The sequence below is a fragment of the Natator depressus genome, chromosome 2 (genome assembly GCF_965152275.1).
Source record: "Natator depressus isolate rNatDep1 chromosome 2, rNatDep2.hap1, whole genome shotgun sequence".
In the NCBI taxonomy this organism is placed as follows: domain Eukaryota; kingdom Metazoa; phylum Chordata; order Testudines; family Cheloniidae; genus Natator; species Natator depressus.
This window is the reverse complement of record NC_134235.1, coordinates 233,096,723-233,240,901: the sequence shown is the minus strand read 5'-3', so window position 1 is coordinate 233,240,901 and position 144,179 is coordinate 233,096,723. Positions and strand designations below refer to the sequence as shown.

The 144,179-nt window shown below is 43.1% G+C and overlaps 2 protein-coding genes across 4 annotated transcripts; one reads left to right on the top strand and one right to left on the bottom strand.

Moving 5' to 3' along the window:
• Positions 1–56,222: 56,222 nt before the first annotated feature.
• MTPAP (mitochondrial poly(A) polymerase) lies at positions 56,223–82,067 on the bottom strand. The gene is made up of 9 exons (XM_074946149.1): positions 81,691–82,067; positions 78,661–78,833; positions 77,193–77,426; positions 74,854–75,078; positions 66,770–66,981; positions 63,113–63,339; positions 60,905–60,997; positions 60,746–60,819; positions 56,223–57,086 (listed from the first exon to the last, which is right to left on the bottom strand). The coding sequence occupies exons 1-9, from the start codon at positions 81,854–81,856 to the stop codon at positions 56,721–56,723; spliced, it is 1,770 nt and encodes a 589-aa protein (XP_074802250.1). The 5' UTR covers positions 81,857–82,067; the 3' UTR covers positions 56,223–56,720.
• Positions 82,068–82,234: 167 nt separating this feature from the next.
• MAP3K8 (mitogen-activated protein kinase kinase kinase 8) lies at positions 82,235–116,306 on the top strand. 3 transcript variants are annotated; one of them, XM_074946151.1, is made up of 8 exons: positions 82,235–82,612; positions 99,216–99,576; positions 103,625–103,789; positions 105,590–105,851; positions 109,290–109,396; positions 112,226–112,378; positions 113,071–113,317; positions 114,915–116,306. In XM_074946151.1, exons 2-8 carry the CDS (start codon positions 99,241–99,243, stop codon positions 115,046–115,048), a joined length of 1,404 nt encoding a protein of 467 aa, XP_074802252.1. In that variant the 5' UTR covers positions 82,235–82,612; positions 99,216–99,240; the 3' UTR covers positions 115,049–116,306. The 3 variants fall into 3 exon arrangements, with proteins under 3 accessions (XP_074802252.1, XP_074802253.1, XP_074802251.1); XM_074946152.1 differs by lacking the exon at positions 82,235–82,612 and adding an exon at positions 89,739–89,867; XM_074946150.1 differs by lacking the exon at positions 82,235–82,612 and adding an exon at positions 89,901–90,144.
• Positions 116,307–144,179: the final 27,873 nt, after the last annotated feature.

Genomic DNA, 144,179 nt, shown 5'->3' with positions numbered 1-144,179 from the left:
ATGGGCAGGATCCCCTGGGAGAATAACATGAGGGGGAAAGGAGTCCAGGAGAGCTGGCTGTATTTTAAAGAATCCTTATTGAGGTTACAGGGACAAACCATCCCGATGTGTAGAAAGAATAGTAAATATGGCAGGTGACCAGCTTGGCTTCACAGTGAAATCCTTGCTGATCTTAAACACAAAAAAGAAGTTTACAAGAAGTGGAAGATTGGACAAATGACCAGGGAAGAGTATAAAAATATTGCTTGGGCATGCAGGAGTGAAATCAGGAAGGCCAAATCACACCTGGAGGTGCAGCTAGCAAGAGATGTTAAGAGTAAGAAGAAGGGTTTCTTCAGGTATGTTAGCAACAAGAAGAAAGTCAAGGAAAATGTGGGCCCCTTACTGAATGAGGGAGGCAACCTAGTGACAGAGGATGTGGAAAAAGCTAATGTACTCAATGCTTTTTTTGCCTCTGTCTTCACGAACAAGGTCAGTTCCCAGACTACTGCAATGGGCAGCACAGCATGGGGAGGAGGTGACCAGCCTTCTGTGGAGAAAGAAGTGGTTCGGAACTATTTAGAAAAGCTGGACGAGCACAAGTCCATGGGGCCGGATGCGCTGCATCTGAGAGTACTAAAGGAGTTGGCGGATGTGATTGCAGAGCCATTGGCCATTATCTTTGAAAACTCATGGTGATCGGGGGAGGTCCCAGACGACTGGAAAAAGGCTAATGTAGTGCCCATCTTTAAAAAAGGGAAGAAGGAGGATCCTGGGAACTACAGGCCAGGCAACCTCACCTCAGTCCCTGGAAAAATCAATTCTGATACTTAAGAGGTAGAAATAAACATTATTTCCCCATGTTATTTCTACCTCTTGCCTGTTTTTGAATGTTTATTTCCCCATGTTAAAAGAAAAGGAGTACTTGTGGCACCTTAGAGACTAACCAATTTATTTGAGCATGAGCTTTCGTGAGCTGCAGCTCACTTCATCGGATGCATACTGTGGAAACTGCAGAAGTGCAGTTTCCACAGTATGCATCCGATGAAGTGAGCTGTAGCTCACGAAAGCTCATGCTCAGATAAATTGGTTAGTCTCTAAGGTGCCACAAGTACTCCTTTTCTTTTTGCAAATACAGACTAACACGGCTGTTACTCTGTTCCCCATGTTAAGTATCCTCACACCTCCTTGTCAACTGTCTAAATGGGCCATCTTGATTATCACTAGAAAAGTTTTTTTCTCCAGCTGATAATAGCTCATCTTAATTAATTAGCCTCTTACAGTTTGTATGGCAACTTCCACCTTCTCTGTATGTGTATTTTATATATATATATATATATATATCTTCTTACTATATGTTCCATTCTATGCATCCGATGAAGTGAGCTGTAGCCCACGAAAGCTTATGCTCTAATAGATTTATTAGTCTCTAGGGTGCCACAAGTACTCCTGTTCTTTCTATGTTCTTTCACTTTGCACCAGCTCCCTTGCTATAGAAAAAGAATGAACCCATCATCCACATGTCAACCAACTGATCTGCCAAGCTACCTGACTCTCTCCTTCTCCTGGGTAAATCTGCATATCATTTGGCTCATGGCTTGCCTGGTTTTTACAGTGTGCAGACTTGGCGCTTCCTTGGTAGAATAAAAGAGTACATGCAGAGCACTGTTAGCTCTCTCTGTCTTCTCCAGCCTTTTGGTGTGAGGGAGACACTGATTGGCCTTGGCAGATTTAACACAGGACAGTACATTTTCCCAAGGCAGGTCGTGTGGCGGTGAGAAAGTGATTGAACTTTCTGCCATGCAGCCTGCCCTAGGAACAGTGAAGTGTTTTCTTTGGGTCAGGACTGGCACAAGTCATTTTCTCAGCATGTCTTCAGGTTTCATGCTACATAGGGATTGTTCTTCTTGCATGAGTTCTTTTTCCTTTGGGCAGTCTCTGAGGATTGTTGGAGGTGTTTACAGTCACTTTTCCACAGTGTGGTTGCTTGTTGTTCTCTGGGGCTGCAAATGCAAGGATAGGTTCTCTGGATTGATAAAATATGTGGGTATACTACCCTGCTTGACGGGAATGGTGATCCACCAGGAATTCCTGAAGAGAAGCTTCTGCATGGACTTTCCCAGTTTCTAACTGTACTTCACCACCCTGATACACCGGCCTCAGTGGCAAGTTTCTTGTGAATCCTTTCAGCATAAGGGCCTGGAGTGCTGAAGGCAGCTTTTTCCTGCAGTGGACTGAAAACAAGAAGTAAGAGACCATCTTCAAAGAGGATTATGATATTAACTTGATTTGGTTTTTCAGTTTATGCAATTCTTATACTTTGCAGCACTGATGGCTCTTTGGAGAGGTTTCAAAAATTCAACGTATTTAAAAAAAAAAAGCAATTAGCGCTTACTCCTGCTAACTGTTGAAGTACGAACAACTGATCCTTCTTCCATCTGGCACTCACCTTTGACCCCGATTTCTTACTTGGGACACAAACAGGAATAGCTCAGAGGGGAAAAAACAGTGGGAGAGATATTAAGATTCCGCACTTGTGTTAGAAATATAAATCATCTTTGAAGTATTCAAGATTTTTTGGCCTCATTAGAGAAAGAACTTTCCCAATCAGAATAAGGTCACATTGTTGTTATTACTAGAAATGTACTATTATTCCGGCTGCTGGAAACTGGTATTTTTTCCCACACATTCTACTGGTGATGTGTTAATGGCAATATTTTATGATAAGCTTATTAAAGAGGGGAAAATATAAAATCAGAGAGCATTAAAAAGACAGAGGTTGATATAATTACAATCCCTGCCATGAAAGTGTTACTTTCAGGGAAATATGAGAACAAAGCTAAAGAGAATACATCACACAACGGTCCCAAACTGTAAGCAGGAACATGTTTTAACTTAAATGAAGTATGTGGAGAAGTGAGGACACCATGGTAAAAAAAGAGGACTCTACTCTTGTTCCTCTTATGTATCTATTTTCTTGTCTTTATTCTCTGTTTTACCAGGTTACTACTGATTCCCTCCACAACATCTTATTGCAGGAGGTTCCTCCTATGCTGATTCAGCAGCGTTTGCCTCACACACTTACTAGCTGAATGACAGGAAGTGCTGAGTCCCTAACATTTATGCTGGGGGACTGGTTCATTAGTAATTCAGAGGAAAGAGTGCCACCTGCTGAATCAGCACAACCTGCTGCAGTACTGAGATCTTCCCAGAGGTCCCCAAGCTGATTAGACTATGCAACCTGAAAAGATCAAAGCCGGAGGTGGTTTATACAGCTGTGAGACAGATATACAGCTGCTGGCCAGATACTGTCCTATATTTGAGTTCAGTGTCAACAAGACAGTTAGTTTGTTTTTATCAGATGAATAAGCAAAAGAAACCATTTGTTCAACTTTAACTGATATTAGTCTTGAGAAAAGAAGACTGACAGAGGGTGAGCCTGCTAATAGTTTTCCAATATGTTAAAGGATGTTATAAAGATGATGGTGATCAGTTGTTCTCCATGCCCACTGAAGGTAGGATAAGAAGTAATCAGCTTAATCTGCAGCAAGAAAGATTTAGGTTAGACACTAGGAAAAAACTTCCTAACTGTAAGGGTAGCTAAATAGTTGAAAAGGTTGACAAGGGAGGTTGTGGAATCCCCATCATTGGAGGTTTTTAAGAACAGATTAACAAACACCTGTCAGGGATGGTCTAGGTTTACTTGGTCCTGCCTCAGCAGACTAGATGACCTTTCAAGGTCCCTCCCAGCCCTACATTTCTATAATTCTAAATTAAATACGTGCAAATGAGACTGGAAACGCTTGAGGCTGCCTGCCTATTAGTCTAGCAGTCCTCCTCCTACTGAGCTCCTGGGAGAAATAGTAGTTTAAACACAAAGTCCAAACAAACATTCTAGAATCCAAAGAAAGTTTCTGCCTCCAAATCTGGGGTCGTGTCTGCACATTCCATTTAGTTCCACGTGCACAGAACAAAAAACCCAGGTCCCACTACAGATTCATCCACCCCAAAAATGCTAAAGCACAGGTTAGTCGTTGCATCTTCCCAACTGCCACAGCATGACTTTACAGATCTAGGATAATCATTTTTAACGAATCCTGTGCATCAAAGCAGAACCTTAACTTTAAAAACGGTCATTCATTGTCCCCAGAATCCTTTATTGCATTCTGCCTTATGGAGTCCTCCTAATCCTCGCTTTCTGGATTTGAAGTCAATTGCTCAGATAACATATCCAAAAATATGCAAACCAGCGGAGTTTTGCAGGATATATTGAAGATCTGCCCCAGTGCTTTATTCTTTAAAACTTGCTTTTAAAAGGAATATATATTTTGCTCCTATCCTTTATGAGGTCATTGGCATCTAGGAATACAGTTCAACTCTCCAGGGCCAAAACATGTGCCTCTAACATTTTAATGTGTGACAAAGATCCAGAATGAGAGAGAACAAAAATATTTGAGAAACTATTTCAGTAATTGGGGAGGGAAGAAGGGTTAAATAAATAAAGAGCTTTACACTTCTTTTTCAAGGTGTTTAAAATTAATTATAATTTAAACAGATCAGCAGTGAAAAGATAAGGGCCTGCATGGAGTGGAAGCAAATTTGGATCTAAGGTTAGCAATACATCTCATGGTAAAGAATAGCTGAGAAATGCCCACGAATAATAGACCTTTCTCTTCATATTTAGTTCTTCTTTAAACATGTAGATAACCCAAATCCCAGGACCAGCTCCCTCTCCAAACTGGTACTGTAAAGCTTAATATTAAACCTGCTTTCTTCCTGCAATCTGTTATCCACAATAGCAAAACAAAATTTACTACCTTGGACACAGTCATCTCCAACTGCTTTTCTAGTGTACTTGTTCCCAGTTCTGAGTTTCCCAATCTGACTCTGATCTTTTAATCACAATGTTCATAACACTGAAGTTAGATGTCAGAGGAGTCTTCTCTTTTGCACGCAAAAACTTCTGTCAGTCTGAAGGGAGAAGATCTTTCTGGAAATTGAGAGCTACCATGGGCCTCAGACTTGAGAGAGAGGAAGATGGCACTGGAGCTTTTTCTGCCCTCAGAGAGGTTCTTGTATAAAACCAGTACTATTTCTTTTCTATTCACTGGTCCCAGACTAATGATCAGAAAGAAAAATTAGCTCCCCAAATCCCAACATGACTACCCATCTGCAATGACCCAAAAGCACGATTACCACCCACATGCATCCAGCAGCACCACCCTTCAACACTTGCGACCAGCACTTAACATGGGTGCACAATGTATGTGCACTACAAGGAAAAGAGGACAATGAGAAAAAGTTGAGTAGGTATCTGCACTAGCAGCAGACCATGTCCATTGTAGGCCTATATTTGTAACATAGCATCCAAGCTTGTTTCCCAGCCCGTCCACCTTTGATCTGCAGTACGTTGATCTTTGAAATCATCCATGAAGACAATTCTGCTCTCCACTTCAACCAGTCTACTTTTTTCAAGCATACTCCCTCACTAATACACCTTGGTCATTTCCACAAGTTATTGTGGAATACAAGCATTCACAGGGAGAAAATGGTTCTGTTGCTGGTTGATGAGATGAGGGCTTTAAAAACAAAACACTAAGGGTATGTCTACACTGCTTTGCCAGCTGACTCGGCCTTGCTGGGCTCGGGTTAAGGGGCTGTTTAACCCCTGGGTAGACATTCGGGCTTAGGCTGGAGCCTGAGCTCTTGGACCCTCCCCCCTCTCAGGTACTAGAGCCTGGGCTCCAGCTGGAGCCTGAATGTCTACACAGCCGTTAAACAGTCTCTTAGCCCAAGTCAGCTGGCAATGGCTGGCCCCAGTTTTTAATTGCAGCGTAGACATATCCTAAGATGTCTAGATTCCTTCTTCAGCTCTTTGGTCAGTGCCAATATCACTAAGCTAACTATATGGGATGGAACCTTTCCCTCATTTCTCTAATGGAAATGTGCTGAAGCACACAATTGTTTTTCAGTCACTTATTTAGCAGCACACACAAAAAATTATACTAGCACTGAACCATATGGTTGATCTCCGACTAAAGAACACAGGCAGCTGGAGGTACTTTGACTTCAATATTGATCACGATTTTTCATAATTTTAATTTAATTTCGAATTGTTTCTTCAATCCATCCCCCTTTTGTAGGCTCTACATTGGTCTAGCCTAGAGCCGGTCAGGAATTTTTCAACTAAACTTTTTCTCTTTCCCTTCAAAAAATGCTGATTCATTGAAACAAACTGTTCATGAAACAGTGCTGATTTAGATGAATCTCCCAACTCAACATTTTTAAAAAACAAGTTTAAAAAATCATCACATTTTGTTTCAACATTTTTGAACCAAAAAATTCCAGTTTTCCAGTGTGAAATAACTTTTAATTAGAAATTGAAGGTAATTAGACTGAAAAATGTTTTTAAAATGGTCAAAATCAAATCAAAACATTTTGAAATAATTGAAATTAAATGTCTGGAGTGACCCAAACTGAAACAGAAATTGGTTTTTTGGTTCATGAACATTTTAGATATTTTGACACTTCATCCCAATTCAGGACATTAAAAACATTCAAACTCTCATAACTATTTGCAAACTGTGAAAACCATTTCCTGAATAGTCCTGTCTAATCACATTGCCAAGGGCTAATGCAGTCTGTGCAATATGTTTTAAACTAAAAGAGTGACTTTAACTGTTAGAAGATGAGAGTAGGTAGAGTTGGAGAAAAACCACGATTACCATATTGCAACTCCTTTCAAGGGAAGACATAGTTCCCAAGAAAGAACACATCACATAACAAATTCAGTCTTAGCCAAAAAGCTCTTTTTGGGTGTAGTCACATACTGAGATTTATTTGATCACCTAAAGCAAATCAACATGACTCTTTCAAAGGTGCTTGAAAAACATACTTTTCCATTTTCACTAGTGTCCCTAGCCTCTGCGAGGGGTCAGATCACTTGATGATTACCTGTTTTGTTTATTCCCTCTGAAGCACCTGGCATTGGCCACTGTCGGAAGACAGGATACTGGGTTAAATGGACCTTTGGGCTGACCCAATATGGCCGTTCTTATTGTACATCAGTGTGAATGTTCTAGATGAAAAGCCTTACATCAAGGACTGGATTTTAAAGAGTGGTACTGACCTTAGTGTTTGTGTACTCTTAACTTCTCCAGTGTCCCCTATTGAAAAGAACAGCCCTGGTACAACTGTCATTATCTTTCAGTGTCTCTTAGAATCATAGAATATTAGGGTTGGAAGAGACCTCAGGAGGTCATCTACTCCAATCCTGCTCAAAGCAGGACCAACACCAACTAAATCATCCCAGCCAGGGCTTTGTCAAGCAGGGCCTTAAAAACCTCTGAGGATGGAGATTCCACTACCTCCCTAGGTAACCCATTCCAGTGTTTCACCACCCTCCTAGTGAAATAGTTTCCTAATATCCAACCTAGACCTCCCTCACTGCAACTTGAGACCATTGCTTCTTGTTCTGTCATTTGCCACCACTAGCTCCATCCTCTTTGGAACCCCCCTTCAGATAGTTGAAGGCATCTATCAAATCCCCCTCACTCTTCTCTTCTGCAGACTAAATAACCCCAGTTCCTTCAGCCTCTCCTCGTAAGTCATGTGCCCCAGCCCCCTAATCATTTTCTCTGCCCTCTGCTGGATCCTTTCCAATTTGTTCACATCCCTTCTGTAGTGGGGGGACCAAAACTGAACACAATACTCCAGGTCTGGCCTCACCAGTGCTGAACAGAGGGGAATATCACTTCCCTCAATCTGCTGGCAATGCTCCTACTAATACAGCCCAATATGCCATTGGCCTTCTTGGCAACAAGGGCACACTGCTGACTCATATCCAGCTTCTCATCCACTGTAATCCCCAGGTCCTTTTCTGCAGAACTGCTGCTTAGCCAGTCGGTCCCCAGCCTGTAGCAGTGCATGGGATTCTTCCTTCCTAAGTGCAGGACTCGGCACTTGTCCTTGTTGAACCTCATCAGATTTCTTTTGGCACAATCCTCCAATTTGTCTAGGTCACTCTGGACCTATCCCTACCCTCCAGTGTATCTACCTCTCCCCCCAGTTTAGTGTCATCTGCGAACTCGCTGAGGGTGCAATTCATCCCATCATCCAACTCATTAATAAAGGTGTTGAACAAAACCAGCCCCAGGACCGACCCCTCGGGCACTCCGCTTGATGCCAGCTGCCAACTAGACATCAAGCCATTGATCACTACTCGTTGAGCCCGACAATCTAGCCAGCTTTCTATCCACTTTATAGTCCATTCATCCAGCCCATACTTCTTTAACTTGCTGGCAAGAATACTGTGGGAGACTGTATCAAAAGCTTTGCTGAAGTCAAGATATATAACAATCATTTTCAGTGCTTTGTGGTTTTGGACTTTTACTGTACAGTACATAGATGCCTTGTGAGAGGTGGCCTATAATTGGGTTAAACTGTCTGATCTTAACATAATAAGTATGTTAATACTCCAGCCTTCGTATTTAACTCAACCTTTATGAAAAAGTCCTATAGATTTTAAGAATGATTAATCCAATAGGATTCTACAGAAATTGCTCTACAATTTTATAGAATTTAATGAAGGATAACAAAGGAATTAACTTTCTATTAAATTCAATAGGGTGGTTAAAAAAAGCCCTATGGCAAACTTCTCTATTTGTATTCGACCCTCTAAGAGCTTTCCTATCTCAAAGTTAAAATTACACACTCAACCAGCATGTAATTTAATTGACAACTTTAACAGAAATCTTAAATCCTGAGGCCTGGTAGGCCGAAAATTAGACACAGCCACTTTTGGTTTGGTTTGTGGGTGCACATGTGCACATTGTGTTGACCCTGTGCTTTGCCCTGGGGAGCAGGATTCCTGCCAAATGCAATACCCTGTGGGTTCACAAACATGGAGCTCTGGGGAGGGGCAAAGGAAGCGCACACATGCCCATCGCTGCGGAGAAATCCCGCTCTGAAAGCGTTGTTGTTATAGGGTCTCCCAGGAGAGCACTTTTCTGTTGGTTTCTGAACTTTTTACTGCTTTTTCTCCCCAAGGAAAGATTTTGTTTTCCAGGGTGTGGCTTTGGCAGTGGGATGTCTCATAGGCTACGTGGCAAGTTTTCAGAGCAGTAGAGTCCAAAACTCAAGAGAGAGAACACTCAGATGTTAAAGCTATGGTAGGATCCAGTTGTATTAATGGAGCAGAAGAACAGTGACCATCTCAAAAGACAGAGGTGGCATTGTGCAGCTGGAATGGAGGATGGTGAGTAAGGATCAGTATAGGGCTGGGCTGGGATTCAGTTGCTAGGGAGGTGAATGGCATGTCAGGGGAAAAGAGGAGGATTTTTAAAACATCAGCTGGTTGGGACTCTGAAAAGGCAAAGGACACATCAATATTTAATAAACTATTTTGAATTTTTAAAATCAGGAGAGCGTTCTTCTGCTTGAAGAGACATGCATAAAAGGGAAAGAATCTTTCAGAAAAAAAATGTCATTTTAAAATATACCTGCTCTGCTGAAGCGCGAGGATTGGCATGTTTGAAAGTAATAGCTGGAAACTTTAATTGTGCTTGGCTTTGACTCATTTGTGAGCTTGATGTGTTTGAAGTGAGTGTTAAAAAAATTCAAATGCTGCTGCTCGCTTGACCAGACAGGATTTTCCAAGCTCTACAGTAACCCCAAGCCTGGTCTGTCATCTGTTTTGTTGCTGATCATTTTAACCTTGTATGGGCTGTGGGTTGGGGCACCTGCCAAATGACTGGTTAAAGGCTGGTTACCAAGGTCTACCACAGAAAGCAACTTATCCCAAGCATGCTGTAGGGGGCAAACCTTTCTGGGAATGTGGGAGCACCATCTTCTGTTGGAATCCTGCTGCTTGAGACAGGAAGACATGAAACAACATGAAGACTTGAAACAGATAGGGTGAGGGGCGGGCTAAGAAGAAAAGTGCAGAGAGGAGCCAGCCAGAGACTCCAGCCAATAGGAGCAGAAGCAGCCAAAACAGGAACCTTTGGTCTTCTAGGCAATCGGAGAACTTTCTACAGTTATGACTGGGACTTTCTCTGCTCGGTGCTGATTGGCTGTTTGCGCCAACCCTCTCCTTCTCTCACCATCACCTCAGCCTCATTCCACACCTGCCCCTCATACCCTCTTCTCCCCTGCCCTGTCCCCATCATGGCCACTCCTTCCCTTTTCTTTTCATTTAGCTGATCCCCTCCTCGCTAAACTCAACCCCCACGCTACGGAACTAACATGACCTTTGCTCCCATCACTTAGTTCACTCTGCTTGAGTTACACCCTTCCCCCACCCAGTGTCTGTCTGGTCTACTTAGACTGTAAGCTCTTCAGGGCAGGGACTATCTGCTACTCTTTGTACGGCCCCCTAGCACAATGGGCTCCCAAGCGGGGAGCACAAGGAAACAATGAGACCATGTGGGTCAGCATGACAGGCAGTAATCTCAGCACACCATCAGTCTAACTTGTCCGCTTGCTGCAGGCATCATGGCAAAGGAGAGTTTTAAAGAGGACAATGAGGTGGCTTTGGGGATATTTACAGCCTTGCATTCTTCACACCTTTCCAGGGATTGCTGCTAATATTTTAATAAGAGGCTTCCACAAAAATTCTCCCTTTTAGCCTGCAGTTAGACCCTTTTTCCCACCCCCTTGCCTCCAGAGCTTCCTACACTTGCAGAGAGGAGTAGGGATGCACTGGAAAATCTATTTGACTCCCCATGTAAACAAAAACCATAACTAACCAAACAAACAGTGCATTTTCTGGCAATGCTAATACTTTGTCCCTGAATACAGCACTCAGCCTATTGACTGTATAATACAGTGTTCGACTCAGCTAATAAAGTGGTAATTTTGGGGCCAAGGCCCTGTACCCAATAAACTTTTGAAGATACTCCTGACACTTGTAATCTGGTGAGTTTCAGGTGTATTTTTGAGTGTTGCCTACTAGAAGTATTGATTATTTACCATGTTTATTAGGGTAGGGCCTAAGGATATTTGGGTGTAGACAGCTGGGTTTTTTTGCCTTATACTTTGATTGTAAGCTCTTGGGGGGCGGGGGGGAAGTGTCTATTTGTTCTGTATTTGGTATTTGATACAGAGAGGGGTTCAGTCAGACTAGGCTGCATTATCACCCTTGGTGCCAGGACACTGATCCAAAGACTTTCAGCTAATTTCAGTGTGTTTAGGATCAAAGCACAGGTAAATTGCAAGTCACCCCATCAATGTTAATGAAGCAGATTACCCACAGAACAGAAAAGATAAAACACACTGAAACCCAAATATCACCCATGCGCTGAAACTTAGCAGCAGAAAGCAGACTCATGCTATTCTCTCATGCTGACCAATACTTTCCTGAACACAGCAACTATTTGAATAGTTCCTACCTCTCCTGTTGCTTTCAGTGTGTGTGCAGCCACTGGGGAAAGCACAGACCTTGATGCCCTCTGTTGGCCACACTAGGCCACAATACAGCATAGACAACAATAATAGTTCAGAAGGGATGGGGTGAATAGTTCTGAGCAGAGGTGAAAGTAAGCCGGTAAGCCCCGGTACGGCGTACTTGTAAGAGCCTGTGTGCCGTACCGGGACCAGCTTTCCCAGACAGCAGCTTAAAGCCCTGGGGGGTAGTGGTGGCGGGGCTGCGGTGGGAATTTAAAGGGCCCCTGGAGCTCCAGCCGCTGCTACCGGCCCGGCCCTTTAAATCTCTACCTGAGCCCTGCTGCCGAAGCCCTGGGGTAGTGGCAGCGGGGCTCTGGCGGGGATTTAAAGGGCCCCGGAGCTCCAGCCCCCGCTACCGCCCTGGCCCTTTAAATCCTTGCCGCCGCTACCCCAGGGCTCAGGCAGCAGGGCTCAGGCAGGAATTTAAAGGGCCCCGGAGCTCCAGCCGCCGCTACCCCCTGGGGCCCTTTAAATCCCCACCTGAGCCCTGCTGCCCGAGCCCTGGGGTAGTGACGGCCGGGCTCTGGTGGGGATTTAAAGGGCGCCGGAGCTCCAGCCGCTGCTACTGCCCCAGGCCTTTAAATCCCCGCCTGGGCCCTATTGCTAAAGCCCTGGGGTAGCGGCGGCGGGGCTCCAGAGCGGATTTAAAGGGCCGGGGTGGTAGCAGCTGCTGGAGCCCCACACCCTTTAAATCCCCACCTGAGCCCTGCTGCCGAAGCCCTAGGGTAGTGGCGGCGGGGCTCTGGCGGGGATTTAAAGGGCCCCGGAGCTCCAGCCCCTGCTACTGCCCCGGCCCTTTAAATCCCCGCTGCTGCTACCCCAGGGCTCAGGCAGCAGGGCTCAGGCGGGGATTTAAAGGGCCCCGGAGCTCCAGCCACCGCAACCCCCCCCAGGTCCTTTAACTCTCCACCTGAGCCCTGCTACCGAAACCCTGGGGTAGTGGCAGCAGGGCTCCGGAGGGGATTTAAAGGGCCGGGGCGGTAGCGGCTGCTAGAGCCCCAAACCCTTTAAATCTCCACTTGAGCCCTGCTGCCCCAGTCCTGGGGTAGCAGCGGCGGGGCTCTGGCGGAGATTTAAAGGGCCCCAGAGCTCCAGCCGCCGATACCGCCCCGGCCCTTTAAATCCACTCCAGAGCCCTGCTGCCGAAGCCCCGCAGTAGCAGCAGCTGGAGCCATAGGGTCCTTTAAATCTCCGACAGAGCCCAGCCGCCGCTACCCAGGGCTCAGGCAGCAGGGCTCAGGCGGGGATTTAAAGGGCTCGGGGCTCCGGCAGCCACTACCACAGCGGAGTCCCAAGCCCTTTAAAGCTCTGCCAGAGCCCAGAGCCCCGGGGTAGCGGTGGCAGCTGGGAGCCCACAGGGCTCCTCAGTGATTTAAAGGGCCCGGGGCACCGCTGCAGTAGCAGCAGCTGGAGCCCTGGGCCCTTTAAATCGCCCCCGAGCCGCCGGGTTCCCAGCTGCCTCTGCAGCTGGTAGCTTGGGGGTGATTTAAAGGCCCCTGTGTTCCCAGCCGCCAGTACTGCAGCTGGAGCCCTGGCCCTTTAAATCAAGATTTAACAGGCCCGGGGATTTAAGGCCCTGCCTCTTCCGGTTAAGGCCACGCCTCTTCCAGTTGAGGCCACGTCCCCTGCTCAGGACTCCGGCGTACTGGTAAGTCCTCTAACTTACTTTCACCCCGGGTTCTGAGGCTCACGTTCACAGATTTGCCACTTCGTTTTCCCTTGTTCCTCCTCTCTTGTTATACTGGGATACTCCCTCGGCCATGGCATTATATTTAAAAGTCCACTGAAAAGACTGAACTCATTTTGAAACTATTAAGGATCTCAAATTAGTAACAAGATGTAGACTTAAAACTAGAGCTATGGTCTAAGGAGCCAGATAGTTCAGAAATGGATCTGAATTTCTGCCACAGTGGTATGTGGTTTAATTTTCATGCCCATCTCATTTACACACTAAATGTAAAACTAAAATATTTGAAATTCAAGTTTGTTCTAAGAAATTCAAGTTTGTTCAAGGTTATTTTTCTCCCTTCCAATACCTGATGCAGTAACATAAGCACTTAGGGCCTGATCCTACTCCCATTAAAATCAAAAACAATCTTTGTATAGATTTTAATGGGAACTGGGCCAGCATCTTAAAGCATAGCAATTCTCTGCTTGAGATCATCTCTGCTTGTTGGGGAGATACAAATCTGTACTCAGTACTTGGTAGAATTTTGATTATTTTTTAAAAGTGTAAATATATTGGTGTAATTTAAATCCACACATTTGACACAATTGATCTGGGATCTTAAACAGTATTTTAAAATTGACAGAACGTCTCCCTTGTAGGGCAAAGAGGCACTGCTTCCATCCCTGCATTTGGCTTTTACAGTGCCAGAATCAGAGTATGTTTCTAAATGCAGCTGATTTCTCCCTTTGGAACGTCTGATCATCATTAACTTTTCAGGAAAAGCCCATAAAATTCTTATGCATACATAGACTTCAGGCCAATATAGATATTTGAACATCTCTTATTCCTTATATACTGAATATTTGTTGGCAATAGCCCTTCACTAGAGACCTCACAATGTCAATTGTTATTGCTGTGTTGTATGCAAGATCAGTGGGATGAGGTTAATAAAAAGCCTTCCCTGTAGCTCTCTCTCTCTCACACACACACACACACACACACACGCACACACCATTGTCAGCAATTGATTTAGTGTGTGATCTTAGTTCCCAGAGTCATGATGTGTTAGACTTCTGGACATGCTGCAAAACCCATCACTTCTCTCCGACATTCAGGAAGAAAGTGGGTTGAGGAATGAAATGTTGATGTGTGGATTATTCTTCTGTGGGGACATTTTTACAGTTGTTGTCCTTTATGGAAAAGTCCAATAGAATTTATTACAAAAAATGAATGTTTATGGGTTTTTAAACCATCTCAGAGAGTTTAATGGCAAATTATATCCTTGATTTCTATAGGATGGTTAAAAAAAAACAATAGAAGTGTATTGTATCAAATTCTATAGGTATTTAGAGTAATTTCCACAGAAATCTACCAAATGTGTATAGAGTCCTATTGTTTTCATCACTATTTGATTCTGCAGAAGCTACAGACCACAAATACAAGTTGAAATACATAAGCAAAATCGCCTGGGGTCTACCTCAATAGATTCAGAGCCTGTACTGGCTGGCACTAAAATCAATGGCCCTAGAAGAAGCTTGCCTCAGATTATTGAGTTCCACCTTTTCATGTGATTTGGCTCCTTGGCTATCAAAGGGAATAATACATGGACCTTTTCATTAATAAGAAGCATCTGATAGTCTAGAAATTATCAACTTTCATTCCTACTGGAACAGTCCTATTAAATTTCACAGGGATTAAACCCATACATTTCTATAGAAATTTAATAAGGTTTTAAATAATTGCTCTAAAATGCTAATAGAAAGGAGAAAGCCACAAAATGGCATTTTCTAATAAATTCTATAGGATGGCACAAAAAAAACCCCCAACACACTACAGAAAAGCTGTTTTCCATTAAATTCTAATTAGCTTTCCCATAAGGGATTGGAAAAACTGGAATTCTTGAACAAGCTAAGGGAGGTGGGCATCTAACTCCTTTAGGCCCCTTTGATAAATTAATGTTTCAACCTCACAATCAAAGGTCAAACGTATTTGATTCTATGAATGCTGTAGCTTTTTGTGCATTGACACATGCGTCTGGCACCTGCAGGAGCAATTTCACATTTCAAAGTACACACTCCAAAAACTCCCCCCGCCCCCCCGTTACAGCCACGTTAGAAAACCAAGGTTTGTAGGCTGGAAGGGAGCTGGGTCAGTGAGTCTAGTGGGAGGCAGAACAGACATATGGCTCATACTGGAAAACCCACCCAAGCTGCTATGATAGCTATTAAGTGACTCCTTTAACCTCGCCACCACTAGTTTGATGTCCTATGATTTATTGAAAAGTGGGCCCTCCTCATAAAAGTTTTCAGTTATTTTCCCTCCTTAGGAGCTATTTTTTCTGGCAGAGCCAGGAACACTCTTTGTTTTTCAAAGGTTTCCAAGCAATCTGTTGTGACTTTCTAAAAACTCCAATAAGCTGCACTGGGATGTGTAACTTGGCTACTGCAGTGTGCCTTGGGTGGCTGAAGGTGCTTTGCCTCCCAATGCACTTGAACATTGAACTAAGACACTCAAATATGTGCCCATAGCCAAGTAACCCACACCTTGTTGTTGTGCCTTACAATGCTTAAGGTACTGGAAAATGGGAGAATGCTTCAGTTTAGTTAAGTAGCAAATGTGTTCTGACAATGAAGAGCAGTGTAAATTTTAGTCTTCTGTGCACCATTGAAGTCATGCAAAATCATGATGTGTGGCAGTTCCCTTACCCACCAAGTTGTTACCCAAGGGGCAGACAACCCAATGTATCTTTCAGTGTATTACATTGCTAAGACAATTCTGTACTTTGCCATTCCCATGCCTAATGGAAAGAAAAACTTTACACACCACTACATTTGCTGCATGAAAAGATCAGTTGCTCCAAAAATGAATGTGAATTTAAACCGTTTCAATTAATGCTGAGGATAAACCAAAATTAGAACTAGCCTATTTCTTGGGGTTGCAGAAAGTATTGTAATAGGAAGGCAGGTGTAGCTGTGACTGCTTGAGAGGCCAGGTTGAGAATCCTGGGCAAAGGCAGTCCCATCCAGCACTGCCTCTTTAGGCCAGGAATCCACCCTGCTTCTATTCTGCCTGGCTACTCTCCTACTTTCAGTGCCTGTCCCCCACACTGGCTGATTTGGAGATATGCAGAAGAGGGCAGCCAGCTCCGAGAGCCACAAGTGTCCAGGATAAGGGACTTCCTAGCATTGAGCCCAAAAGCGGATCTATGCTGAATAACTTGGTAGGTAGATGGCAGAGAGAGAGTGAAGAGCAGGAGGATGGATAACCACCCACCCACCATCCCTTTCAGCACATGGGAGGGAGAGGAACAAGAAGGGGGAGGTGGTTCTGAGCAGGGGGGGAAGGAAAGGACAAAATAGAAGCACAGAATGTGCTCTTCTTTTATCGTGATTTCACCAACAAAAGCAAAACAAAACCAAAAAGAACGCAGGCACAGGTTTCCCGAGGAGAGAAACAGAGGAGGAGTCACACAAGACACGGCTTAATGCACCGCTGCAATGCACTCACGTCACCGTGATGGGCACGGAATACGAACAGAAATAAAACAGAAGACTCTGCTCTAATCCCTCACTTTAGGGTTCTAGAGCAAAACATATAAACTGCCTAAATACATGGATTTGTGACAAAATCTATTTAACACAAAACAGCTACGTTTATAAAAAAGGCTGATCAAGGACAATTCCAAAGCACCTAGTCACTAATTTGGGGCTAAAGTGTCAGTAAGGTCTCCGTCCGTATGAGCGTACTTTGGTGCATGTAGCTGAATGACGCTAACATTTGGAGTCGGGGGGGAGTAGTACAGTTTTCATGAGTAAAATGTATGTGTCCCAGTGGGTTTGGCCTTGGAGAATTCTATTGTCTACTGTGACAGAGTACAGGGAGTGTGTAGGTAAGCCTGCACTCTGATCACTCTAGAGGCTGATTAGTGCCCCAGGAGAAGCTGACTGCGGGCTATGATCTGAATCAGTCTGGTGGAGATAGGAACTTAACTGGCCCCATCAGCCCAGGGCTGATAAAAAAAAAGGCACAGGAAGGAAGTGCGGCCGGGGTGGGGTAGGGAGGAAGGAAGGAACAAACAAGTAGGGCTAGCTGAGCCTAGGCATACAGAGACCTCAGAGATCTCTGTTCCCCTCAGGTCTTGCTCAGAGATCCTAAAGCTCGGCAAATATTGTTAATAGGCAAGAGCACAGGAGACCGTGATGACATTGGTGAAGGGAAACAGAAATAAAGTTACACTAAGAGCACACCTGGTGGAGTCCGTGTGGGTTCTGCAGGGAAGATGATGGGGGTGGAACGGGCCCCTGTTACACTTACACATGCAAGTACTGGAATCTTAGGCACCTGCCTGCAGGATAGTGCATGGAAGTGTGTCCACCAAAGTGCAACATGGTCAGGATCCTAAAGTCAGTCCTTTGCTTAGATTAGAGTGTGTGCATGTCTATACATATGTACACAGGCACAGAAGTATAGCTCTCTCTAGGATGAACGCATGATAACTGTTTAAAAGTACACAGCACCAGTACATGAACATTTAGTACAAGATGCGAAGATATAACAGTAACATAGAAAATGAACAAACCTTGAGGAATTCTTCTCTCTGTCAGGGTTGTTGGCTTACACGCTGGAAAATAAAGTTTTAAGTTAGCGCCTGAGCTTCAGGTCATAAATAAGTGCAGGTAGGAATTTTTTATTTCTAAATTGCTTTTAAGACACTAACTTTGAAAACGATATGCAGTCACACATTCCTTTATGTATCCAAAGGGCTAAGAGTGGGTACATGGGGAGACAGTCAGAAAGGAGACTTTCCTGGACATTTTGGGGTAGCATTGGAGAAGTGGTTTTGATCAATTGTTGTAACCCTTAACTCAGTGGTTCTTAGCTTACATCTAAGGGGACCGTGAAAGGTTGTCGTTACGACAGAACAGTGGTTTTCAGCCTGTGGTCCGCGGGGACCCAGGGACATGGGCAGCATGTCATGGAGGCTAGGGGAGGTTGAAAGAGCTCTTGCTCCCCACTGCTGCCCCGCAGCAACAGCAGAGGCACAGAGCTTTTCCAATATTGGGTTGGGGTGGTGGGGAGAGGAGCGAGCTGGGAGCAGGGCCTCGGGGGGAAGAGGTGGAGAGGGGTGGAACAGGGATGGAGCCGTGGGCAGAACAGGGGCAGGGCTGCGGGGGAAAGGGTGGAATGGGGTGGGGCCATGGGTGGAATCACAGTTGTAACAGCGAAGGGGCTCCAAGCTTGGAGGTCCACCAGGGCAGAGAGCTCTGCCGTGGTCCCGGCCAGGGCTGAGCTCTCAGCTGCCCCCCCCCTCCCAATGGCCCCAACGAAACTCTCAGCACCTCTCCCATCCTGTCTGGGACCATGAGGGCGCAGAGAGCAGCAAGAGGGGGCAGGGCCTTGGGCAGAAGAGGCAGCGCAGGGGGCTAGCCTCCTCAAGAGGAAGCTTCATCCGCTGCCCATGCCCACAGAGTATGTCTAAGATTTCCAAACGGGTCCATATATCCATTCAAAAATGTTTGGGGATCCGCAAATGAAAAACAGTTGAGAGCCACTGTCTTAACTGACTTGCAGTAATATTGGCACTGATCTGACTTTCACTTTACAATTGAGTCTTGCACAGAGATAAAACCTTGACCTCTGCCCACCTGACCTGCCTATATAATCTGTAATTCAACCACCACAGGACTGAAGGGTTTGTGAGTCTGCATGGAAGGTGAGTTAGACTCACAATTGAGGAACAATTGAGCTATAATTCATCCACAAATTCTAGTCAAAGCAAGGCCATGAAGGGAAGTCTGTTTTCTGCAAGGAGCAATTAGGAGAGACTGGCATGGGAGTAACTCACTAGCTTTAGTGTCTCCGACCTGGCTTTTCAGATTGGTGATAAAAAAGTAATTGTCTCTGTATATCTGGTGTGAGGTTGATTTCTTGTAGCATTAAGGCTGTTTGTGATCTCACAATTTCCCTGCAGATCTTATTAGATCCAGATAAAATCCTCTTTTTTAAAGAGAGACCATCATAAAAAGGCAAGTGGTCTTTTTTGCCTGGAATCATCCCAGAGCAATAATGCTCCCTTTCTGCCTGTAAACCCATTCATATTTACTGTGCAGCTGTTCTTATCATGAAAAAGGTTTGGGCTGTTTTTGTTTTGTTTTTTAAAAATAGGACAATGAGAAAAGTAACACACTGCTGAATATCAAGACACTGGTGCAAATCCTAATGTTGCTTTGTGATGAATCCCTCCCTAACCCAGCCCATTTTTACATTGGGCCAGTACATTTTCAAACATCCAGATGTACTACTACAGATGAGGCTAGAGGACCAGCATCAGAAACCCACCACACTCTCTCTCACATTGACATTAGAACTGACTCTATGTCTGAATTTGCAACATGTTCTACTGCCTAATCACCTGAAAAACAAAATACATCTATTCAAACTGAGCAAACTATCTTTAAAAGAAAAAGAGGAACAGAATAAGCAGTTTTAAACAGTTTCAGTGTAGACAGGAGTTTCACCCCCACAACTGTTGTGCTAGGGGAAACTGCTTTGGACTAATCCCCTGACAGGACTGTAACACAGTTTATATCACCCAGAATTATGCTATGTGCTTCACGCAAGAGACAGTGAAATCTTGGCCCCCACTGAAGTCAATGGAAATTTTGTCATTGACTTCAGTGGGGCTAGGATTTCACAAACAAAACCTAACCAGAGTTGTGATCAACGTTTTACACATGACCACACAAGTGAAGACAATAAAGCACTAGGCAGAAGTTGAAGTGGGTAGGGCCAAGGGTCACAACAATACAACCATGTGGTTACTTGGTTAAGCCATGTGCACAACCTGATGGCTGTTTTCGCCCACTTCTTCCATACATATATAAAAATGATAAAAGATACAGATTATTGAATATCAATGACTTGCTTATTGTGAGCCTCAGGGGAAAAGCATGTTTCCTAGAGATGGTGGCAGCTTGCTGGGCCAGAGTAATGAGTGCCATGGGGAAAGGTCTCCATGTTTTGAAACAGTGTTGAATGTGTATACAGACATGTTACTATTGTCATATAGGAATGTGCAAGTAGAATGAATTATATTTAAATTATAATTCATTAAAGAAATGCTGCTTGAAAAGTTTGTTGAAATATAGTTGTCAGGAAGAGAAACTTTAAGGAGTGTGAGACAATGGGTCCTCAAACTAATTAACTTAGAGCTCCTACTGAGCTAGGAGATTGGTAAATGTTAGTATGCAAATAAGATATGTATGTATATTTGTCAGTTTCTCTTCCTTTTGTCTCTTATGTTAAATTGGCTTTGGCTTATCTGTATAAATAAGTTAGCTTGAGCTTTTGCAGGAGGCTCACACATATCTAGGTGCATTGGCAAAGTGCTTTGCTAATAAACAGAGTGGTCTGACAAATTTGTGAGTCTTGAATCTGACTTTGACAGGAAGATGTCCAAGAAACTCATAGACAGCAGCAATGCTGGTCTCGTTCTAAAATCTTAAAAGGTAGATTTACCAGTTTATAATTTTCTTATTGATTGCTCACATTAAATGTATATGAATTTATTTCTGAAAACTGATTGCTAAACTATTATATAGACTACCCTATCGTTAATTTACTACATAGACATAAAAACACATTAGTGTGGTGGGCTAAAGAAGAAGCATGTCTACACAAATCAGAGAAGTGATGCCCAAATCTTGCTAGGGATCCTTCTAATTTACACAAAGTCAAAATTTTAAGAAGCATTTCAAGTAAACACTTCCACTCCACACTGTCAAATGTCTTCTCAGCATAAAGGGAGAATGCCTTACGAAGACCATTTTTGTATATACTGACTTAGACTAAAGCAAGAAACACATTATTTTAAATAGTTTTATTAAAAATAAGTACATAAAAATTAGAGGCATAATTTCTATATATCCATAATCTAGGATATATGTAAATACTACATTGTATAATATCTGTGCATGCCTCTCTCCATCTTCCATAACTCTTTACCAGACTTAGAAACACCAGATGTGAGCCTTGGATAAAGGCTATGTGGTTAAGACTTATCTACATTTTTCCATTATTTGGCTACCATGTTGATGGTACAAAAATTAAACAGGAAGATTAGGTGTTACAATATGACCCACATGCCTTTCTGTATTTGTTTTAACAGTAAAAAGTAGTGGCCATGTTAATTGCAACTATATTATCTTCTTTGACTGAATGATTGAACACATTCAGCAGTGTGAAGGTCAATCACACTTTTATCCCAGCATCACCTAGTCTATTTGGTGGATCAGTTTTTGAGTTCAAGATGACTTTCATTCCTTCTAAATGCACGTTAGTTTGTTTATAGAAATGGAAGATTTGCCAGGCCAGACCAGACTGTCAGTTCATCAAATCTCGTAATCAGTGGCCAATATCTGGTGCTCTAGGAGAAGGCATGCCCCCTTCCCTATGCCCTATATATACTGCAATATATATTCAATTGATGTAGTCTGGGGTTTTCAAAAGGTGCCTAAGAATTGAAAATCCCAACCTTGATTACTTAAACAGAGATGCTTATCCACATCATCCAAAATATTTTAATGTGGTGTCCTACTGCTATATTCCCCATAAAAAAGAGTGCAATAGTAAAAGCCAAGAAAAGCTTTTATTATTTTTCTTATGCATCATTTTCCATCAACAGTGAGCAAGATTCTCAGCTGGCACAAATCCATGTAGCTGTAGCCAGAAATCCATGGACCTATAGCCATTTATACCAACTGAGGATCTATCCCAAAATGCTTAGTTAGTAAAATAGTAGTAGGGGAAGACTGACCTTTAATTAGACAGGCTAGGATTTCCCGAGGCTTACTTTTTTGCTGATAAAACTTCAGTTTAACAAGAGGCAGATTAATTTTAGCCTTCTGGATGAGATTTTGACTTTAAAGAGATCCTAGACCATTCACTTCTCTTCAGAACCCCAAGTTTTAATTTGTTTGCATAAGCATATTTTTGCTTCAAATCTATTATCGCCTCGCTTGATTTTTTTAAGTGATTGAGGCTGATGTTTATGAAATAATTGCACCCTAGAGAAAAGTCTTTCTGCCTTCTACAAAGGGTTGGGATTGATAGAAAGAGAGGGAACAGTCTCATAAAAATCCACAATATGCATTTAGATGTGCCAAGAAAAGTAGGATCACTAGACAATGTCATGTCCAACCACCAGGATTTATGTACTTTTTTCAAGAGAAAAATAAAGTGGTGTGTAATCTGATCTAGGAACATTGCCTGCAACTGCTTCAAAGACACATTTGAATCAAAAGGTTAGGAGACTAGAAAATAAATCTGTCCTTGAAAGGAAATGATGCAAAGCCCCGTAAAATATCCTTTTGTTGCAATCTTTGCCATAATGTATATTCACCTAATTCTGTATGCCACTGTTCATTTTCCCCAAGAATATGAGAACAGACAGACACCCATTCTCAAAGAGAAGGATGGGCTGGGACAGAAGATAGTTGCCTGTTGTCAGAAGACTAAGGTACTTCTAGATTTCTGTGCATCTTTTCTGGCTGTATAGCCATAACTAAATAACTATTCTTAGAACTTATTTATTATTTGTAGTGTGCAGGCACCTAGACACTCCAGTCACGGACCATGCACCTATTATACTAGATACTGTACACATGCGCATACACACCAAAAAGCTTACAATCTAAAGAACTGTGCTGATCTCAGGCCTATTTCTGTTCACTTCACTCATACAGTGGAATGTACGGGTACACTCAGACGACTGAGTTGAGGGAAGCATGCTTTGGCAAATTATCTCTGACCAGAGTAAAATTTAGGATGTTTCAGGAAAAGACAGTAGGCTGAAGTTAATTGACACTCATTAGAAGGCATTTTGTGGTGATGCAGTAAGGATGCCAAATAAGCACTGTATTAAAGAAAAGAATACCCACGCTGACTTTGTCTCCAAAATATATGTGTGTGTGTGTCCTGTGTTTACCAAATGGAGAAGAGAAAGAACCGGCGGGTGGACAATGGCTTGAAAAGACTGTTACAAACATTAAAAAGGCACCATATTACAGAAGAGAAATACAAGTTACCTGACAATTTTTCCCATTCTTTAAAATTGTATGTGAATTTAGCGCACATGAAATGGCTACATTAACAGCCCTGGAAAATTAAACCCCTCCTTCATCTACAGAACATGTACAGCAATGTCAGTGACAGGAGTTGCTCTACACCAAGCTGCCTATACCTACCCCCTATGCTGCAGGGACCAAAAAGAGGCCACGGACTAATTCCTTCTCCAAGCCCACTCAGTCCTTTGTCTCTTTTTTAAGACAGCAAACAAAGATGCCAGTTAGAATCCTTTATGCTTTGTGTGTTGCAACAAGTATGACTGCATTATTAATGTATCGTAAAAACACTGGGACTGGGTCATTACTTTGTCCCCTGGCATCATGGCAGGACTGAAAATGTTCTGTTGCAGAATGTCATCTGGATTCTGTATCTACTGTTTGCAGTCCACCATGACACCAACAAGCAAATAATAGCCACTATCTGTGAAGGACCTAGTTTGTATTCTTCTAGCTAAGAGAGAAAAAAACACCCACCAAAGAAAACACAATTTTAAATTATATTTCCATGGCTGTGCCAGGACAAACAAGGGAGCAAACAAAGCATAACTCTGTTGGCTTTGGCTTGTTAAACTCAGGAAAAAATTCCAGTATGTCAAATGAAAAAAGGAGAAAGATGTTTGGAAAATGAACATTATTTTCAAACATTTTAAGAGGTGATAGAAACACTGCAGAGTGAAAACAGCAAATTACTTTCCCTTTAGATGGGCCATCATCTCAAAATGATACTCCTCAGTTATATTTTCTCTCCAAATAGCCCCTGGTATAACATTTCTACCCACTTTACCTTTAAGAAACTAAGAATTTTAAGACCTGATATCTACTGTCATTTAAGTCAGTGGGAATATGATCAAGATTAGATGTTTTTCTAAAAGATAGTTCCTGTTTGAACTAGACCCTGTTGGAGGGAATTTGTGTGGCCTGTGTTATATAAGAGGTCAGACTAGATGATCACAATGGTCCGTTCTGGCCTTGGAATCTAATCTGTGAACATTCCATGTAAAATTTGTGTAAGAAACAAACAATTCTCTGGGACATAAAAGAGGCTGATAAAAACAAACAGATGACCTGGGAAGTCCATGATTAGCTTGACATTAAAAGTTCCCCATTGTCAGAAAGGTTACCAACTCCAAGTGTGTAGGACAGTGAAATTAAACCTGTACAGTGAACAGCTGGCACTGGTTAATATTTATGGTCTTCTGCAGCAATGGTGGAGGGGTTTAAACTGATTCAGGAAACTCAGAGACAAGGTGTCTTTGAATCAAGTCAGCATTGACCTATGTGATCTGAAGCATCTCTCTTACCAGTATTTGGAGCATAAAATCATATCATTTATGCCTAACTGCCACATGTAACTCTGTACATTTGGGATAAAATTAAAGCAAAGCAAACTGAGATGTCCATATTCTCCCTCTGTAATTTATTGCGACAGAGTCTACATTTTCTGACTGCCCTGGCTTCAAAACTTCAGAGATTCTGCTAAAATAAGAATAAAATGTCAGTTCTGCCCAGTAAGGGTTTCTGTTTGTTTCGTTGTTTGTTTGTTTTTTAAAGAATTTGTCAGTGCTGCAAAATAATGTTCCAAATCACTTCAGTGAAACAAGAATTCAGGAAGCCTTCCATCCCATCACTAATATTTCATAAGCAAGAAGAGATAAACCTTGTGTCTGTCATTTAATCAGACAAAATGTTAATCATAAAGTGGTGACAAAGTGACAGGAGGCAGGAAATTCTACGCTGAGGCTATTATTTTATAACCATGCCTTTATAGTATGCACATGTATTTCAGCATGCAAACTAATTTTCTTTACATCTGGAGAAAGAAAGAACTGCACATTTTACTCTTTTTTCTTGAAAGACAGAACAGTAATATACTGAAATACATGTAATACAGAGATCTTATAATGTTGTTACTTACCTTATAAGGGTATGGGAGGATTAAGAACATAAGAACGGCCATACTGGGTCAGACCAACGGTCCATCTAGCCCAGTATCCTGTCTTCTGACAGTGGCCAATGCCAGGTGCTTCAGAGGGAATGAACAGAACAGGCAATCATCAAGTGATCCATCCCTTGTTGTCCACTCCCAGCTTCTGGCAAACAGAGGCTATGGACACTCACAGCACGGTGTTGCATTCCTGCCCATCCTGGCTAATAGCCATTGATGGACCTATCCTCCATGAATTTATCTTGTTTTTTTTAACCTTGTTATACTTTTGGCCCAGAACATCCCCAGGCAAAGAGTTCCACAGGTGTGTTGCAAAGCACTTAGCACAGTGTTTTTATTCTTCTAAGTATATTGGTTGTAATGTGTGGAGAGGAGGGCCCCCTCACTTTACACAACTTACACGGGAAAGTACAAAAGTTGGTTTTTCACTGTAGGAGTCTGTCTGCATACCCTAGATAAGTGGAAATCTTAACAGTCCACATTTCCCAGCCAACCGTAATTTAGCAAGGGAAAGTTAAATATGTACTTTATCCTGCAGCTAGTAATAAAGTAGGATTTAGTGGTAGAAAACAAAGTGTTTGAAAATTTCATGCTCTTTTTAAAATAAGTCTTACTTGACAAGTTTATATATTTGGCAATTACATCAAATCCTCCTTTGACAGATGTCTTAACAATAACAGCATTTTGAAAAGAAAAAAGCATTAAGACCATTTTTAATACCATTTTTAATACTAATTCACCGTTTTAATACTAATATTTGCAGTCACTAAAGATTTCTGAATCTATGTGCATCTGACACCTTTAAAATAGAGTTCAGAAGACTGGACGCCCAATTTTATTTACCTGATACCAGAGCTAAATACTCTTCAAGTACATTTTAGTATTCATCCTTTCCATTCAATTAGATATCTCAAATAATGTCCTTTTATAACAAATTATGTTTCTTTGGAAAGTCCTATAATAAATTGAAAAGGAGAAATTACTTACCTTGTACAGCAACTGGAATCCTTCGAGCCGTGTGTCACTACATATGCTCCATGTGAGCATATATACACACCTGTCCACTCTAGACTGGAGATTTTCAGCAGCAGTGTCCACTAGTCTGTGCCTGCTCTTTCAACGCCCTTGTGTTCCAGCATGAGAGTATATAGAGGGGGTGGACCCGCTGCCATGCCACTTCCTTCTCAACCATGAAAGTCCAACAAGAGACTCTGAAGCAGAGGTGAAGGAGGGTGGGTAGTGGAGCACCCATAGGGACACACATCTCGAAGAACTCTAGTTACTGTACAAGGTATACTTGTGGCACCTTAGAGACTAACCAATTTATTTGAGCATGAGCTTTCGTGCTCATGCTCAAATAAATTGGTTAGTCTCTAAGGTGCCACAAGTACTCCTTTTCTTTTTGCGAATACAGACTAACACGGCTGTTACTCTGAAACCTGTACAAGGTATGTAACCTCTCCTTCTTCAAGTAGTGTCCCTATAGGTGCTCCATCTGAGGAGACTACCGAGCAGTACCCCCATCATGGAGGTAGTGCCAAAGAGGAGGATTCAGTACAGATGGTAAAACAGCTTTACAGAAAGACATATCAGCTCTTCGAGCATTTAGGCTTCCGTACATTCCTTAAACTCAGAAGACGCATTCCCATCTGAATCAACAACGGATGATTTTGGCTATGTGGAAAATCATTAAGTACAGTACACACCACTGGCTGCGGGTGACTGGCAAATGACATGATGCAGCCCCGGTCTGGGCAGTAGTCCCTTTTCCAGCATGCTGAATGGAAGGTACCTGTTGCGGGGTGAGCACCCGCTCCAGCCCTGAAGGGGTTGGAAAAGCCCTGCAGAGGGCTGGGGCAGGGAGCAACCCCCCCCCCCGGCTGACTGGGGTTAGTGGTGGCAGCTGGGCGCCATGCCCCAATCAGGGCCCAGCTGGCACTATAAAGGCTTTGAGCCAGAAGTTCCAGTAGAGACTCTGTCTATCTTGAAGAGAGAGTGACCTGGCTGCAAGGGCTGAGAAAGTATCTGGATTGGAAGCAGGGCTGGGGAAGGCCAAGGGAGCCGGGGAGCTCGGGCCTAGGAAAGCCCCAGGCTGCAGGCCTGGGAAGGCCTATTAGGTACGGGAGTTGCAGGGGCAGCCACGGGTAGGCAGAGGCAGCAGGTTCAAGTGATAAGTGGCTTATACTGCAATCTGCCCCAGGGAGCAGGAGCTAGTTGGTGACTAGCAGTAGCTTAAGACTGAGGTGAGGTGGGGATAGGGGGTGGGGGTTTCCCTGGGAGGGGGAGACCCAGAACTGTGGGGGTTACTGCCAGGGGGCAGCACCCAAGACAAGGGCACCGGGGTCCAGGAGGGACACAGGGGCCAGGGGTGGCAAGACACCGGCCTGAAGAGGGCACTCCAGAGGCTGGAACGCTAATTCCCTGAGACAGCCAGCAGGAGGCGCTACCTGGTGAGTCGGCTCTGTGACAGTACCACACTGCTTAGAGTCATGGACCAGTGCAAGATCATTATTTGTTGCCCACTCCAACAGTTGTTCACCATTTGAAGCTGCAGTCACATTACCCTACTTGCTATGATGACTATTAAAGTCATCAGTATACACTGCTGGTTGGTTAAGCTTTGGAAGAACTTGTGGACCCCATCTTTCACTTGGTGGCTTATATACATTTGTGATTTGAAACCCACCAACTTTAGTCATGTCACAAAAGGGTGAAAATTCAATATGGACAGCATCCAATATATCATTATAGATGTACATGGCTTGGCCATATTTCACCTGAAGATCATGACTTAACAGATCAAAATCAATGATCTTAAACTGACGTGCTTCATTCAGTGCAGCGTGAATTTCTTGTAGACAAATGACATCAGCTAGAATTTCCTCTGCCAGAGCACCAGTTAGTTCCCACTTGGCAGCAGACAACCCTTCAACATTAAGCTGGAGGACCTTAAGTCCCCAACTTATGACTAGAAAATGATCGTCCAGTACCTGTTTGACTGGTTGACTGAGATTCGCAGTAATCCTTTCATTCAATCTGCTAGTTGGATTGTCCATTTCTCCAGACCACAAACAAGCACAACTGGGTACTTATGGGGGACGTGTCGTGAATGCCAATCCATTGGAGCAGTTAACCATAGGTTCAAATGGGAGTTTCCTCAGCATGTTGAGGACTAGAGTTGAGGTCCCATGGTGGAGTTGGTTCCTAGACAGGAGGGCAGAGATTGAAGAGGCCTTTGATAAACCTAGTCATGACTGGGTGGATGAAAACTGAAAACTTCATGATTTGGGAGTGAAAAGTGATAGCAGTGAGGTGAACTTTAAAGGAACGCAACGATAATCCTGAGGCTTTTAAATTGAACATATAATCAAGAAAGTGTTAGACAACACTCAGGAGGAGTTATAGATCAATGACTGTACCAAGTCTGGAAGTGTTTCCACTTCTGCAGATAAATTTTCCTTACTGTAGGTTGTCTACTATGGAATAGTACCATTTACTCCTGAGGAAATGCTGCACCAAAAAATTTAAAATTATGCACACAATATTTTGAAATTCTGCAAAATTCTGCAAATTTTGTCAATAAATAAATGTGGCTCTAGCATGGCAGTGGGGAGCACAGGCCACTGGCTGCATTGAGGTGGGAGATCGCCCTGAAGCCCCCACCTCCCCAGTACGGGGACTTGGCAATGAGGCTACACCTGACCCTGACACAGTGCAAGGGCTGGACCTCCTCCAGAAACACCCTAGGGCCCTGCACCAGGTGCATCAGGTGTGGTTGGGCAGGCTCAGCCCAGCAGGATCAAAGTGTGTTGGGGCTTATTGTGTGGGAATCCAGGTGTGGGGTGAGAGGTTTCTGTGTGGGGAAATCTGGGTTGGGGATCAGTGGGGTTGGGTCTTGGGTATGGTCTCATCAGCAGGGTCTAGAAGTAGGGTTGTAGGGCTTGTCAGGATGAGGGTTTGATGAGCCTGCTTAACGGGGGAGCCCCAGCTGCTGCAGTGGAGACACTGCATTCCAGGCTCCTGCTTTCCCCTGCGATTCCCCTATTTCATTTTCTTCTCCATCCCCCTCCCCTCATTCCCCTCCTCTGCCCTATTCCTTCCCCACTGCCTCTTCCCCCCTTCCCTCATTTCCCCCACCCCTTACCCAACCCCACCGCGGGCACTCACTGTTGCGCAGAAAACAGGAAGGTTCCCAGCACAAAGAATGGGACCATGACTGAAACTAGGACCCTGGAGGTGGCATTCAGCTGCAGAGTCAGCGGAACCATAGGCACCAATTCCGTGGATGCTCCAGGGCTGAAGCACCCAAGAAGAAAAATTGGTGGGTGCTCTGCACGCACCGGCAGCTCCCCACCCTGCTCCCCTGCCGCCGCTCACCTCCACCTCCTCCCCTGTGCATGCCACGTGCCTGCTTTTTCCCCCTAGCTCCCAACGCTTGTGCCACTAAACAACTGTTTCGCATGGCAAGCGCTGCGGGGGAGGAGGGGGAATGCGGCACACTCGGGGAAGAGGCGGGGCTAGGGTGGGGATTTGGGGAAGGGGTCCAATAGGGGCAGGGAGGGCACGGAGTTGAGGCAGGGACTTTGGGGAAGGGATTGGAATGGGGGCAGAGAAGGGCTGGAGTCAGGGCGGGCCCGGGGGTGGAGGGGCGCGTGTACCCACTGGTGCTGGGGAAAGTTGGCACCTATGCGCGGAACTGAGAGACAGCATCCTTCAGCTGGGCAGCTCTGCACTTGCAGAAATGGGGGGGGCAATGGCATATAGCCCCATGTATCCCCCACGCCTCACCTCTGTTTGGGGGGGGGGGCAATCCCATCAAAAAACTGCACACATGGTCCTCCGCACACCCCATACAGCTTCCCTTTGCTTCTCTGCCCTTTTCTTCAGGGAAGCACAGGAATTCTGTGATGGGGGGAGGGGGGGAACAGCATTTTCTGCGGGCACCAGGGCTGGATTACCCAATAGGCAGACTAAGCACGTGCTTGGGGCAAAAAAAATCGATATTTCACATTTCAAAGAAAGCATCGAAGTAGTCATCATGGGAAAAATCAGAACTTTGTTAGACTTCCTTACGCTCCACTACACACTCTTCCATTTTTCTGTTCTCTTTTTATTACTTATCCCCTCCTAAACCAGGGGGGGCGTCCTACTAATGTAGAACAAAATAATGTTAGGAAATCAGATCCCTGTCATGTATTGCAATAAATTTATGTTTTATTATTGATATATTCTTCTGAGTTACACATACTTGATTTGTTTTTTTCTTTCATATATATTTTCATAAAAATAGTGTACATTGTGTAATTTGGTTTTTTTTAAGTTCAGATAACTGAGATAAGCGGCAGGATGAAACGTAACCAACTGAGTGGAGCACAGAAACGTAAACTGGAGAAAGAAAAGAAACAAAAAACTAGTGAAATTTTCCAAAATCTTTCAAAGCTGACATTTTTCAAAGCAAATCCATCAGAAGCAACATCTTCTGTCAGTAGCACAGACATCATTCCAAAACCTGTAGGTATTTCAGAGACTGGCCCTTCTTCCATTGGTGAAACAAACACCATTCTAGAACATGTGGATGTGTCAGAGACTGTAACTGATTATCCTACTCCTGGTGGTAAAACAGACATTGTTCTAGAAAGTGTGGATGGGTCAGAGACTGAACCTGCCCATGCTGTAAATAATAGGAGAAAAGATCCTGGTATGTGGGTTGATTTCAGTATCGATGATGTAGCTTACTGGATAGATTGTGGACCAAATGACTGTTAACACCACACTAGGCCTTTTGAGAAATCACGTCGGACTTTTACCAATGGCAAACAAACAAGATATTGTCCACAAAAAATATTTTTCGGTATGAAAGCAAATGGTGAGAAATACACTTGAGAATGGCTACTGTATTGACCATCAACAGGGTCCGTGTACTGTTTTGTTTGCAAACTTTTTGCATATAAACCTTCAACATCCTGGTTCAACATCCATTCTTATGGAATCTGGGCTTCTTGCAGATGGATTTAGTGACTGGCAGAATACTGTTTTAATTGAACAACATGAAAATAGCACTACTCACAGAGATTCAATGTTGACATATTTAAATCGAAGACAGAGCTTTGGATTGACACAAAAATTGGAAGAACAAATTAAAGGGGAGCGTGAATATTGGCAACATATCTTGCAGTGTGTTATAGCTGTTATTCAAACATTAGCTGAATGTGGTCTGTCTTTCCAGGGATCAAATGACACATTTGGATCATTGCAGAATGGAAATTTCTTGGGATTGTTGGGGCTTGTGGCTCAGTTTGACCCATTTTTAGCAGGCCATATCTCAAAATATGGGAATGCTGGCAAAGGCAACCCATCATCCTTATCCAAGACAATATGTGATGAACTTATTGGTCTAATGAGTGACAAAGTTCTTTCAGCTATTGTGGATGAAATAAGTACTGCTGGGTACTTCAGTTTATCTGTCGACTCTACACCTGATCTTTCACATATTGATCAATTGAGTACTGTACTAAGACATGTGTCTCCCACAGATGGAAAACCAGTTGAATGATTTATAACATTCCTCAATTTGAAAAGCCACACTGGTGAAGAAATGGCAAATCAAGTACTGCATTATCTGTGCCAAGTTTGCAAAATAGATTTCTCAAAGTGCAGAGGTCAATCTTATGACAACGCTGCCAACATGTCAGGGCGTTATCAAGGAATGCAGAAGAAGCTTTTAGAGCAGAACAAATGTGCCATATTCATACCACGTGCTGCACACTCTCTCAATCTTGTTGGCCGCAGTGCTGTTGATTGTTGTCCGGTGGCAGTAAGTTTTTTCTCAACAATCCAGTTACTGTATACATTTTTCTCTGCCTCAACACACTGATGGGCAGTTCTTAAAACATGTTTGGGCAATGTTCGTGTGTTGAAATCTCTTTCTAATACTCGCTGGGAGGCACATGCAGTGGCAACAAGTGCAATTCTGGAGTCCTACTCAAAGATTGTGGATGCATTAGAAAGTTTAGCTGAAGACCAATCACAAAAGGGAGAAACTATACGAGAGGCAGAAAACATTGCAAACAAGATGCAAGAACTAGAGTTTGTATTCATGTTGACTATGTGGAATGAAATTTTACAACACTTTTACCACACAAGTCAAGCTCTCCAAGAAAAAGAATTGGATTTGAAAACATGTGCAGATCTCTGTCAATCATTAGCAAACCACTCACACACTTTGAGGAATGATTTCGAAAGATTTGAAGACATACCAAAAGATATCTTGCCTGATACTAACTACAAAGAAGCCCAGTCCCACAAGCGAATCAGGAAAAAAACAAGCAAATGATAGCAGTGCAACAGAAACAGCATTGAATCCTAGAGACAAATTTCACATATCTACTTACTATGCTATAATTGATACACTTGAAGCTCATATGAAGAGGAGAGGTGAAGTGTATGAAGAAGTATCAAGTAGATTTTTTCTAAATGATATGGACTTATCTGATGAACAATATTCACAAGGTTCCCAAAAACTAGTTGACTCATACCCTGTTGACTTGAACATGAATCTCTGTGGAGAAGTACAGCAGTTCCACTGTTATATGCATGCAAAGTTTAATGAAACAGGAAAAATGAAATTCAGTCACATTGATCTTCATGACACAATATTGAAAGATGGAATACAATGTGTATTTCCAAATGTAGAGATCGCACTACATATTTTTCTAACATTCATGATTACTAACTACTCTGCAGAACACTCTTTGTCTCAGCTGAAAAGAATAAAAAAGCTTCAGAGAACAACAGTGTGTCAGGACAGACTTGATTCACTTTCCCTCTTGTGTATGGAAGTGGACATGCTTCGTTGAGTCAGCTTCAATGAACTTATCCAGAATTTTGCAATCAGAAAATCTAGAAAGAAGCTATTTTAATTTCAGCATACATGTGTCATTTCGAAAAATAAAATGTTATTTTACGGTATAGTATTGTTTTTATTTTGAATTACATATGGGGAGGGCACCACAATCTTTTTAGTGCTTAGGGCCTCTAAAGGTCTTAATCCAGCCGTGGCGGGCATGCAGTCACACAGAATCCTCCCAAGAGTAATCATTTGTATATCTGGGAAGCAGTCTTGTTCTAGACCAGAGAGCCCTCTCATAGCCACATCTTGAGGTGAAGTGCTGGAAGATTGGGGTGTGTTATGGATCTTGACTTTTTGGTGAGGAGATTCACCGTCAAGGGAAGACAGAGAGGTGGCCACAAAGACATGTGAACCAGTTCTGGGAGCCACACCTGTCTTGGCCAAGATGGTGCTATGAGGATGGCTACTAATTTTTCTTGTTTCAATTTGCTTCAATGTATTCTGATCAGGTGGCCCACGATATGAAATAGGAAGTGCTGGCAAGTGTAACAAACTGCTCTGAGCTTTAATATGTTGATATGGAGGATAGCCACCGGAGGGGTTCATCTTCCTTGAACTGTGAGAGGCTGGGGTGCACACTCCCAGAACATCAGGGAGGTGTCTGTGGTGATGATTCTCATGGGAGGAACAGATCTTCCATGCACACTTTTTGTGGATCCTTCCACCAATTTAGAGAGTAAAGGACACCCTGAGATACAAACATCTGTTTGCATAGACTGTGCTTGTTGGGAGGATAGACAGTTTTCAGCCAGGCCTGAAGACACCAAGAATGTAGTCTTGCTACAGGTGTCACAAACATATAGGCTGCAATATGGTCCAGAAACCTCAGACAAGCCTGTGCTGTGATTTACGAACTTTGTTGTGTGTTTGAAACAAGGTTAGACATTGTGGTAAATCTGTCCTTGGGCAAACATACTCTGGCAGTGCAGAAGTCTAGAGGGGCCCCCATGAAGTCTATGCATGTATTGGTGTATTTTTTTCTCATGGAGGCAGAGGCCTAGTGAGTGGAACAGAGAGAGAACCTTGCTGGTTGCTGTTTGAGCCTCTAGAAGTGAGCGACCTTTCAGGAACCAGTTGCCCAGGTAGGGAAAAACAATTATTCCCATCTGGGCTGCAGCAATTGATAGGACCTTGGAAAGACCCTTAGGGTGGCAGAAAGGCCAAAGGGTAGGTAGTGGTTCCTGCCTACCTCAAAACGTAAGTATTGTTTGTGTGAGGGATGAACGGCGATATGGAAATAAGCATCCTCAAGTTTGAGGAAACAAATCGATCTCCAGAATCCAGAGAAGGAATGGATTTCATTTCTAGGGTTATCATTCTAAACATTTAGCACAGATGAAAGTGTTCAAAGTCCTGAGGTCCAGAATTAGTTTCCATCCTTCATATCTCTTCAGGACCAGGAAATACTGAGAAAAGAACCCTTTTCCAATGAAGTCCAGTGGAACAGGTTCGATCACCTCCAATGTTAGAGGGATTATACTTCCTGTCTGAAGAGATTTGTATGAGATGGATCCCTGAAGAGGGACAGAGAGGGAGAGTGAGGTGGTGGTAAGAAGCTGAACTGAATGGAATAGCCTGTAGAAATAATTTGCAGGATTCATCTGTCTGAGGTGATGAGCTCCCAGGAAGGTAGAAAATGGGATAGACAATCCCCATAAGGGTGAAGGGGAGAGAGGTGCAGTGTGGGATCCACAGTGGGAAGTATTTCGTGACCCTCGACCAATGGCTCAACTCAGATGTTTTGAGGACATCACCGGCTGAGAGGCTGCTGAAGAGGAGGGCCCATTCTTATGGAATCTGGGCTTCTTCCTGGGAAGTTCAGCCAGTCTGTGAGCTGTCGTCAGACTGGATGAGATTGATGATCCCTCTGCAACCTGCTGTCTTTTTCTTGTCACAGGTGTAGAAATGGCCAGAGATTATAGTGTCATCTGGGAGTTTTTGAGAGAGTGAAAGGACCTATCCATGGCATCACTAAACAACTTGGGCCCTCAAAAGGAAAATCCTCAACAGTGTTTTGCATCTCCTGTGGGAGGCCAGATGGCTTGCAGTCAGGAAGATCAGCATGACTACTGCTATAGCCATGGAACATGCAGATATGTTGGCGGCCTCGAGTGAGGCCTGGATAGACGTCTTGGCAACTGTCTGGCCTTCTGTAATGAGGACTTGAAATTGTTCTCTCTGATCCTGTGGCCGGTGTTCAATAAAGGCTGAGAACTTAGAATAATTTGTTGTCCTTCACCATCAGGGCTTGGTCATTGGCTACTCTGAACTGCAGAAAGGCCAAGCAGTAGCTCTTGCGACCCAGGAAGTCCAGTCACTTTAGCTCATAGTCTGATGGCATTGACTGGAAATGGTGTTGTCTGTTTCTCTTTTTAGTGGTCTCAACAACCACGAAGTTGGGTGTAGGGTGAGAGGGAAAAAAAAAAAAAACGGAGACCATAGGTGGAATGTAATTTTTTTGTCAGCCTGTTTGCACTTGGTGGAATGGTAGCTGGAGTTTGCCAGACCGTGAGTGCTAGGGCCTAGAGAGTCATTGACGGGAAAGGAGATCTTGCCCTGGTGAGATGTATGAAGAATATCCAACAGGGAGCATTGAGTCTCCTGTATCTCCTCCAGTGGAATTTGTAAACTGTCTATTATATGTTGTTTCATCAGATTTTGCAAGGCCTTGAAATCATCAGGGTAAGATGGTGGATGAGACATGACAGTCTTATCTAGTGAGGAAGAGGACTTGTGAGAGGGAAATGTTTCTTCCTCCTCAGCTGGTTCCTGCTTCTCAGTGAGATGTACCTGAAGAGCAAGGCTCGACGGCACCAGTTATTGTTCCTCAGGTGTCCTCTTACAACCCAGTAGAATTGGTCAATGTAGGGGGCCCATGGGTTCCAATTTGCCCACGGAGGTGGGGCATAAGGGAACGGAGGGCGGTTTCAAAGATTGTCCTTGAAAGGGTCTCTGGATGTATCTCCTACTGGGAGGCAGGTGTTAGGATATAGATATTCAGGCCTGTCTGTAAAGGCCTGTACTTTAAGAATTTAGGGGTATTCTTATTACTTGGCTAGTTAGAGGTATAAAAGGAAGAATCAAAATCACTGTCTGCTGGTGTAAGGGCCTTCTCTTACTGTGACAGTTTAAGGCCCTGTGCTTAGGCTAAGGCCTTTGGCTAAGCAGCAGAGGCAGCCATAAGCCAGGAAGCGAACAGTCACAGCCTCACATTCCAAACTAGTCACATTGAAAGAAGGTGCTATTGGGCTGTTACGAATACAATCCTGTCCTGAATACAATCCTGTCCTGATAATTCCTATCACCTCCAGAGAAAGGGAAGTGCCTAGAAAATGTAAAAGGAAACTTAGTTTGATAGCATCCTGTCTGGCAAGAACTCACTTATCAATAGCTGGGATGTGAAATCCTCACTTCTGTATTGTTTTGTCATTAGAGTTCCCACTTTGCTATTGTTTGTCTGTATAATCTCTGTCTGGTTCTGCGATTGTTTCTGTCTGCTGTATAATTAATTTTGCTGGGTGTAATCTAATTAAGGTGGTGGGATATAATTGGTTAGCTAATCATGTTACAATATGTTAGGATTGGTTAGTTAAATTTCAGTAGAATGATTGGTTAAGGTATAGCTAAGAATATTACTATATAAATTAGGGGCAAACAGGAAGTAAGTTGGGATTCGAAAATAAGGACAAAGGAACTTGTATTTAAGCTTGCTGGAAGTTCACCCCAATAAACATCGAATTGTTTGCACCTTCGGACTTCGGGTATTGTTGCTCTCTGTTCATGCGAGAAGGACCAGGGAAGTGGGAGAGTGAAGGAATAAGCTCTCTAACAGCAGGAAGGGGAGGACTCTTATATGGACACCTCAGAGTCAGATGAGTCATGCCCCGTGTCCATTGGAGGGGTGGAAGGTACTGGTACTGAAGGTTGAGTCAGTACTGGGCCCCAGGGAGGGACCTGAGTTTGTGTAGGTACCAAGATTTGATTGCTGGTTGGCTGGTGAGGAGCTACCAGGAAATGTCACCTCAATGTACTATCTAGAAATATCTCTCTGCACCCTCAAAAAGTCTGTGTGGGAACCATGTTGGCACTGGAGGACAAGTCACTGTTGAAGACGATGGTGATGGAAGGAAAGTGAGTCTGTACCTGCAAAGAGCGTCTCTTAGTACCGCTCAGTAGGTGATTCAGACTCTTGCAGGGTGCAAATGTCCTTGTGGAACAGGAGCATGGATGGTACCGGGGACTCTGGATAGGGATCCTCAGGAGTCAGTATGTCAGGTGATAATGGAGACAGTACCAAAGAACTATTGTTGCGTGATGAAGATTTCATCTTGACTGGAGTCCCTATGTTTCAAAGGCACTGAGTGTAGTGCCAATGTTGGTGCCCTTCTAGGAGGCTTCTTGGCACATGGCTTCTTTGTCGGTGCTATGATATCAATACCAGAGGGGACAAGAACCTCAGCAGTACCATAACGAGACGCAAGTTCTCCTAAGACCCAGACCGTGAGGGATGACCTTCCCCTTCTCTTATTCAGTTCTGGACTATGGGGTCTTTTCTTCTTGAATGTCAGTGTGGTTCTGTAAGGCCTGCCAGGGTCTTTGCTTACTGTCGGAGCAGAGGTTGTCAGTGGATCCGATGTACAGTGCAATGACTCGAACCCTGCAGGTCTCAAAGTGGTCCATTAATAGATGTTTTAGCTCATCCTCCCTCAATTTCTTAGATCTGCTCTTGAAATCTGAGCAGATCTTACATTTGGAGGGGATGTGAGACTCCTTGAGGCAGTGGAGGCAGCTGGAATGTCGGTTGCTTCAGTGAAAAGATCTGGCAGGGTTTGAAGGCGGGGGTCTTGGGAATAACCTGAACTCAAGGCAGTGGATCAAGGCCTGAGATAAAACAATAAAGGATCAGATGTGGGGTGGAGGGGGAAGAAGAAGCAGGGAACCCCAAACTCACAGATTGTTCTAAATAACAGAAAAAATAATTAAAATAAAGATATTACAAAAATAAAGAAAATAAGTGAGATGTACACCACGACGGTCTGTCTCAAGCCACAGGTGATTAAGCAGAAACTGAAGTGACGGTGAGTCCCCTGCCCCTCCCTATATGCCCTTGTGCCAGAGCACAAAGGTGCCTAAGGCACAGGCATGGACCTGTGGACACTGCTGACAAAAATTTCAGGTCAAGATGCATAGGGGCACATACAACCTCATGTGGAGCACCCACAGGCCACTATTAGAAGAAAAGGGGAATTGTATTGATTAAAGTGAAAAGGCACTGGTAGTACCGCACCCAGATTGCTTATCTTTCTAAAATACAGCTATGGACTTGAAAAAATTGTCCAGAAACTAATAGTGTTGAGGAAAAGTAACATAATATAAAGCAATACAATGCTATTGTTTAGACTGTCAACATTTGAAAAGAATGAAAAGACACGTCATTTACATTTCATCAAGTCAGAGATGTACATGAATAGTTGCAGTGGGGTTAAATTTCAGTAGAGTAAGTCTGGATTTACACTGGTGTGATTGAGATCAGATTCTGACCTAGCAGACAGGTCTGTTCAGGAAGAATGACATTGTATAGTCACTTTTCATAGAAGAACTGCATTTTAAACACTACATATGCACAATAGGGCCATATTACTGTTGCTGTGTGATGTAAGTTTGGAATTCCTGACTATGGCCCAGATTCAGCAGAGCAGTTAAGCATGTGCTTAACCTCAATGAGGCTCTGTGTGTGTTTAAGGCTAAGTATGTGCTTAAGTGCTCTGCTGAATCAGGGCCTCGATGTTTTACTGTAATAGAATTTTACATGTGAGATATAGTTTGCAGTTTGCTATATTTAATATATCATGCCATGCCACTATCTCTTTGTATTACAGGGTGTCCCATCAATACTTCAAAGGATTTACTGTATAATACATTACACTTGGATTCCTGTCCTTTCATCCAAGACATTGAATAATTGCCCACAAGTATTTAGCATGTAATATCTTAAGCGTGAGAAATAATCAGCTATTTCATATTTCAATGCCTTGACTAAATTAACGTCCCTAAGTGCTTTTTGGTTTCACTTAATTCTCTACCAGTGGCATGATTTAAGTTTCTTAGAACTTTGGTAATAAGTCAAAATTCATGACTTAAGAATTGTTGGTTATATAATAAGGGACTGGTTCTCCCGTATTTGAGTCAATGGGGGTTTTGCCATTGGCTTCAATGGGATTATTATCATCACTGAGTAAACGAGGGGTACAGTAAAGATGGGAAAAGGTTCAAAATACAAAATATAAAAGTAGGAAGATTAAAATAGAGAGCTTCAATTGATAAGGCCTGAGCCCCAAGCAAAAAGAGAAGGACTTGAAATGGCAAAGCAAACTCTTAGGCCATGTCTATACTAAAAAATTTTGCCAACGCAAGTTCCATCAATATACAGATGCCGCAGTTATTATATCACTTGTGCCTGTGCACATTTGGCTCCTTGCATCAGTGCAGCACTTACTTACAAGTAGTGCTTAAGTTGTTGCATAGCGCAGTGCATCATGGGTAGTTTTCCCAGTGCACAAACTGCCACAGTTCAGCATACTCTCTTTTGGGTACTTTTGGCAATGAATGATGGGGCAGAAATGACTGGGAGCAAAGGGTCAACTTCCCATAATGCAATGTTCTCAATCCCATAGTTTCATCTCCATCCCATAATTTTCAATTTCTGATTCATCTGTGTGGGACTTGTCGCTATCCTCCATCTCTGACAGAAGCATGGAGCCTGAACAGCTCTGCACTATTTCCATTAACATTGCAAGCACAACACACATGATCCTCTAGTATTTGCAGAACTGCAAGAAGAACTGCTGGGAACATGATGATTTACTTGTGGTCAGCTTGCCATGGGACATACCAAGAACCAATTCAATCACAAGTCACAGTCATATGAGGTTCTTGATGCAAAAGACCTTAAAATTATGTAAAAATAGGGGAATATCCCATAAAAAGAAAGCCTCAGTACCTGAGAGCTTTGCTCATAGGCTTTCACCAGGCATCCAGTGACCTTGCTGCCTCAGACACTGCAGGGGAACAGGCCCAATTGCAGTACCTAGAAGCGCAGAAAATACATGAGTATGAGGAAAGGATGGCAGAGCACCAGACCAAGGAGCCTGAGGCAACCCAAGCAGCAGCAAGAAAAACAAAAGAAGATGAGAAGAGAGCCCACCAAAGATGCATGGAACATCTGGCAGCAGTCAAAGCCAGTGCTGACATGGAGGAGAAAGACGACCAAAGATGTATGGAACAACTAGAAGCTGAGGAGAAAACTGACACGTTATAGCTCAAAGTCCTGGAGTGGCAAACGCAGCAGCCTCTGCGAGTGAGTACCACCCTCCCCGAGCACCAGGGAGTGGGAGAAAACCTGCACAATTTATCAAGAGACTGGCTGTATTGAGGAGTTCCTGTCCACCTTTGAGAGACTGTGTGATTCACAGAGGATAAATGGATGCCTATCCTCTGGACCCAGGCAAGGGGGAAAGCCAGACAAGTTTTTAAATATATGGAGGAGGGTAATGCTAAGGTGTATAAGAAATGTAAAGAAAATATATTAAAAGGTTTAAGATTACCCGAGTCCTATCGATTGAAGGATAGAACTCTTAAGCTGTTTGACAATATCACTCATGTTGAATATGTGCATAAGGTGTGTAATTTTATAAGAAAATGGATAATAGAGGTGGTGGCTGAAGGTAAAACTGATCTGATGGCCCAAGAGCAATTTTTATGGACAGCTACTGATGAGGTGAAATTGGCCATATCTGATGAACAACTTCCACAGTTTTGAAAGCAGCAGACATTGCTGATGAATATATTGAGTCCAGGGCTCATGCTGGGCACAATCTCTAGGGGAAGGAAAATCCCTGTCACACTATCTAGAATGGCTCACGATCGTGAGCGCCTACCTCAGGGCAGACTGTCAAAAAGCAGGACAGACACTCCAAGATGGTGGTATGTTCTATACTTTAATTTCATGGACATAGAACCAAAATATGAACTCCCAAAGTACTACAATAGTCCTATAATGGAGTAACAGACAGCCCCATTAGACACTCTCGTCTATCTTACCACCCAGGCAAGCTGGACAATGTGATAAATTTCAGAGTAGCAGCCGTGCTAGTCTGTATCTGCAAAAAGAAAAGGAGTACTTGTGGCACCTTAGAGACTAACAAATTTATTTGAGCATAAGCTGTCGTGAACTACAGCTCACTTCATCAGATGCATTCAGTAGCTCACGAAAGCTTATGCTCAAATAAATTTGTTAGTCTCTAAGATGCCACAAGTACTCCTTTTCTAAATGTGATAAATGTTTGCTTAAATCAAAAATCACAAATATGCAGGTTAAACCTAGTCCCAAGAGACCAGTCACTCACGCAGGTCAATTTCCATCCTAGATCTCACACCAAAGACAACACTGGTAGCCAATTTTATAGTAAACTAACTAAAGGCTTATTAGCTAAGAAAAAAAATCAGAGTTATTGAGAAGTTAAAGCAGGTAAAAAATATATGTACAGGTGAGTCACAGTTTATAATTTCAACCGGTAGCAGAGATGTAATAATCTACCAGTTTCCCAAAAGGCTTTTAGTGCTACCCACAGTAACTCTGTGGATCTCTGTCTTCTTGTTTGTTTATTTTGCCCTGTTAGAATCTAAACAGACCAGAAACAAAGAATTTTTGCTTGTGTCCATATTTATAGCTTCTTCTCACAACAGCCAAGATCACAGCAACAATCCCCATGCAGATCCCTTCTTCAAGGAGGGAGGAGTAGGAATGCACTTTTATTTCCCACACAATGACCATTTGCATTCCATGAGCAGGAATTAGCACTTTCCTGTTAAAGGTATTCATTTGTATTACACAAGGCTTCTTTCTTGTTTGATGAGTTACTTAATTGCAGGGGTATATACAATGCAAACTGTTTGCTATTACATTATAAGAGGCTACAGATAAGTGAAAACAATGCATGCAACTTCCCACCAGTTTTTCATGACATTTAAACACTAAACACATTCTTATACATTTTAACATCTACTCTGAACTATACTAACACACAAGTGAGCTAATCTGACTTCCAGCTGTGAGTTTGTCCGTTCTTAGCTGACACCTAACCCTTGGCCACAGCTGGCACTTGGCTTACCAGTATCACAGTGGCATTCATAGAGCCACTTCAAATGGTGGACCGCTGCTTCTGGGCCTGAGAAATGAGCACTGACTGGTTGGATCACATATAATACAGGTTTGAGTTGAGGAGCAGTGGCTGCAGAACTTTTGGATGTCCAAGGCCACATTCCTGGATCTGTGCACCAGGCTTGCCCCAGCCATCCAATGCAAGGATACCAAATTGAAAGCTGTACTGACAGTGGAGAAGTGAGTGGTGATCACCCTGTGGGAACTTCGAACGGTGGATTGTGACAGGTCAGTGGGAAATCATTTTGGAATCGGAAACGCCACTGCAGGGGCTGTTGTCATGCATGTGTGCAGGGCCATTATCATCTTCTGTGCAGGACTGTGACTCTGGACAATGTGCAGGACATAGAGGAGAGCTTTGCAGCTATGGGATTTCCAAACTGCAGTGGAGCAATAGATGGCACAAACATCCCTATTTTGGTACCAGACCACCTTGCCACAGAAAGGGCTACTTTTCCATGGTTATGCAAGCACTGGTGGATCACCAAGGATGCTTCACTGACACTGATGTTGGCTGGTCAGGGTAGGTGCATGACACTTGCATCTTTAAGAATACGGGACTTTGGGGATGTTGAAATGACAATAGTGATTCTGGGGGATCCAGCTAACCCCTTACTCCCATGGCTCATGAAGTCATACACTGGCCACCTTGATAGCACCAAGGAAAGATTCAACCACAGGCTCAGCAGGTGCAGAATGATAGATGAATGTGCTTTTGATAGACTGGAAGGGCGGTGGTGTTGTTTACTCACCAGACTGGATCTCAGAGTGAAAAATCTCTCAATGGTTATAGCTGCCTGCTCTGTCCTGCACAACATCTCTGAAACAAAGGGGGAAAACTTACTCCAGGGTGGAGGGCAGAGGCGGAGTGGCTGTCTGCCGAGTTTGAACAGCCAGACACAAGGGCTATCAGACAAGCTCAACGAGGAGCTATACGGCTTAGCGAAGCTTTGAAAGAGCACTTAAACAGCAAGCCACAGTCATGAGGAATGCTGCTATGCTGCAGTTCTCCACAGACTGCAATGGGAGTTGAGCCAAGAATTGGTGAACCTAGAGGTCTGCAAGAGTCTGCAGCATCTGAGTTTGCTGACGGAGAAGCCCCATAACATTCTGGGGCATCTCCCTCATCTTTTCCCAGGCCTTTCTCCTCTCCACTCGTTACTTCTCCATACAGTCTGCAGTATTCACCCTCCAGGCCCTCTGTCCAAGGTTGGATGCAGCAATGGCTTGTGGGATCTTGCAGTACAAGTCCTCCCATGTACTCTTTTTTTTCTCCTCATCTGGGACAGTCATTCCACAGTCCATACACCTCAAAGCCACAATGGCTGCAGCTACAGATAAAACACACCAAAGGTACTATTGTCAGTATAGTAGGAACAGAAAGCTAAACTTAAGATTCAAAACTCCCCTGTTCCCCTAAAATGTTAAACAAGACAAGCTTATGGACACTTCTGCTTTGGAGTTCTTGATTCCTGGTGCCACACACAGCTCAAACCAATGTTGAGTATAGCCCACTGGGGTCATGGGAATGAGAAGGGAATTGCTCAGTTGAATGCAATTATGGGTATATGGCAGTGGCACTGAATACTAGCACCATTTTCCACAAGTGGTGGTGGTTTTAGTTGATCTATCACTCTTGTGGGTAACAAAAGCACAGAGAGCACAGCTGCTGCTGGTGTCTCATAGCCGCCTGGGTCCATATGCTGCTAGCCTGTTTACTGCAATGTTGTCTGCTGAAGTTATTGCTGACTGGCATGGGAAAGTATCCTATCATGGAAAAAGAAATAAGGCTGCAATCCTTAGAAACTTTCAGGAGAGAATTGCAGTGAAGTTCCTTAGAAGTTTCATTGAGATTTCTCAGGAGGATTCAAAGGACATCTCTGTGTACAGAAACAAAGTGATCAGCATGCCACCTTCCCTGCCTAACTTTATAGGGGAATGAAAAGGAGATAGCACCTCTACCTCTCTTTATTGTACCATTACCTCTTGTAGTAGGAGTACATTAATGAAAATTGATAGTTGGGGGTGCTATCACGGCTATGGAAAATTTATTTACACACCTACCCAAGGTTCTTTTCCCGGCATCAGGCTAGTCTGTGCTTGACTGGGATTATGGTGGAGTTAAAGACAGGTCCTGGCTCACGGCACAGCTGGATCCCCTTGTTGACCATCCCCCAGACTCCTCCTACTCTTCCTCATCGGTTCTTGCTGTTCATTGCAGGGGCCTGTGATTTGGGCTCCTCAGAGGTATCCACAGTGGTGTGCAAGGTGGTGGTGGTGTGTCCACCAAGTATGGCATGCAGCTCTTTATAATAGTGCCAGGTCAGAGACTTGGCACCAGTTCGACTGTTGGTCTTGCTGGGCTTCTAGTATGCCTGCTGCAGGTCCTTTGCTTTCACACAGCACTACTGCTGATCCCTATCGTACCCCTTCTTCTGCATCCCCTGTGCAATCGGCTAATAGATGCCGATGTTTCTATGGCTGGTTGGGAGCTGTGCTTGCACAGCCTCTTCTCCCCACAGACCCAGGAGATTCCATCTCTCCTGTCTCAGCTAGGCAGGAACATGTCTGGAGCATGTAGCCAGCATGGTCAGCTGGGCAGTTGTGCACAACAAAGAGCAGATAGGTGTGTGCTCAACAAGCTGGACAACCAGGAAAAGGCATTTCCAAAATTCGCAAGAGTATTAAGGGGGAACTTTTGGTCTACGTGACCCCTGGGTGGTGGAGTAAAAAATTATGACCAGTGCAGTAAGTGTTGGGCATTGTGGGACAGCAGCTGGAGGATTTTAGGATTGACTTAGGTAACGCAGTATCTACACTTGCGCTGCATCAGCCTTGTACATCAACCATGGCTCAACCCCACTCAGGTAGGTGGTGTTACTATGTTGGCATAAACAGCGCACTTACATCAGTGAGAGACAAATTTAAGTGTAAACCCCTGCACAACTAGGTCACTGGGAGGCAGCTTACATGGACCTAACTTTTTAGTGTAAACCAGGGCTTAGCAAAACTTTAGTAAATATCTGAATGCATGATGAGATTCCTTATTCCACAGAGGAAGCAGATTTCAGAAGTAGTTTTGGCACCTAGTGTGATCTGTCACCTGACAAGAAAGCAGGTGACATACAAGGTAATAGATGGCTTGCATGGGAACATGTCTTGCTTAGCCCAATCTATCTAGCTTAACAAAGAGAAAGTTAAGGGGTGACCTGATTACAGACTATAAGTCTCTACATGGTGAACAAATATTTAATAATGGGCTTTTCAATCTAGCAGAGAAAGGTATAATAATCCAATGGGTGGAAGTTAAAGCTAGAAAAATTCAGACTGGAAATAAGATGCAATTTTTTAATAGTGAGGGTAATTAACCATTGGAACAATTTATCAAGGGTCGCAGTGGATTCTTCATCACTGACAATTTTTAAATCCAGATTGAATGTTTTTCTAAAAGTTATGCTCTAGGAATTACTTTGGAGAAGTTCTATGGCCTATGTTAAAGAGGTCAGGTTAGATTATCACGATGGTCCCTTTTCGCCTTGGAATCTATGATGCTATGAATGCTTTGCTGTATTCAGGTAAGCAATACAAAGTCTGCATTGTATATTTATTTAACATAACAGCAAGTCCTTCACAAGCCAGTAAAAACAGGAAAAGTATAACCAATGTTACTTGGTTGGAGAGTCAGGGAAGAGATGTATTTCTAGAATTTCAGTGTGTTACCAGCCTGGTTTTTAAGTAATATCATTATGTTTATTTCCAAAAACTGTTAGAACAAGATTTTAATAACTAGGGAAAAGCCTTCTACTTTGTATTAATTTTAGAATTCTATCTAGTCTAATTAAAAAGCATATGCTGTAAACAGAGCCATATTTAGTCAGCTGCTGCTCACTGCTTATGTACTGTTAACAGGGAAATGGAAAGTGAAAGACAAAGACTGGAAAATCCTAATAAAATTTTAAAAGATGAACTGGAGCAGAGGAGTTTAAACAAGCAACCACAAAGTAAACTACCTGATGAACTGGAAAGCAAAGGGGACACTGAAAAGAAACAGAAGAATTTGTTGGAGCCATTAAGGTAAAGAGAAAGCATCAATGGATCAAAACTCTTCCAAAGGTCTGAATTTTCCATTGAGAAGTTGCACAGACAGCACACTAGTTTCAGAGGGACTAACTAGGAAATAAGAGCAAAACAGAAGGCTATCTAAAAATATTAATATTTTCAGGGCCCCAATCTATGTATTTATAGAGAGAGCTTCACCATATTATGCAAGGGCTGCTTAGATCTCCTTTCTGTCACCAGATCACACTAACGCTACCGCTTGCTCATCAAACCAGATGAGACTGGGAGGATGAAAGGGTAATATGTTATTAAAAGAAAAGAGAATGTGACCCCCATGCAAATATGAAACAGTTATCTAATAACGGGTAACAAATCCAAAAGTTAAAAGATACTGAACCAGTGTGCTATGCCAATGTAAAGCTGTGAAATATAAATGAAATTTTAACCACTTAAGGAAAAAATCCTTGTCTGAAACAAACTAGAGTCATGCATATAAAATAAAAATTAGTTGGATTAAGGAATGGGAGACACAGGGCAATAGAGTAATTTAACAAATATATATATGTTCAGAGAATCTTAGAAAATTGACTATCCTACTAATGCCGGATTGTTTACTACAGTATATTTTTACTTCTTTGTCTATTACAGTGTTATCTGTCTAAAGCAATGGGTCTTCCCCCACTCTGTGTGACAAAGACTACTCCCTGTGTAATAGATAGATGCTCCTGCTAGGAAGTTTTTCCTGATATTCAGCCTAATTGTACCTTTCTTTAATTGTATCCAATTACTTGTAGTTTGAAAAATTTATGTATCATCCTAAACAATGCTTCTCCCTCCTTGGAAAACTCCAAAAGAGAACAGAGAAGCAGGGTTTAAAACACCCTCAATGTTAAGATGCAAATAAATGAGGGGATAGAGGAATAAGTTGATACTGGACAGAAAAAGGAAGCTGATGTTAACAGCTTGGAATATTCAAAAAGATGTACATATTCCTCTATTTGAAAGAGAACAGTGGAGTTTTATCTGTGCTTGAAATGGGAAAGAGTCATACAGAGTTATGGCAGTGGTTATATCCTGAGGAATCATGTTAGAAAAATGAATGGGAGTATATGTCTCAGTAATTCATGGTGGTTTTACTTCCTGTATCAGACTATAAAGATAATATGTAGAATCAACATTTTCTGGGAGTAGTTCCATGTAAAATTCCAAAACAAGGCTGTAATGTTTATGTTTAACATGAATTTGTATCTATAAGTAAGAGAGCTCAGCACAAGAACTAAAATTTAACTGAGGCCTTTTTGTAAAATAAATTGAAAATAAGTTTCCCATCATTAAAGAAAAACGGAACTACTTTTAAAGTGTAAAAGAAAAACTGTCACAAAAATTTCAGGCACTCTATACGGAAGTTATAACTTCCCATACTGCAGACAGGGTTAAACAATAATTCCTTATCTGAAGAGACATATTTTCATGCAAATCCTGAATATACAAGCCATCTGACACTTACGGTATGTCTACACTGCAATTCAAAACCCACAGCTAGCCCAGGCCAGCTGATTTGGTCTCACGGGGCTTGGGCTAAAGGCTGTTTAATTGCAGTGTATACGTTTGAGCTCAGGCTGGAGCCTGGGCTCTGGGACCCTGTATGGTGGGAGGGTCCCATAGCTTGGGCTCCAGACCGATCACGAATTTCTACACTAAAAGTAAAGAGCCTCAGCCTGAGCCAGCTGGCATGGGCCAGCCGCGGGTGTCTAATTGCAGTGTAGACATACCCTTAAAGTCCAGCTTTGACCACAAAGATTTACACCATAATACTAATCCATTAAATAGGTCTGGGCAGTGGTGCTCATAGGCTTGAGATACACAGGTTAAGCAGTGCAGAAGAAAGTGAGATGCACAGTGATTGAGAAGAGCCACTTAAAAATGACCCCAACTTCTTGGATATGACAGTCTCTGCAAGATGCCAATGGCTGTGGCCAGATCAACTGACTTTAATGTTATTGCTTGCAAATAAAACCCAGATGAGCCAGGCAGGACAAAAGCAGCATGTTTACAGAACAGTAACACTGGAGAAAGAATCTTTCATCGACAACACAATGGCACCAAATGGTGAGATTTAAATAAAAGGTCAGATAAGGAATGCACAACCACAGCTGTTGAAGACCTACCTCAGAGAACAAGAACGATGAACAGTTTTACAGTTAAATAGATATACTGGTTTAGAGAGGGATTAAAAAGGATTCTGAGAATCAGTTTTAGTTAAAGATTTTCAAAGCCGCATGTCAAACTACCTGCCTACTAGATTTGGAGGGCTAATCACCCACCCATTTATTTCAGGCTGGCAAAGGAGATTCTGAATTCTGGATCACCTGATATATCATCCAGCTCAGATGACTGACTAGAGTAAGTACAGATGGGTTACCAAAATGAACGACAGACAGGCAGAGAGTGATAGACAAGTAAGACCACTCATGAAGCAGGATACTGAAAGGTCCATCAGCTCCTGCTCTATAAACCAAGGCCCCAGTCCTGCAATCCAATCCATTATGGCAGATCCTCTTCCCTGTGTGGAGTCACACTGAAGTCCCCAAGGGTCTGCCTGCACAAATACAAATGCAAGATCAGGATCCAAAGGAGCTACACAAATCTACCCTTATAAAAGGTGTGGGTCACTATACAAATCCTCAAGGAACTGGAGAATCTCTGTTTAAAATAATATGCAGCAGAAGTGTATTTACTGATACACAAGAGTTTTTAGCAGCAGTATGTTAAGGATAGATTTTAGCCTTTTCATAGCTAAAGTTCAAATTAAATTTTCTTTCAAATCCAGTTTTTTAATCTTGGTCCCTAACATCAAACCTAAACCAATCTACTCAAAGTGTCATGGTAAGATCTTATATAAGGGTAGAATCTTACTGAAAGTTTTGAGAAACTGAACAAGGCATATGGGAGACACAAGGTTTCAAAATAAATGGGATGATCTCATTTTTGACCAATTTCCCAACTGTTGATTCATCACAGCTCCAAAACAGCTCAGTCTAGAAATCCTAAGCTTGTGTTAGTTGATCTTGGCTTGAATCTTCAACTAGTTTGTTGGCAGAATTTAAGTAAAAATGATTTATGTATCTTTATTCTTCCAAGTACCCAAAACTTGTTTTGGATGTCTCACTACACAAGTAAAAATCACAGTTCCTGCCCCATAGAGCATACAAACAAAGTTCAATATGACAGAACTAAGGAAAGAGAAATATGGGGAAGGAGAGGGCTAGAGGACAGGATGTTAAGAGTGACAAGAAGAACGTGGTTCCTCATTAAAGAATGTACGCATCTTGAGAGCTATGTTGCTTTTCTGTTGTGTTACATTCCATGGCTCCTCCACGCCCCAGGCTTCATAGAAATGAATTTTTAGAGGGATTTGAAGGTGACAAGGGAAAATGACTAGGACCAGGAAGGACATACCAAATGTAAGGGACAAACAGACAACCAGGGTACCAAGGCTACTGTCAGTGGCAGAATAGTGTGTGTATGATCAGCTCTGAAATTCTCAACTCTGTGGTCACAGAATCATATAGGAGGTGGATTCTTGTCTGACGGAGTGAGGGAGAAGCTGGAGACCTCAAGTCTGGGGAGCAAAAGGAAACTACAGGATGTAGAGAAAAAAGGGAGAGCAGCCTCCATCAACACTACCTGCAGACTCCTTTGGGACACTGTCACTGAGCAACTTCAAAACCTAAGGAAATCCTGGTGCACAAGGCTATGTTAACTTGCAGTTAAATGATATTTACCACCTTATGGCAAGACACCTTTAACAGAATGCTGCTGGTTTCCTTAAATAATTAGAAAACATGGGGTTTTACAGTTGAGGTTGCACTTAAAAATAATTCCAGGCATAGAAAATATGGAAATGCAATTAAGATCACACACCTCTTTAGTTCTGCCCACAGACCCTCTCCTAGGAGGCAATCCAATAATGCACATCAGCAACAAAAAACAGAGGAGTGATCTACTTAGACTCCCTTCCTCTTGTTGGATTGTTTGTACACAACTGTCACATGTAAACCAGAAGTTGTCAAACTGCTTCTTAGCAGACCACCTTCTGGGCACAGCAACCCTGGGACAAACATCAGCAGTTGCTGCTCTGGAAAGAACAATGTTTAGGAAAACATCTAGTGATTTTTAACTCTCTAATGTGCTAAGCCTTGTGTCATTCAAGGGCAAAGGTAATCATGTCATCTCTCTGCTACACATTTCTTTTGCCCTCCTCTCCCCAGGCATACACTCCCCTTGATATTTCACCCTCCTCTTCCCTGCCTACTTCTCTTCTCACAAGTAGCTTTCATCCCTTTAGCATGTAGTTCCTCTTGTTTGTAGCTTCAGTTCCTAAAGACAGCTCCTCTTTCCTTTCTTCATCCTGTGTAGCAGCTGGCCTTGTGGAAACAGGCTGACTTCTTGTTTACGGATGTTTTATAGGCATCTAGGTTCCTCTTTGCAAGGAGGCTACATGCTTGTTTGTGTAGTAGCAGCTGAAAGCAAGGCGAAGTAGCCAGCACCACATGGCCTACCAGCTTTCGGATCATCAGATGTCTAAGCCAAAGTGCACCTGTTTTTACAGCAAACTACTACTGCCTTCTTTATGTTCACACGCAAATAGTAGGAAGATACCCTTTTCCATCTTCTTTATCGCAAGTGACCATTAGCCAGAACAATCATTTGGGACTATTCCCTGAAGAAATACAGGGTTCCAAGGATAACAGTGTTGCAACACTGTAAAGCTACTAGGGCTGATGGTTAATCGCAGTTAACTCGCATGATTAACTAAAAAAAAATTAATCGCGATTAATCGCAGTTTTAAGCACACTGTTAATAGAATACCAACTAAAATGTATTAAATAGTTTTGGATGTTTTTCTATATTTTCAAATATATTGATTTAAATTACAACACAATATACAAAGTTGACAGTGCTGACTATATTATTATTATTAAAAATATATTATTTTTATTACAAATATCTGTCCTGTAAAAATGGCAAAAGAAATAGTATTTTTCAATTCACCTCACACTGTACCATACTGCAATCTCTTTATCGTGTAAGTGCAACTTACAATTGTAGATTTTTTTTTTTGTTACATAACTGCACTCAAAAACAAAACAATATAAAACTTTAGAGCCTACTAGTCCATTCAGTCCTATTTCTTGTTCAGCCAATTGCTAAGAAAAACAAGTTTGTTTACATTTACGGGAGATAATGCTGCCTGCTTCTTATTTACAAGGTTACAAGGAAAGTGAGAACAGATGTTCCCATGGCACTTTTGTAGCTGGCATTGCAAGGTATTTATGTGCCAGTTATGCTAAGCATTTGTGTGCCGTTTCATGCTTCAGCCACCATTCCAGAGGACATGCTTCCATGCTGATGATACTTGTTAAAAAAAATAATGCATTAATTAAATTTGTGACTAAATTCCTTGGAGGAGAATTGTACGTCTCTTACTCTGTTTTACCCACATTCTGCCATGTATTTCGTGTTATAGCAGTCTCGGATGATGACCCAGCATATTTTGTTCATTTTAAGAACACTTTCACTGCAGATTTGACAAAACACAAAGAAGGTACCAATGTGAGTGTGACATTACACCCCACATTCTTCATAGAAATATGATGATATGAATATGGCATAACTAAGGTATGTTTTATGCAAGATGGGTCTTGTGAGGTATCACTGGAAAAGTTATGATTTATTGGATATGATTATCTTATTTGTATGCATGTATCATTTCTATATCTGAAGTTAGGAATATGGACTATGTATCATTTACAAAAGTGCTTGCACCTGGGGAATGCCCACCGGACAGCAGGCAGTCACCATGGATGGACCATTAGTATCTTCAACCTCCCACCTTCCTGAGAAGCTTCCTGGGATGCTGCTTTGACACTGCAGGGTCATATGATCATGGCACCTGGTACAGGATACCATCTTGAACTACTGGCATTTCTCCACTGGAAGGAGGTGGGGATCAAACTAGGAAAGAAAGGATTCCTGCCATATGTAAATCCTATTTAAGGCTAGGGAATGAATTAATCTTGGTTCTTCTCCTCTTCCTCCCCACCCAGGAAGGAAGACTGCTGAAAACAGCTGAAGAAACAAAGAAACTAAGTGGGGGGAGAAGGGGTGCTGAGCCAAGGCAAGAAAGGTCTAGCCTGTAAAAGGAATACCTGGAGATTTAAACTGCAAGCAGTGCAGTTTAGCTTCAAGAAACTCTGCAACCTGCATAAAACATTTAGGGTGAGAATTTGCTACTATTAAATAGTTAATTTAGTGCATTAAGCTTAGTTTGCGTGTTTTGTTTTCTTTGCTCAATAATCTGCTTTGATCTGTTTGCTATCCCTTATAATCACTTAACATTTATCCTTTGTAGTGAATAAACTTATTTTGTTTTCTAAATCCCAGTTTGTGCAATTCATAAGTGGTGGATGGTGTGGGGGAAGAGGGGGAGAAAGCTGTGTATATCTTCCTTCGCATTGTGGGAGGGAGCGAATTGTATAGATTGTACAATCCCCGAGCTGAGTCTTCCCACACAGAGCTGATTGCAGACTGTGGATTCTACAGCTGGGTGTGTTCCTACCTGTGTGTGTGCTAGAAAAGGCCTGAGGGCCAGGCCCAGCAGGACAGGGTGAGGGAGCCCAGACTGGTGGAGTGGGCAGGCTCAGTGGGACCCCACTACATCAAGTGGCTCCCCAAAAGGAGGGGGCAACCCATCACAGTGACTTTCTATAGACAGCTACATCATTCGACCCCAGGTTTAAGAATCTGAAGTGCCTTCCAAAATCTGAGAGGGACGAACTGTAGAGTATGCTTTCAGAAATCTCGAAAGGGCAACACTCCGATGCGGAAACTACAGAACCCGAACCCCCCCCCCCCCCCCCCAAAAAAAATCAACCTTCTGCTGGTGGCATCTGACTCAGATGATGAAAATGAACACGTGTCGGTCCACACTGCTTTGGATGGTTATCAAGCAGATCCTGTTATCAGCATGGACGCATGTCCTCTGGAATGGTGGTTGAAGCATGAAGGGACATGTGAATGTTTAGCGCATCTGGCATGTAAATATCTTACAACACCAACTACAACGTCATGCGAACTCCTGTTCTCACTTTCAGCTGATATTGTAAACAAGAAGCAGGCAGCATTAGCTCCTGCAAATGTAAACAAACTTGTTTGTCTGCACGATTGGCAGAACAAGTAGTAGGACTGAGTGGACTTGTAGGCTCTAAAGTTTTAAATTGTTCTATTTTTGAATGGTTATTTTTTGCACATAATTCTACATTTGTAAGGTCAACCTTCATGATAAAGAGATTGCACTACAGTACTTATGTGAGGTGAATTGAAAAATACTATCTCTTTTGTTTTTTTATAGTGCAAATAATAATAAAAAATGTAAGTGAGCACTGTATACTTTGTATTCTGTGTTGTAATTGAAATCAATATATTTGAAAATGTAGAAAACATCCAAAACTGTTTAAATAAATGGTATTCTATTATTAACAGCATGATTGCCATTTTTAAATTGCACCATTAATCATAATTTTTTTAATCGCGCAATTAATTTTTTTAAGCGCTTGACAGCCCTAATAGCTACATACTTACCAGGCCCAGGGCTGCAAACCTTTTTAAGGACCAGACTAACTATAAAGTAGCTTGCATGCCTAGGCACAAGGAATCACATTTGCACATAAGACATTTTAAACATGGCCATGTGCTCCAGTGTCAACTACACAGGTAAAATATGATTTTAGTGGACTCCATGCCTACAACCACAGACTAACAGCTTCTGAATGTTCATATCAAATCCTTATCAATTCTGCTTAAAATTGTTTACGTGGGAATTAACTTCTAGTGCTAAGATGATGAATAAAGGAAAAATCATTCCTTTGACAAAGCATTTGTGAATCAGAAATTCATATGTGCAGATGGATATTACTATTTTAAAAACTATATTAATATAAAATTTATCTAACAAAGTACTTTTAACTCTCATGAAGAATCTAACAGATTATAGTGGTGTCTGTTGAAAAATAATATTCCTTGCTGTGCAGGATGTACACGACTTTACAGAAAAGCGCTGCTTTCAGCCACCACACCTCAGGCAAGAGGAAGTGCATTTTTCTGCAGTTAATACTACCATACCAGATCACACTGCAGTTCCAGAAAGGAAAATCAAGCCTAAGTCATACCACTGCAACTCTGAAAAGTCTGATATATTAAAAATAAATGGTAAATATAAATCTCAATATCAGGGCTATTTCTCTGGAGTGCAAAGAAGGTATCAAAGTGTCAATATTACTTTCTAGTGATCCTCCACGTAACCCTTCTCTCTCTAGAGACAAGGGTCACAGTCTACTGAGCCATTTTTATCATAAGCCAGCAAGGGAGGTGAGGAGAAGTTATCCTTCCTTGCACAGTCTCTGTTGTCTTCCAGTCTCAGTGATTAATCAGGGGGCAAAGGTGGGGGGAGCCCGGGCCCATCCTCTACTCCAGGCTCCAGTCCCCGGACCCAAATAGTATCAGCTATGGTAGCTGACCTTTTAGAAACATGACATGTACAATTCCCTGGGCTACTTCCCCCACAGCAGCCCTCACTTCCACAAGCTCCACTTCACCCTTACCTCAGGGCCTCCTTCCTTGTGCCTGATATGGTGTGTACTGCTCAGCCTCTCCAACAGCGCAACTTCCTTCCACAGCTCCTGACACACACACACCCACCTGACTGACTGGAAGGCTTTTAACTAGTTTCAGCCAGCCCCTGATTGGCTTCAGGTGTCCCAATCAACCTAGCATTCTCCCTGCCTTCTGGAAAGTACTTAATTGGCCCCAGGTGTCTTAATTGACCTGGAGCAGCTTCCATTTCACTTAACCTGGCACCAGGGATTTGTTTAGCCTGGAGCTAATATATCTGTCTCCCACTACTTTTCTATAGCCATCTGGCCTTGCCCCGTCACACCACCAAAACACCCCCAGACTTGATGCCTCCCCTTCCTGATGTCTATGGGAAGGAGAAGGACTTAGAGCTAGGATTCCAGATGCTCCAGCCAGATGAGAACAGCTGGGGAATCTTCCCCACCAACTGGAATGGAGGCACAGAAAGCCAAGACGCCCCCCAAAATCACACAGCCCTCCCCCTCTTGGCCCCTGGGGGACAGAAGGTAAGGGGTGGAGGAAATTTGGGGGCCTGGAGATGAAGTGGGGAGATTGACGACCCTGAAAAAAAACAGTGAAGACGTTTTGGGGCTTCTGGGTAGAGGAGTCCAGGGGGAGGGGCAGCAAGCCAATAACTCTCCCAAAACCACAATTCCTCCCCACACAGCTCATGAGGACAGAGGGTAAAGGGTTGGGGGGATTTGGGGTGCTGGGGACCAGGATAGGTGGGGCAGAGGGGAAGTCACCCGGCTGTGGAGGAAGGGATACATCACAGGGCCAGTATTTACTGGAAAACATGACACCAACTGCTCCTTCCCAGCTCCTGTCCTGTGGGGTCAGCTGGGCTTGGCCCCCAACTCCAAGCATTACCTCCAGGGTCACAGCACCTGACTGGGGGGGGTGGGGGGGGAGAAGGACGGGGGGAGTGTGGAAGGAGAGGCATGTGATCTGGCACATGGGATTGCAGTACCACTCAAATTTGGCCCAGTCGCTCTCCTGTCATCATGAAGAGCAGCTCCGTGATCTTTTGATGCATTCTGTCATGACCCAAAATTGGGTTGCCAAACACTGCACTGCAGCAAACCCTTGTTTGTTTAGTTTAAAATGGTTAAGAAATGCCTTGAGAGCATTGCTCTATGAAATTACATGTTAACTATATAGTACTAACAAGTTCCAGTTGCTTTATTATATCTTGCACCATTTACATGTGTGGAAAACTGTTACAAAAGGCACACAAGTACTTTGATTTAAAATAGCTTCTAGTGCATTGATGTGGTGGGGGGTGTGCTAGCATTGCATCATCTTTTAAGCCATGGTTTCACTGGCAAGAAATTGCTTCTGGCACCTCCTTTGCTTAGCATTGTTTGTCAAGTAGCTGACAGGGTTCCGGAAGTCCTTCTCCCAGGCCCAATCTGTTTTGCTTTTTGAACTGTACCCAGCATAAGGCTGATTCTAAGAAGGTATATATGAAAGCTGATGGCTGGATGGTCTTCATCCATAGGTCAGGTGGAAGAGTGAGGAGGGCTTTACAGGAGATAATGCCCAGAGGAACTAAATAGCTCTGCACAAGGTTTAGAACAGTGGAAGCAGGAGGTAATTTTCTCCATCTCATTTCAAGTAAAAACTAAGTTCAAGTAATGTTCTTCCAATTATTACCACAAGCAACAGAGTAGCAGCTACCGTGTTTGATTGCTAAAGGTCCTTTTCCCACCATTGTTTACCAAACTGTTTGCATTATTAATTTTCAAAGAGTCCAACAGGCTTTTGATTCGTTCACTTGCCGGTCCCTTCCTTCTTTTCTTGCCCTTGACACAGTTACTTGCTACAGATGGTAGCAGTAGGGCTGCCAGTCCCCAAGGCTGGCTATTACTCAATGAAGAATGACCTTTATCTTCCTGCTGTAAAATCCAGGCACACTCTCTAGCCAAAGCTACAAATCTATCCAGCTGGCTTTGATTAACATTCTTGCTGATATTGAGGGCCTGTTCAAAGGGGTTCTGGATGTAGAGAGGAGAAGGCTCAGGCTTATTTTGCTCCTTTCCCTGCAGATATTTTAAAGATAGGAAAGACATATTTCACATGGGTATTATACACACAGCAAACAGAACAGTTCAGCTAAGTTATTACAGCAATATTAAATATTATCACCTGACTGCAAAGGTCCTTTGACCTAATAAGGAATTTCTTTCATAAAAAGGAAAGTAGATGTTCATCAACTTAATTAGCCTGTCAATCTGACCATGTCATTTCCCACTCTTTGCGTCCTTTCCTTTCAATGGCTACTTCTTGTTCACCATAGCACGTTTAAATGTCTCATCTCCTTCAAGGCAATGCACATCTCAGACTTTGTCTTTGATGCAATTCTCCCATTCTCTCTTCTACACCAGCAAGATAAGTTTCAGCCTTCCACTGTTGTCTCCATCCTGCCCTTTATGCATGGAATGAATACCTTCTCCCATGTTGTCCTTCATGCACAGAATGATTTCTATAGCTCCATTTGTTAAGCCAATATGGCTACAAAAATCCCTCCAAAACGCTCCATTCTTTCACAATGCCCACTAAAGAGTTAATAATTTTTTAAAAGCAGTAAGTTATTTCCTCCCCTGGATTTCCCCCAGTGCCTCCTGTCTTTTGCACGTCACTCTCTCAGATTTGAAGCTTTTCACAGTGTGATCTGCCTTCTTGTTTCAGAGTAACAGCCGTGTTAGTCTGTATTCGCAAAAAGAAAAGGAGGACTTGTGGCACCTTAGAGACTAACCAATTTATTTGAGCATGAGCTTTCGTGAGCTACAGCTCACTTCATCGGATGCATACTGTGGAAATTGCAGAAGACATTATATACACAGACACCATGAAACAATACCTCCTCCCACCCCACTCTCCTGCTGGTAATAGCTTATCTAAAGTGATCATCAAGTTGGGTCATTTCCAGCAAAAATCCAGGTTTTCTCACCCTCCGCCCCCCCACAGACAAACTCACTCTCTTGCTGGTAATAGCCAGCAATGCCCCTCTGCCATGTACATTGGTCAAACTGGACAGTCTCTACGTAAAAGAATAAATGGACACAAATCAGATGTCAAGAATTATAACATTCATAAACCAGTCAGAGAACACTTCAATCTCTCTGGTCACGCAATCAGAGACATGAAGGTCGCTATCTTACAACAAAAAAACTTCAAATCCAGAGTCCAGCGAGAAACTGCTGAATTGGAATTCATTTGCAAATTGGATACTATTAATTTAGGCTTAAATAGAGACTGGGAGTGGCTAAGTCATTATGCAAGGTAGCCTATTTCCCCTTGTTTTTTCCTCCCCCCCCCCCCCCCACAAACGTTCTGGTTAAACTTGGATTTATGCTGGAAGTGGCCCACCTTGATTGTCATGCACATTGTGGGGAGAGTGGTCAGTTTGGATGAGCTATTGCCAGCAGGAGAGTGAGTGTGTGTGTGTGTGTATGGGGGTGGGGGAGTGAGAAAACCTGTATTTGTGCTGGAAATGGCCCACCTTGATTTTCATGCAGGTTGTAAGGAGAGTGGTCACTTTGGATACGCTATTACCAGCAGGAGAGTGAGTTTGTGTGTGTGGTTTTTGGAGGGGGGTGAGGGGGTGAGAGAACCTGGATTTCTGCAGGAAATGGCCCACCTTGATTATCATACACATTGTGAAGAGAGTGGTCACTTTGGATGGGCTATTACCAGCAAGAGAGTGAGTTTGTCTGTGGGGGGGCGGAGGGTGAGAAAACCTGGATTTTTGCTGGAAATGGCCCAACTTGATGATCACTTTAGATAAGCTATTACCAGCAGGAGAGTGGGGTGGGAGGAGGTATTGTTTCATGGTGTCTGTGTATATAATGTCTTCTGCAATTTCCACAGTATGCATCCGATGAAGTGAGCTGTAGCTCACGAAAGCTCATGCTCAAATAAATTGGTTAGTCTCTAAGGTGCCACAAGTCCTCCTTTTCTTTCTGCCTTCTTGTGTTTTCTACAGTGCTGAGTGCCATTTCACTATTCTAAAGTACTCTTTTGAGCTGTTTAGGCAACACCAACTGCTGCGCACCGTGGTGTAAAGCTCATGGGCTCTCTCACAAACTAAGGAAGGAACCAATTCCATGCCAGAGTCTGTTTCAGGTCCTTGCCTTAGGGCACAACTTATTGGTTAACAGAAAACTCATGAGTAACACCAAAACCAAGCAATTCTCCTGCCAACCATGCCCTGCAGTCCTTGGAGGCTTCGCCCTTGGCTCTCTCAGAACTGAAAGGAGAACACACCCTTCCTTTAAATCTCTTACTGGTTCAGGGACAGGAAGGTAGCCCTTAACCCTTACCCCGTCTATTTTACCCTATTACCCAGAGGCAACAGGGAACACAAACAACAAATTCTCTCTTATTTGAAAGGAAGAGGCCAGGGAGTCCTTATACAGGTAGCAGAAAGCAACAACACAGAAGAGCTGAAGGCCCGCTCCACACAGCAACTTTTAAATGTGACCTACGTAAGCAGTTTGGTCATCTTATTTATTTACATTTATGCAAATTCTAAAGAAGGGTTATCTTAATTAGTCACAAGTTAACAATGTTCAGGTTGTGTCTGCAAATTAACTTTTCTGCCATGTCAACCAACTGATAAGTCCCCACATACTACGACACCTAGCAGTGTTTGTGTAAGTGTCTTCTGTGAATATCTGGGTAGGTATCTCCTAGTGTCTGAGCAGGAAATTGAGTGCCCAAAGGGTACACTCACATAGCAGCACATGGGACAACATACTCTGGGATCTCCTATCTCACAAAGGGCTAGTAAAATACGGACTGGTTAAGCCAGTTACAAAACATCATTAGGGAGTCCTGTAAACATTGCAAACAACTGTGCTGAATGAATTACATGAAGAAATGCACGTGGCAGAATAGCTCTCTAAGCAGACACAAAACATGTAACTGTCAGAGTTACTAACCAGATTTTATCCATTATGAGTGGGCACACCAACCGCGGTGAACAGCTATGCCAGTAAATAGTTTCAAACTCAGTTAGAAGTTGAAGTATGGATGGGGTCGAAACTCTGGGTTCCCAATCCAGAACACAGTTATTTAAAACTGCAAAGTGTTTAGGGATACACTGTTTGTATGAAGACCAAAAAAATGTTGGATTGTGTTGTACAGTCCAGGTTTAAAAAAAAACAACTCTCTAACCACTAAAGTGGGACAAAGAAGGCAGCTACTATTGAACAATGACACCTCTCGTGTAATAGAGCATTCAGCTGAGAAGCTTTATTGACTTATAGTGAGTGCTTTATAATACAACAAATAATTAGTGCTGCAGCACGATCAGGAAGTAGGTGATCAATGGTTTTGCTTTGTTCTACAGAATTTAACTTTCTTTGTGAATCTGACTGCCAGTTTTAAAACTAGTTTTATGGATAAAATCAGTTTACAGCTATTCTGTGTGTAATTTCTGCAACTGCAAAATGTGCTACACAATTGCAAAACACAAAATGTTTCCTGAATGATACTATTTCCTTATGATAAGAAAATTAATCTTTTATGATTATGAAGAAATATACCTTAGATAGTCATGTATCATTTAGCAGGATAAATGGATAAGGGCAGCAGAATTTGGCCCTTTTATGCAGTATTTAATATTTGTACCTCTTTCATATAATGAGAAAGGTGACAGTAAAAGAGTAATGGGAAGAGATTAAAATGCATTTACCTTTCGAATATTTATAGAGTTCTTATTGAAAGCAAAATTCCCAAAATATTCAAAGAAGTCACTCAGCAGCACATCTGAAAGGGAAAAGGGAAAATAAGGAAAGGGATATAGTTCTCCCAGAAATGGAAAAAAAAACACACTGAATGAAGATTCACCTACCCAACGTTTCTGTATTTTCTGTAGGCTTAATTTTGTTCACATTGCTAGCAAAGGTACAGTCATGACCTTCGACTATATGCTTATCTTCTGCATCTGAAATGACAAGTTGTGAACAATGTGTTTAAATGTGATACACAGTAAAAAGAAGTCCCCCATATTTATTAAGCATAACTCAGACATCCTCTTCAAAAAGAGAGCAGTACCTTAAATCAGTGCAAATGGGTACAGAAGATAAACTACTTTTTACAATTAAAGATTTAAATGGTTTAAATTTGTGGATGGTGGAGGGAGAGTGCTTAGGACTCAACAGGAGATTTTTCAAAAGCAAAACTGGGTAAGTGCATGACTCCTATTTGTTCCTTTGAAAATCAGCCACTAAGGGCATGGCTACACTTGCAGATGTAGAGCGCTTTGCGTTAAACCAGCCTTCGGAGAGCGCGGGAGGGAAAGCGCTGCAGTCTGTCCACACTGACAGCTTCAAGTGCACTGGTGTGGCCACATTTGCAGTGGCATTGGGAGCGGTGCATTGTGGGCAGCTATCCCAGCATGCAAGTAACTGCAACATGCTTTTCAAATGGGGGAGGAGGGGTGGAGTGTGACAGGGAGTGTGTTGTGTGTATGTGGGGGGAGAGAGAGTGGGTTTTTGGAGGGCTGAGAGCATGTCAGCATGCTGTCTTGTAAATTCAGATAGCAGCAGACCCCCCCCCACCCCCCCACCTCTCTCTCTCACACGCACAGCATTCCACACTTATGGCTTGTTTTGTCTCGGAGCAGATAAGCAGCCGGCTGTCAGAAACGGAGCTTTCAAAGGGCATATCCGCATTCCTGCAGCGATTCAAAAACAATGACAAGAGTGGTCACTTGACTTAAGGGGATTATGGGACGTTTCCGGAGGCTGATCAGAGCGCAGCAATGCAACACCTCGTTCACACTGGCGCTGCGGCGCTCCAGCAGGGGGCGCAGCAAACGTTATTCCACTCGCCGAGGTGGAGTACCAGCAGCACTGTAGCCGTGGAGTCAGAGCACTCTACGTGCCTTGCCAGCGTGGACGGGTAGTGAGCTAGTGCGCCCAGGGCTCCTTTATTGCGCTGTAACGGCAAGTGTAGCCAAGCCCAAAGACATTTTACACAAGGAGGCCTTACTTATGGCCTGTACCATCACAGATCAGTGGGCTTACAGACACAAGTAAGGGTTGCATGATCAGTATCCTTCCTCTCAGATACTTATCACAGTGCATTGGGATTTTTCTTGAAACATTTCAAGACACCTATTCCACCGTGACTGTCGTAATTCCACATTTGAAATGTCAAAGGGAATTAAAAAATAAAGCTTTTTGGTAACTGATTTTGAAAGCTTTAAAGGTTGTTTTTACTTCAAAACCACTAAAATTCAGCATGCACCTTAGCCTTTATTCTCCATTTCAAAGCCTGGGAGGAAGCATGTCTAAAGGTTAGAGCAGATGACTGGTGAGTCAGGATTCTTGAATTCTATTCTGCACTTTTTCGGTGGCATACCTTCTTTGATCTTGGGCAAAACCTAATCCATTTACCCATTTATAAAATGAGTAAAAGCTACCTCACAGGGACATTGAGAATTATTTGCAAGTCACTGAGCCCTCTTCGATAAAAGTCAGTCAGAAATATATCTTTTGCTTTTAATTTCTTTAAAAGTTTGATACTGATGTCAAAGTTGATGAGTATAAATAACGTATATGATACCAAATGACAGTGAAAAGATTATATTATATGGTAGTTTATGGTTAATTTATTGAGGAACAGAAGAAACAACCACCTGGACTTTTAAGAAAAGGCTGATTTTTAATTGTCAGATGCACAGAACAAGCCCAATCTCTAAGCCAGTTAAAATAAAGCTTTTCTGTAAGTACTGCAGCTCTCCTACTGGAATTAAATGAATAATTTAGTCTCAAATTAATGTTGTCAATGGAATTTAATATTGTGACTGGAAAAATTTAAAAAAGCAAAATAAATCTAAGTGTCTGATTCTCCAAAATATTCATCTTGCAACAATGAATCAGTAACAATGTTCAACGACTTGGACGGTCTCTCAAATATATGGCATTTGCAACATGCAAGATTATTTTGGACCATCAAAAGTGACCGAGATTCACACAAAACTCAATGAAACCAGAGTGGAGAGAAAACACATGAGAGCTAGTTCAGTCCTACTCCAAAATGGAAATGTTCTTACCTGCTAGATCTTTAAGTTGGTCTAGAGTTGGAATGATAGGTGGCGTTCTCTTTTGAAGGAAAAACAAGGCCATCATTGTTAGAGAGAAGTTTGTAATCCAGGGACCGGGAATGGTACTTGTGATGCCATGTACACGGGCCCAGCACCGTACACTGAACACAAGAGCTCTTACACGTGAGTCAAGGCTACCATATATATAAAGGAGTTCTGAACTTCTCATGGCAACTCTGTGAGACACAAGTCCAAGGAACAAATTGTAAACATTAAAGAGAATCGCCAACTCTCAAAAGTAACCATAACACATGCTGCTCTAAGACGTAACAATTATAAAGAAAGAGGATCTTTTGTTCAAATTGTTGCATATGACATAAAAGTAGGAGAGAACATCTGAAAATGTCTAGGATGAAGTTCCGGGTGGCCCTATAATTAGAGACTTAAGTACAGAGGAAGAGAAATACTATCAGTACACTTTAGCAGTGGAATTTGCATTGGGTAAAATGTCCATAAAAAAATAAATGCAACATTATAATGGAGAAATAAAGCATTCCAGAGTTAGAAAATGCAGAATTAATTTAAACTCTTATGCTTTTGAGTATCTTAATACACGATAAATTGTCTAATACAAAACCAAATATAATCTGGAATTTCTTAGATAACTTTGGCTACAAAGGGTTACAATACAATGCATTCAAAAAATCAAGTAAAATCTAAAGACCTTAACCTCAATGAGATCTACTAAGTCTCAGTGAGATCTACAAAAGAAGCCACATTTAAAGAAAGTCAATTCAGCAGTTTTCAAATTATGAAGGTTTAAAGTGAAACATCCCCAAGTTTGTGACAGTCCAGTGTAAAGTTTTTTTTAAAAGCAAAGTATTAATACCACAAGAGGCAGGTACGGATACACGAGTTACTGGCTCCCAGCATTGCACGTACTCCTCTAGGTTATGTGGCATCACCTCAAAAGGACAAACAAACTTCCTAAAGTATAAGTCAGATTTTGGGAGTAGAAAAGTTACTTTTCTTTTAAAATTTAGACTGTGCTGAAGTGCTTTACACCATCCCCAATGTTCTATGCTGTTTTAGAACAAGCAAAAGTGAAGACAATTCCTCCTCCATCTGTATATGCACTAAAAAAGAAAAGAAAAAAAAAAAGCTTTCTACATGCAAAACTACTGACCCACATTTTGCAGTCTTAGTTTGTTCCACAGCCTCATTGCGTATATCAACGCTGCACACTAAACCCAAGCTCTGACTCAGATTTGAGCACAAGCCTACCTACCATCCACACCCAAATCTGCCTGACTTTGGTCAGCAATCACTTAGGACCTGAGTTCTAGTACCCTGCTAGTGGGTGGGTCAGTGTGTCCCACCATGGCTAAGGTCTAAACCCTGTCATTCTGCATGGTGGTTGCAGCTTAAGCTGCAGACCCAAGACAGAAGATCTGTGTAGCACAGAATGGATGTGTTACAATAACTGGACCTGGCTCCCAGCTGTACTAACCCCAAATTTACAATGCACTGTGGACACTCAAGTGCCGGCTTGGAAACAAAGTCCACAAGCCCAGGTCCCACAGACCTAGGTTTAAAATGCAGTGTGGACATAGTCTTAGAATGTCAAAATTTCAATAAAGGCACACAGAGTACTCACAGTTAACTTTAAAAAAATTTCACCTCTGATCCGAGTACAAGTTCAAAGGAATTTTTCTCTAAAGTTTCTGTGCAGTTAAAAAAAGGAAGGAGGATTATGATCATGCTATAAAAAACAGATCAGTCTACACATACACGTCAGTTACCACGTTCTCCCTTTTTCACATGGCTGTCCACAAGTAGAATTTGTTAAGAATCGGAGGAGCAGGGAAGGGGACATGTTTAACTCTGACTTAAAAATGATAATGCAACAAAAGAATTAAGTGGCATACAAACTACAGAAGTAGGCAATTTAAGACCCTGTTTTCAGTTGCTTATAAGTCAAACTAACAGGGAGAAATTTTCCATGCCAGGCATATGTCTTAGGATACATTTTTTTGGAAAGTTTCAGCGAAAATGGTTCAGCCATTTCCCAGAACAGGACTAGGGAAAAACACAATGTTTTGCCTATGTTAAAATTCAGATTCCACTAAGCAGCTCTAGTGCCTCTGTGCTTTGGAGTGGGGACCTGAAATTTGGCAAGGGGTTTGCATTGTGTCAAGGATGGGCCTTTTTCTGTTCCCATGAAATATCGCCCAAATGTGGCCAAAGTTATAAACTTCTGAAAAATCTGTTCGCGTACATTTAGTAAAGAATTGCAAAAATTGGGCAGCTAAATTCTCCAAATGTTCCATTGTCACTGGACATATTCCTGTGTTTTTATGGGTTTGGGCTTGTACCTTTATATGCATAAAAGAGAACAGCAGCTCACAAGTCACAAGAAATGTAACTAAAATAAACAAGAGTCAAATGGACAACAGGGAAATGGTAAAGAAACATTTCAGTTGGAAGCTTCCAAGAAGTTATTAGCTACAGTAATACAAATAGTAAGCATACTTATTTTTACTGATACTATCATTTACAATTAAACAAACCTAAGTCTTGCAGTTATCAAGAGAAGACAACCTCATCTGGTTCTACAACAGTACTGCCCATACAATATAGTTAAATTTTGGCCCATAGTCAGCGATTAAATGTAGTTCCTTGCTTTGCTATTCTCCTCTTCCTCTCTTGTATAATCACTTTTATCACTAATGTACAAGATATCACAAGTAATTACTGCAGGTGATGCAACAGTCTCAGGAAAAAAGTCAGGAAAGTAAAGAGGAGGAATACCAAAATTAATTACAGGCATAACTCAGGAGCTTGTTCCAGTGTCTTCTACAGCACACCAGATCTTTCCCAACCCATGATCAATAAAAACAAAACATGTACATGCCTCACTGGCATTCATGTGGCTATTTGGTACATGTAATCAAAAAATGAAAGCAAACCTAGGAAGAGAAGTGGCAGGCCAAAGGGCTATTTTTAAGAAATCTACTCCCCCTATTGGGCATCATCATGAAAGGCATCAAGTACAGAAACATCAAGTCTCAATTCCTTTCTCTTAAAAAAGAATTGCCTGTTTGCTACTTAGGTGGCAATATGCTAGGCTAATATAAAATAATTCCGTGTTTGTCTGTGTTCAGTCCAAGAAAAAGACAACTTCAAATAACCTGAATCTGATCACTGAAAGGCAATTGAAGAAATATAAATTAACATTGGTATTATACAATTGCCTAGTTCTAAAAGCAACAGAGAATCAAAAAAGTTAATGAAAACCCCATATTCTTGATTTCATATCCATTTTATTATACTGTTTTGTATCAGTGTATTATTGTATTGACAAGTTTTCACGTCTCTAGTTTTAGAAAGTATTTATAATCTGTATTTTTGCTGCTAAATTAAAAAAGACCAGTCCTCAAAATTAGTCTTCAAAAGTTTGTTTGTTTGTTTTTTTTTAAAAGAGTTGTCAAATTTATTTCCTACTTTAGACTCATGTAGAAAAGGAAAAAAGTTATCAAATGTATCATTTGTTTGATATACAGACACACATACAGAAGCCTATAAAAGTAACTTTCATTATAGCTTTCCAACATACATATTATTGTTCTATTTACATTTTTTAAAATGCTATTGTCATATCATTACCTATTGTTAGTTGTCAGGTCACACTGGAACCCCGTTGGTTGATGGGAAAATCTCACCAATGGACAGCGAGCATTGAGTATCTTTTGCACACCCACACAGCCAGGGCCAAAGTTGTCAATGCACTCACCAATCACAGAGAGGATTCTCTGTGATGCTATTCTTTGAGAAGGTACTCTCTTCATCTGATATTCCATATAAAAAGGACCTGTTTTCTAACACAAAAAAGATGAAGGTAAATTACCAGTTCTGAAAATGACGTAAGATTCTGGGACACTTCTGAAAGACAACAGGAATCACTTGCAAAGAATGGTTCGTGATTAAAGATTTAAAAGACACACATTGCAAGTAGTTTTTAGGACTCGATAAAAGAAAACATTTTAAAATATCACTTTATCTTTGCCTCTCTTACATTCTTTCCAGATTAACAACTGGGAAATTAGAAATTCAATTGCTTAGATAAATATATGAATGCTGTAATCTCAGTATTGTATATAATAAGTAGTACAGTAGTTTCCAAGATTTTTTTTCAGTTACGTAAAAACAGAGAGGTCAAGATGAAGCACACTGTTTTAGAGACCTAATTTAATAAAAAACTAGAAACAAGAAGTACAACTAAGCCACAAAACATGTTATTTCCTCTCTTTTGACCAAGGTGTTTGTTAGCTTGTACCAACCACATTTGTGAGGTTCTTTGTTAAAGAACATTTCCTTTTAGCTTTTGGAAAATCCCAGAGTTTCAGCACATTGGTTTATTACCTCATAATGCAGCCCAGATTCTTGAAGACTATTAAATTCACTATCTCAGAAAAGAAAGCTAATGTTCTATGTATTTTATAGAGTCAGAACAATTCTCTATAGCAGTATTCTAACCATGCCAATGTGCATTTTCCTATAATGTGTCCTTATACCTGCTAATTCATGTCTAGTTTAGGTTGCAGTAATAAATTTTTATTCGCACTTTTGAAATAACTGTTCTAGCATATTTAAAAAAAATTCTCAGACCTTGTCTTCACTGCATGCTAACCTTGTGCTCAGCCTGTTTCCCCCCTTAATATGGTATGCCTTCACACATGCACGTCTGCCACAAGGCCACCACCACACACCAAGCTATAGAGCACACCATAAGGCAGCTTTTAATGAGTGTTGCTATTACGAGGTTTAATGAAGTGAATACGTACAGCTTAGGCACCCATAACAAATCAAGATATCATGGTCCTCCAATACCTTTCCATAAACCCACTGGGCACCCCTCCTATCCCATTACTTTGCCATCTACCGGTGCTCTCACCCATGACTGGAAGTGGTCTACCCTCATATCCCTTTGCTCAGCATCCATGGTCCCACCCTATCTGCAGTTTCTCCATACTTGCCCACCTCTGGTGTTTGAAACAACAGAATAGCAGCCCCTAAGCCTGTGTATCAGCCACCTGACCATATGAACACACCAGAATCTTGGTGCAGCTGTGGACTAAAGTGAGCAAAATCCACATTTAACACCAGAGGAAAAATATCACATTGATCATGAGATTGACCAGATGGGACAACAGGACATGGAGAAGATAAATGGGATACAAGATGAGCTACTGGAAGACCAGAAATAAAAAGAAGAAATTTGGTGACAGCCCCAAAAACCTGTCCATTTTATGGTGTGTTGAGAACCCTCATAAGCAGAAAAGCCCATTTCAGCACAGACTCATCTTCAGAGCCAGTGTGGAAGGGAGTCTGGAACCTGCATGTCTGTGAAGATACAACCCAGCCTCTCCTGAATAGCCAGCAAGGAGATGGAGCAGAGGAATTGGAAGAGGAAGAGGAAGGTGGCCTTAGCCTGGGAGACAACCTTTGCCCCGATTTACAGGAGCTGTTCCCTTATACAGCCCAGAAAGTCACAACATGGTGGAGGCTTCCCAAACAGAGGAAGCAATGAAGGACTCAATCTCAGGCCAGTAAGATGGAGGCTGTCACCTTTGTTATTATGCAGAATATTACAAAATAAATATATTATCTTATAATCCCAACTTGGATTTCAGTTAAGGGTGGATGCAGCACCATTATGCTTGAATATCCTCTAACCCATCCCTCTCTTCCAATCATGCTAGTCAAAATGGGGTATAGGCAAAGAAAAAGAATGCAAACTGGAACTTCACACAGTGGCGGAATGCAGCAGCTTTTTTTTATTTTTTAAATGAAAGTGTCTAATACTAAAGTTTAAAGGTTTGTGGACATATCCTGGCCAAAATATAAACTGCCATAAAATTGTACTCAAAGGCACTCATCACTATCCCAACCCACCTGCATGTTCAGACCCCATGCCACCAGTGCAGCCAGTTTATTATGGATATGATTTTGGTCCAATCCTGGAGAGTAACTCAGCTCAGGACAATTGCACCTGTATTCCCCTTCCACGCATCAGCAAAGTCACCCAGTTTTAGGGTGGCTCCCAGCCATCACCTCTCTTGGGAGGAGACCAGCATCTTTCTGCTTCCTGACTGGCATTTTTTTAGGCTGCACAATTCCCTGCCTACACTGTGCTATTCCCAGGAAACCAGACAACCTAGAAAGGCCAGCATCTGCGCTTCACTTTCTGCTTAGAGGCTATAAACAGTGTAATTACCAGACATCTCCTTCTAAGCAAGCATGTTTATTCTTAAGATGACAACATTACATGGAACACATATTAAAAACAATAAAGAGAACCTACAAGCTAAGAAGCTTATCAGAGGTCACCCCAACTCCAACCTCAGGCTCTGGCAGATGTCAGCTCTTCCAGCTTCCCCTATGGATTGAGGCCCCCTTTTAAATAGAAGGTTCTGTCTGTTTGCTGAATCAGCAAGAAGGCCGTGAGTCTGTTTAAACTCAGGCTACTTTAGCCAAAAGTCCTTTCTTTGTCTGTTGGTCTCTGGAGAATTCAGTTAGAACTAGTATATACGAGTCTCTCTGAAGGTGTTACAACCTGACTGAATTTGCCTAATCACCCCACACTGTCCATAATTCTTAAAAGAGCTGTGGTCACCCTCCCCCATGGAATTACATACAATAGCCGGCCCACAACTATACATAAATTGAATATAGTAAAATCCCCCAAAGATATTGCAGAAAACTGCCATATCTGTCACAGAAATAAAACAGAATCTGTCACTCAGCAAAAGTTTCAGGTGATCTCTGATATCCCTTGGTAAGCCTCCCTCTGCCACTGTCATAACTCGAAATCACTATCCAGTCATTTATCGGTCCATCTGTCGCAAGACACAGATTTCTTTAGCATAAAAGCAGGGCCTCATCGCCGATACCTGGAATAACTGTTCTGTCTTCCATTCTGGTATCTGAAGCAGCACATCTTGTAAGGATGAAGAGGGTGCAATATACTCACCACTGCTGCCATGTCTTCCAGTAACAGGCTCCCCACCCATTCTCCCTTCTCCCCAGAATTGTTTTGGATAGTCGGAAGGTAAAATTAACTTGCCGTTTATTCTCCTGGGATAATTCCAGGCAGAAATTTGATGGCAGAATGAAAGTGCAAAGGGCACAGTATTCTTTTGAGATAAAAATTGTTATTTTACATGTGGCTACATAGACCGACGATAAAATTGCATGAATTCTAGGGCATGCAATATTTTTCCTCTGTATTTCAAGAACAAGTGCACCAGCATTAGACTCATTAAGGAATGGCCTGGCAACCAAGAAACCACTCTATCAGTGATGTGATGGAGTTGTCGGGATGACTTGATAATGGAGGTGCACAAGCTCACTTTTTTAACATCCATGAATTTCAATAAAGGTGAAGAGAAAGGAATTTATTTCTCTAGTGCATGCACCAACACTACATTTGAATATAAGGCAAAAGCCCAAATGCACCATGCAACCCCACTGTTCAGCCCCATTGTACTCACCATGTAACTTGACTATGCAAGTACAAATGCCATCCCTTACAGTCTTTGCTGTAGCAGACTCTGTGGTAGTAAAAGGTTCATTTTTTGGTGGTCTGCAAGTATGCCTTGAATCAGGATTGTTGGCAAGCCAGTAAAGTACTCTCATTTAAGTTCACTTATATTGTGAAGCACCCAATACGCCCCAATCACATATACTGTGTTAAAAACTCTACAGTCCAAACAAGTCAGTAAGCAGTGCCATCTTATCTTTAGTTGGCCAAAGGCACATTCCACTACCAATCTGCATTTGCTAGCATGTATTTAAACTGCCTCATTCTCTTGATGCGCATCAGAGCCAGCAGACTGAAACTAGGGGAGCAGAAGACACCTTAAGTTGCCTAAAGTCAAAAGTCACAGCAGGCATGGACACTGCATTGATTTTGGGCAGGGGGGAAGATAACATGTCAGCTTACCCAAGCTGAAACAGGCCAGATCTCTAGAACACCCTGGCATCATGAACCCAGCCAGTGTATCTAATGTAGGTATCCATGGATATGCCCTAGAGGTACACAAGGGCCTTCATAATAATGTAGTATCATTTCCTATTAATATACTTGCTTGCTTGAGATGGTGGATGGGTATATATGTCCCAATCAATCACACCTGTGCAGTTCAGGAAGCCCATCTGTTTAAGCCCTGCAATTATTTCAGGAATATTTCCAATTTTGGCAAGCCTGGAGGACAGCACATCATTAATTGCCTTGCAAACTTCAATGACCACTGAATTACCTGTAAATTTTCCAAACCCAAGTGGATTGCCAACAGATCTGTATCAGTCTGAGGTTGTCAGTTTTCACAAGGCAAAGAGCAACACAATTCAGGACCATTACCAGCTCTCATGCTCTCTGAAGGGCAAGGTCCCCATAGAGCTGTGTGAATGTGTCTTCATGTGAAAGTTCTGGGCTCACTGCTGGTCATCTCATGTTTCCATCACAAAAAGGTCTCACCAGTGAATGCTTGTATTCCTGGCCCAGAAGCAGTGGTCTGAGGGGCGGTTATCTGTCATTACAAACAGTACCCGCTTAGTTCAGGCCTCCGCGTCCAGAGGGTCCTGTGGAATTGCTGTTGCTATGCTATTTCTAACAGCAATTTGCTGCCTTTGTATTCTCTAGCCTCAAAATAATCTTTGAAACCCCTGCCAATGTCTTCTGGTAGCAGATGGTGCAGGCACACGAAAAAGAAACACTGCCTCCATAAAAAGCAGTAGTTTTAGACCCTGGTAATTAGGGATAGGAGGATCCATACCTTTGGCCAGCACATAGCAACACAACATCACAACAACTAGGTTACTGCCAGGAAATGAATTTCATGGGCCTAGACCATTCCATCCAGCAATCCAAACAGTGAACTAACAAGTTGCACAACACCACCCCGAGAATATGAGCACAGTGTGACAGTGAGTTGTGGCATCATGAATCTCAATTTACAAGCTCAGATAGCTGTACTGTTTGTCATAGCCAGTGCGGCAAAAGAGTGTGACAGCAATGTGCTATCATCAACAATGTGGTTGCACAGCAGCAGGGCAGGCTACCATGGGTTGACAAGTACATGATTACTTACCCCATGGTTACATGCAGTGAAGAAAAAGTTTCATGCTATTTCCTTGTTTTGACACAGCATCATTACATATGGACACTATTTGTTTTTATCTTCAAGTCCACTTGTTGCTACTAATCTGACAATATTCTAACTGGATGAGCTCAATGAGAAAACCCAAAATGGCTTTTGTAGCCTCACTGAGAATGTGTGTCAACACCGCCAACTAAAACAATAGCATTGCCAAAGGAAGTGGCTTTAGTATCTTGATTGAGCAGAGCTCCATTAAATGGCATCAGCAAACAATAGAGTGGGGTTAGGGAAACCAAGCAAGATAACCTGTAGCTTTAATTTTACAATACAGGGTGGACAAAAATGAATTACTATTTTTTTAAAATCTGATTTCTATTTAAATGGAACTCTTATTTAAATTAAGTACATTTTGATAATGTATGTAATCTACAAAAATCATTTAAATTAGAAAAAATATTAGGCAGGACATGTTTGTGGCCAAAGTTTTAAAGAAAGTCAAACCACTGAACTGGTGGAAGTCAACGGCTAAGCACACGTAAACCAGCTTTTGACAGCCTTCTTGCAGGTGCAGAAAGCTATTTTCCTAACTTCAGTTTACTGCACTAGTTCAGTTCAATGACTAGTTCATTAAAACCTAAGAAACCGACTGGTAGCTGAATTAGGAAAGCTTATTTTCCTCTTCCAATCTATGAACAAAAACGAATTGTCGGACAAGATCTACAGTTCTGAAATCCTGAAGGACACGGCAAACAGAAACAGTCAGTTCAATTCCCTAACTACATATACTTTTTTGTTTAATAAATCTGTTAGGTTTCTATCAACATATTTTTTGCATTTAACTTACTTTTTTTCCTCATGTATCCAGCACATTTAATATGTTTTTATCAGTTAAATAAAACTAATTTGAAAACACTGTTTTTATGCAGTTAATTCCAATTTCCAAATAGAGCTTGACACAAATCACAGGTAAAACATTAAATCTAGTAAAGAAGAAATGCATAATTCACAATTTTCTAACATAATACAAAATGTAAAAATTAAGAATGAATAAATGTACGCTAAGCTTAAACTGTTTAAATAAATGTGCACACAGTCTATCCTCCCGGTTAGCAAGAAGTAGTATCAATTTTAATATAAAGGCTACGTTTAGTTGCAAAAATCAACATTTTAATGGTTACCAACTAATGAAGAATCAACTTTTCTTTAGGAAAATAACTAAGTACAAACGCAAAACCAGATTTAAATGATTTAAATCAAGATTTCCTGCTTGCTGATTTAAATCAATCCACCCTATTACACTAAAGTGCTAGATGCCAGCTGGACAGATTTACTAAAGAAAATCCAGAGCAAGACATCTCAGACCTGCTCACATCCCGGGTAATGGCCGAGAAAGATTTCAATAGAAGGAGGTTCACCTATGGAACACTGTTCTTGAGTTTAGTTCAACTGACTAACAAAATATTTAGAGGTTCTATGAATGCAAATTGCCAACATTCCAGTACATTCACTGCACTCATTTTTATTGGCAGATGTCTTCTCAATTTGTTCTGATTAATGAAGTTAGTTGGTGCAGTAAATTATACAAACCCAGTACCAGAAAAACTTGCCCAACTGCCATGGGTAAGTGCCAATAATTGGGCAAAATAATAATTACTCATTCATATACTTCCATGAGGCAGTGAAATACAGTAGCATACGTCAGAGGTGGGTCACAAAGACTAAAGAGCTGAAGTGAGGGGTCATTAGACAGACTGTGGCCAGATCGACACTAGAAAGTTAGGTTGATCCATCTATGTCGCTCAGGGATGTGAAAAATATGCATTCCTAAGTGACATAGTTAAGCTGACCTAACCCCTGGGGTAGACAGCTCTAGGTTGACAGAAGAATTCTTCCGTCAACCCAGCTACCACCTCTTGGGGAAGCGGTTCAACTACAGCAACAGGAGAACCCCCTTCACTGTAGTGAGTGTCTGTACTGAAGCAGTACAGTGGCCTTGCTGTAGCAATTTAAGTGTAAACACAGTCCTAGTCTTACAAAATATGGTGCTCTAGAAACTTAGGACATGCATGGAAAATTCAATAATTTTATATTAAGTTTTTAAATCTTCCATGATCCAAATTCTCAGAAAAAAATTGTGTGTCTTATTTTAAATGAGCCAACCTGGAAACAAATTGGTTACTTCACTCAGCAAATTCAGTTTGGGGGTTTAAAGTATAGACCTCTATTCTAAGCCCTAAGGGTTTTGTCCTGGTGCTTGTCACTGTGGCATCTGAATGCCTCAGCATTAACTATGAAGTGCAGTTGCTGTATAGTAGAGTGAACACTACAGTTTACTTCTTGCCATGATGAGAAAAACCTCAGTTTATTTTTACTCTGTTTCCACATCACAATTGTTAATTCATTAAAGGTCTCTATCTCTGTACACCTCACCCCAAAACACCAAATCCTCTTAACAGACTCTTGTGAGAGACTTTATCTGAAATCTTTAAAAAACCTCAGTATAGCGTATCCACTGTTTTACTTGTATCACTATGTGGTTAAATCTGTCAAAGAATTCCTACAAGTTAGAGACATGCAGTTTACCCTTACCGTTCTTGTAGGGCTCCTCTCAATTTCATCCAGGTCCAAAAACATGTCTAAATCACATCCTAATTTGCCAAAGGTATTCACTGAGGAGCCAAATGGCTTCACTGTGCACTCTGGGAAATATGCACATGCAATTTCCTGAATCAGAGAACAGGCTAGAAACCGGAGCTTAGTGTTCTCCTCTGTTAGCTGATACTCATCCATTAGTGTGTACAACTGATTACTTACCTAAAGAAAAAAAACAAACATCAAAATATATGTTAGTTCCATTTTCTTATTTGTTTGCTTAGCATCCAGTCTTTCTGCCCTAATTTAATACTCCCCTCAGAGGCTATTTCTTCAACTCCTTAAAATGAATGTCAATGGCATGTCACTCCTATAGAAGTAAACAAAATATTTACAAATTAAGATGTCCTCTACAGCTTTAGACACCAGTTCCTTCATTTCAGAAACCACTACAAATTTATAGATATTATTGAGGATTCTTCCTTATGGAGCAGCAAAGTAAAACCAAAAGGAAAAAGAAGATAATAGATCCAAATGAAAACATGAACAGTGTAGGCCATGATACCCAGCATTTTGACTCTTATCAGATACCAAAGTATTCACTACAAATGATGCAAATGCATCCTGAATGCCCCAATTCCCAGGCTATTCAACTCGCCACTGGGGGTTAATCTAGCTCTAGCCTGTGTGGTTGCAATTTGGTAATGGCTTTTCCAAAAAAAAAAAAAAAAGTATTTTTGTTTTGAAGTAGTAATGGAATGTGCCCCTCACCTCCACAGATCCCTTCATCCTATCAAGCCATCCAGTCCATTACTGGTGCAATTTCCTAATGCAGGAGAGTGCCCCCATTTCTGTTCAGTCATCTGCAGTGGGTACCATTAGCTCAGCTCTGAAAGGTATCCCAAATATCTTTGCACTGATAGCAGTAGTGCATCAAAGAAGGTGCTGTGACAGCCTGTGCAGAGTTCTGGAGTACATATGAAATTCACAGGTAAATAAGAGGAGAGTGAAGAAAGGTAGAGGGATACATTCCTCAGCTGGAGAACAACACTGGTAGGATTCCATAATTCTCTCAGACATTAACACTGTAAGCAATGTCCTACTTAGCTTATGCCTAAGGCTTTCCTGTCTGGGACTCTCCGAGCATACTCTTTGCTCACTACCGTTGAAGAATCTAATCACCATATATGAACCAAAGTGGGCAGTCTTTGGGCAAGATTACAGTCCCAGTTACAGCACTGTATATCCAAAGTAACTCAGCACAAGTCAATGGAGTTAGTCTGGATTTACACTCTTACACCAGTATAAATCCTGAGTAACTCCACTGGCCTGCCTGCATTCCTGGGATGGGATACTACAGAATGCTTAATCAGGAATTCTGCTCTACTAGATAGGGAACATTTCTCCTCTCAACAATTTTTCTGTGTGGAGACCTAAGTCCACCAGTCACTTCTGGCTTGATCAGTACATATATGTATTTCAGTCTAAAAAAAAAAAAAAAGTGGATATAAGAGGTATATTTTACTTATAGCCTGGGAACCTGGTCCCATACTGTAATACTCCAAGAGCCCTCACTCCTATTACCTTCAAGAGAAGCTTTAGTTAGAGTAATAAATAAAGAGCAAAAAAACCTTGCTCTGGACTGAAGACTCAAAAAAGGTAAATATTAATGTATTGTAAGACTTCTGAAAACAATATTTTCCCCCAAAAAATTGTATGGAAATTGTGCAAGTCCTCTATGCTCCTGTCTTAGCCTGATATGTTACATTACTCAGACATTATACTTCAAGGTATCAGCCCTACTCTCACAGTAGTTTACTTAAACATGCACCTCCCTCTCCCTTCCACCTCTTTTCACTGTTTTTTCCTTCTAATTTTTAAAGCTTAGAAATCTCAGAAATATCAAGTCTTTCTTGTTTTTACTAATGGATTCAGATATGGGCTCAGAAATCTCAAACCTCAAGTGAAGGCGTGGGAATAGTAGAAATAAATATCAGTTTCTTGAAGAGTCAACTGTTTAATACAAACAGGTGTTAAAAAAGATTTGCAAGACTGAACAGAAGTAGACCATCTCATTCAGAGATTGCTTTCATACACACTAATGGTCATAGCAACTAAAGTAACCACTTGATGTATTTATTTCAATTTATGAAATGCACTTATCCAAGGCAATCCTCTAATAGCTCAGATAAATATTTCTGACCAGTGGAATTAACCTGTAAAATCCCAAAAGAATCTTTAGATAATTACACATTTCCATATGCAAAATTAAAAAAAAAAAAGAAAAAGAAAAAGAAAAAAAAGTAACCTTAAGAGAGCTATAGCCATAGACTTACACTGTCAGCACTACAAAGCTTCTGAACAAGATCATTGACTAAAATGGTGGATTGCTTATGACAGTGAACTGGTGCTTGATCAGCAGCTTGAATTGATGGGTTTTTCAGTGTTAAAGTAAAAAGTCTAGATTTAAATGGAACAGCACATTCCTCTTCAATGCCTGGGGTTCGGGTAATATCCTGTAGTGAAGCTATGCTGTCTTTTTCAGAAAATTCTACCACAGCGTAGGTACCCTAAAAGCATTAAAAAGTGAAGAGACATGGTAAAATAGCTGGTACAAGGCATAAACAATTACATTGATATTACTGTTGCAACAGTAATCACAGCTGTCTAGATTCAATATGATTTTTAGCCTATGCATTTCACACTAATTCACACCTCAACACCTTTATACTCTTTCACAAGCTGTCAAAAAGAGAATTTAAGATGTATACCATTTGGCATAATGAACACATTTCTGCATTAGAAAGTAATCAAACTAATGAAAATATTTATTTCCACTACTTAGATTTAGGAAGTTGAACGTAGTGCAAATGACTATGTTCTGCTGTTAGGCAAGCAGACTGAGTGGTATGAAAGTTACTGATAGAGCTTTAGCCCCGTCCAAAAATGTGTGCTATCTTCAACTCATTTTGGGTGTCACTATTCAACTAAAAGAAACAAATCTTGACTGAAAAATTTAGAAACAGAAATAAAAATTCTTGATTTACTTAACATCTTGTAAAATTTAACAAATATGAAAAGAAACACAAGTAATTTGTCAAAGAAAGGTTTCAGAGTGGTAGCTGTGTTAGTCTGTATCAGCAAAAACAACAAGGAGTCCTTGTGGCACCTTAGAGACTAACAAATTTATTTGGGCATAAGCTTTCGTGGGTTAGAACCCACTTCATCGGATGCATGGAGTGAAAATACAGGAGGAGGTATAAATACATGAAAGGATGGGGGTTGCTTTACCAAGTGTGAGGTCAGTCTAACGAGATAAATCAATTAACAGCAGGATACCAAGGGAGGAAAAATAACTTTTAAAGTGGTAAGAGAGTGGCCCATTATAGACAGTTGACAAGAAGGTGTGAGTAACAGTAGGAAGAAATTAGTATTGGGGACATTAAGTTTAGGTTTTGTAATCACCCAACCATTCCCAGTCTCTATTCAGGCCTAATCTGATGGTATTGATTGGGTCAATTTCTCCCTACTGACCACACACTTGGTAAAGCAACCCCCATCCCTTCATGTATTTATACCTGCTCCTGTATTTTCACTCCATGCATCCGATGAAGTGGGTTCTAACCCACAAAAGCTTATGCCCAAATAAATTTGTTAGTCTCTAAGGTGCCACAAGGACTCCTCGTTATTTTTGTCAAAGAAAGATGCCCAACTTTTGAGGGAGACATGAAAACTAATTTCTTGCTTTTGCCCAAATTCAACTCTTAACAAAAGATTTTAATATAAAATACTCCAAGTACATACATAGCTTTCATAAAAGTAGTGACTGTTAATTTTTCCATGATGGGACAAATACTTGAGAAATTTTTTCTCACTGATCTTGGCCGGGCAGTTAATTAAAACAGTCCGTTGTGCTTGCTCTAGCCTTTCTGCTTGCACCTCAGGAAATGTCTTCTTCCGGCTACTGACTTTAGAATCTGTGGGAGGGAGTAGAAAAAAAATTGTAGGTTTTATACAGATTTTGGTAGCTTGATGTTAAGGAACCTACAGAACTCAATTTTAAAGAAAAAAGTTTATAATGGGCAATCCCCCAAAAGAGAGGTTCTCTGCCCACATCAATTTCTCTTCACCTCCCTACTGTTTTACTTGTTCACCTCTAGTTTTCCCTTCTCTTCCCATGTGTGCACTCCCAAGAGGTTTGCACTGGTGCTCTTTTTCAGCACACAGTATTTCCCCACTGGCACTGAAAGGTGCCACCGTGAAACTGGGAACAAAAAGGAACACCACCCCGCCCCGCCCCTCCCCCGCAAAAAAACCCAACCAACCAACACCACAGGAATGCTATATGGAAGTGCAATTCTTCCACAATTTTACTAAAGTCAGATAAGGGGGAAAACCAACAACAATGAATTCCCATCCCACAGAAAATGTATTTCTATAGTGAACCTGTTATGTTGACATTAATGACTAGCTCGCTATTTTCTATGTAAAACATCTACTTAAACTGAGACAGAGCATATTACAGTTGAAAGCAGTTGTGATACAAATGCACAACAATCAGATAGTGACACATTCTTCAGCCCAGACCAGTGGCTCTCGTCCTTCCTTGATCATAAAACTTTATACAGAATACCCAACAGAATAGGGTCTGGAAACTTATGCCAACTCCCCCTTAATATTGTGCAATACGTCTTAGTGTAGTCGTCACATTTCTCTTTTCCCCCTTCTTTGTTTTTTCCTTTTCTGTCTTTTTTTTGTTTTGCTTTCTGCTTTTTATTCTCTCCCCCTCCCCCTGCAATTTTCTCTCTCTCATTTCCCAACTTTTTGCTTATTTTCCCCAAGTACTTTATGCTTATTTTTCTCTCCCACCCTTTTATCTGTTGCAGGTTCTGTCACCTTACCGCAGTAGCTGACACTAAATCAGTGGTTCTCAACCTATTCACCATTGTAGGACGCATATGCAGCTTTATGTGTGTTATGTGGGACTCATCCACACAATATGTATACTATCTGTATGGCCCTGAGGATGACACATGGGCCGCATCTGTGTGCTGATTGGGCTTCCCACGAGCCGCAAGTTGAGAACCACTGCTCTAGGGAATGCTGCTCCTTGCATACTGTCTGTGTCTGTTGTACAGAGCTGGCAGGCAACAGTGCTATTTAGTGTCACCTGAAGAGGAGCTGGTGGGAGAACACAGAAATAAAGAGGATGAGCTGCTGCCACTATCTGCAGCACTGAAGCTGGGTTTCTGAACAAATTATCAGGTTTACACAGTAGCAAAGTGGTACTGACCTTTAACAGTAATGATTAATATGTGTTGTACAAACACATGACAAATATGATCACTGTCCATTCTATGTGATGCTTGCTAAAGCTATTCCTAGCAGGGACTTTTGTTTGTTTATTTTTAACATAAGAATCATCTCTTTTGAGAATCCCAGAGATTCCGTAAACTCAACTTTCAATAATTCCTGAACAATTTTCTAGGAATAACTGGCAGCACTCTATGAAGAATCATATTGACCCTTTTTCAGTCTTTTGTATTTAACTTTAAAAAAACACCTTTACACAAGTTCAACTGATATGCTTAATGAGAAAAAAGGTCAATCTTGAAAAAAACTAGCCACTAGACACTGAAAATAATATATTTCAGTTTTTAAACTTTTGTTTCTTAACATGACTATTCAGGAGGAAAAGTCGAGATAGGATGTATTCAAATGGGTTGTTTCTGGTTTGCAGAGATTAAATTTAGATATTTTAACTTGCATGGTATGCAAGGCAAAAACTATTAAAATATAAGCAGATACAGTTTAAGTCCTGATTAGACATAGCCTGAAACAGAACACTGGAATTACCAACAAGTACAGTAATGAATGTGACAATGCTCTTCAAAACTAGACGCTTAGTACCGCATCTTCCCTGGACACATATGCCCTCCACCCGCCTTTTGACAAAAACAGGATGGTTATTCTCCCTTGATCTTAGTGATGCATATTCAGGAACTGGTATACGGCAGACAATGACAGCTCTGCCACATTCTAACATAGTGGTGTCTAGCATGCAGCCCACTGACTGGAAATAAGGTGTAAAACTTTTAACAATGAGAATAATCAACCACTGGAACAATTTGCCAAATGTCATGGTGGATTCTGCATCACTGGGCATTTTTAATTAAGATTAATTTTTTTTTTCAAATGATATGCTCTAGGAATTATTTGGAGGGAGTTATCTGGCTTGTGTTAAGCAGGGCAACCTAAATGAGCACAGAGGTCCCCTCTGGCCTTGGAATCTATGAATTCTGCAACGTGGTCTCATTTCACACGGCAGCGCAGCCCCTACGGGGCAGGTACACACCTCAGCCTGAGGGAAGGCTACTGGTTCCTGTAGCATCGGCAGGCCACCTGCTCCTGACGGTAGCTCGGAGCGAGGCTGCACGCAACCCGCCCGGTTTGTACACAAGCTGCCAACGCAGCCCCTCGAGCAGGCAGAGTCTAGCCCCTCCCAGCCCTAACCAAAGCCACGGGGGCTGGCAAGTGATTCCCACGAGCCGGCTCTTGCGCGGAGGGCGAGCCGCGGCGGGGCGGGCACTACCGTTCCCCGGAAAAGCCGGGTCACAGCCCGCTGCGCTCCACCCGCGAGGCTCCCCCGACAGCCCCGCCCGGCTGCGGAGCTGCTATCAGCCTCCTGGCCCGCAGAAAGGTGGAGGCGCAGCCCCAGACAGACCCCGACGCCCAGCAGCCTCCCACCCCATTGTCCGGCAGCACCCCAGCCCCGGAAGCTGCCCCCTTGGCCCAGTGCAGCCACCCCCAGTCCCGCCACAGAAGCCGCCTCACCTGCCTCCTCCCGGCCAGGGGCCCTCTGCGCGGCGGCGCCGGTGGAGCTCAGCCGGACCGGGCTGAGGCGCGGCCTCCCCAGAGCGCGGCGCGTCTGGCCTGTCCCCGGCACGGGGAAGCGCAACCGGCACCACAGCGGCAGCAGCCGCTCCATGCGGGACGCCATTACCGGAACGTGAGGTATGGGTCAGGGTGAGCCGCCGTGCGCAGGCGCGAACTCGCGCGGCGTACGGAGCGGCAGGAGAGTCAAATCTCGCACCTAGTTCTGCTTCTTGGCTACCGCCGCCCGGAGTCCAGCCCCCCCCGAAGCCACTAGGAGCCTCCACCCGGGCTCAGTGGGACCGGGATCCGATCCTCCAGCCGCCGCCCGTCACCCATTCGCCTCACCGGGCTCGGGCCTGATCCTGCGGGGTGAGGGCGCTGCGAGCCCCTGCTCCCGGGGGCGCTCAGCATCCCGCAGGCGGGGTCCCCGGCGCCGCCAGCGCGCTCCGCAGCGCGTCCAGCGCTCGCTCCGCATTAAGTGGTGTAGCGCGCACCTAATATCAAAGAGCCGCTCCTCCCTTTCATGCACGGCGCGTTGCCGCCGCTGTGCGAGAGCCCTGGCGTGAGCCGAGCTTGGAAACACGCGTTTCGGCTGAAGGAGGCGCTCCAAGGGGCTCCTGGCTGCCGTGCAGCCCCCGGCCGGAGGCACAAGCGGAGGTCCCAGTCCTGCAAACAGTAACCCACGTGCATATCCTCCCGTGGGCAGCGGGGAGGGCAGCCTGAGACTGCCTCGTGCGACCGTGCCCACGGGCTCCTCCTTCCCGGGACATAAAAGCAAAGGCGGGTGTGAGACAGACACCGAAGAGAAAAGGGACGAGCCGTGCAAGGGTTTTGGGACGCAGCCAGGCTGGGGGAAGGTGCAGTCAGGACCCCGTTGCAAGTAAACTATTTGATAAGGCAAAATAAAATACTGCATGTTCCCTATTCTTGTTATTGGTGTGAACACACACAGTGAGCTACTGCAGTAAAGTCAGGTTTCAGAGTAGCAGCTGTGTTAGTCTGTATCCGCAACAAGAAAAGGAGGACTTGTGGCACCTTAGAGACTAACCAATTTATATGAGCATAAGCTTTCATGACCTACAGCTCACTTCATCGGATGCATTCAGTGGAAAATACAGTGGGGAGATTTATATACACAGAGAACATGAAACAGTGGGTGTTACCATACACACTGTTAGGTGAGAAAAGCTAAACAGGAGGCAGTTATGCCAACCGAACCAAAGTCAGGCTAAGAGAGGCTGCTGGGAAAGTCTCTGAAAGTAGAATGAAGGAATATGTGTTTAAGTTACAGAGAGTGAGAAAAAAGGGGAGGCCTGCATTCCTGCATTTTTGTACCAGATGTGCTAGGAACAGTCCTTGAGATACAGAGGCCCTGTTTTCTACTCCCTGCTCTTATGTTATGTCTGTTTTAACTCCTCGTCTCCTGGTTGACGCCCATACCGATAAGAAAGTTAGTAAAGCACTATGATTTGCTAAAAGTTATCTACAATAAGGGGGGTAGATGTGCATGCATATAGAGAAAGGATTTTAACTAATATGGGGGGGACTGCTTTATGAATAAATCTGTGATGTGATGGGACTGTCTATAAAAACCTATGAGTTTTACTTAGAGGCTGGCTGGTTCTCTTTGGAGACGGGCTGCTCTCTATTGTTGTGTGCACTCTTCAATAAAGAGCTTTGAGTTCGGACCTTGCTGGTGTTGCCTGTCTCTCTCCAGGCAGACAACGAATCGTGCCATCTGGGGTTCAAGTCCTCGACAACACTGTAAGGAGAGTGATCAGGTAAGGTGAGCTATTACCAGCAAGAGGGGGGGACCTTTTGTAGTGCTAATCAAGGTGGACCATTTCCAGCAATTGACAAGAACGTCTGAGGAACAGAGGGGCGGGGGGAATAAACATGGGGAAATAGTTTTACTTTGTGTAATGACACATCCACTCTCAGTTTTTATTCAAGCCTAACATATTGTATCCAGTTTGCAAATTAATTCCAATTCAGCAGTCTCTCCTTGGAGTCTGTTTTTGAAGTTTTTTTGTTGAAGAATTGCCACTTTTAGGTCTGTAATCGAGTGACCAAAGAAATTGAAGTGTTCTCTGACTGGTTTTTGAATGTTACAATTCTTGACGTCTGATTTATGTCCACTGATTCTTTTACGTAGAGACTGTCCAGTTTGGTCAATGTACATAGCAGAGGGGCATTGCTGGCACGTGATGGCATATATCACATTGGTAGATGTGCAGGTGAACGAGCCTCTGATAGTGTGGCTGATGTGATTAGGCCCTGTGATGATGTCCCGTGTATAGATATTGTGGACACAGTTGGCAACAGGCTTTGTTGCCAGGATAGGTTCCTGGCTTAGTGGTTCTGTTGTGTGGTTGCTGGCGAGTATTTGCTTCAGGTTGGGGGGCTGTCTGTAAGCAAGGACTGGCCTGTCTCTCAAGATTTGTGAGAGTGATGTGTCGTTCTTCAGGATAGGTTGTAGATCCTTGATGATGCGTTGGAGAGGTTTTATTTGGGGGCTGAAGGTGATGGCTAGTGGCATTCTGTTATTTTCTTTGTTGGGCCTGTCCTGTAGTAGGTAACTTCTGGGTACTCTTCTGGCTCTGTCAATCTGTTTCTTCACTTCAGCAGGTGGGTAGTGTAGTTGTAAGAATGCTTGATAGAGATCTTGTAGGTGTTTGTCTCTGTCTGAGGGGCTGGAGCAAATGCAGCTGTACCATAGAGCTTGGCTGTAGACAATGGATCGTGTGGTGTGGTCTGAATGAAAGCTGGAGGCATGTAGGTAGGCATAGCAGTCAGTAGGTTTCCGGTATAGAGTGGTGTTTATGTGACCGTCACTTATTAGCACCGTAGTGTTCAGGAAGTGGATCTCTTGTGTGGATTGGTCCAGGCTGAGGTTGATGTTGGGATGGAAATTGTTGAAATCATGGTGGAATTCCTCCAGGGCTTCTTTTCCATGAGTCCAAAATGATGAAGATGTCATCAATGTAGCGCAAGTAGAGTAGGGGCATTAGGGGCTGAGAGCTGAGGAAGCATTGTTCTAAGTCAGCCATAAAAATGTTGGCATACTGTGGGGCCATGCAGTGCCCCATGTTTATTCCCTCCCCCGGCTGTTCCTCAAATGTTCTTGTCAACTGCTGGAAATGGCCCACCTTGATTATCACTACAAAAGGTCCCCGCCCCCGCTGGTAATAGTTCACGTTACCTGATCACTCTTGTTACAGTGTGTATGGTAACACCCATTATTTCATGTTCTCTGTGTATATAAATCTCCCCATTGTATTTTCCACTGAATGCATCCGATGAAGTGAGCTGTAGCTCACAAAAGCTTATGCTCAAATAAATGTGTTAGTCTCTAAAGTGCCACAAGTACTCCTTTTCTTTTTGCAGTAAAGTCCATATACAGACTCTGTACTTTTATTACAGTACAGACATGACAACATGCCTACCTTTGTCAGTGGTATAACTGTACCATTACATGTACCCATAGTGAAACGTTACAGCTATTCATTTCCCTTGGTTACATCTTTTAGAGGTCTCTTTGGAGGGCTCATTTGGCTCTGCACAGGTATATACAGTTAAGCATATGAGTAGATGTAGGATCAGAAACTTGGGATAAGCAATAGGACTGCATGGCCTTGAGCAAGTCACACCACCAGTCTCATTTTCAGTTACCCCATCTGTCAAATGGAGATATCTAATTTTGTATAGTACCTTGAAATTTATGGATGAACATTCATATCAGTGTAAAGAATTACTTTGTAATCTTAGCCTTGGTTTTAGGATGACACGGGACAGAAGAAAGAAGATATTTTAAAGATTACTTCTAGAATTGTCCTTACATGTGACAGGAACATTTCAGTTTACTCCACCTATACACAGTAACTGTGTGTTTTTCCTCTGGAATACTATGACACATTCCTCATTAATTCACTGAGGTGATTAAGAGCAGAACTCTTCCTCTCTTCCTGTGAGGCTGGTCTAAAAGAAAAATGATCTAATTAAAATTAATTGTGGGTGTAAGAAAACTAACAACCCCACCAGGTTCCTGAATAATAGCTAAGGTCCAGCTGCATGATAGCTGGTACATAACCCACCACTGAAACTGTGTTATTCAAACTCATCCTCCCAACTTCTAGCCTCTGTGCAACTCCACCCTTTTCTATACCCCAGCTCTCACTTCTTAGAGCAGTAGTTTTCAACCTTTCCAGACTACTGTACCCCTTTCAGGAGTCTGATTTGTTTTCCATACCCCCAAGTTTCGCCTCACGTAAAAACTCCTTACTTACAAAATCAGACATAAAAATACAAAAGTGGCATGGCACACTATTACTGAAAAATTGCTGACTCTCTCTTTTTTTACCATATAATTATAAAATAAATCAACTGCAATATAAATATTGTACAGTACTTACATTGCAGTGTATAGTAGATAGAGCAGTATAAATGTAACCCTTCTGCCCGTCAGAGTTGGCAGCAACAAGGGCCGGGTTCAGTATCTAGGGGTTCCATTCCAATAACACAATGCAAAACCGGCTCGAGCCCCCACCCAGTGACCTGGGACAAATATGTACCACCCCCACTGGGCGCCTCCAAGAGGCAATACTTCCCCTCTCGCAAGCACATAGTCTGAGTGTAGCAAAAAGCCTTTTAATAACAGAGAGAAACAATGTGGCATTATGTTGGGGAAACACCACCAACAGGATTCATAACATAACCCATGAGCAAAACCCACCCCAAGCAAATTTGGGGCATGTCCTTTCCCTTTGGTTCTTGAGTCCAGCAACCCAAAATCACCCAAAGTCCCAAAAGTCCAATGACCCAAAAGTCTCTGTCCTTGGTCAGGGCAGCCCCAGAGTTCAAAAGTTTATCTGCAGAGTTTTACCTCCCAACCTGGGTGGAGATTGGGCGGGGGGGTGTTAAGGGGCATCTTACATGGTCCAACACTGATGGCCCCACTTCTCCATGGGGCTCCACTCCGCCAGCCACTCCGCTCACCGCCCCGCAAACTGCTCTACCATATAGCTTCAGGCTCCCCCACTACTTAACACAACACTCAGTGATTTCAGCTTGTAGTAGGGAAGCCTCACTGCTAGTACACCATTAGCCCAAAGTGAATTCAGCTCAGCAGCCTGTAACTAGACTCCTAATAGAATCAAAATTAGCTCCAATATTCCACACTGGAGAGAGGAGGCAGTGTAATTAGCATGTAAGGCCCTCACCAAGGGGGCCATGCTACCAAGCATTAATACCTGTTCCTAGCCTCTCTCTCAATTCACAGAGTTTTGGAACCCATGTCCCTTGCCTAGCGAGTGCTACTTAGTTGATGGTGAGTCCCTCCATCATGACAAAAGGCCAAGTGCAGTTCCACTGTCCTTGATTCCCATAATCAGGGTAATAACAATTTATTCTTCCTGCCCCAATAACAGAGACACTGGGGATCCCACAGCAGCCAAAGGGGGTGGGTGTGCCTATGCAAATGAGGTCAGCCCCTGAAGTTCTTTTCCACAACTTGCCACACCTCACCACCAGATGTCAGGGTGGAGCTCATCCTGACTCTGCTTACATAAACATGTTATTGTATGAAATTTTAGTTTGTATTGACTTCACTAGTGCTTTTTATGTAGCTTGTTGTAAAACTAGGCAATATCTAGATGAGTTGATGTACCTCCTGGAAGACCTCTGTGTGCCCCAGAGGTACATGTACCTCTGGTTGAGAACCACTGTCTTAGAGGACACCTGAGTGTTGCAGGAAGTGATTTAGGTGCTCACTAGGTGGCAGTCTGTAATTCTGGAGGATGTCTCTTGCCTCTAACTAAACAAGTGCTAATTTACTGGAACAGAGTGTTAGATGGAGCTATGCTGCTGGAGCTGTTGCCTTTTGGATGCATAGACAACTGGTGCCTCCTGGTAACTGGGGGGGCACAATGTAAAGGGGGGGGGACATGTAACCCCCCCACGTCACCTCTGGGAGGAACTTCCAGCCCCACTTCTCTGGGCCAGAGCTGCCAATTCCACCAGCTCCTGGGGAGCTGGGGCTGCAGGAGCAGGAAGCATGTGCCTTTGCACCCGGCTGGGGCCAGCCCTGGCCCAGGGAGACTCACAGCACCAGGGTCTGCCTAGAGATCTTGGACACCTCAGCAGAGGGAGAGGCATGGGCAATGCCCTTACCGCCGGCTGAGCAGAAGCCAAGGAACCTGCTCCCGGTACCATCCGTAGCAACCCCTGTGCCCAGCCCAGGCCTGCTGCACTTTCCCCACCCCACCAGAGTTACCTGTGAAGGAGGGCTCTGTCCTTCTCCCGTTGTGCCTCTGCCCCCCCGGCATATTTGGCCACTTTCGCTGGCAGCAGAGCCTGGGTGGGGAACAGGAGGGAGCCACCTCTTACGCTGTCTGAAGATGGCCGTTCCTGGTCGCTGACCCTGTGCAGCATGACAGCTGTCTGAGAGAGCCTGGCTAGGAAGGCGGCAGCGGCCCACCCCCTTCGCTCACTGCCCAGGCCCGGCTGCCAGAGACAGGGTCTGAGCAGGTCGGAAACGTGTGGGGAGAGGGGGGCTCTGGCTCACTTGTCCCCTGTCTGCGGCAACCAGGCCCAAGCCGCCTCCCCCGCTGGGTTCTCGCAGGCAGTCACCGCGCTGCAGAAAGCAGTGGCCGCCCTTAGGCAGCCTGAGAAGTGGCTGGTTGTGCTCCCCACCCAGGCCCAGCTGCCAGGGACAGGAGCTGAACAAGCCTGCGGGGGAGGCGCAGCAGAAGGATAGAGCCCTTCCCACCTCCCCCCTGCGGGCTGAGCAGAAATCTGGGGGGCACTTGATGCTGCATGGCCCCTCTACGCGTTGCCTATGTTTGGATGAGATGTAAAACTGTAGTCCTGAACATTTGTAGTGATTCCAACTCTCGTGACCCTTTCCAAGAGTAAAGGTTGTTCACCCCAGGGCCTCCACCAGGTTCTAAGTTCTTTACAGTGCCTGTCTCAATCAGCAGTTCCAGCTAAAGAGGGTAGTCAGAGCCTGCTCTAAGTGTGCCAGCCTCTTGCTTTTAAACGGCACCTCTGGTCCACCAATAGGTGACTGCATTTCAGTGGTAAGCGAAATGGTTGCCAATTCTCATGATAATTATTGTTTTCCTTAAAGCACCAGCTTCCTAGAGTCAAGTGGATATGTGATGATTTCAGCCTTCATTCTTAAAGAGAAACTAAGTTTCTAGCCCTCATGGCTGTGGAGAAAATGTGACTCCAGTGCACCCTAAAGGCTCAATAAGCAGAAGGCAAATAAAAAGAAGAGCAAATCTATTATTTTTACATAATCTCCTGGTTTTAAAGTCAATCTCATGATTTTTGCTGTGTCTGATTCATGATGTTTAAACATTTAGGGTTGGCAATACTGGATGCCTCTCATAGGGGGTTGTGAGACTTAATTCGTAATCTGCGTGGAGAGGCTTGGCTGGAGTTCTGTGAGCTAGGGGCGCTGGAGAGGAGCTGCCGGGTTATGCTGTTTAGGCTCTGCAGACCTAGGTGCTCCCCGAGGCTGGAGCCCTGGCCTATTTGGTCGCCATGTATATGATGGATCCCCGAAAGGCCTCCTCCTCGTTTGTATCATACGGGGACGGGCATTGCGAAATAGGCTGGCGGCCGGGCAGTTGGGCGGGGACTTCTGGTAACTGGGTCAGCAAAAGCCAAGAACAATCTGCACTTTCCAGTGTGGAAACGGGGGGGGGGGGGGGGAGGTAGCTAGCCTCACGTTCACATCCCACGACTAACCTCCTTCCTTCTCCCCTGCATTGCACCGTGGTGGGGATCGGGAAAATACACTTCCACTCTCCCATCAGCCCTCTTGCATTGCACCAGGGTGGGGGTCGGGAAAATGCACTTCCGCCCCCATCAGCCCTCTTGCATTGCACCGGCCCGGAGTCAGGAACACTCCCTCTCCCATCAGCCCTCTTGCATTGCCCCGGGGTGGGGGTCGGGACGGTGTTCTTAGGGTTGCACAGAGAAACCATCGCTGCAGCTCTCTTGCACGTTATGTATCGGGAGGGAACGGGAGACTTTGCTCCTGCCATGCGTTGCCCAGAAAAGGTAGCGCTGTGGCCCCGCGGACCCCTCCTCGGGGCTAGGAAAGACCCTTCTTCCCCAGCAGAGCTCAGGTGGGAGGCGGCTGCAGCGGCGGATTTTCCGCCGGTTTCCCGACGCGCTGGCTTTTCTCTTTCGGGTTCCGGCAAGTGAAATAGAAACTCTGTCAGGCCGGCCCCGCCTCCCTCCCTGCGGGTGCGTCACCACCCCCGGGGCGGCTGCTCAGGCACCCGGAGCTACCTGCTCTTCCGCCTCTCGCGGAGTTACCAGCTGGAGCTCAGCGCTGTCGATGTGCCCGGCCGGCGCCCCGCTCACTGGAGCCCTGCCGCCCACGGGGGCGCATAGCGGCAGGTAACGCTGGCTGGGAGCGGGGCTGGGCGATGCGTGCCGGGGGGAGGCGGGCAGATCCCCAGCTGGGGCGGGGGGGATAGAGCCTCCTGTTTCACGGGTCGCCCTGATTTCCCCGCCGCGACCCACATGGCGAGAGCATCTGCCCCTACGTTAGGGGATGTAACTGCTCCTGGGCTGGGGGCCCTCCAAACACACTGGCTCCAGGAACTGCTCTCGAGAGGAGACAGGGGTTTCCCGGACTCTGCGAATTGCTGGAGCTGCCATCTCCGCCAGTGGGATTTCATTTGTTCAAACGCCATTTGCAGTTAATCGGTATTGTTTGTAAAATGCTTTGGCAGCTGTTGTCAAAACTGGAGGGGAAACGAGCTGGGCACAAGCTGCCCGCTGAATTGGAGTGGGATGCTCCTTGCTATTAGAAAGAAATGTTGCTTGGAAATGTGTAAAAATATATACATATGAATTTTGGGGAGGAGGGGAAGTTAAGGAAGGAGAGTGGTTAGAGTATTAGCTTTTTCCCTGTGACACTTTTGGTGGGTTTTAATGACGCACACGTGTAAAGATAGAAGAAGTGGTGAGTAAGACAGTGTAGCAGGCAGCAGTGTAGACTTTGTTTTCTATTGAAGTGAAATGTTTAGTGTAACCCAACCTATTCCCTGGGGTTCCAGCAGGGACATTGGGCAGGGAGTGCTAATTTGTGAGCAATGTCTCTGAGGCTCTGAGCATGGGGATTCAAAACCAAATTCCCATGCAAGACTTTTCCTGTAAACAACAACTGAAATACATCTGTTCCTTTATTCTCCAGTCACACCATGTTAGCACACATCAATTTTCCTCACCTGTGAGGGGAAAATGGCAATGCCTGAAGGCTGTTTTTAAAGGACTTCTGGAGAGGGGGAAAAAAGAATATTCCTTTGACCCACATTGAAGTATGTGTTCTAGGTTCTTACTTGGCCCCCACCATGAATTATCTGCTTTGGCCATGTATTTTACTATGGCAAGTTGTATTAGATCAGGTATGGGAAAGATGTAGTCAGAAAACATATTCCTCCAAAATTAGGTTACGTCTGTGCTAAAGAGGAACACAGCTGATGTAATGCACCAAGGTATGCCTGTGTATGCTCCTAGTGGATCTGTGGTTCACACACTTGAAGCTTGAGTTGGCCAGGGTTGTGTTTTAACTAGCTGATAAAGCCCTGGTACCCAGTAACCTTTTCCACCTCCCATTGAATTAGTTAAGCACTATGTTAAGCATTGTTGTTTAAAGGCTACATCATAAACTTTAGACAGGGTCCACTTTAAATATAGATAGAACAAATGGCTGTTCAAGGTACCACAGTTGTAGCAGGTCATATTGTTTAATGGCATTGTATAAGTGACCGTGAGGTGCAGGCATGTTCTCATTTGCCTGTGAAAACCCTTTTGAAGGGACCCCTGTCTCCTAATGAAGATTACTGTCCAGAAAATATTCCATCACACTGACTATATTCAATTAATGGGATAAAGACACAGAGACAAATTCTGCTTTGAATTACACAAATGTAAGTCTAGTAACTCTAGAGAGTTTAATGAAGTAACACCAAATGTCTGTCTATGGAACTCAGCACAGAATTTGGCCCACTATGGGTAGCTAGTGGCAAATGTAAAAATGGGGGAATGACCTGATACTTCCTGGACTTTGTTAGTATGTGATAAGAAGCCTAGGAATGTTGCTTAGAAGGTGCTGGGATTCCTACCAAAGCACTGTCCGTATTCAGGGGTTTTGTCTAACTTATTAGCCTGTGTCTAGCAGCAGTCTGTCAAGTTTGAAGATTCCCCTCTAGAGTTTCTTAGACTGTAGATTGACATGGTTCTTGTCAATTTCATGGCTCCTCTCCCCAATCTGAGCAGCCCTAAAGACAATTTAAAGTCATTTATATTTTTTACACTGCTGCAGGTGTCTTTCCTCCAGTTTTATGGGAGCTGTCTGTTTGCAGACTAAAGGAGATATAGTTGTGTTGGTTTATATCTGGAAGGTTATCAGTTACAATCATTAGAGCTAGAAGTTGTTTTTCCCCTGTTGAGAGCCTAAATTTTGTAGAAATAAATGTCATAGGCTTTTCTGCAGGGAAAGTTTCTTCGGTGGTGGGAGAGTGTACTTTCCAAGCCATGTCACTCTTTCCTTGAAAGCACTTAAAGTAAAAATACAGGATTCACTCTTATGTATTACTGATGGCCGGTCACACTACAGTAAGACCATGGCTTTTTTTTTTTTTTTTTATAAATGAGGTAAGGTAAGTAGAGATGTGTTTTCATTGAGTCAATTAGTTTTCATTTTCAGGCCCTGATCCTGCAAGGAATCCTATATGGATGCAGGTGCCCTGGGGTCTCAGAGAACTGAGACCTCCAGTTATGTGTGGGGTTTTTGATTTCTTTTTAATACTGAAAATGCAGAAGTTGTTAAAGCAACAGGTTTTTCTTTTTTTGTGTGAGGAGACTTGTGGCTAAAAACTGCTCTTGAAAAAATAGTCTGACTTGCTAATTACTCATGTGATGATGATGATGTAGTGATGACCGAGGATCAAGGAAGTCTCATGCTTAAACTTTAGTCAGCTCACATAAATGCATACATTTTATTTTATTATTTGGCTTCTGTAGGTGAAAGCAGAATTCCATTTAAACATGAGTAAAACCAATTTACAGACTTGATTTCTACAAACATTTGGACAGTGAACTAAAGTGGGAGTGACTTGATCCCTATTTTGCACATTCAAATATATGCAGTACTAATTAGGCTTGGGGGAAAATAGTAAATTTGCCAGGGGCAAGTGGGAGCCATCCTTGTTGTGTGGTGCTTAAGATGTTAATTTCTGTGGAATTTTAGCTTTTTTTATTAAAGAAAAACTTTCTACACCTTATTGTAATGAAAATCATCTTCCAAATAAGAAAACAGTGTTGTTCATTGCTTTCCCCCACCTGCAGTAACCTCCCAAGTCTCTGATGCAGTCTGCATTTTCCCCAAGCCATAGATAAGGAAAATTGACAATATTCTGGCCATTTTCATTGCTGGTTTTTTGTGGCCCTCCCACCCTCATAATGCTAGTAATTATTGTTAGTGCCATGCTTTGCTCAGCTCCCCTAAAGCCCCCTTCTTAAGGGCAGGGGATATGTGCTTGCATTCACTTGGCACAGGGTGATCTGAATTGGTCTAGGTTAGTGCAGCAACATTAATTTATGCTGCACATGGGTGTGGGGAGATGCTTCTGCTTTCTGCCCCCTTCTCTTTCTAGCCATGGAGCCTGAAGGGACAGCAGAGAAGTGGGGGAGCATGTTGCAGAGCTACCACTTCCCTTTCCGTGGTCCAGATCTGCTGAGTTTTCCTGACCTACACTCAAACCTGCACCATGTGGTCTGAAGTTATCAGCCATGTCAACCACGTCATTTGCTTTACTTTTCTCCAATGCTGGTTCTGACGTAAATGCTCTCTATGTGTGACATATTTGCCAGAAGGGTTCCATGACCTCACAGGGAGGGGAGCAAAGATAACATCTTGACCAGAAACTACAGCTAGGCATGCTGCACTTCCTGACAGCCTTAGCAGATTATGTCTGCTACCTGTCCTCAAGATGAGTAGCTTGTACTTACCTGGTTTTTTTAGGTGTCACTTTCTGGTTTTCCTCTGCTTTTTCCATAATCTAACATAACCACATACACCAGGGTAGCAAACAGAAGATCTGTGAATGGGCTGCACTTTACTCCATTCTAGGGGAAAGGCAGGATCCTCTTTCCCTGGTGTATCCAAATGGCAGGCATAGAAATTAAAATGTGGAAACCGACACTGCGGAACTGATTTCCTACCCTACTTGGAAATCTAGATCTTTTTGATTCTCGTGTGCACTGTCATCTTTTTCTCTTCAAAAATTCCCCTTATCTGAACCTTGTGATCTTCTGCTTTTCTTTCCATGAGACCAGTGAAGTGATGATCATATGAGCATGGGGCAGTCATTCAGTTTTAGGAGGTCTGTCATTTCTGGACAGGTTTGCAGAGTGGTTTGAAAAGAACAAACAAAGGTGCAGAATTTTATGCAGTCAACTGTGAAGAGGGACTGAATATACAGAAAAATCAGATTGAACTCATTGTATTAGGTTTTTTTTTATGGTTTTGTGCAGTGCAACCAGAATTAATTTCAGGTAAGAGTTTGTTGGCTAATGAAATCTGCATGAAAGAGCCCCCTTAGTCTTATTTAACCTGCATTTAAGGGGGCTGGCGTGTGGATGCAGTTTGAGTAGGAAGATTCTTAGTGTTTGTGGGTTGGGGAGTAATTTGGTTGAAATAGCATTGATTTTAAATTTTTGTTAGTGGAAAAGTGCTCTATATAACTTGAAAAACAAATGAAGAAAAAAATAAACTTGGAATAAAGAGGAGGATGGTAAGGACAGACATGCTACAGTTCAGCAATCTGAAAAAAAGTATTTTCTTGGCTCCTCTGGATCCTCTTACAGATTTGAGTACTGAGCATTTGCTAGCATATATATACACTGTGGCAAATTGCTGGCACTACTTTAATGTGTCTCATGCTTCCTCTTCTTGGGGAGGGTTTAGGGCACCGTTTCTTACCCCTGAACTGGGGTATTAACTGCCCCACTAGTGCCTTAGAGGAGGGGAGTGGAAAGGGAGGGACCCAGGCCTGCCCTCTACTCTAGGTCCTAGCCCAGGGGCCCTAGGGATAGCAGTAAACCACTTGAACTAGCAGTTCCTTCCCCTGGGCGACTTCCCTCTCCTGCCCTTCAGCTTGTGGGGATTCCTGCCCTCCCTCTGCATAAACCAGGTATCCCTTTACCTCAGGTCTTGGTCTTCTTAGCCCACCGCAGCATTTCTCCAAACTCTCCTCTGCTTCCCTCCAAACTGCTCTCTGCTCCCATGCCAATCCACTCTGCTTCAACTCCTTTCCTTGTCTGATTGAAGCAGGGGGGTTTTTATGAGGTGCTCTAATTGGCTTCAGGTGCTTTAATTAATCTATAGCAAACTTTCTTCCCTCTACAGGGAAGAAGGCTCCCTTCTTACACTCTCCTGCTGCCATCTGGCCTGGGCTTTCCTTGCTTTTTGCCCCTGATTGAGTTCCGAGACCCGGCAGGACATCGGCTCCGTCGTTGCTGACGCCCCTGGCCGCCCGACATCTGAAACCACCTCTTCTCCTGCTCAATCCACCGCTGCTCCTGCCCGGGCCTAAGAGACACCTCCCCTACAACGCCCAGACGAGCGAGGGAGCCCTGCCCTTGCTGTTAACAATCCAGCAGAGCCTATGGAGGAGGGTGCAGCAAAGATATTACCGGGCATAGGAGAGGGCCCGCCCCAAGGAGAACCCCCCCCCCCCCCATGGTGCCTCACACGTCACCTGCCTTCTAGCAGAAGACGGCGCCCCCCTCACGGATCCGATGGAGATGTGTGGAAGGGCCCGTGACTTCTACACAAGCCTTTTCTCCCCGGATCCGACCGATCCTGGCGCTTGCAGGGTGCTCTGGGAGGAACTCCCCACGGTCAGCGTGGGCGACCGAGACCGACTAGAGCTGCCTCTCACCCGGGCCGAGTTCTCGGAAGCCCTCCGTCGCATGCCCACCAATAAATCTCCGGGCATGGACGGGCTGACTGTGGAGTTCTACCGCGCGTTCTGGGACATCCTTGGCCCAGACCTAGCCATTGTCTGGGCTGAGTCTTTGCAGGGCGGGGTCCTACCTCTTTCGTGCAGGCGAGCGGTGCTCGCCTTGTTGTCGAAGAAGGGGGACCTACGCGATTTACGAAACTGGCGTCCCATCTCGCTCCTTAGCACGGACTACAAAATCATAGTGAAAGCAATCTTGCTGCGGCTAGGGTCCGTGATGGCGGACGTGATCCACCCAGACCAGACCTATACTGTCCCGGGTCGCAGCATTTTTGACAAACTATTTCTAGTCCGAGATCTTTTGGAACTTGGGCGTAGAGACGGTCTGTTATTCACCGTCCTGTCTCTTGATCAAGAGAAGGCGTTCGATAGAGTGGACCATGGGTACCTCCTGGGCACTCTGCAGGCATTTGGATTCAGACCTCAGTTTGTGAGTTTTCTCCAGGTGCTGTACGCTTCCGCGGAATGTCTGGTTAGGCTCAATTGGACCCTGACCGAACCAGTCAGCTTCGGGCGAGGAGTACGGCAGGGGTGCCCCCTCTCGGGCCAGCTGTACGCTCCTGCGATCGAGCCCTTCCTCTGTCTCCTCCGCAGGAGGTTGACGGGGTTGGTGCTGCGGGAGCCGGAGCTGCGGCTGGTCCTGTTGGCGTACGCCGATGACGTACTCCTCGTGGTCCAGGACCCGGGCGACTTGGCGCGGGTGGAGGCTTGCCAAGCCATCTATTCGGCAGCCTCCTCCGCCCGAGTCAACTGGGTCAAGAGCTCTGGCTTGGCGGTGGGGGACTGGCGGCAGGTGAGCTCCCTCCCACCCGCGCTTCAGACCATCCGGTGGAGCACGGGTCCACTGCTCTACCTAGGCGTTTACCTTTCTGCCATGCACCCTTCTCCGCCTGAGAACTGGCAAAATTTAGAAGGCGGGGTGATAGAGCGGCTCCGGAAATGGACGAGGCTATTCCGATGTCTCTCCTTCCGAGGGAGAGCACTGGTGCTTAACCAACTAGTCCTGTCCATGCTCTGGTACCGGCTCAACACCTGGTCCCGGCCCCGGGTTTCCTGACCAACCTCCGGACATCAATTGTAGAGTTCTTTTGGTCAGGAATGCACTGGGCCCCTGTTGGGGTTCTTCATCTACCCCTGAAGGAAGGAGGGCAGGGCCTGAAGTGTCGACACACTCAGGTCCATGTCTTCCGCCTCCAGGCCCTGCAGAGGCTCCTTTATAGTGCAGGTAGTTTGACGTGGAGCATATTGGCGCACGCCTTCCTGCGCCGCTTCCAAGGGCTCTGATACGACCGACAGCTCTTTTATCTTTGTCCGAGAGGTTTTCCACGAGACCTCTGGGGGCTGCCGGTCTTCTACCAGGACCTCCTCCGGACCTGGAAACTGTTTTCAACGACCAGGTCCGTGGCGGCCACCGTGGGAGCAGATCTCCTCACGGAGCCCCTGCTACACAACCCCCAGCTCCGTGTGCAGGCGGCGGAGTCCCGCTCAGTGCGCCAGAGTTTGGTCCTGGCGGAAGTCACGAGAGTCGGAGACCTCCTGGACTACAACCGGGGAGACTGGCTGGATCCCCTGACGCTCGCTCGGCGCATGGGGCTCTCCAGACCTCGTACCCCCTGGCGCGTACTTCAGGAGGTGAAGGCCGCCTTGACTCCCACTGCTCGGACTTATCTCAACCGAGCCCTGCGTGAGGGCGCACCCCGCCCACCCTCTACCCCAGGCCTGCCGGACCTTTCAATTGGGCCCCTACCCCGTAGATCCCAACAAACCCCTCACCCTTTCACGGTGAGCTGGCTGCATGAACTGCAGCTGGTCAGCTTCCAAATTGCGCCACGGAAACATCTATACACACTCATGCTTCACACCCTTCATGCCCACACCCTGGTGTCCCGCCCCGATACAAAGTGGCGGGACCTCCTGCCACCTTTGGAGGGTGAGCAACCCCGGTGGGCCAGCCTGTATTCCACCTTGGTCCCGAGGCCCGTCGGGGACATTAGTTGGCGGCTCCTGCACGGAGCTGTGAGCACGGGCGTGTTTTTGACACGGTTCACCCCCATCCCGGATACTTGCCCTTTTTGCAACGTGAGGGAAACCCTGGCGCACGTATATTTAGAGTGTGTCAGGCTGCAGCCCCTTTTCCGGCTCCTCACAAATATTTTATTACGCTTTTGGCTACACTTTTCCCCTCACCTTTTTATTTACACACTCCCCATCCGTGGCCCCACAAAATTGCGAGATCTCCTGGTTATCCTCCTCCTAGCCCTAGCTAAAACAGCCATTTATAAAACCAGAGAGGGGAGGTTGGCTAATGAAGCGTCCTGCGATTGTAGGGCCGTTTTCCGATCCTCAGTACATTCACGTATCCGGGGCGGAGTTCCTCTGGGTGGCGTCCACCGACTCCCTTGACGCCTTCGAGGAGCGGTGGGCGCTGTCTGAGGTTCTCTGCTCGGTGACCCCGTCCGCTTCCCTCCGTCTGACCCTTTGATTGAGGGGAAGAGCGAGAGACCCCAGCCCCAGCCGTTGCCGCTGTGGATACCATCATCACTGTCACCTAGGAGGGGTCCTATCACACGTGGTGTACGTCACCCCCACGCCCACCCCCAAACCGCCCACCCCGCAGCCATGCCCATCTTGTCGGGCACTCTCAAGAGAGGAATAATCGGTGACACTGGGCGTGGCACTAGGTAACTCAAGGGGGTGGAAGACCATGAGTGTCGAGGAAGCCCCCCCTCTCTAGGCCACCAGGTAACTCATGAGGGTGGAAGACCACGAGTGTCGAGGAAGCCCCCCGCCTCTGGGCCCAGGCTAGCCTGAACACTTCTCCCTCCTGAAGGCTGCTGTGTTATACCTTGTGTTTGCTTTGGTTTATTGCATAGTTTTGCTTTATCCTTTTTGGTGATTCTTTGTAAGTGTTACACAAATAAAATTCTTTCTGCTTCAAAAAATACACTCTCCTGCTGTCCTTTGGCCATGCTGTATCACAATACTTGCATCTTAAAGTCAAACCCCATATTTTTTATACTGTGTAGATTATCCTGTGGCAGGCACTAGTGGTGATGCACCATTTAATTTGTACCATGGTATTACACAACCTGCATTTTGCTTCTCGCATTGTTTGCTGATCAGTGTCCTTGATCATTGAATGCTTTATGGGATATCTAGTGTTCTTTGGGAGTCATAGCAGAGAAGGAGAAATGACACTTTTTTGTAAAGCTGTTGTTCGCTTCTTATATAAAAACAAGGTATATTACTAACACTACTTCAGTGTACTGCTAATTATGTGCAGATTTACCAATTATATGTGGGAAAAGATTTCAATTTAAAACGTAACAGTATAATAAATACACATTCCTCATCCTGTTCTTGTCTATTTAGCCAAAACTATTTGTTTAGATGCTAGTAATGCTTCTAACATTTATCTTTGTTTGACTTTTACAGGTGAAGTTTAGAAAACCAGATAGTAATGGAGTATATGAGCACTGATAGCGACAATAAAGAGGAGATTGACTTGTTGCTAACACACTTAAATGTGTCTGATGTGATAGACATTATGGAGAACTTTTACCCAAATGGAGAGCTGGCAGTTTACGAAGACAGTCTGATTACTATGTGCCAAGAAACTAATCAAAATGGGGGATGTACAGAATCCTTATTATTCCGTGGAAGAGAGGTGTCTTTGCTGTCATGTGTCAGGTACGGGACTGAGGAAGATTTGCTCGCTTTTGCAAATCAGGTGTCCAACACTGCAAAGCAAATTAATGGACAGAGACGACAAGAATCTGGAATCCTATTAAACATGGTATGTCATTTTGCATGAAAAAGAGAATAGAACATTTTGAATGTAATTACAGCAAACTAAAAGCAAACCTACAAATTCTTAAACATACATTGACATAGTAACACCCAGGTATGTCATAGGAGGTATGTCATAATTGTAAGGAAAAGGGTGATCAATAAGATTATTCCACCTGATTTTAATCAAAAAGCATCCCTCCTTCCCCCAAAAGTCAATATTGGAACAGTGTATCTCATTAGAATTACTTCTCCCTATTAGTGCTAACTGGTACAAAATGTGATAATCTGACATACACACAATCCATTTACAGACTGTAGAAAATTACAATAAGGAATGGTTAGCAATGCAGTGATTGTTTAAGAATTACAAAACGCTTTGTTACCATAATTGTCAAATGCCCTTCATTTTGAAGTGTTCATTTTGGTCCCAAAGTTATTTGCATTCCATAGAAGTCTGTTGAAAACTACTTACATACGTAAATAAACGGTCATGGAACAGAGGTGGTAGAAAGAGTTACGCACAAAACAAATGAATCCCAGAGCATTTAAAGTTTCCAGGATGGATTTTTTTTTTTTTTTTTTTTTGTCTCCCTCATTTTTGATCTTTGCCACACTTTGCATCCCACATTTTGGCCCCTGGTAGGTAGAGAGGTATGTTTGTTACCCATATATATATATATATATATATATAAAAGATGGACCCAAGTCCAGAGTTAAAATGTTCCCAAAGTTCAGATCCAGGGTTTTCATACTGGGGGCATGGGCATATATATGCATATGAAAACCCTGGATCTGAACTTTGGGAACATTTAAACTCTGGACTTGAGCCCATCTTTTATACACAGCCGTGAGTAATGATAACTATGAGTGGTGGCTTTCAGAGCAGTCCTATTATTACACGTTCTAAGATTCTAAATTAAAAGCTCACTGGGAGTTGGTGGAAATCTAAAAGTAAGGGCTGATGGTTTCACTAATTCTTGACCTTAGGTCATGGGGTATGAAGAACTTGTTTCTGCTGACTCAAAGCTCTTGTCATCCTTAAATCTGCTAATACAGTGGCCTTCCAGCTGTCAGGAGACCTTCAGATTAAAGATTGAGCGTACATAAAGAACAGACTAGTTCTAAAGCTGAATGAAAAACATTTGAGTCTAAACTCTCAAATGCGCTGTTTATTGTATATTGTACCGTGCCTATTTCTTTTCTTGAGTTCAAAATTCTCTCTCCCTCTCTATCCTAATCTAAATATTAGCATGACCCCCCCATCACCAAAACAGTCCTTTTCCATGTGTTCTCTCCGTTATGTTGGCAAGGCATTGGCGCAATCAATCCCAACTGTCTCAAATGTTTATAAGTTTTTCAAACTGTGCAGTATTTTTGTGAACATATGTTCACTTTTTAAAATAGATGACACTGTGAAATGTGGCTTTGCTTATTTAGCCTATGCACAGAAACTATTGAAAATATTGTGCTGCATATTTGTGACGCACCTGGATAGACTTTAAATTAGGTACACGGTTATTTTGTGTGCATATCATTTATGCAGATAACAGATGTGTATGCATGAACCTGCAGTTTGTGGGTGCACGCAACCAGTTAGGCAACTGAGGAGTGGAGTCCAGGGTATTGCCAACGGGTCACCTCTATGTGGATCCACCAGTCTCTGCCCACTGAAAAGTGGAGGAGTGGCGGGGAAGGTGCCAGAATGATTGTCGTCTTTGGTCTGCTGCAGTGGAAGCAGAGTGATTCCACTGCCATGCAGGTGTTGGTGGGACAGATGTCCCATTCCTTTGCACTCACTTACATAGCTTGGCCTCAAGGACTTCGTTCTGGGATGCAGGAATTGCTCTTTTAGTGTAAAGGCTCCAGGGCGTCTGTTTTTTAGTTACTGCCATACCCTGTGTTTTAGTAACCAAGTTACCTGTGTATTTTTCAAGCCACTTTAAATTAAATTAGATACAAATAAATGATCCTACAGTGATCATAATGTAGGGAACTCTTTATTTTGCTACATGTTCAGTTGCTCATTCCACTGAGGTGAGAGATCAATTATCCTCTCAAAATTTGCTGGGATGGCACACCAGAAATTGGGTTGTTTGACAGATTCAGGCCTCTAGTCTTAGTTTATTTTTAATAAAGTTTTCATCTTGTTTTTTAAAATTACCATTGAACCTTGAAGGTTGCTTCAAAGCATCTCATTTTCTAAACAACCCAATAGCTAGATTTAACAAAAGTGAAATTACGAGTTGCTCTGTTGGTCTTGGTTTTCCCATGGAGCCATTCGTATATTTTTAGGGCTCCAAGATAAAAAGTCCTGTGTCTTCCAGAATACAGAATTGCTTTTGCTCCTTCTCACAGAGTCCTCAAAGTTTGCTCTGGCAGAATTTTGGAAGCAGAGAGAACCTCCTGATGATATCTTGTGGTCTGGGAAAGTATGAGAAATTTTATAAGGGGAAAACTCACGGTTGATCTGTGGCAGAGGCCATAATAGTTTCTTACAAATGTATTTGCTACTTTCTAAAAGATGGAAAAAAATTCCTGAGAAATACGAAATGTTGTTCTACTGGAAAACTTATTACATTCTTCAGCCTCTGTGCTAGTAATATATGGAATGAACAGAGAGATGGACATTAAATATATGTTCCTTTTGCATCAGTTTTTGCTCCACTGTCCACAATGTGTATGTAGTGTAATTTGAAGTATAACAACTTGTTTTTGTGGCTGCTCATAATCATCAAAATATAAACAAAGCTTTCATTATTTTAACATCTTGAAACAAGTTTAATATTAAACTTGTTTCATCTTATTCTTGCAGGTAGGTGCAATACATAACTATCAGTTTTGTCCGTCAAGAAAATCCTTTTGTTATTGAAAAAATCTGCTGTTATTTCAAGCATAGACAGATTAGATTTGTTTTTACATGAATGACACTTTAAAAACGTTAATCTCCACAACATGCTATTGTGTGTAGTGTGCAACTGAGGTGCTTTGCATACAGTATGTGAGACACCTTGTGTCGCAGGTGTGAAACTAATGTACTGCATTGGTCTGGTTTTGTTTCTTTATGTGAATTCAGAACCTTGTTAAATCCCAGTAAACAGACTATCCATATCTGGAATATAATATCTTTATTGTAAAATAAGACTGAATTAATTGAAAACTTATTTGCTGGAAGTATAATAGCATCAAAGATTGAAGTGCTTCATATATCATTACAGATTTATAAAATCATGTAGAACTTTGTTTCGTGGTATAATTCAAAGAATGTGAGGACACATGGCAAAGTTTAAGCCATATTTCTGCCTTTTAATAAGCTGCAGAAAATCTCATTTCTTGATGATTTGTAAGTCTTATTCCCCTGCACTGTGTGATGTTAGGAAATGCAGAAAGTCTTACTCATCTTCTGTGACATAGTCTGTGAGTAATAGCTATGTGGCATAACAGGTTATCAGAACCCAGTAAAGAACAAACAAGCCTTCAGGTAAACTTACACAACCCTCATGAAAAAAGAAAAGGAGTACTTGTGGCACCTTAGAGACTAACTAATTTATTTGAACATAAGCTTTCGTGAGCTAGAGCTCACTTCACCGGGTGCATGCATCCGATGAAGTGAGCTCTAGCTCACGAAAGCTTATGTTCAAATAAATTGGTTAGTCTCTAAGGTGCCACAAGTACTCCTTTTCTTTTTGCGAATACAGACTAACACGGCTGTTACTCTGAAACCTGTCATTATGCACAACCCTCATGGTTAGTCTCAGTAAATGTGGTGGTGTTGCCAGGCAATTAATTGCAACTTATAGAAGATTAATCATTGGATAAAAATGTAAATATATCTGCCAGTAATGAGTAGGCCTCATGCTATTCTCATTCTATGTTTCTAAATAAAGATGACTAAATTATATCATAGGAATCACATGTATGCAAAGGTGTTGATCAGGAAATGCTGAATTAAGTAGACTTAAGTGATGACCCTTTCACTGCACGTGTAGAATTTTCTGAAGTTGAAGTACCTACCTTTCTAACATTTGTTTCTTTGCTATTTTTTTCTTTTATAGATCACTCCAAAAAATGGGCGCTATCAAATTGACTCCGATGTACTTTTGTTTCCATGGAAGCTGACCTACAGGAATATTGGCTCTGATTTTATTCCTCGAGGAGCTTTTGGGAAAGTGTACTTGGCACAAGACAGAGAGACAAAAAAGCGAATGGCATGCAAGCTGGTATGTTAGCATGGTGCTTTTCTCCCCAAATAAATATTGTGCAATGTGATATATTTAACGCGTTAAAAGAAGATATTTCTGCATTTAATTTCAGTGCTAGTTGCGGGTATCGCTTTTGGTTTTATTGGATTAGTGGGGGGAGGGGGAGACGTTCTACAATTAACCTTTGTACTAATTCATTTTTTTGAAGAGTGATTAGTGTTTGAATTGCTAAGCATGGCTTTTTTTCCTGCTGCACTGTCAGCCAAAATGTTGAAATGTTGCATTCTGCATTTTTTAAGAAAGTGCATTTCTTTAGAGGAAAACCCTCATTTGGGGGATGTAAGAGGTAAAAGCTTCAGCATTCTGAAAACATACAATGATTTGTGTAACTGCAGTGCTGAGCAGACCTGTTGCTTACATTAGTAGTTACATTACAAAGTAGTTACATTAAATCTTACAGCCATCAGTATAACACAACATCGGAGATGAAAACCTAGCCCCATTGAAGTCAATGGCAAAACTCTCATTGGCTGACTCAAATGGAGCCAGGATTTCATCATGACTCTTTCTTTTGAATGAGAGAGGCTTGCATTAAGGCCCCAGTTCAGCAACACACTTACGTGCTATTGATTTCACTGGGACTTAAGCTCATGTATAAATGCTTTCCTATATCGGCTTAAGTGAGACTAAATATGTGCTATTTCCATATTTGCTTTGGGTGTATTGTAAGTAGAAAAAAATCCATGATTTTCCACAGCCTAGGGTTTTGTGTCAGGCCCATCTCTTGTATGGAAACAACTCCGCATTTAACTTCAAAGTACTATATTGTCTTTAGTAATAAACACATCGGGCCAAACTAAGGCTCAGGTGGAGCCGTGCTCCATGCCTTCCCATCCCCCCTTATGGGCCATGTAACAGTGCCAGGAGTGGGTGCCCTTCTTGCCTTTGCTCAGGGAACATGGACCTGGCTTTCCCCTGTGCAGAAGAGCTGGAAGGAGGGACTCACATGCCCTTTTCCACCCCATGCACCCAAACTGGGACTTCTTTAGTTTGGCACTTAACCACAGCACACCTCAGACTTAGGATTGTGTAGCTGTGCACGATGCAAACAGTACTTCTCAATGAAATAAAAATGAACCTCTGAAACAGCTGGTTCGGGGCAGTGAATGCGGAGTAAAAGAATGGCCATTGACCTTTGTAGCTGCAGATCACAGCTCTGTATTTTCTATCAATGCCACTTAAAGAATAAACAAAATCCGAGTGGTCATTTCACAGTGACTTTCTTTACCATCGTACCTACGGTAGCTTTGTGATTTTGATCAGGATTTAACCCAGGTTTCTCAAGTTGCTGAACTTGTTTGTTTAGTTGCAAGTGTAAGTAGGGACAACCACACCTGTTCAGACAGATGTTAGCAGCAGGAGGTGATTCTCAGAGTATAGATGAGACTTCAGATGGCTAATCAGAAAATGGAGCTTTTCTTTTCTTTTCTTCTTTTTTCTGAGCCAGGAAGTCTGGTCAGAATTTTGCATACTCCTTTAGGGTTTGATGGGAATGGATGTTGCTAAATCGCTTTGTCTGGGACAGTACAGTCTCTTTGGGCATAAGTCCAAAAGCTGCGTCTGTTTTACACAGGATGTGTCTGAAACCAAAAGGAGGAACAATTCAAGAGAGCAAAAATAAGCCTATTTTAATGACTAAATAGTTGTATTTGCCTTTGTGAAACCAGTTTACATATAGAAAACCTAGCCATAGAACGGCTAACTTCAGAATAAGTTTTGTTCAAGCTGGTCTGTCTGTGTTTTGTCTCAACTTGCTAGGTCCCAGTGGAACAGTTCAAACCATCAGATGTTGAAATCCAGGTCCGCTTCCGCCATGAGAACATTGCTGAGTTGTATGGTGCTATCCTGTGGGATGAGACTATCCATCTCTTTATGGAAGCAGGAGAGGGAGGATCTGTCATGGAAAAGTTGGAGAGCTGTGGGCCTATGAGAGAATTCGAGATCATTTGGGTGACCAAGCATATCCTCAAAGGACTTGATTTCCTTCACTCAAAAGGAGTCATCCACCATGATATAAAACGTATGTATCTTTCATTCTTTGTAAGGCTATTTCTTTTCCTTGTTACACACAGAATACTTACACTTTTTTTTTTTTAATGCTTCTACTGTAGAGGACAGTTTTGAGGTGCTGAGGACCATCAAATCCTATTGGCATTAGAGGGGAATTGGCTGACTGACACTCAGTATCTCACAATATCAGGCCCTCAGTATAGAAGCTATTTAAACTTATCTTTTTACTGCTTTTCTTTAATGATTCTGGTGCACTGAAACATCACTGTTTGTTCTGGGCGGGAGCGTTAGAGCCCCTTAAGTAATCCAATTCAAAATGAAAAAAAGAACCTGAAGAGTTAAAACATACACTCTGATCGATTGGGCGAAAACTTTGCCCCTCTGTCTGTTTTGTCCCAGGGTGAACAGTTTGCCCTTCTGTTTTCATTTTACAGTGTTGGTTTTTGTGTTGTGGCTTTGCATTGCTGTTTCTGAGACTTTGTTCCCACTCTGTAATTGAACTAGGCACATGATTAATTTTTTATTGGGGATTATAGTTTACCTTCTATCAAGGCGCCTGTAAGTGCTAGAACCCATAAATATGACTTCTGCCCAGCAACACCACCAGAGATCAAATCCTGCTTGTCTTTCTCAGGGAAGCATGGTTCTTAATTAGTATTTGGCCTCTAATATTTATTTTGCAGCTGATTCTTGCTAAACATGGGGGTTTGAAACAGTAGAACTCATTGTTAGATTAACAATACACAAAATGGTGGCCACAGTAGTTTGTCAAGAGCTGCTTAATCTGTGCATATGATTTTTTTTTAAAAAAAAAATCTTACAAGTAAACTTTGAAACAGTGGCAACTATTAAGTTAAATCATTTTTTTTCCTAGTTGCATTTTGTGTGTCTTTTTTTTTTTTTCCAGTAAATATCTTACAGAGTAATTCAGTCATTGACCGTAAGAATGGAATTACTTAAAAGCCTTTCTAAACACTATATATGAATGATGGGTCTGATAGAATAAATGATACATATTTGAGGTTTGAAAGAATTTCAACTCCTCCTCCCCTCTCCCCCCCCCCCCCCCCCCCCTGTTTCCAGCACCTTTTCACTTCTCTGTTTTGGCTGGGTTAGGAGCATTGGTTAGGTAGATCAAAACGTGGGCTTGAGAGCACCCATTTCGATGGCTGTCACCACAAGCTTGGATGCTGTGTGGTGGTGATGCATTGCATCACCTTGTGGTGACAAGATGCGTCATTGTCAGGAGAATGAGGATGAGAGAAGAATTATGTCTGAAAGGAGCCAAGCAGCCTGCAGCTAGCCAGACAAAACCACATGTGTGTTCAGTGTACTGAGCAGGGAAGGGGGATGTCAGTGGTGTTCCCCTCCTCCTGTTTCTATCTGAATGAAGAGCTTGACCATGGTGGAGAATGTGTTTTGGTACAAAACTAACCGTAAAAATGGATGGGGAGGAGGAGACTGTCTCTGCTTTCTGGAGCTTTTAGATATTTCATCCATTCTACAAGTTGAAGTTTCAGAAGTGAATTTATGTAAAATTTCTGGAGCTGGCAATGAAGTCTTCTGTCTCCTTTTGGAGGAGGGCAGGTTGCAGTGGGTGTCTCCCTCTCGCCTTCCAGGTAGAAGAGAGGGGACATTTGTGGAAGGGATGAATCTTTCTTTAAGGGAGAAGAGGTCAAAAAGGACTTCCAGCTGGGACAATATTTTTTTCCCCTCCAGGTTCTGTTGCTGGGGAAATCTCAAACTCCAGGATCCGCTTCAGATTCCCCTACCAGCAAATCCTCCCTTCGCCATCCCCCAGTGGAGGAGAAATTCAGGGGAGCAGAGCTCCCCCAGGCGAGGGACAGGAGGAGAAACTCCCCCTTGGCTTTCAGCTGCACCTCTCTGAGCTCCTTATTTTTAACCCCTGGCTAAAATGCTGTGATATCAAGAAACTGCTCTTTTGGGGCCCAATCCAAAGCCCATGAAAGTTAATAGGAGTCCTCCCATTCACTTGAGTGAGCTTAGGATCAGGCCCTTGGTATTTGCAGCCCGGCCAAAATGAGGAGTTACTGGAAGTCTTGTGCTAGAGCTTACCCAGATAAGATTTCAAGCACTTATCTCAAACTTTGTAGTCTAGGGAACAATAAGTGCAGTTTCAGGTACCTCTCTCAGTTACTACTTGTGTTTGTAGCAGGGTCATGTTCTGCACTCTCTTGTTCACTTTCATACCATATTAATCTGTATCTTCACAACTGTGCTAACAGATAGATGTTAATAAATCTGTGAAACCAGAGAGCAGACTCATAACCAGAAAAACAGCCGAAAGCTCACTTAAAGAACCAGTAAGGTGCAAAATGACGAGTCCGCTTCATTTTTCAACTTGAACAAAGGTGGATTCTCAGGGACCACAAGGTTGGATGCGGTTTTGGTTTTTGAGTTTTGGGCAAGCAGAAAGTCCCCTTTTAAAATACAAATAGCTTCCTCTACTCATTTGAAAAGAAGAATAGCTGCAAGAATTTAGCTCAGACTTTCCAGACACAAACAAACAATCTCAACCCATAAGTTGTTTTTAAACATGGAAAGTTTCATCCCCCAAAGAGTTGGGTGTTTTATTTATTTTTTTTTTTTTAAGTTAAGAGCAATTGGAAACAACACTAATGATTTTTCTTGCAACTTAAAGTATGATGTTCACTATCCTGAAAGATACAACTACATAATAAATATGTGATTCTGCAGATTACTTGGTACTTGCATTCAAGTTCTAGGATAACTATTGTAGCATGTAGCCCGCACTCTGATTTAAAAGACAATCCTGCCTGGGTGTAGGAAACCTTGAAAGAGACTCAGAGCAGGCCTGTGGCCAGGGGAATAGCCACTCCGTGCATTCTCCCTTCCCAATCATTTTTACTAGGAAAACCATCAAGAAGTTATTGGTCTGAACAGTATTCAATTCAATTCCGCACTGCTGAGTTGTACAGGAGGGGCAGTAAGGCACAGGGGTGGTGGGGGAAGCCAGTGGGACCATGTCAACTGAATGATGACAGCTGCCAGTGAGGCTGAGGGCTCAGAGCTCTGCAGAGAGGAAAAACCCTACATGTGAAATCCCTCTCCGCTCTGAATCCTAGGACCCCTAAGGAGTTGGAGGCTATACCATTTACCTGCTTCATGAAGCCCAAACACCTCGAGATGACCCTTGTGGAATTGTCAGTGCCATCCCTGTGGCTTTCACTGTTGGAAAATAGTCTGACCTATAAGATCCATGTAATACTTAGAGCTAAATAACTTGCTGCCGGTGATGGTGTTGATCTGTGAAGTGACATATAGGCTAAATATATGTTTAGAGCTAGAGCTTGGGCTGTCTTCCCTTTTCCCATTCTAGTTCTGCACAAGACGTTTATGTTGCACAGTAAATGGCACCAGCTTGCTAGAACCTAAAACCCTGTCTTTTTTGTTTGTTTACCTTTAGCCAGCAACATTGTTTTCATGTCAACTAAGGCCGTTTTGGTGGATTTTGGTCTAAGTGTTCAAATGACAGACGACACCTACTACCCCAAAGACCTCCGAGGAACAGAGGTAGGAATGTGTGCACAAGGAAAAGCCCTGTGATTGTGTCATTGAGAATCGTTACAATGCAATAGACTTTCCAGAAGACTTTAGTGAAATTAATGTTTTATCATTTTTTAAAAATCAGTTTTTCTCACACTTAATTCATTTTGTGACATAGTCTTAATTACAATTGACTTTTTAGATTAGTGACTGGGGAAGTGTGACTGTTCTATCTTGTGAATTTGATTTATTATCCTCAAACTTGTCCATTTACTAACTATGGTTAAATCCAGATCCAAGGGCGAAATTCTGGTCTCACTAAAGCCAACGGTAAAACTCCCATTGACCTCAGTAGGGCTGGTGTGTTATTCCGAGGGATAGCTCCACAAAGGGAGTTAGATGCCTAAATCCAACATTTGGATCCCAACCCCCCCGCTCAGCTGCACCCAACCCTGTAGACGTCTAAATCCCCTAGGTGCCTAAGTTTCTGCTGGTGAGCACGCGCAAATCCACCTCCATTCTGACACCTGGTGCCTAGCTTTCGCTTAAGCCCCAGCAGGATCCTCAAACCTGACATTCCCCCATATAGGTGTCTAAAATAGATTTTAGGCCCCGATTACACACAGCTGTAAGCTCTTGGATAAGCCAGTGGGGCTCCTCACAGGCTTAAGTCTTTCCAAGATTGGGGCCTTGCTTAGCGACCGAGAAGCGGCAATTGGCTTGGATGGACGAAGAAAGCATGGCCTTGCTTAGTATTGCCAAAAAGGCTGTGCTACAGGAAATGTTTCCGCTGGAATGCTGACTCTTGTCATTTTGATAGCCTTTCTGAGCAAAGAATAAGTACGTGTTTAAAGGAAACATTTACATAACCCTCTCCGGAGGAGTGACGTGCTACTTGCTAGGGCAGCACAGACTAGTACGTTTCAAAGACGCAATTGATATTTCAGGGAACATTTTGTTTGAGGAGGATGCTGGAACATTTTTTCTGGCTTTCCAGTCAGAAGAGTTCAGAACTGAGACATTTTTACCTTACTAAAAATAACTAGCTCTGTGCCGTTAAGCTGACAAAATGCCTTTTCATTCTGTACGACAGTGCTGGTTATGGAGCTGTGTGGTAGGAAAGAGGTGAAATCCTGAGGGGGACTTTCCAAGGGAGGGAGAAGATGTGTGTAAATGGGGAATATTTAGGTTTGTGGCATGGAAAGGTGGAGTTAGGCTTGCTTGGAATTAGACCAAGAGTGTATGAGCCAAGTTCAGCTTAATGAGAAAAACACACTTGCTTATTTGTGTAGGATTAATTAAATGACTCTGTAGTGTGAAGCCAGTTAGGTGCTCAGAGTCCTGTACCTTCACAAGGCATACGCAAATTCATCCAGTCCCTTAGTGCATAGACACACCTTCCACCTTCTTTGGAGGGAAAAAAAAAGACACGGGGGGGCAATAGTCCTCTGTGGTTGCTGTGCTGTTGGTGCACTGCAGCCTCATGAGAGACCTAAGTGGGATTGTGGCGAATGGGGATGTGGAGACTCAAACTTTAGGTAAAGCTTTGTGGGAATGCGCACAGGCTACCCCATGAATTTTAGGGCCTAGAGGGAAAGACTCATGCTGTGCTTCCTGCTGGCCTTCATCTCCCTCCAACCTCACCCTCAGCACTGCCTGCTTGGCTTGCAAGGTTGCTGTGCCATCAGTGGATGGCTTAGCTGCCACTGACCCACCTGTGTCCCCTCTGAAAGCCCTAGAGGGATGGTTACGGCTATTCTCTCTGTCTCAGCAGGTATTTATACTGCAATCACAGCTCTGTTATCTGAGTGGTGACTGGTGGTAACGCTGTATGTGACTTGCCACACAGAGCATTCCAAGGTTAAGTTCTTGTTGCAGGTATCAGAGGGGTAGCCGTGTTAGTCTGGATCTGTAAAAGTGGCAAAGAGTCCTGTGGCACCTTATAGACTAACAGACGTATTGGAGCATGAGCTTTCGTGGGGGAATGCCCGCTTCGTCGGATGCATGTAGTGGAAATTTCCAGAGGCAGGTATAAATATGCAAGCAAGAATCAGGCTAGGGATAACGAGGTTAGTTCAGTCAGGGAGGATGAGGCCCTCTTCTAGCAGTTGAGGTGTGAACACCAAGGGAGGAGAAACTGCTTTTGTAGTTGGCGAGCCATTTAACAAAGACTGTGAATGGCTCGCCAACTACAAAAGCAGTTTCTCCTCCCTTGGTGTTCACACCTCAACTGCTAGAAGAGGGCCTCATCCTCCCTGACTGAACTAACCTTGTTATCCCTAGCCTGATTCTTGCTTGCATATTTATACCTGCCTCTGGAAATTTCCACTACATGCATCCGACAAAGTGGGTATTCACCCACGAAAGCTTATGTTCCAATACGTCTGTTAGTCTATAAGGTGCCACAGGATTCTTTGCCATTCTTATTGCAGGATGATTTCGGATAATGCCAGTGCTGTTTTACCAGTTGTTTAGAGGGTGTTGGATGAGGGTGAAATGTACACTAAAGCAAATATACTGGCCTGCAAACCTAATGGGTGGACAGTGCAATGGCCTATTGAAATTTAGCTCTCCAGGCCCATGAGCTGTGGGAGTGCTGTGCAGACAGCATCCTCATCTACCAGCAAGAGGGAGTGCCTCAGGCAGCCTGGCCAGCTGATTACTGAATGGAGCTGACTGGCTCCAAATGAAGTTCTCTCCTGGCTGAACTGGAAAGTGTGATGGCTGCATTTTGAGGACATGCAGGGTGTACGCTTGAACAAATGGGGAGGGGGGGATATCACTATCCAATTGTGGTGCCTAACCTAGAGGGAAGGCAAAAGCAGAGGCTCACCTTCCTTTGAATGCACTTCCCAGATTTACATGAGCCCCGAAGTGATACTCTGCAGAGGCCACACGACAAAAGCGGACATCTACAGCATGGGGGCTACTATCATTCACATGCAGACTGGCAGCCCACCGTGGGTGAATCGATACCCTCGCACCTCATATCCATCGTACCTCTATATAGTAAGTATCCATAGAACAGCTTAGATCAGCCAGCCAAAGAGAGAGAGACCGCTGGGTTCTTGTTGGCAAATCCCCAACCTTCCAGGGGAGTGTGAAAGTATTCGCTGCCAGAGAAATGATGCCATTGGCCCAGCTCTGAAAGAAATATTATAGAGCAGAAAAGCAGGTTGTGATAACTTAGGAGGAGACACAGAGACTGAGAGAGAGCCAATATTAAGATTAAACAGCTACCATTCTACGGCACTTGGATGTGCTGTGAGGATGATCTTAGAGTTGTGCGAAACTCAGTCATTTCAAGTGCACGTAGGTTCACATTTGTTGCCGTTATGGGGTTTGAAGAAACCTAAAAAACCCAGAGCAAAATTAACTAAAAACCTCTAAATTTCACCCAGTTTTGCACTGAAGTCTGGCGAATTTCTCATGCACAATGCCTTAAATGGGCTCCAGTTTGCTTAGAAGGTTTACAGACCTTTGGCTAAACCAGTCTGAATCTTCAGGTTACATTTAAACCTGAAACCAGGTGAGGTTTGCATGATTACCTATTCCATTGTGACTGTTCAGCACAGTGCCAGAGTGGCAAGTTTTTATAACTTGTGAGTTATGAGAGGGGAATTCCCGATTGTCGAAACTGCCAGTGGCTATGAGGAAGTTATCATCTTAATGCTGAGAAGTCTTTCCTTCTTGTTTGCTAGATACACAAGCAAGCGCCCCCGTTAGAGGACATTGCAGAGGATTGCAGCACCAGCATGAGAGAGCTGCTGGAAGCTGCTCTGGAAAGGAACCCTAATCACAGACTGTCTGCTGCAGACTTACTAAAACATGAGGCCTTGCATCCGCCACCAGAGGACCAGCCACGGTGCCAAAGTCTGGACTCAGCCCTGTTTGAAAGGAAAAGGCTGCTGACGAGGAAGGAGCTGGAGTTGCCAGAAAACATTGCGGGTACAACAGCAAGCTTCCCACTCTTGTACTTTTATACTGTGTTCCCTGTCTACATTGTATTCACTGAAACAAACAAAGCTAAAGGGCTTCAGGGCCTCTTGACATGAGAGCTCAGTAAAAATCTTGACAAGATGAGGTCAAATGCAGGTCTCAGTGAAATATGTGGCAAAACTCCCATTGACTTCAATAGGACCAGAATTTGGCCTAAATTCTGTAATTCCAGAAGAATCAGCTGGCCAGAAAACCCTGGCAGTCCTCCAGGACAGTTTTTTAAAAGTACATATTACTTTTGTGAATTGTTTGAACTCTCTCCAGTAATAAGGCCATTTTATTATTAGCTTTTAGTTTGGGAGTTTTTTAATATGACTTTGTTTTATTTTAAAAACTCTTTTATACCTTGACCATGAAGTTGAGGAGTGTCACAGCACTGACATAGAAGGCCTCTGAAAGGGGCTGTTTAAAAACAAAAAGCAAATGATTACCCACATACCAACCTACCATACTGTGTGTGATACATGCTTATGAAGGGTGAGGCATGAATCAGTTAAAACCTTACGGGGTTCAAGAATATAATATCAGGTCCGAAGGGAGATCTGTCGCCAGCAAGCTGTTAAGACTGTGTGTCTCTTTTCCTTTCTTTTAAAATATTTGTAGTCTACAAATACTTGTAAAATTTGGTGGATGCATCCTGGCAATAGGCACTTAGAAAAACAAAACACAACCAAACAAAAGCCCCAACCCTGATGAAATGCTTTCTTTTATTTACTTTGATTTAAATAATTTAAAAATACACCTATGCACGTGCATAATCAGTAATACAGTGCAACAAAACCCTAGCAGCATTTAAAGTAATAAAAATGAAATTGTGTTTCTATAATGGCGCCGTCCTGCTGTTTGCTTTGTTAGGTGCACAGTCCTTTGGCCGCTACAGTACTCCAGAGGCAGGGCTCTACTGAGGATCAAGGGACATTTGGCCATTAATCTGGGACTCTTGAGTTTGGTGTGTGAGTGCCCAGGACACTCATAAAAGTGCTCAAGGGAGTTCTGAGGTTACAACAGCTTCTTCAGAACCATTGCAGTTTCTGAAATTATGTGCTAAGTAAAGCAGAGGCCCAGCCCCAATTCTGTATTTTGCACTGCCTAAATGGAGATGTAATCTGGCCAGTGGAGGGTAGTTCTCAACTGGCATAATGCCAGCAGAGCTCCCTCTATTACGCCAGCCTCTCCTGTGGAATCCTGGCTTCGGGGAATGTCGGGATGATGGAGCTCTGCTTCCCTCTGGCAATTCCCCTCTGGTATAAGGGCCTTTAGAGACCAGATACAATTTTCATTCTGCTCTATCATCAGGGCTCTGGGAACCTAGGAGCTGGAACCAGTTCCAGCCCACCCACCTCCACTCTGAGTGAATCTGGCCCTTTTATTTGTCTGGAGATGCCGATGACTTACAATAGTTTGTTTAAAAATTTAAGCTTTTTTTAAAAAGTCCAAAAAAGAGTAAAAATAAAAATTAGGCCATTAAAAAATGTTGGCAGTGTTTTAAATGAGTTTTTTTCTTGGATTCTAAGGCATTAATACATTTCACCTCTTTCCTTTTCAGATTCATCTTCGTGTACAGGGAGTTCGGAGGAATCGGAGTTGTTAAAAAGGCAAAGGTCACTGTACATAGACCTTGGTGCTTTAGCTGGCTACTTTAACATTGTTAGGGGACCACCAACATTAGAATACGACTGACTCTAGTGATTTCTTGTGTCTGCTGCTCAGAGTTGGAAATCTGTCTCTTCAAGCTAATTTTGTGTATAACATAGTGCCTTTTTGAGCTGTAAAATGTGAACTGCTTTTAACTGCACAGCTGATTAAGCTAACTGATTTGTGGACTCTGGTAAATATATCCCAAGCAATAACATGTTCCTTGACAGCAAACCAACAATACGAAGGAGAAAAGAACACCTTGTTCGGAATATTGTTATCTGGAGACTTTCCATGCACTGTGTGTTTTTTGTACATGCACTTTACATGTTGTGGGCTATTTAAATTTTATACAAGTAGAAAAATTCTTTCATTGAAAAAAATTGAATATTTGGGGGCAGATCCTCCAGTATGACTGAGCTGCACGCACTGTAAGTTTGGCTGGGAAGACTTTGGGCCATCTTTGGCAATCCTACCCAATCTTCAGCTGGCTCAGCCTTCGGCCAGTCTCTCAGGGCAGATTAGGGCAGCCTTTAGATTGATGTGAACCATGCCAGCCACCAGTGGGCCTTGGAGCTATGCATCACTGGGGCATGGGGGTGTACTGGTCACTGTGTCTGTTCTTCCCACACCAGGAAAAAAGTGGGGGGTATGTAAGGAGTTTCTGTGGTGGCTCCACAGCACATGGAGGTTCTCTGAGAAGGGAGAATCCTCCACTGGCTTTAGGCCAGCTTTGTGCTATGAGAGCAGTGCAACCTCCCCTCACAAGCCAAGCATACTGGCCCTGAACCTGCACGTGATTCTGAATGTTATGTACATTAGAGCTGATGCAAGTATGTCTAGGGCAGCGATGAGTTTGCTGCCAGTAATGTTGAGAGAATTCCTGATTGTTGTATTAATCACTAATAAGCTGAACAGAATGCTTTAAAACTGTACATGTTGAACTGACTTAATAACTATGTATGGGAAAGCATGTCAATAGTGACAAGCTGTGTTTACGTTCCTATGGAAACAAAATGTATCTTGTTCTTGCTATGCCTAATACATCTAAAACGTGATGTTTTGGATGATAGTAAAACTGTGTAAACTACATAGTTCTGTACATCCCATAGGATGAGAATGTAAACTTTTATAAAACTCTTCAGTGCTTAGGATCATATCTCTCTTAAGCATTGTTAAAGATGGCATACTATGTATGTTGTATGGCAAATCCCTTAGGAAGCAAGGCCTCATTTTTAGATGTAAATTATTTGATGGCACCTATCCAAGAGATGATCTTAAACTGATTATTTTCACTTTGATACCAATATGATTGGATGAATAAATCCAATGTGTTGTGTTGTGAAGTGTTCATTCTGTCAGTTCTTTCAGGATATTTAGTTATGGCTGAATTGCAGAGCCAACTGGGAGAGCTTACAGTGGGCTTGTGGAACTTTGTTTACACCTTCCCCTGCCAATGTAAATTACTCTTGTCCAGTGACAACCTGAGGGTTTGGGGGAGATCAGTGTGACAGTTCTTTGGGTGCTCCCAAATCTCTCTGAACTACCAGGTAAAAAGGAATGATCTTCATGCCATCTGCTTCCAACATTTAGAAAAGTTTCCAAGGTACCAACTTTCAATAAACGTTGGTGGAGGATGGGGATAGGTGAGGTCTTGGGGTGCTAAGCCTCCAGTCAGCAGAGGGTTTTGTGTGCACTCTGGTGAATGTTAGGCAGTTGTACAGAGTTACTTCACAAACATTAACCGCTTGTCACCCCGCCCCTCCAAGGACTGGTATGTGAGGAATTGTGTCCTGGTTTCTCACATGGTACATTGGAGGCAGTGGCGTTGACTTAACTAAAGTCACCAAGGGAGTTGATATTAGAGCTGGGATTGAACCCAGGAGTCTGTGGCTCCTAATCCTGTGTTTAGCCCACTCTCATTATTAAATTCTCTGTCTTTGGGACCAGGAGCCATTTTGGCTACTCAGCCTGGGAGCCAGCTCAGCTACAGAGACAGCCTGCTGTCAGCTGGAAGGGAGTTAGAGCCATTAGGCACCTGACTCAGGTGTTTGAGACTGAGGGGAACAGCTGCTTCATTAGTTAGGGTATCTTGGCTGCAGCCCCTGGCACAGGGAGGTCACAGCCTCCCCCAAATGTCTGCTGCCCCTCCGGGAGTAGAAATAGGACATTCCTGCCCCAAGAAGACAAGGATTGACTTGGGATAGTTGTGATTCTTCATTTGGACTTTTGTTTGCCCCAGAAATGGAGGAATTCTGAATTGGCTGGAGGGTCAAATCTCCATACCAGCTCAGGGAAGGTTTTCCCCAAGAATGAGGGGAGATGGGGTCATAGAGGCACTTGGATGCCATAGAAACAAGCCACCCTTTCACTGTCCCAGCAGACTGTCGCTTTACAAAAGCATATCTCTGTCTCTGCAGCTAATGGACACACGTCATAGTAACAAGTGTATTCTAGATCCCCCAACTCCTTACCTAGATTTTGTGACTCTTCAATGTTAATGATACAAACATGTGGCAAATTGATAGAACTTCCATAATGGAGAACAACACAAACTTGTAGCCGGACAGAGTCCAGTATGTGCAGCACTAATGGAAGTAGAAAGCAGTAAAATCTTGGGGGGGTGGGGGGTTGCAATTGACTGGATCCACACGAAGTCTGCTAAGTAAGAAGGTGCCTGTTTTTACTTTCCAGAGTAGTTAAAAAAACCCACCCTTTTCTGCTTGCAGCTACGATGAATGGGGTTGTAGCACTGAGCCAAAGAAGGCTATGTAGTGGGCTCAGCAATTCTCAGCTCGTGGTGGCTTCTGAGCTTTCATGAGAGAAAATTGTGTGATCATTCCATTTATTCTGTCCAGTACAGGACTGGAAGTGACCTCCTGGGTAATCAAGTCCAGTCTCCTGCAGCAGGCAACCCCATCATATAACCCTGATCATAAATTTATCAAGTTTCATCTTAAAACTAGGTTGGTTGGTTGCTCTACAACTCCTATTGGGAGGCTGTTCCAGAACCTAACTCCTCCAATGGTTAGAAACTTTCTTCAAATTTCCAGCCTCAGTTTGTCCATGGCCAGTTTTTATACCCATTTGGTTTTGTGCCAGCATTGTCCTTTTGTCTAAATAGCTCATCTACCTTGCTGGTGTTTACCTCCCTAATTAATTTATAGACAGCAATGATATCCCCTCTCAGCCTTCATTTTACTAACTTTTAAATGTTGGTGTGAGAATAACACGGCAACATTGGACAGTTTGTGTGAGATCACTAAAAGACTCACTGTGTACATGGATGGTATTTTGGGAAATTCCATTCATGTTGGCTGTGGTTAACAAAATGAACAGGGATCAGGTTGTTGGTGTAACTGACTCAGGGCTTGTCTATACAGTGCAGCTATATGCACTGGGGGTGGAGGTGTGATTTCTAAAACACACCTATGTGCTGCACACTAACTGGCCTATGTCGACCCTGCTGGTGTACCCAAAATTTCCTTACTGTGTGTCACGCCGTATGGAGTGGTTCATGACCGTGAGTGCCAACCTTTTGAGGTGCAGTCCAGACCAGTGAGGGGCTGCGTCACCCTTGCCCTGTGAGCTTGGATGTCTCGCAATTCTTTTCTATTGAAGCTCCCTCACGGGTCACTCACAAACAGCCTGCCAACATGCAGGTCACACCCTGAGTGTTTATGTAGGGCCACAGTTCTGGTTCAGCAACTTTGACTACAGATGCTTGTCAGCAAGACACCAACCAAACTCTGGCTCCCACCAGCCTGGGTTATTACTTGCAGGGTGACCCCAACATACTCCCAGTCCCATATTTCTCCCCTAGAAATTGTATTCTGTAGGCACTGTCCAGCCCTCTCCTGGACTGTTCAGATAACAAAGATATGTTGACCCTGTAAGGGAACAATATACAATTTTCCATCTTAAATGGAGTTACTCACACAGTTCAGAATACTGGATTAATTTTGACTAAAGAACAAAAAGTTTATCTAACCATAAAGAGACAGGTTTTAAGTGAGTACGAGTAACGGCATTAAAGTCAGAAATGGTTTCAAGAAAAATAAAGATGAAACCCTTCCTAGTACTTAAACTTTACAAACTAGGTTTGGTTCAAGGTAAAATTCTTATGATGTGCTTCTGACAGCATTACTGACTGATCATCAGGCCAGGATCTCTCTCAAAGTCAAAGAGCTGGATTCTTTTGTTTTCGGTTCAAGAGAGATGGCTAGGGAGAGAGAACTTGGGGTGTTTTTGCCCTTCACTTTTATAGTTCCCTTACCCTTTGAAATGCATCTTCCTAAGAGTGATCCCAAGATAAAATTCTTTCCAGCTGAGAGCAAGGAGACATGTGGTCTGGGAGGGGAGATTTGCTAAGATGCAGATCTGCTCCTGTCCCCTTTCCTTGCCAAAGAATGGCTGTGTGATAGGTGATGGCCCAACAGCTTTGATGACACCTGGCCTGGTGTGAACTTGTCCTTTGCCTTTGAGAAACAGGTTTACCCACACCCCAGACCCGTCTGGTAAACACACTTCAGTCATGAGTTCAGTGTATGTTCATAACTTTACATACAATGTTGTTACATACTTTTTTACCATGATATTATTGGCCAGTGAATTACTGGTTTTGAAATGATACTTAAAAAGGCATATTTTGTACAAAATGTTGACAATAGTGTGTAGGTTGTGAATATAGGGGTGTAGTCTGTCTCAACACCTCAATCTGGTGGCATGGTCTATAACAGATTTCACCATCCCAGTAAAAAATTTGAACTTCTGAAGGACTACAACAGTCACAGCCAGTCCCCTTGGGCACTCCGGTCCATCTTGCCACTCAGGCAAGCTAGACTTAGTGATAGTTGGTTGCCATACACCAAACATCACAAAAGATTCAGGTTGCTTCCAGTCACAAGAAAAGTCACTTATCCCCTGTCAATTTGTACCTCAGATTTTACACCAGAGACAACGCTTGTAGCCAATGCTATAGTAAACTTAACGAAGGAGTTATTAAATAGGAAAAAAGAAATGAGAGTTATTTACAGGTTAAAGCAGACAAATATATATACACAAATGAGATATAGTCTATGGTTCCAAATGGTGACAGAGTTGCTGTAATCTGTCAGCACTGAATGTCTTTTAGAGCTAACCCATACCAAGCAGCATGGGGATCTCTTGCTTATGTTTAGAAATCTTTGCCCCACCGACTCCAGACAACATAAAAGATCCAGTTTCTCTTTGTCAGGGATATTTATCCCCCCCCTCACTCCAGAATCCAAGCTGATGGGATGAGTTCATGTGCAGGTCTCTCCTTCCTGGAGGGAGTTAGGAATTCAGTCCACAAAGCCTCTGTCCTTTGATGCTACACAATATGTCCTTTGCCTTCAATGGTCCATCTTGCATGCAGGACAAGCACTTTACCTTAATCAATGCTGCTTTTCCTTTTTGGTGAGTTACACAATTCCAGAGGTTTACAGTGAAAACACCAAATATAACTTTATACCATGGGCTATTGAGATTATAAGTGAGATCAGCACGTGCAGCATCCTATAATCATTTTATAATATCTAAACACTAAACACACATTCTTATCAACTTAACATCTAATATCTATTTTGATAATGCTACCCACAGGTAAACAAGACTGGTTTCCAGCCATGTAATTTGTAAGTATTCAGTGAGGCTTCAGGCCTTGGCTTGAGCTGGTACCTCATCTGCCAGCATCAGAGTGTGCATTAACATAGTGGTTCTCAACCTTTCCAGACTACTGTACCCCTTTCAGGAGTCTGATTTGTCCTGCGTATCCCAAGTTTCACCTCACTTAAAAACTACTTGCTTAGAAAATCAGACAATACAAAAGTGTCACAGCACACTGTTACTGAAAAATTGTTTGACTTTCTCGTTTGTATCATATAATAAAATAAATCAATTGAAATATACATATTGTACTATACACTGAACTGTAAGTACATAGAGCAATATAAACAAGTCATTGCCTGTAGGAAATTCGCTAGTGCTTTTTATGTGTCTGTTTTTAAACTAGGCAAATATCTGGATGAGTTGATGTACCCCCTGGAAGACCTCTGAGTACCCCCAGGGGTACGTGTACCTGGTTGAGAACCACTGCACTAAAACACTACTATTTCAAACACCTGTTTAGGCATCACTGCAATCCACAAAACTTCTGCTCAGCTGCCATTCAACTTTGTAGGCACCTAAAGTCCCTCAGAGCCCAAGTTTTTGCAGTAAAAGTTCCTTAAGCATCTATATTTCAGCCTCTGAGCATGCGCACTGCCACCTCCCCCGAGACATCCAGATGTCTGTCCCCCACCTAAGTCCTAGAGCAAGGTCCAGTATTGGTATGTTACTGAAGGCTGGAATGTCGTTGCCTTGGTAACGCTGTTCAGGCTGCTAAGCGCTTTTGTCCTAACAGGATATAATGCAGCCTGCTAATTCAGCAAACCTCAATGTTACTCATAAAGAAAGACCACAGGCCCGGTTCGGTGACAAAGGCACTCGGCCAGGGTTATTGCTTTCAAGGCACAGTCCTAGTGCCCTGGCTCCATGGGTACAGCTACACTAGCCCATGAGTGTCCAGTGGCAAGGAGTGGCTCAGTCAACAGCCGGAGTCTCTGCTGTCCCCTAGGCTAGGGGTTCCCAAACTGTGGTATGTGTACCTCTGGGATATGCAAGACAGCTCTGGGGGTATGTGGGAGAAATTGTGTAATGGTGGTTTTCATTTATTATTTTATTTATTGCATTTTCATAATAGGCTACTGAGATAAAGCTTTAAAACTCTGTGGGAATTTATTATATAAAATACGGTAGTTAATTTACTTCAAGATGTACCGATGAGAACACGGATACATAGAGATGCTGATGTACAGCGCCCTCACCTCCAGTCACTGGACAGTGTGGGTTCAGTTGCCCAGCAACTGTCAAGTCTACTGAGCTTAGAATTTAGAGTTGTTTCTTTTCCGGTTGTATATGTCGCACTATAACTATATCTGTATGTTACAGTGAAATAAGGATAGATGGCTAAAGACAGGTAGCATTAAGAAGAATGCACAAAGTATCAGTGATGAGAAGGGTAAGAGTATGCAGGCAGCTAGTAGATCTGGAAGGGGGTACACAATAAGAAAAGTTTAGGAAACTCTGCCCTAGGCCACACAAAGGATCAAGGCGAGGTACCCCAACATTTATAGACTGAGATAAACAACTGGGATAAACAACTTACATACCACCTTACATGTTTCAGGACATCTGTTACCTCCCCTTGTTCCTGATATCTCAGAGACAACCTCCCTACACATTGTTCTGTCAAACCATCTTATCTTGTACTAGATTGGGGTGTATCTGTACCAGAAACCTTCTGAAATGTATTTAAAATTTGCAAGTGTTATTATTTAGCCAAGGCCAGGCCTACTCTGGTTCACAGCCTTTGGTTCAGGCCTCAAAGCTTGCATCAGGCCCTGTGTTCCAGGCTCCCTCTCTCTCTCTACTACATTCCCCTGCTTTTTGTTTTCTTATGGGCAGGATATTTACCGTCCATCCCAGAAAAGCATAATGCATGAACTGAAAATGACCCAGTGGGCTAAACACTGTTTCTTGTCCATTTTGCTTTACCCATCCATACATTCATGCCCCATGTGTCCAGTGGTCTGCACATTCCCTCATATGACATACAGACTGATTCCTTCAGTCATTTGATCTTAGTCCCATATCGTGGGCCTGGGAATGTTAGGTCCGGGACTTTGGTTGAGAGGTAGTCTTAAATTCATTTTGAAAAACTGGGCTAGGCACTAGTACACATGTTCCACAGTTCTATGTACATGAGAAGTAAAACAGGAATTGGGAATAGTGACATCAAAAATAAGGACTTCATATATAAATGTATTGTAATTAGTTACTACACAGTACTGTCCATCCATATTACAGATTACGCTTACTGCTGGTTGTTACCATCTTGGAAGGTTTGCTGGGCAGGATACAGGAGCAGCTAGCTTCTCTGTTCCATTGGATTGGCCTCAATTATTGTGGCCAAACACTGGAGTTGCAATGATAACAACATTCCTCGTATAACAAGCTGGGTGTGGTGCTCTTTAGGTTTGCATTGCTCTGTGATATACCAGTAGTTGAAGTAGATTAATTTGTTTTTTGTAGATGCTGTTTTCCAGATGACCTACTGAAAGGACAGTAACCAATTTGTCAAATATTGCTGTCAGGATTCAATATTGGTAACCTGACACTGAGCAAAATTGTTTTGAATAACATGTGTCTTAGTTAGGATGCAGTGTAACTGACCCCAAATTTTGAGTGGTACTAGCAGGAAATCTGTCTATATAAATGGCTAGTTACATACATCAGTGCTATGCTGAGCTGATCAAATTCAAATGCAGGATGGATGGATGCAGGTCACATCACAGCTCTAAAGTTACACAGAAACCTTCTCCCTTTATATACATTACACCTTTCATTGTATTTGCTATACATTGCATCACACATTTTTGCTTTAGCTTGGTTACTTTGCAGGAACCAATCCCTGTGCAGTATGCGTTGTCCACACACTGACCATGATTCGACTTCCTCTTTACCTCATCTCTTCATTCTTTGTCCCTTGTTATTGAGTTTATAGCAAATAGTTCCCTGGGTGTTCTCCCTCTTATCTGAGTTGGCTCAGACATTCTGTCTTCTTAGCCTACTGACCTATTTACATTTTTATTTAACACAAATTTTCTGTTTTCAACCTAATAATTTATTTCCTTCCCTAATCCTATCTTCCAAAAAATGAGGCCTCCCTCCATGTGTTAATTACTCATGCAGACCAGGCCACAGCTACATTCCTCTCCTTCTTTCTTTTTATATTAGTATTCATTTCATTTGCATTATATTCCTGTCTATCTGTGCTTTCCCCCTGCCAAGTTTACTACCCAGCAGCACATTCCCAAGACCACAGTGGTTGTAATAATTTGAATCTGTAATATTCAAGCTGTAATATTAGGCTTAAAGTACGAACCAGGGTGTGCAAGCTCACCTCCTCTGGTGCAGCCCACGAGGGTGTCTCCATTCCCTAAACAATATTATCCCCAATTGCCTGTTGCTTGGCTATTAGTTGGGCAATGGGCACCAATTCCCCTATTTTCCTTTGTACCAAATTAGAGGTGTTAATGGACAAGGGAGGTCTGGGTGCAAAAGAGATTAGTCACCAGTGACTCCCATTCGGTATTGTCTCGTAAGGATAAGGCCTTTTCCTGTAGCCATATTGTAAGGCCTAAGGACTTTGTTAGGAGAGCAGCAGCCATGTGCCAAGAAGCAGAAAGTCACATCCTCACATTCCATCTAAATTACATTAAAACAATGTAATATCGAGCTGTTAAGAAGGCGATACTGTCCTAATAGCACCCACCATCACCAAATAAAGAAACAGATCTTAAGATGATTAAAGAAAACTTAGTTTGATAGAATTCTGTGTGGTAAGCAATAGCTCTGGTTGTGAAATCCGCATTTCTTTATTGTTTTGTCTTTATGTTCCCCACTTCTCTATTGTTTGTCTGTATGATCTCTATCTGGTTCTTTGATTGTTTCTCTCTGTTACATAATTAATTTTGCTCGGTGTAAATCAATTGAGGTGGTGGGGTATGATTGGTTAAAGAATTGTTTTACAATATGTTAGGATTGGTTAGAGAATTGTTTAGTAATATTTTAGTAAAATGATTGGTTAAGGTACAGCTAAGCAGGACTCAAGTTTCACTGTATAAACTGGGGTCCAAGAAGAAGACCAGCAGAAGGAACAGGAGAATAAGAAGAAGGAAAGACCTGGAAGAAGAAGAACTAACCTCTAAGACACAGCCTAAGATCAGAGCTCCTAAGAATCCTCTGCACAACCGCGACGTGCAACAACCAGAATCCAGTTGAGACTGACCTTGCCTGGCCAACAGGGAAAGTCCGCTTGCCTGATCAGGATTGGTGAGCAGAGCATTGTATGCTTAGCATGTGTATTCTGCTTGGTAATTGTTAATAAATCGAGGATAAGGATATTACTGTGCAAGGCTCTTTCACTGTAAAAGACCACACAAACCCACAGAGTGTAAGGTTACGCCCTGAGCCCACGGAAGGGTAAGGGTTGGTGCCTAAATTAACAGGGTTATGCCTGAGCCCTAGGAACAGGGCAAGGGTGGGTGCCTAAATTAGGAGGGTTATGCCTGAGCCCTAGGCACTAGGTAAAGGTGGGTGCCCCTAGAGTGTGCGAGTAACAGAGAATTTTGTGTGGGTAGCAGTCTGCCGTAGCCTCTGCCCGTTATCCTTCACCTGCACACTTGGACATGGGGCATAGGTCCCAACCTGAGTCAGAGAGGTTCCATTCAGATAAAATCCATCCAGGCTCCTCTGGCATGGTGTTGTCCTCACCAAAAAGTTGCGGTATCCAAGAGCACATACTGTGTGCCTGAGGGAAGAGGCAGGGTGAGAGGAGGTGAAGTGGAGCTTTGGTGGAAGGGGCGGAGTGGGGGTGGAGCCTGGGGCTAAGGAGGGGTTGAGCACCCCTGGGGAAAATTGGAAGCCAGTGCCTGTGGTTGCCACAGTGTCCCTTCTAACTTGCTTTAAAAGATTTTATGGTAGAGGTGCTTACTTCAGGGTGGGGTGGGGAGTTTTGTGTTATTTATTGCATGTGTTGTTATTATTCATCACCAAAACACCTGGGTTTTATTTACATCCACATCCACCAATCACTTTGGGCCTTCTAAAGTACAATTGTTTTGCCTTAGAAAAACCCCAGACTTGTTTATATGCCATAACCTTCAACCTTTCTTTACCAATTTGTTTTTTTCCTTGCCTTTATATTGTTTGCTGCAATTAGTTTGTTAATTTTCACTTGTATTTGGTTAAACAGTTTGGCAATCTCACGCACATTGTAAATGGTGTACTGTTTCTTCACTAGTCAGGCCCTTAATACCATGAATTACAGGTTCAGAGACAGTTTCTGCTGCCTGGTTATCAAAATTGTTAATGTTATATATATATATATGCTTACATACACATATATGCACATACATACAAACATATTTCTCATATCACCCCTGTTCCAAATGGATATTACAGATTCAGATAATCTTGCAATATACCCAATAATTTCATCTAGATTTTGGAGTCTCCTGTTTTGAAAGACACCAGACTACGCAATAGACTTTTGCCCAGCCCTCGATTCTTGTGCACAATCCTGATAAGATGCTAGTATATCAATTAACAAAGAAATATACAGCAATAATACAGTTGCTTTTACACAGTAACCAAATTCATCCATATTTCAGTGATAAAGATTTAAAGCCACAGGAAAACGAACTTTCTTTGCTCAGTAATTAGTGCTGTCAGGCGATTAAAAAAATTAATCGTGTCATAAATCACGCAGTTAAACAATAGAATACTATTTATTTTAAATATTTTTTATGGTTTACTACATTTTCAAATATATTAATTTCAATTACAACACAGAATACAAAGTGTACAGTGCTTACTTTATATTTATTTTTGATTACAAATATTTGCACTGTAAAAAGCAAAAAAATATATTTTTCAATTCACCTCATACAAGTACTGTAGTGCAATCTCTTTATCATGAAAGTTGAACTTAAAATGCAGAATTATGTACAAAAAAACCCTGAATTCAAAAGTAAAACAATGTAAAACTTTAGAGCCTACAAGTCCACTCAGTCCTACTTCTTGGTCAGCCAATCACTCAGACAAACAAGATTGGTTACAATTTGCAGGAGATAATGCTGCTGGTTTCTTGTTTACAATGTCACCTGAAAGTGAGAACAGCATTCCCATGGCACTGTTGTAGCTGGCGTTGCAAGATATTTACGTGCAAGATGCGCTAAAGATTCATATGCCCCTTCATGCTTTCCATTTATATGTCCCACCATTCCAGAAGACATGCTTCCATGCTGATCATGGGTTCTGCTTGATAACGATCCAAAGCAGTGTGGACTGGCGCATGTTCATTTTCGTCAGATGCCACCAGCAGAAGGTTGATTTTCTTTTTTGGTGGTTTGGGTTCTGTAGTTTCTGCATCAGAGTGAATTTTAAATACAGATCTATGCAAACACTTTGAAGGTATTAAACTTTCATGACACTTGGGTGTGTTTGGGAGACAAAGGTGGAAACTTGTTGAAATTGTTTGGTTAACTTTAAAGTTTTGCAACATAACTAAACATAATATATATTGTTATATTTTTTGACATTTTTGCTATAACATTTTTATAACTATATTTTAATATTTAATAAAGGCCAAACAAGAAATCATCATTTTGTTAATATTACCTTTGAATTAATGTTGAGGTTTTCCCTTACATTTTTTCCTTTGAATAAAAAACCTGTGATTAATAAAAGAGAATTCTCTTTGTTTGTAATTGCATTATTTGTTGAGGCAAAAATATACGTACATATATTTATAACTGAGGCCATTTTAAGTTTTGCAAAATTTGTAATTGGTATTATAATGGTTATACCTCAACCATTATATTAAAATAGTGCGGTACCACTTATATTAAAAAAAGGATAAAATTGACTTTTGTTATAACAAAATTAAAACAAACAGACAAAAATGGTCATGTGACGCACACAACATACAACATAGGACAACATACGTGACATACAAAGCAAACATACAATTATTTTAAAAAATGCTATTAAATGAAAATAAGAAAAGCCCATTTTTCAAATATAAATCAGGGATTAGGATTAGAAGTAGAGTTAACATTTCTGTTGCTTAGCAACCATATCTTTGAGAAAATTTGAAGTATTTCCAGCTGTTGCATTCCTGAAGGGTTAAAATAATTAATTCACTGGGCTTATTTAAAGTAAAGTTTTTACCTTGTTTTCTCTTTGTTTATTTGTTGTTTTGTTTTGTTTTCAGTTGCTTCTTCTTTTTCAGCAATCAAGGTTTCTGTAATAACGATAACTTTTAACTTTTAAAACAAAGAAAAAGCAGGGGGGAGGGAGAAGTACAACCTAGGAAAGGCAAGAAGTGTGAGCCAAGAGAAATTAACTCTGTCAAGATATCTTAAAGTACAGGCAACAATAGCAAATTTAGTAAACTGAGGGAGGATATAAAAGAAAAATTAACCGGTATGCAAAAAATATTTGAGATAGAAGATTATATTATTAGCTCTGAGATAGGAGTGGGGCTTCGTGGGTTAAAGCAGGGGGTTGGGAACCTATATCCCTGGTTTTTATCCTGCCTCTGAGAGGAGAGTGGGGGTTGTTACCTGCTCTTGCAAAACCTGAATTTGTTCCCCCAGTGTCTGTTGCTTTTGTCTGCATGCCAAATGGATTGCAGGAGTGCCCTTCCCTGCTGCTGTTAACCATTTCTGGGCAAAGCCATGTGTTAATGTTTCAGTTCTAGGTGTTAACCTTCTCACTCTTGGTTTTTCATCTTGACATTCTTTTTATCCATTCCATTCCGATCAAATCACAGCTCCTGTCTTCTAATTTGCTCTGTTAACTGTTCTATTTTTACCCTCCTCTGATTTACCAATTTAGTGAAAGTATAGTTTGCTACCTTTTACTCCTGCGCACTTACTTGGTCATTCCCAGTGTCCCCTTTGCAGCACCCATTCCGATCATCCCCTGTTCCATCTTTTAATTTTGTTAGGGCCACCTTTTTCCATTTCCGTCCCCCTTCTTCAGGTGCTATGAAAGTACCCAAAGTCTGTTGTTGCCCATCAAAATTTATATTAGGGGATGGCACTTCTCTTTTTTGCAGATTTTCTACTGTTGCTTCCAGATTTCTATTATCCTATTTCATTTGCTCAAGCATATCTTACGTTTGAATTGCCTGCTGCCCTGCCAGCAAGGCCTGGGCTTTTCAGTGTTTGATTGGTTGGCTGCTTCTTCTAATTCTTTTGTTTTTGTTACTTGCCCCGTCAATTTTGTGGCGTATTGTCTAGGCCACCTCACTGCCATGGGCATTAAGTGCAGTATTCTAGTCCATGTTTCCCCACTTTCTTTTCTGAACTCATACGGACCTCCTTTGCTGGCTTCCCAGTGCGTCCATACCTCATCAAACTCTGTGGGGATTTGAAGGGAGGGGATTAGGGGATTCCCTAGCTCATAGTTTTCTGTCATGTTAGGTTGCTACCCCTACAGTGGACAGCTTATCACTACCGGATCAGTGGTCGGGGTCAGTGTTGTTAAATGCTGAAGGCTGGAATGTCATTGCCTTGGTAATGCTGCTCAGTGCTTCTGTACTAACAGCAGATAATGCAGCCTGCTAATTCAGCAGACCTCAATATTACTCATAAACAAAGACCACAGGCCTGGTTCGGTGACAAAGGCACTCGGCCAGGTTTATTGCTTTCAAGGCACAGTCCTAGTGCCTTAGCTCTGTGTTACAGCTATACTAACCCATGAGTGCCCAGTGGCAAGGAGTGGCTCAGTTAACAGTGGGAGTCTCTGCTGTCCCCTAGGCCACACAAAGGATCCAAGCGAGGTACCCCGACAATTATAGACTGAGACAAAGAACTGGGATAAACAACTTAGGTACCACCTTATGTGTCTCATGATCATCTGTTTGCTACCTCTCCTTGTCCCTGATATCTCAGAGACAACCTCCCTACTTCTTGTTCTGTCAAACCATTTTATCTTGTACTAGATTGGAATGCATCTGTAGTAGCCGTCTGAAATGTATTTATGTAAATACCTTGTGCGTTACCATTTGCCAAGGCCATGCCTACTCTGGTTCACAGCCTTTGGTTCACGCCTCAAAGCTTGCACCAGGCCCAGTTCTCCAAGCGCTCTTTCTCACTTACATCTGGTAGGCGTGCTCAGAGTCCATCTAAGCCCACATAAAAGAGTTGGGGTGAAGGGAAGAGGAGCAGCTGCCTTATAACCTTTAGCCCAGTGGTTAGGATGTGGGATGGGGATGTAGGTTGGGATGTGGGAGACCCCCATTTGCCTAACAAGGGATTTGTCACCTTTCAGGTGAGTGCCCTATCAGGCTTGTGCTTTCTCTGGCCCCAATTATTAATTAAAGTGGAACAATGGGAGCGATAGAGGGAGCCTCACATCAGAATATTCCATAGCCCAGTGGTAGAGCACCTGAGAGGTGGCAGATCCCTGTTAAAATCCCTTCTCATCAGGGAGAGGAGGGATTTGTACTGGGGTCTGAACTACTGGGCTAAAGGTTAATGGGGGGCACTGCCAGGATCATATGGAGCTAGGTGGCCTCTGAGCATGCTAGCCGGATCGGGCCCCACATGTGACTTAGGCAGCGGAACTCCTGTCTTCCCACGGTTCGTGAATCGCTAGCAGAGATAAGTGCTGAATTCTGAGAGAGAGGCGGGGCTTAGCACACACCCCTCTCATCGGCCGCTCTGTGCCTCAGCTCCCCTGATGTAAAAGAAGCATAATGCCTGTCTCAGGCTGTTATGAGTATAAATGCATTGAAGACTGTGAGGTGCTCAGGTACTGTGGAAAGAGGAGCCATATAAGTACTTTAGATATCCTTCTAGAAAGCATTTATTGGTACCCGAAATTTTTCAGTCTGTTTGCATCATCTTTTAAAAGCCAAAGAAAATCAAATGATTCAACGGAGTTACCTGCAAATGGTTATAAGTGGGAAGAGTTTCAAGACCATTTTATGAGGTTTTCCTTTTTATTACTGTGAAGCAGAGGGTGCATCTAAAGCCGTATACAAATGGTATCTGACCAGATCATTGACAATAAACAAGTATACATTAGCAAGTATGAACCCTGTTACCAGTGACAAGGGAAGTTTGTACATATGGTCTACGTAGTGATATTTATGGAAGACTGCGGGATGAGCTGATAGATAGGTAGCTGTTTATCTGCTCACAGAGGTGTATTGCAAGAGACAGAAGTTATCATCCCAGTGGCTCAGCAGATGAGGTCTATTTGTAAGACAAGCCTACTAGGGGTCAGAAGCTGAACTGCTGCTTGGCTGAAGTGGCTGATATTCAGGTGACTGACTGACTTGTTGTGCTGACTGGTCCTCACTCAGACACTTCCTCACAACTGGTGCTCTCTTGAGCACGGGTGGCTTCTCTTCCTTCACATTAGTTTTCTCAGGGACAAGGTCTCCTAACCTGATTTCCTCTCTCCTGTGAGGACAGTTGTCACAGGGAAGATGAAGGTCTTTCTTACCCAACTGCAGAGAAGGCATGAGGAGATAAGGAAACCCACTGATCTTCAGCTGAAGATGGCAGGGGTAACCTACTGGATCCTGGCTTGGGAGGAGATAAAACCAGACCAAGTTGGATTACAGTCCTGGGGTGTGAACCGATGAGCAGATTGGCTGGGGGATACTGGCAAAGGGGCACGATAGGGATCAGCAGCAATGCCGCATGAAAGTGGAGGTACTGCGCTCGGCGTACCACAAAGCAAGGGGGGGAAACAAGAACTCTGCTGCCCCGCAGACTTGCTGCTTTTACAACTAATTCTATGCCATACTTGGCAGTGATGCCACCAGCACCCCTCAGATGATTGTAGATACCTTGGAGGAGCTTGTGATGACGATCCCTGCTGTGAACAGTGAGGTTGAGGAGGAAGAGGGAAAGGAAGCATGACAGGGACTCAAACCATGCCATGAGCCAGGAACTGTTTGAAACTCCAGAGGAGTCCAGCCAGTCCCACCAGGCGAATGCAGAAGAGCCCACAGATGAAGGGGAGGGCAGCCTGGGTAAGCATGTACATGTATTATTCCTTAGATTTTTTTTTTTTTGCTTTTCCTTTTCTTCAATTCTAAACTCACTCCCTACCCTCTCCCTTCCAGGTCCATTTTGTTCCCCTACAAAATTGGTGCCTGGCCCATCCACAAGTTGAGACTTTACTGGTATAATGTTAGAAAATAACAGGTTAAGGAATACGTTCTGCAAAGGGTTGTATGACTGTCCAGTTACACAGTCCACAGTGCATGTCTGGTGCTCGGGGGAGGTAGAACAAAAAGTGGTAGAGTTGGCATTTGCTTTTCATTTCTTTGGCTTGTGGGCTAGGCGGCGACATATGGAGTACTTTGTTTATCTCGGTAGGGATGTACCTTTAGTCCTCTTGGGAGATCTGGATGAAACTTTCAAGGAGATACTCTGCCATTTCCTTCTACCTGCACCTGGGGGGCGGGGAGGGCATGAACTGTATAGCAACATGCAACAGAACACCCCCCTCCTCCCAGCCAGCCGGCACTCACTGATTTGGTCTGGAGAGTGGTGCTGCAGCAGCTACAGTGTCAACAAGCATTTCTTATTCAGGGAATAATGGAAAGGGAGTTTTGAGACTAATTTTTCCCTTTCTATTGTGACTATAAATCCAATAGTACATCTGTCTGTTTTGATCAGTAGCTTCTGGCTGGGTGGCCTTGAGGGCTGCCCTCTCCTTGCCCGCCAAACATCTGACCCTGCTGAGGAGGAGAAAGACTTGGACTAGGAGGAACAGCTGGACACAAGGGCTATTAGAAGAGCCAGCCCTGGAGCTACATGGCTGAGGGAGGCTTTAAAAGAGCTTTTTACCAGGTCAGCCACAGCAGAGTTTTCTGTTGCTTTCATGCAATAGTGTCTGTCTTGTGTGCTTTACATTATATATTGCTTTGGTCTTTGCCTGCTGCTATAAATTCTGTAACACTGGGTATACATTTATAAATATGGTTGGGTCTTTGCCTCCTGCTGTGGATTCTGCAATACTTGGTGTGGACTAATGAAGATACTCTGGATTTCCAAAAATATAACTTCATTATGTGCCATGGTATACTGCTGTTCAAAGTCAGCAGACAAATGCTCCACCTCCACCCTCCACCTGGTTGAAGCTTTTCCTTCTTTGCCTCACAGATGTTATGCAGGACACAGCAGGCAGCTATCACCATTGGGATGTTTTTCTTGCTGAGGTCCAATTTCGTGAGAAAACAATGCCAGCATCCCTTCAACCTACAAAAAGCACATTCAACTGTAATCCTGCACTTGACGAGCCAGTAGCTGAATCTTCCCTTGGCCCTGTCAGGGAAACAGCGTATGGCTTCATAAGCCAAGGGAGCAAGGTATATGTTGGGTCCCCCAGGATCACTATTGGCATTTCCATATCACCAGTGTTTATCTGCTGGTATGGAATGAAAGTCCCTGATTGCAGCTTTTTGAAATGTCCCATGTTCTTCGACATGAGAGTATCATGTATCTTCCCTGACCAGCTCACACTAAGATCAGTGAAATGTCCCTGGTGATCCACCAGTGCTTGCATAGCCATTGAAAAGTAGCCCTTTCTGTTGATGTACTCAGTGGCAAGGTGGTCTGGTGCCAAAATAGGGAGGTGTGTGCTGTCTATTGCCTCACAACAATTTAGAAACCCCATTGCTACAAATCTTTTCACTATTTCCTGTACGTTACTAAGAGTCACAGTCCTGTGTAGTAGGAGACCTTTAGTGGCCTTACGCACTTGGATGCATGCCTCCCACTGTGGATTTTCTGACTGGTAGCAGTTCAGTGTTGCAAGTTTCCAGAGTGGGCTCACTACTTGCTTCTCCACTGTCAGGGCAGCTCTCATTTTGGTGTTGCCAGAGGAGTGGGAAGAGCTGGGCACACAGATCCAGGAATGTGGCCTTTTACATCCAAAAGTTCTGCTCCTAATCCCAAACCCGCATTACAATGCAATCCCACCAACCAGTGCTTGTTTCTTGGACCCAGAATTGATGCTCCACCATGTAGAGCTGCTCCATGAATGCCAGCAGCATCTTGGCATTTTTCCCCCACTATGTCCATCAGCATCCAGTTATTTTGCTCAAATATCTCTTTGTCTTCCTCCTCACAATCCCGATTGTAGCAGTACTCCTTCAAGCGCTGCAAGTACCCAAGTATCATCCATCCTATATCAGCAACCCACGGGAGAATTGTGCTGAACTCTGCAGGAGCCATGCTTCCGTCAGAGAGAGGGTGGAGACCAAAGAGCACTGTGAGTACCTGTGAGAGTTTTAAAAATTGGCATGAAAATTATGGGATGTGGAAAGTATGGGATGAAGAAAGTGGCATGTTGGGAACTTGACCCCCCTAGTTCCCAGAAATACATGGACGAATCGCTACTATCCCACAAAGAGCTGCAAAAATTTCCCAAAAGGCATTGCGTTGGATGGTGGCATGGGACACACTTGTAGGGGCAGGATTTTAGAATTGAACTATAAGAATTAATGTATAATTTGATTTCATCCTGCTAGCAACCCCATTTGAATAGCAGAAAGGAATGACCCTCTGGGACTATGAGATTCTGTTTTCCCATATGCATTACAAATTGGGCTCTCTTTAGTTCTTTGTTTTAAGGTTTAGTTAGTAAGAGACAGGATTCTGTATTGTGTCTATGTTAAGTAGATTAGAGGAACATTGAAGGCCTGGGTCTCAATGTAAATTGTCTTGGTTATTGATTGTAAAACTTAACAAGGTTTAATTTGCAATGCCTTTTTGCTTGATATAAAATACTACTGTTTGTATTCTCAAAGTCTCTGTAAAAGACTGTTTGGTCTCTGTAAGAGACTGCTTGTGTGAATGAGGAATGCATGCATCAGGAAAAGATAAGGTATGAAGGCCATTGTTAACCAGATGGTCAAGAAAGGAGGAGTGAAGACACTTACTGAGATTTGTTGACGCCTGTCATAAATATAAAGGGAAGGGTAACAACCTTCCTGTATACAGTACTATAAAATCCCTCCTGGCCAGAGGCACAAAATCCTTTTACCTGTAAAGGGTTAAGAAGCTCAGGTAACCTGGCTGGCACCTGACCAAAAGGACCAATAAGGGGACAAGATACTTTCAAATCGGGTGGCGGGAAGGGAGGAAGGGAAAGGTTTTGGTCTGTCCATTCTGTGTGCTTGCCGGACACAGATCAAGGAAGCAAGCAATCCAACCCCATTAGAATTAGTAAGTACTAGCAAGGGAATGCGTTAGCTTATTTTTGTTTTGGCTTGTGATTTTCACTGTGCTGAGAGGAAGGTGTATTCCTGGTTTTTCTTTTTGTAACTTTAAAGTTTGGCCAGGAGGGAAATCCTCTGTGTTTTTTAATCTGATTGCCCTGTAAGATTATCTTCCATTCTAATTTTACAGAGGTGCTTCTTTTACCTTTTTTCTTTCTAATAAAGTTCTGTTTCTTTTAGAATCTGATTGGAGGTTTTTTTTGTGTCCTAAAAAAACCCAAGGTTGGTCTGTGCTCATCTTGTTTATTCTCAAGTCTCCCCAGGAAAGGGGGTGCGGGGGCTTGGGGGGATATTAGAGGGAGTAGGAACTCCAAGTGGTCCTTTCCCTGAGTTTGTCTAAATCACTCGGTGGTGGCAGCGTTACTTAATCCAAGGTAAAAGGGAGAATTTGTGCCTTGGGGAGTTTTTAACTTAAGCTGATAGAAATAAGCTTAGGGGGTCTTTCATGCTGGTCCCCACATCTGTACCCTAGAGTTCAGAGTGGGGAGGGAACCCTGACAATGCCAAAGAACCATCAACATGTATCCATGATTGAGGAAGGGCAAATTGACAACCCTGAGGTGAAGGCTGGCACCCCTAAAGATAATTGATTAAATCGAAACCAGGACAGGATGACCCTCTCAGAGGTGTTTTGGAATGTTAACACCAATCAAGGAGTAACCAGTCAGAAACTGACACAGCAAAATCTATAGACTTCAACAGAGAAAAAGGACTATAAGAACAGACTTTGGGACTTTGGGTTCATCTTGCCACACTCCAGGAGCATCGGATCACGACTGACAGAGCCCTGCTCCCCTCTGCAACCAATCTGGCTGGCCACTAGATTGATCCAGACTCTGGACTGGTAACTATAAACATCAACTGGCAGGACTCTGTGTGTGTGTGTGTGTGAGAGAGAGAGAGAGATTGAAAAGCATATGCTAACTGTTGTATTCTCAATAAATGCGGTGTTCTTCCCTATAAAGATCCTGTGTGCTTCTTATAAGTATAACACCCTGGGATATCTACCCAGGGTGCACCACACTTTACATCAACACAAGCACTCCTGGTGATTACGTACAGCACTGATGCAAGCAGCAAAGTCTGCACATGCCTGACCTATATACAAATTTGGGTGGCTGTACACTGATGTAACTTGCGTCAACCAAACTATGTAATGTAGATATGGCCTTAGTTTTATTTTCCTCAGTGTCCAGGAGGGCTAATGGCCCAGTGCCACTAATGCCCCTACATCTATCAATGGGTAGAAAATGTTCATGGGGTGAGCAGTTGTTAGACTGCATCTGTGCTGAGACATTCTCTCTTTCACTACATACTGAGTTCCCCCTGGAGGCTGGGAAGAATGAAGATTACTTCTGAACGGAGGCCTTCCAGACACACTTGGAAAAATCTGGTCAAAGCTTTTAATTTTATGTTTCTCTGATGGCCCCTGCTGCCTTTCTCTCTATCTCCCTTCCCACACGCGCAGAAGGAGTTTGCAGCTTAACAGCAAGAATCATCCTGCCCCTAAACTGTATAAAAGGAAGTGACAAGCTAATCACGCTCCCATTAGCTGTGGTTCCTCAAGACCCCCAATGTTTGCATGTGTCTGAATCTCCTGTCACCTGGTGAGCTTCTCTCTGCTGTTGGATTCTAATCTGTGTGTTGATTCTGCCTTCCAAATGCCAACTATCCAAATATCTGACCTGTAACAGATTTATTGTTCTTACACTCTTTTATGTGTGAAGGAATAAAGCTTTCTCCCTGTGAAGCTGGAGAGTATGTATTCCTTGTTTTAGAAAGATGAGATTTTAGTTCCCAGTGTTACACAAAATTCTGGTAAGCAAATCCTTACCAGAACAGAGGAGGGGAACAGAACTGTTGCACCCTTGTTCCTTCTCCTTTTTCAAAACTGCTGCTGTTTCTGTGCTCTGGGGTCGGGAAGTGAGCTATACCCAGAACTGGAGATTTGTCCTGAGATTTGTTTAAGAAAAGTTATGGACGAACTACGGTAAAAATGCAAAATAAACTCTTCTAACATATTATGCTGGAGAATATTGCTGTCTATCAGAAAGCAAGTCTTTGACCTATGAGCAATCACAGATCTTGCTGAAGCTGATGGATGTGCTAGTCACCTTTTGTTCTGGCTAAACAGAAGAAGCAATTAAGCTCCTTTATGGAGAAAGGTACCCAAAACAACAAAAGCTACCACCCAAGGCATTGGACTGCAAGGGAGGGCCTGAACAAGAACTAACTCATGAAGAATAAGAAGGGTTTCCCTGGGACAGACTGCAAATGCAGGGACTGTTAAAGCTGTGTGAGGCTGTGTGTGTCATAAGAAGAGAGAAAGTGATCAGATAATGAGAGAAACAGTGTGAATGTGTCCCTGGGGAGAAGCCGAGAGAGAGAGAGCTTCTTTTGGGCAGAGGGCTGGCTGGAAAGAGGCTTGGAAATTGTGAGCAAGGAAACTGCCGCCTGCTGTGTTCAGAGAAACGGGACTTTGTACATTCTTTGAAAATAAAAAGGATTGCACCAAAGAAAATATCTGACTCCATCATCTTAACAGAAACAACCTGGCAATGCCTGAATAGTGGCTAACCACTCAGGCCAAGGCAACAATATCTTTGTGAACCCCATTGGTCGGGGCCAGATTCAGCTAGTAGCTACACCAGCATAAATCCAGAGTGATTTCAGTGGAATTACTCCCAACTTAGACTGTGTCTCTGGCTACTCAGGCATATCCCAGTGGGCCATTCCCTTCTTTATGCTAGTCTCTTTCACATGTACTTAGTGCTTGCAGTCCTTGGCTCTTCTTCCCCAACTACTGCCCCTGGGGGCACCCACACAAATAGCATCCTCTATTGGCTGCTACTATATCACTCTGTGACTCGCCACAGAAGGAGAACAACTTAGCAGCAGCCTCAGCTGCAGCCTGATGCCTGATTGTTCCCCAAATGTTCTCCAATTGTGGATCCCCAGGCCTCGTGTCTCTCCTCAGCAGTCCTGCCTGAATCACATCCGTGTATGTGTTTGTGTGTGAAGATGAGAGGGCGCTGGGGACTTTGAGCAGATGCATTTGTCTGAAGGGGGATTGCACATAGATGGATTTGTTTGGGGAGAGAAAAATGATGGTTCTGTGTGTGTGTGGTGGGCTGGGGGACTGATGGGCTCTCAGAAGCTTTTGTCCAGGCTGCCTCAGCCTGCCAGTTTGGCCAAATGACACCAGAGTAGCTGCGATCATAATCTGGCCTCAGAAAACCACAGGTTGCTTACATTACTGTTAGACACCTGCTTTCTATTAGCCCCCTATACAGCTCAGGGTTACACTGTATGGCTGTCAGGATTCTGTAGTATCAATTACATTGCAATAGCATCTAGAAGTCCCAACCAGTGCCCCATTGTGCCAGGCGCTGTACAAACAAGTAAAGCAATGGCCGTCCCTGCCCTAGAAATACCATACTCAAAACTTTTCAGTGAAATGTATTCAGGTGTCACCAGTAAATCCATCCATTACCCATCACATCAGTCTCACCCAATACCAGCAACACAAATGATCACACCCCAACATTCATGTTGGAGGATAATTAGGAAGTCTGGTCTCTGCCTGATATCCACAGCACAGCATGTCATACTATAAGCAGACACTTAAATCAGGCCACAGAAATAGACCTATAGTTCTTGTGACCGTGCATTTGAGGAGGGAATTCCTAAACCTTCCTGAAGCCTGATCTGCACCTCAGGATACACGTAGTTAGCTGAGGAGGACTTGGATTGATGTTTGCTGCTCTGATAATGTGAAGAAACTGTGACACATGGGAGCTGGCCCTCCATAGCTTCTCAAGAGAGGGCTGTAACACTAAGTATTACCTAGATAGCTCTTCTTTTTTCCAGAGCAAAGAGGCAAAACCTTAACCACACAAATTGACTGCGATGGGTGAAATTTAAAAAAAACAACCCAGCTTTACTTTGCATAGTGTCTCTCATACAGACTGTCTAACAAAATGCCACACAGTGAAATAATACATTTCAGAGAGCTATAATAGCTGTGTGGTGGGGACAGGGGACATGTATTAATCTTTAATTTGAAGTGAGATGGAGAGTCCCTCTGTTGGATACACAGGAAGGCTTTTCCAGATGGCAGGAACTGCACGAGGAGAGAGCTCTCAAACCCTCAGTGGCTAGATTGTGTCACAGGATAGGGAGGAGGCTGAAACAGCAATAATATCAGAGAAAAGCAACAGATTTCCTTCCTCTTTAACTCTCTCTTACAGTAATTCAGGATCAACTCTAGATTCCCTCCCCACCCCTCCCAAAAACCCTCATGAGTTTTGTACAAAGAGGAAGTCTTTAACTGCTCTGTCCAGAGGTGCCAACTCTGTGGATGCTCTGGGGCTCAAACACCCACCGAAAAACAATAAGGGGTGCTCAGCACCCGCAGGGCCGGATTAATCTTTCAGTGTCCTCCATGCACATTCCAGAAGTGACCATCTTTCCTCTTGTAGAGAGGAGCAGGTTGCCCCTGATGTCCAAGGTGGCTCTCAGGACCAGTGCAGCCAAATGTAAATTAGAACAGCCCTCTGGCTTCTCTAGCTTACGCCTGGGACTGGATCCCTGCCACCCCTAGCATTCAGGAGCCTTCAAAAGTGGTGTACAGCCACCTGGGCCCACCCCAGACTGCACAGAGTGGAGTTTAGCACAGCTTAGAATCAAGACCAGGGTTTGGTCAGCCAATGAGAGCATGTTATGGTGATGCAATGTGATACCTGCTGTAGAGCTATGATGGGGTTGGGGTCTCTGTGAATCACATGGAACAGGAACTATCCTTCACCTGCTTATGCAATTTCATAGTTTAGTTCAACTGATTTTCATTCTGACTCCTCAAGAAACTAATGTGATTCTCCATGTGACACTCTATGGGGTTCCTTTGGGCAGTGGCCTGAGCAGCCACAGAGGATGCCTTTTGTGTTCTGCCTTGGTACCCTTGGTTCAGGCTCCCTGCCTGTAACAAGTGCTGTCCATTGTGCAGGCCAGCAGCTTCGCCATAGGTCTCTCTGCAAGCCAGGCTATGTAACGCTCCTAGTGGGGTTTTCACACCACATCTTCCAGGTTGTGCAGTGCACTCAGCACTTTTGTTTGTTCTACAAACAATTTTCTTTTAAACTTTTGCTATGAAGACATTGTATGTGTTTGATAAGAACCAGGAAATGAAAAGTTACATGTGAGAGAGAGAGAGAGAGAGTGTAAGAGAAAAAGTGAGAGAGAGAGAGAGAGAGATGTGGCAATTCCTTCTGTATTGCACGTGAATGGAAGCTGGCTGGCTAGAAACATTTTTGGTAATACAAATATGGGCATTAATTTCAGCTATTATCTAAATTATGGGGTGAGCGAAGCACAGAACCAAGTGTATGTGGATAGCAGTTCTCCATCGCTGCATTTTTCTTCATGTGTACCCCCATTCTAGTATGCAAAGGAATGAAAGCTCATGTGTATCGTAAGAACTTTCAGATGCAGCGGCCCAGAAAGGGGTATGACTGTGCCTAGGGCCCGAGTAGCCACGTTAGAGCAAAACTTACCTTAGCCATATGCAGGCCTCAGAAGCATGTGGAATAGTTGGGTCCTGGGCTGAAATAACTCTTGTGTATACCTCCAGACACTGAAGGCCATGGGAACAGGGGGAAGAGCAGCATTGGCACTCAGCTGAAATATTCTAGTTTACTTGAGAAACATATCAGATCCTGGCCACTTGTTTCTACCGTGTTCACAAGGAGAGTTTGCCATCACAACAGAAAGGTGAAATCAATGTGATGTGGAGCCCTGACTCCATATGTAAGGGCCATGGTCAGAAGATTTAGAGGGATGGAATTCTCTGCTCCCTCTGTAAGGGCAGAAGGCGAAAGCTAGCTCTGGCCAGCTTCATTTAAATGAATTATAATATTGTTTACCCAGAATTCCATCTACTGACTTGTTCCAGGGCCAGATTAAGACCTTTAGAGGCCCTAAGCAATGAAAATATTATGGTGCCCCCTCCATATTTAATTAAAATAAAAACAATAGTATACAGTAAAATAAAATTTTATTTTTCGAAATGACACATAACTTACATATATGCTGAAATTAAAATAGCTTCTTTCTAGATTTTCTGATTGCAAAATTCTGGATAAGTTCATCGAAGCTGATTCAACGAAGCATGTCCGCTTCCATACACAATAGGGAAAGTGAATCAAGTCTGTCCTGACACACTGTCGTTCTCTGAGAGTTTTTTATTCTTTTCAGCTGAGAAAAAGAGCGTTCTGCAGAGCAGTTAGTAATCATCAATGTTAGAAAAATACATAGTGTGATCTCTACATTTGGAAATACAAATTGTATTCCATCTTTCGGTATTGTGTCATGAAGATCAATGTGACTGAATTTCATTTTTCCTGTTTCATTAAACTTTGTGTGCATATAACAGTGGAACTGGCGTACTTCTCCACAGGGATTCATGTTCAAGTCAACAGGGTATGAGTCAACTAGCTTTTGGGAACCTTGTGAATATTGTTCATCAGATAAGTCCATATCATTTAGAAAAGAAAATCTACTTGATACTTCTTTGTACACTTCACCTCTCCTTTTCATATGAGCTTCAAGTGTATCAATTGTAGTGTAGTAAGTAGATACGTGAAATTTGTCTCTAGGATTCAATGCTGTTTCTGTTGCACTGCTATCATTTGCTTGTTTTTTTCCTGATTCACTTACTGGACTAGGCTCTTTGTAGTTAGTATCAGGCAAGATATCTTTTGGTATGTCTTCAAATCTTTCGAAATCATTCCTCAAAGTGTGTAAGTGGTCTGCTAATGATTGACAGAGGTCTGCACATGTTTTCAAATCCAATTCTTTTTCTTGGAGAGCTTGACTTGTGTGGTAAAAGTGTTGTAAAATTTCATTCCACATGGTCAACATGAAAACAAACTCTAGTTCTTGCATCTTGTTTACAATGTTTTCTGCCTCTCGTCTAGTTTCTCCCTTTTGTGATTGGTCTTCAGCTAAACTTTCTAATGCATCCACAATCTTTGAGTAGGACTCCAGAATTGCACTTGTTGCCACTGCATGTGCCTCCCAGCGAGTATTAGAAAGATATTTCAACACACGAACATTGCCCAAATATGTTTTAAGAACTGCCCATCGGTGTGTTGAGGCAGAGAAAAATACAGTACAGTAACTGGACTGTTGAGAAAAAACTTACTGCCACCGGACAACAGTCAACAGCACGGCGGCCAACAAGATTGAGAGAGAGTGTGCAGCACGTGGTATGAATATGGCACATTTGTTCTGCTCTAAAAGCTTCTTCTGCATTCCTTGATAACGCCCTGACATGTTGGCAGCGTTGTCATAAGATTGACCTCTGCACTTTGAGAAATCTATTTTGCAAACTTGGCACAGATAATGCAGTACTTGATTTGCCATTTCTTCACCAGTGTGGCTTTTCAAATTGAGGAATGTTATAAATCGTTCAACTGGTTTTCCATCTGTGGGAGACACATGTCTTAGTACAGTACTCAATTGATCAATATGTGAAAGATCAGGTGTAGAGTCGACAGATAAACTGAAGTACCCAGCAGTACTTATTTCATCCACAATAGCTGAACAAACTTTGTCACTCATTAGACCAATGAGTTCATAACATAATGTCTTGGATAAGGATGATGGGTTACCTTTGCCAGCATTCCCATATTTTGAGATATGGCCTGCTAAAAATGGGTCAAACTGAGCCACAAACTCCAACAATCCCAAGAAATTTCCATTCTGCAATGATCCAGATGTGTCATTTGATCCCTGGAAAGACAGACCACATTCAGCTAATGTTTGAATAACAGCTATAACACACTGCAAGATATGTTGCCAATATTCACGCTCCCCTTTAATTTGTTCTTCCAATTTTTGTGTCAATCCAAAGCTCTGTCTTCGATTTAAATATGTCAACATTGAATCTCTGTGAGTAGTGCTATTTTCATGTTGTTCAATTAAAACAGTATTCTGCCAGTCACTAAATCCATCTGCAGCAAACCAGGATGTTGAAGGTTTATATGCAAAAATTTTGCAAACAAAACAGTACACAGACCCTGTTGATGGTGAATACAGTAGCCATTCTCAAGTGTATTTCTCACCATTCGCTTTCATGCCAAAAAATATTTTTTGTGGACAATATCTTATTTGTTTGCCATTGGTAAAAGTCCGACATGATTTCTCAAATGGCCCAGTGTGATGTTGACAGTCATTTGGTCCACGATCTATCCAGTAAGCTACATCGTCAGTACTGAAATCAACCCATATACCAGGATCTTTTCTCCTATTATTTACAGCATGAACAGGTTCAGTCTCTGACCCATCCACACCTTCTAGAACAATGTCTGTTTTACCACCAGGAGTAGGATGATCAGTTACAGTCTCTGACACATCCACATGTTCTGGAATGGTGTTTGGTTCACCAATAGAAGAAGGGTCAGTCTCTGAAACACTTACAGGTTTTGGAACGATGTCTGTGCTACTGAGAGAAGATGTTGCTTCTGATGGATTTGTTTTGAAAAATGATGTCAGCTTTGAAAGATTTTGGAAAATTTCACTAGTTTTTCGTTTCTTTTGTTCCGTCAGTTTACATTTCTATGCTCCACTCAGTTGGTTACGTTTCATCCTGCCGCTTATCTCAGCTATCTGAACTTTAAAAAAAAACCAAATTACACAACATACACTATATATATATATATAAGAAAGTAAAAAACAAATCAAGTATGTATAACTCAGAAGAATATGTCAATAATAAAACATAAATGTATTGCAATACATGACAGGGATCTGATTTCCTAACATTATTTTGTTCTATGTTAGTAGGACGCCCCCCTGGTTTAGGTGGGGATAAGTAATAAAAAGAGAACAGAAAAATGGGGGAAGAGTGTAGTGGAGAGTAAGGAAGTCTAACAAAGTTCTGATTTGTCCCATGATGACTACTTTGATGGTTTTCTTTTGAAATGTCAAATATCAAATTTTTTTAAAAAAAAATCTCATTTGTTTTGGTGCCCCCTGCTTTGCTGGTGCCCCAAGCACGTGCTTAGTCTGCCTATTGGGTAATCCAGCCCTGCTTGTGTGGCTTTCACTGGAATTTGTTTGCTTTAATTGTGCAAATCAGGGGTGGCGAAACTGAGGCTCCTGAGCCACATGCGGCTCTCTTACAGTTAAAATGCAGCTCACGGCGCTCCCCCATGTCCCCTCATTCTCCACTTG

Bases quoted from the DNA above. Each gene is read 5' to 3' on its own strand.
- MTPAP (XM_074946149.1), bottom strand. From the start codon at position 81,856: ATGGCGTCCCGCATGGAGCGGCTGCTGCCGCTGTGGTGCCGGTTGCGC. The intron at 66,982-74,853 runs GTAAGGGTAAAC...TTTTTGTGTTAG, and splicing joins AGAGGAGCCCTACAAGAACG to AAAACAGGTCCTTTTTATAT. The intron at 57,087-60,745 runs GTAAATGCATTT...AAATATCTGCAG, and splicing joins ACTCTATAAATATTCGAAAG to GGAAAGGAGCAAAATAAGCC.
- MAP3K8 (XM_074946151.1), top strand. From the start codon at position 99,241: ATGGAGTATATGAGCACTGATAGCGACAATAAAGAGGAGATTGACTTG. The intron at 99,577-103,624 runs GTATGTCATTTT...TTTCTTTTATAG, and splicing joins CTGGAATCCTATTAAACATG to ATCACTCCAAAAAATGGGCG. The intron at 113,318-114,914 runs GTACAACAGCAA...TTTCCTTTTCAG, and splicing joins GTTGCCAGAAAACATTGCGG to ATTCATCTTCGTGTACAGGG.